At 48.1% G+C, this 124453-nt stretch overlaps 14 protein-coding genes, 4 non-coding genes and 1 pseudogene across 26 annotated transcripts; 4 read left to right on the top strand and 15 right to left on the bottom strand.

The window, feature by feature from the left end:
- Positions 1–767: 767 nt before the first annotated feature.
- On the bottom strand, positions 768–7405 carry EFNB3 (ephrin B3). The gene is made up of 5 exons (XM_045824698.1): positions 6337–7405; positions 3878–4170; positions 3599–3691; positions 3386–3490; positions 768–2926 (listed from the first exon to the last, which is right to left on the bottom strand). The coding sequence occupies exons 1-5, from the start codon at positions 6456–6458 to the stop codon at positions 2517–2519; spliced, it is 1023 nt and encodes a 340-aa protein (XP_045680654.1). The 5' UTR covers positions 6459–7405; the 3' UTR covers positions 768–2516.
- Positions 7406–8510: 1105 nt separating this feature from the next.
- Positions 8511–23407, bottom strand: WRAP53 (WD repeat containing antisense to TP53). Of its 3 annotated transcripts, none has more exons than XM_045824305.1 (10): positions 22772–23405; positions 22505–22603; positions 22158–22269; positions 10801–10889; positions 10511–10601; positions 10279–10411; positions 9497–9705; positions 9182–9285; positions 8888–9022; positions 8511–8772 (listed from the first exon to the last, which is right to left on the bottom strand). In XM_045824305.1, exons 1-10 carry the CDS (start codon positions 23173–23175, stop codon positions 8526–8528), a joined length of 1623 nt encoding a protein of 540 aa, XP_045680261.1. In that variant the 5' UTR covers positions 23176–23405; the 3' UTR covers positions 8511–8525. The 3 variants fall into 3 exon arrangements, with proteins under 3 accessions (XP_045680261.1, XP_045680262.1, XP_045680263.1); XM_045824307.1 differs by having other exon boundaries at positions 8622–8772; positions 8893–9022; positions 22772–23406; XM_045824306.1 differs by lacking the exon at positions 8888–9022 and having other exon boundaries at positions 22772–23407.
- Positions 23408–24880: 1473 nt separating this feature from the next.
- TP53 (tumor protein p53) lies at positions 24881–35710 on the top strand. Its single transcript, XM_045824646.1, has 11 exons — positions 24881–25022; positions 30480–30578; positions 30748–30769; positions 30859–31146; positions 32271–32457; positions 32539–32651; positions 32826–32935; positions 33268–33401; positions 33487–33554; positions 34081–34187; positions 34816–35710. Exons 2-11 carry the CDS (start codon positions 30508–30510, stop codon positions 34895–34897), a joined length of 1182 nt encoding a protein of 393 aa, XP_045680602.1. The 5' UTR covers positions 24881–25022; positions 30480–30507; the 3' UTR covers positions 34898–35710.
- A 5236-nt stretch (positions 35711–40946) lies between these two features.
- Positions 40947–47186, bottom strand: ATP1B2 (ATPase Na+/K+ transporting subunit beta 2). 2 transcript variants are annotated; one of them, XM_045824603.1, is made up of 9 exons: positions 46481–47186; positions 44503–44631; positions 44077–44181; positions 43771–43976; positions 43479–43535; positions 43359–43385; positions 42931–42951; positions 42585–42683; positions 40947–42481 (listed from the first exon to the last, which is right to left on the bottom strand). In XM_045824603.1, the coding sequence occupies exons 1-9, from the start codon at positions 46590–46592 to the stop codon at positions 42317–42319; spliced, it is 921 nt and encodes a 306-aa protein (XP_045680559.1). In that variant the 5' UTR covers positions 46593–47186; the 3' UTR covers positions 40947–42316. The 2 variants fall into 2 exon arrangements, with proteins under 2 accessions (XP_045680559.1, XP_045680560.1); XM_045824604.1 differs by lacking the exons at positions 42931–42951; positions 43359–43385.
- Positions 47187–54214: 7028 nt separating this feature from the next.
- On the bottom strand, positions 54215–54351 carry LOC123809537. The gene has a single exon (XR_006784016.1). It is a non-coding gene; the product is annotated as a U11 spliceosomal RNA (small nuclear RNA).
- Positions 54352–55361: 1010 nt separating this feature from the next.
- On the bottom strand, positions 55362–59613 carry SHBG (sex hormone binding globulin). Of its 4 annotated transcripts, XM_045824662.1 has the most exons (9): positions 59497–59613; positions 58119–58264; positions 57865–57956; positions 57498–57687; positions 57034–57195; positions 56638–56797; positions 56367–56503; positions 55790–55994; positions 55362–55525 (listed from the first exon to the last, which is right to left on the bottom strand). In XM_045824662.1, the coding sequence occupies exons 1-9, from the start codon at positions 59549–59551 to the stop codon at positions 55377–55379; spliced, it is 1296 nt and encodes a 431-aa protein (XP_045680618.1). In that variant the 5' UTR covers positions 59552–59613; the 3' UTR covers positions 55362–55376. The 4 variants fall into 4 exon arrangements, with proteins under 4 accessions (XP_045680618.1, XP_045680619.1, XP_045680620.1 ...); XM_045824663.1 differs by lacking the exon at positions 55790–55994; XM_045824664.1 differs by lacking the exon at positions 58119–58264 and having other exon boundaries at positions 59497–59599.
- Positions 59614–59727: 114 nt separating this feature from the next.
- Positions 59728–61327, top strand: SAT2 (spermidine/spermine N1-acetyltransferase family member 2). The gene is made up of 6 exons (XM_045824666.1): positions 59728–59976; positions 60178–60229; positions 60361–60444; positions 60549–60650; positions 60783–60823; positions 60948–61327. The coding sequence occupies exons 1-6, from the start codon at positions 59911–59913 to the stop codon at positions 61113–61115; spliced, it is 513 nt and encodes a 170-aa protein (XP_045680622.1). The 5' UTR covers positions 59728–59910; the 3' UTR covers positions 61116–61327.
- A 4596-nt stretch (positions 61328–65923) lies between these two features.
- FXR2 (FMR1 autosomal homolog 2) lies at positions 65924–81908 on the top strand. Its single transcript, XM_045824548.1, has 17 exons — positions 65924–66381; positions 72082–72134; positions 72494–72587; positions 72990–73061; positions 73173–73321; positions 73590–73683; positions 74396–74512; positions 78023–78193; positions 78394–78472; positions 78802–78911; positions 79135–79221; positions 79531–79753; positions 79962–80156; positions 80243–80443; positions 80529–80624; positions 80776–80876; positions 81209–81908. Exons 1-17 carry the CDS (start codon positions 66301–66303, stop codon positions 81302–81304), a joined length of 2019 nt encoding a protein of 672 aa, XP_045680504.1. The 5' UTR covers positions 65924–66300; the 3' UTR covers positions 81305–81908.
- Positions 81909–83016: 1108 nt separating this feature from the next.
- SOX15 (SRY-box transcription factor 15) lies at positions 83017–84784 on the top strand. Of its 2 annotated transcripts, XR_006783971.1 has the most exons (3): positions 83017–83949; positions 84299–84488; positions 84607–84737. XR_006783971.1 is itself a non-coding variant. In XM_045824038.1 (2 exons), the coding sequence occupies exons 1-2, from the start codon at positions 83420–83422 to the stop codon at positions 84770–84772; spliced, it is 696 nt and encodes a 231-aa protein (XP_045679994.1). In that variant the 5' UTR covers positions 83017–83419; the 3' UTR covers positions 84773–84784. The 2 variants fall into 2 exon arrangements, 1 of the variants encoding a protein (XP_045679994.1); XM_045824038.1 differs by lacking the exon at positions 84299–84488 and having other exon boundaries at positions 84607–84784.
- Positions 84785–84918: 134 nt separating this feature from the next.
- MPDU1 (mannose-P-dolichol utilization defect 1) lies at positions 84919–90095 on the bottom strand. The gene is made up of 7 exons (XM_045824037.1): positions 88319–90095; positions 87054–87119; positions 86745–86877; positions 86307–86392; positions 86065–86183; positions 85847–85957; positions 84919–85709 (listed from the first exon to the last, which is right to left on the bottom strand). Exons 1-7 carry the CDS (start codon positions 88476–88478, stop codon positions 85590–85592), a joined length of 795 nt encoding a protein of 264 aa, XP_045679993.1. The 5' UTR covers positions 88479–90095; the 3' UTR covers positions 84919–85589.
- A 141-nt stretch (positions 90096–90236) lies between these two features.
- On the bottom strand, positions 90237–92355 carry CD68 (CD68 molecule). Its single transcript, XM_045824036.1, has 6 exons — positions 92208–92355; positions 91650–92125; positions 91360–91479; positions 91160–91232; positions 90869–91039; positions 90237–90577 (listed from the first exon to the last, which is right to left on the bottom strand). Exons 1-6 carry the CDS (start codon positions 92254–92256, stop codon positions 90444–90446), a joined length of 1023 nt encoding a protein of 340 aa, XP_045679992.1. The 5' UTR covers positions 92257–92355; the 3' UTR covers positions 90237–90443.
- Positions 92356–92862: 507 nt separating this feature from the next.
- On the bottom strand, positions 92863–99040 carry EIF4A1 (eukaryotic translation initiation factor 4A1). Its single transcript, XM_045824035.1, has 11 exons — positions 98934–99040; positions 97522–97570; positions 96966–97098; positions 96373–96512; positions 95196–95364; positions 94733–94842; positions 94395–94538; positions 94172–94309; positions 93988–94077; positions 93633–93712; positions 92863–93518 (listed from the first exon to the last, which is right to left on the bottom strand). Exons 1-11 carry the CDS (start codon positions 98954–98956, stop codon positions 93374–93376), a joined length of 1221 nt encoding a protein of 406 aa, XP_045679991.1. The 5' UTR covers positions 98957–99040; the 3' UTR covers positions 92863–93373.
- LOC123809530 lies at positions 93798–93942 on the bottom strand. The gene has a single exon (XR_006784009.1). It is a non-coding gene; the product is annotated as a small nucleolar RNA SNORA67 (small nucleolar RNA).
- Positions 94951–95088, bottom strand: LOC123809544. The gene has a single exon (XR_006784021.1). It is a non-coding gene; the product is annotated as a small nucleolar RNA SNORD10 (small nucleolar RNA).
- On the bottom strand, positions 96038–96182 carry LOC123809539 (annotated as a pseudogene).
- LOC123809538 lies at positions 96796–96931 on the bottom strand. The gene has a single exon (XR_006784017.1). It is a non-coding gene; the product is annotated as a small nucleolar RNA SNORA48 (small nucleolar RNA).
- An 829-nt stretch (positions 99041–99869) lies between the features above and the next one.
- Positions 99870–107793, bottom strand: SENP3 (SUMO specific peptidase 3). The gene is made up of 11 exons (XM_045824611.1): positions 107540–107793; positions 105954–106673; positions 104688–104927; positions 104477–104588; positions 103963–104110; positions 103790–103837; positions 103320–103397; positions 101282–101419; positions 101036–101119; positions 100872–100922; positions 99870–100412 (listed from the first exon to the last, which is right to left on the bottom strand). Exons 2-11 carry the CDS (start codon positions 106660–106662, stop codon positions 100302–100304), a joined length of 1719 nt encoding a protein of 572 aa, XP_045680567.1. The 5' UTR covers positions 106663–106673; positions 107540–107793; the 3' UTR covers positions 99870–100301.
- Positions 107794–108178: 385 nt separating this feature from the next.
- Positions 108179–111832, bottom strand: TNFSF13 (TNF superfamily member 13). Its single transcript, XM_045824484.1, has 6 exons — positions 110485–111832; positions 110070–110148; positions 109866–109913; positions 109610–109728; positions 109265–109403; positions 108179–109002 (listed from the first exon to the last, which is right to left on the bottom strand). The coding sequence occupies exons 1-6, from the start codon at positions 110740–110742 to the stop codon at positions 108893–108895; spliced, it is 753 nt and encodes a 250-aa protein (XP_045680440.1). The 5' UTR covers positions 110743–111832; the 3' UTR covers positions 108179–108892.
- Positions 111833–111932: 100 nt separating this feature from the next.
- Positions 111933–118961, bottom strand: LOC123809355 (tumor necrosis factor ligand superfamily member 12-like). Of its 2 annotated transcripts, none has more exons than XM_045824485.1 (7): positions 118696–118961; positions 118495–118542; positions 117896–117971; positions 117082–117135; positions 116964–116999; positions 112863–112987; positions 111933–112681 (listed from the first exon to the last, which is right to left on the bottom strand). In XM_045824485.1, exons 1-7 carry the CDS (start codon positions 118852–118854, stop codon positions 112430–112432), a joined length of 750 nt encoding a protein of 249 aa, XP_045680441.1. In that variant the 5' UTR covers positions 118855–118961; the 3' UTR covers positions 111933–112429. The 2 variants fall into 2 exon arrangements, with proteins under 2 accessions (XP_045680441.1, XP_045680442.1); XM_045824486.1 differs by having other exon boundaries at positions 118495–118539.
- Positions 118962–124453: the final 5492 nt, after the last annotated feature.

Genomic DNA, 124453 nt, shown 5'->3' with positions numbered 1-124453 from the left:
GGCATCTCACTCAGACAGGGGAAGGGGCAGGGGACCTACTGGACAGAGGAGGTGCAGGAGGACCCCTTGACCTCCAAGCAGATGGGAGACAGCGGGAGAGAACCTAGAGTCAGGATAGGGGCGGGTAGGGCAGAGGTTGTGACCCCTGCCAACCAGCTCCAACGATGCTCCTGACGGCTGCTTTTGTGGTTGGAGAATGGAGCTGAGTCTCGGGGGTTGGGCACCTTGGTTCTTTAAGGGAAAAGAGCCTAGGTTGTGCGTACAGGGAGCCAGGAGAGAAGGAGTTTTAGTCTTCTGGGCAGCCACACCTTCTCCTCAAAGCAAAACGCCCAGTCACAGGTGTCTTAGGCAGCGATGGTGGAGAATAGACTCTATGTTTTTTCCTACTTTGTTTCTGACTGTGATTTGCCTTATCTCTAATGCTTTGGTTTTAGCAATGGACACTCAGGCTTTTCCCACGTGTGAACTTACATTCACATACATCCCCACCAGATGTTATTAGCAATTCCCCCTCCTGCTTGGGTTCTTCTCCGCCTGCCAGAGAAGGCCTTCCTGGGCCTTCTCACCCAGCGCATTACCCCCTCCCCCAAGGCACTGCCCACCTCACCCCTCCAACCCAACCCTCTTGCTACCCTTCCCTTTGGTTTCATGCAATCCAACCCTCAGCTTGAAAGCCATTCTATTCACCAGTCCTTCCCAATTCATGTCCAGTCATTCTCCAGCCTTCTCATTAACTTTTGAAGTTTTTTATTCTTTTTTTGGTTTTTGTTCTTCAAATTTCCCTTTTACAGTAAAACTATTGAGGTGACAGCCACACCCTGCCACCTCCCCCATGGCAACAGCAACTTCCTGTTCCCTGGATGGAGCAATTAGAAAAATCAGGAAGGAGCCGGGAAAGCTGGGAACTACACCAGAGAGATGACTTGACTTCTGGTGGACTAAGCAACTATGTGGCTGGTGATTGAGGTGGCCAACTTGGTGCCCAAGGGCAGCTCTGGTCTAATGAAACTGAGCTGGGAGGAAACTGAGGCAACATCCAGTTGTGTACTAGAGGGCAGGAAAAGGTATAAGCTGGTAACTATGGAAACAGTGGCAGTTGCTAAGTGCCATTGTCAGCTAGACCAGTCAGTGGGCCACCATTTTGGTCACTAAGAAGGGAGCTGTGTTGAATTTGAAGAGAGTAGGAAATGGAGGATATGATGAACAAGACAGCCATCTGGGATACCAGGGGACAACACATGGGGTAGTCCTGTTGAATAACAGAGATTATATTGGAACATGGAAAGGGAAAAAGAACAAGACAAATTAGACCTGCCACAGCAGATGGCAGTCATCTTAGCTGTCTTAAAAGCAGCACAGAGAACAAAGGAAAGGGGATCCTGGGAAGTGCCACTGAATACTAGGAAAATCCTCCTCAGTCCACCCAATCTTCTTACAGTCAGTAAGTTCCAGCTTCCTCCTGAAATAGGAAGCTCTTCCTGCCCCGCCACCCTTCTCCACAGAGTAAGAACCATCCACAGCCCTCCCCACAAACCCCCAGACTAAGTCACTTGAGTTCCAGCCAGACCACTTCCTGTTTCAGAAGTGCTACTTCCTGTCCTGGATGAAGGCACTTCCAGTTCCTGCTGTACTGCTTCTGCCACTTCCCAGGCCACTTCTGTCCAGGCCTGGTGACTTCTTATCTGGAGCAAGCCACTTCCTGTCCCAAGTGACCCATTCGGCATCAGACCAAGTCCATATGTGTCCCAACTGGTTCGTATCTTGCTATTGGCCACTGGACAAAACAGGACACTTCTCATGGTAGCTGTCATGACCCAACCACCCCAAATGGCTGGAGTAAGTATGTAGAGGCCTGGGGCAGGGTGGAGGAGGCCCTGCTGCCCATGCCCTGAGCTGGAGTGGAGAACCAGAGCCTTTCCCATAAGGCCCCCATTTTTGGCAGACTCAGGGGAGTAGTTGATAAGAGGTCAGAAGAGGGAGCTGAGAGAAGAGCTTTGATGCCCCAACCCAGGAGATGGGGGAGGCACAGGCTAAGAAGCCAAGAGGATAAAAGGAGATGTAGGGAGGAGGATGCTAGGGAAGAGGAACAGACCTAGAGACAGAAGAGAGAAAGAGAATGAGAGAGAGAAGAGAAGAGAAAAACAATGAGAGGCAGAAAGAAAGAGGTGCCAAGCAAAAGACAGACTGTTCCCGCCCCCAGCTCTCAGTGGGTGAGGGGAGTAAGGATCCCTGGGTCACAGTCAGAAGAGGTGGCTGAGTCTCTGCCTCCTTCCCAAGGGAATAGGACCTGGGAACACAGAGAGGGGCACACATGGCCAACCACAGGGCAGGAAATGGTTCGGTGAAAATCTTAAGGAATGCTACAAGTAGAGGAGAGGGTAACAGCCAGGAGAAGCAAAGAAGCTGGTGGGGCAAAGGGGGCCAAGGGGATGCTAGAAGTGTCCCTCCAACCACAAATCACACTGGAGGAGCACCACAAGAGGGGCTGGATCCAAGAGAGCCAGGTGAGAGAGCCCTCATACTTTGTAGTAGATGTTTGGAGGGCTCTGGGGAGGCCCATCCTGTACGATGTACACAGGATGCCCATAGTCACCACTCACCTTCTCATAGTGGGGACAGAAGGGGGGGTCTGCAGCCCCACTGCCCCGAAGAGCTATCCCTAGTTCCCCAGGCTCAGTCTCCCTAGGTCCCATCCCACCTCCGCCCCCGAGACCCAGAGACCCTCCCCTCCCAAAGGAGCCAGGACCAGGGTGGCGACTCTCCGAAGGCTTGGCCCGCCGTCTCCGCCAACACATGGCACCCCCAGCCCCTGCCACGCCCAGCAAGAGCAGCACCAGCCCCCCTGCTGCCCCGGCCACTGCGGGCATGCTGGGAGGGGGCAGGGGGCCTTCAGCACCCCGGGAGGTTGCATTGCTGGTGGGGTCACCTGGCAGGGAAGGGGTGAAGGAGGAAAGAGGGGGAGGGGCTGAAGGAGCCACCTAGGCATCTGGACAGCCAGCTTTGGGGGTCCCCATGGGCTTCCTCAGCAGTGCCCAGGACCCTTGGGGACCCCACCTCCCTTCCACCCTTCCAAGCCCAGCTCAGAATCCAGGTGTGTCCAGCCCTTCAGCTCTGTGCCAAAGAGTCCCCCCACCCCACACTTCTCTGACAGCACTGATTGAAGCGCTGACTTGGCTAATTAGTTCTAATTGAGTCTTTTCCTCATTTGGCTTCCATTTCCCTCCCACCCTCCCATCCTCTTTTCTCCTCTTTCCTGTATCATCCCCCCAACCCCGTAAAAAAAAAAAAAAAACTAAAGAGGGAGGGAGAGGGTGAAGGCAAGACAGCTGGGATCCAAGAGCAGAGAAGGCTGGGGAAGGGAGGAGGCTGGACCCCTGGTTCCTACCTGGCACACTCTCCTTCCCAGGCTCCAGGCTGTGGGCTGCCCCTTGGTCTCTTTCCATGGGCATTTCAGACACAGGCTTTCGAGGGGCAGCCCCTCCTCGGGGACCTGGAGGTAGGGAAGACCCAAGAGAAAGCAGCTGAGACGGCAGCCCCTGACCTTGATGGTACTGCCCTAACCTCCCTCGGCTTCTAGATGTGCCCAAACCCCACTCACTTTGTCCCACTCGGAGAAGAACCTTCATGCCTCGGGTAAGGCACACACCTCCCTGCAAGCTCTCCAGGCCTTCCCGGGTCCCATCTGATGTGGCTGGGAGAAAAGAGCCAGAGGGAGAAGTCGGCACCCCAAAGTCTAGCTTCAACCTTGTTTCTGTGCCCTGGCCCCAATACCACCCAAGGGTATAAAGGATGTCTCTTGGCTCTGGTGGCCCCTCCTTCATCTGCCCTCCATCCCAGGGGCACTTCCCCACTCAACCTGCCCTCTACCCAACATTACCAATTATGTAGTAATCATGGTGCGAGCGGAACTCGTGGCCCCAAAGATTAGGGCTATACTCCTGGAACTTGATGGTGAAGCGAAGATCCAGGTCTGGCCGGTCACAAGTGAGAAGAAGGTTTGGGGCAGGGGGTGCCTCACAGCGCTGGCCCTGGGCACCCCCTACCAGATACAGCTTGTAGAACTCATAATTAGGAGAGGAGTGGGGGCCAGGAGGCCGGGCCCGGGGACAAAGCAGGTCTAGCCGGTCCCCAATCTGAGGGTAGAGCACGTAACCACCCTCTGCCTGGAACCTATGAGGAGGAGGTCAAGGTGAACAAGGAGGAGAGGTGTCAGAGGTCTGGCCCCCAGAGCTTTGCCTCCCTCGTCCCACATCCCTGCAGAACAGCCTTTGTCTGACTGAAAAGTCTATTCTGATAGAGCAGGCACTAAGGATTCTGTAAGCTCACGCTGGAAGCAGCAGGAAGCCAGGCTCAGAGGTCTCCTGCCCCTTGGTGTGCCCAAATGCACTCTTCAGCCTGCCCTCACCACATGCACACTGCCATCTCTCCCTTCATCATCAGCTCTGTTGCCGTGGCAACAGGATGCCAGTTACCAAGGAGCTGGCCTCTCTGGAACCACACAGCCCACCCCTCCCAGGTGATTTCACTATTCCTTGGCAGGCAACCATGGGGGCAGAGCCTCCCCTCCTCCAGGCCACCACCAAATTTCAGGAATTTCAGGGCAAAGGTTGAGGGCAGTGGGGAGGGCGATCCAGACCAATGCCTTGAGTTAACCAGGCAATGTGACAGGAGGCAAGAGCCTGGTCTGGCAATAGCCTGGTCTGGCAATAGCCCTAAATGGGGCTAATGGGAACCAGGGTCTGGGAGCCAGCTGCCCAACATTTTCCTGCTTGGTACATCTCGTCCCCCAGCAAGTCTCAGACCTCTGTCAAAAGTGCCCCATTGCTATGAAATTGAAGGAGCTGACTTTTCTAACCACAGCCAACACAAGCCCCCACCTCTCTCTGCTCAGCCATCCACTAGCCCAGCACAGCTAATATCTGCCAAAGATTGAAGCACCTCCCTGCCATTAATGGCAGACAGGGTCTCAGAACTGGATCCCAGGGGACTGCTGCTCTGTATCTTCCGAGATTCTCAAATGACCCACTCTCTCCCACCCAACATCCAAAGAGCCTCCAGAACACCCCAATTCCCTTTTCTCAACTCTAGTAGAATAAACTTAATGTCCTCAAGCTGTACCAGATAAACTGCAGCTGGGAGTTGGTGGATAGGAAACTGAGTAGAGAAAAGACAGTTGAGATTATACCCAAAGAGATATGGGAGGGAGGCCAGAACAGGGAAATGTGAAGGAGGCTGTGAAGTACAGAGAGGAAGGGCAATAATCTTAGTGCTCCTTTAATGAATACATATGTTCCATCATCTTACCTCTAATCCTCATAAAAGCTGTAAGGATTGAGGATACCAAATCAGAAAGGTTAAGTAACGTGCCCAAGGCCACACAGCTCAAAGCACTGAGCTAAGATTAAGACTTTAGGATTTGATGAGCTCCAAAGTCCACCCTCTTCCTCACACAGCCCCTGCAGGGAGGTAGGAACTTTTCAAAATACAGAACTCTTTTGCTAATGAGGAATGAGATCTGCATGGAGCCAAGGGACCCAGATGACCTCCCAAGGGTTCTGTCCTACCGTATGTGGCTTGAAGTTTCATCTGACCCCTGGCCTTTTTTCGGAGCAAAGCAAGCATGCCACAGAACAGAGGGTCTAATGGGAGAGTCTGCAGCAAAGATGGGGGAGGGGGCAACGGAGTTCTTGGGACTCCAGATGCAAGAGGGCAAAAGAAGGGCTTTATGGGGCTCCAGGCTTCTTCCAGAAAGAAGTCCCCAAGCCAGAAACCGACGGCTATCATCTGGTTGGGAAATTGTTCCACCAAGAGCTGTGTGCAAGAGTTGGGAAACTGTGTGAAGAGTCAAGAAGCCTTGGGGGAGCTGTCCCCAAACTGAGCCCCCTTCCCTCCCATCTCCACCAGAGTCCCTTCTGGGGCGGGAGGCACCCTGCCTTTCCCTTCAACGCTTCAGCAGCACCTACTCAGCTGCTCTCCTGAGAGCTGACACTAACCAGGCTTCCTCCAAGCCCAGCCCCCGACACCATGCAAGTCTCCCACAAACACCCATAACTACTCCACTGCCCTCCTAGCTCCCCGTGAACTTTCGGATCCTTGCCCTTTGGGGTCCTTCAAACTCCCAACACCTGGATATCACCACCCACAACCAGCTCTGTTTGCGACCCAGGAATCTGGCTCCCAAGATCACCTCTGTCTAGCAACCCATCAGCTGCCGGCAGAGCACCAGCTACCTCCCTCCAGCCTCCTCCCAGCTCAGCGAACTCAGCCCCCGAAATCCCCAAACCTTCCATACTCCTACTGGGAGGGTGTAGGGTCTCCCCAGCCCGGATAGCTCACCTCTTATTCGCCGAATTCCAGTAGACAGGCTCCAGGCTGAGCCCAGACACCAGCCCCCCAAAACCGAGCAGCAGTAGGGCCCCGACTCGCACGCCCCCCGGCCTAAATTGGGGGGCCCCCATGACCCCGCCAAGGCCTGGGGGGCGGGGCACAAACTCCCCTAAAGTCGCTCACCCCCTGGGGTGACTGCCTTTGCTGTCCTGGCTTTTCTGCCCGGACCTCCTAGGTGGCTGATACCCCCGCTCCCACGCGGACCTGCTTCCTGCTCTGCCCGCGCCCAGCTCCGGAGCGCTCAGCCCTCAGGAGCCCTTCCAGAGGCGGTCTGCAGGCTCCCTACGTCCCAGCCCAGGCTCAGCACCTCGGGTTAGTGAGCGGGCCTAAACCGGGGACTGAGGGAGCCAGGGACCCAGCGGAGGTGGCATGGAGCGCCGGACAAGGGAGCTAAGGGGGCGCCAAGCCGGAGCCCCAGCCTCGCCGGGATTGAGGGCAGCGGGCTAAGGGAGGAAACCAGTCCCGAGCCCGGGAGGGGGAGTTAAAGGAGAGGCGGGGAGGGGGAGAGGATGGCGGAGGGAAAAACCAGAGCTGGAGCTTGAGACGGAGCGGGCGGCAGGATCCCGCAGCCCACGCCCCCACACCTCCCTCTCCCAGCGCACCTCCCGCCGCCTTGCTCCCTGGCGCGGTCTCTCACGCCCCCTTTGTCTTTGAGACTCCCGTCTCAGGCTGTTTCTGCCCGTCTGCCCTCCGGCCCTTTCGTCTCCCCAGAGCTAGGAATCTTCGCCTCAGATCCAGAAAGGCTTGTCTCTTCTCTATCCCAGGAACCCAGCCCCTTTCGCTCCCGCAGCCTCCGCCTCCCGCATCCCAAAACAACACCGCTGCTCCCGAGCGGTCTGGAGAGAATGATAACCTTGAAGGCTTATCACATCACCAAGTGCGCTGAGCGATTTTCATGACCACCTGTGTGAGGTGGGCGGGGCCGAGCTAAAGTATCCCCACTGCAGTGATAAAGAAACTGAGGCTGAGGGGGGCGGGGCGTCCCGGGACTTGTCCAAGGTCATAGTGTCTAAGATAATGCCAGAAACCAAACCCAGGTTGCTGAACTCCCACTCATTGCCACAGTCTCCTGTTATCCTTTACTGTTATCTAGGGTTGGGTGAAAAACAAGAGATTGGAGGGTAAACTTGGGCCCTTCTTTGATGGTTATGGGGAGAAGTGAAGCTGAGAGAGGAAAGGGAGTACCTACAACCCCAAACCCACATTCAGCTGCAAGGGCTGTTTCCAATTATCCTGGGGGAAGGGAGGGGTATGCCTTTTTGGGTGTAAGAACCCTAGCTTCTTTCAGCACCTCTGGGCAGAGGTGACATTCCTCTTCCCTGTTGAACTGTCACAGGCCTCCGGTCCCTTCCCTTCCACTCTGAGGTCCAAAATCAAATTCCCTGCTGACAGTATCTCTTCAGAGCTCCCCTTCACGGGGTTTGGCAAGGTGTGTGTGGGGGAGGAGCTGCCGCTGGAAATAACATACTCCCCCCGCCACCCCCAAAGACAGAGCAGATAAATGGAGAACCACCACCAGTGACAACTGCTGAATCAAAGACTTGCCCTTGTCCTGCATCTAATGAGAATACAGACTGTGACATCTGTGTCTTTAAACACCTTTAGTCTTTTTAAAGTGTGTCCTTGACTCTGGCTACTAAGTCACCTGCCTCCTGGGGGAGTCCAGGGTCAGGAAGAGGGGTGCTTCTGCTCCCCTCCCCCAGAGCTGAGTAATGGTCCCTCTGCTGCTTGATGATGGTAAACAGTGTTGAGCCAGAGAGCGGGTGTCTCGTCTGCCACTGTCTGCACAGTCTGACACACAGCTCCTACCACTCCTGCTCAGCCATGATCACTTTGACCCCTGCCACCCACCTTGAGAGTGAGATTTCAAACAGGTTCCCCCCTTCAGTTTACCAAGTTGCCTAGCAACCAACCAGTCATTGGTATGAAGCCCCACCCCCAATCACTTGACTTCACACCAAACTCAGCAGTCCCATTGGCTCCTGCCTGGTTCCACCTCTCAACCCTGGTTTCAGGAACAATATGCCAGTCCCCAATGCTGCTGGACAAGGGAGCCCACTAATACCCCTCCCAATCGCCCTCTCTATCATTTGCCTCCCCAAACAGACACAAAGACTCTAGTATCATATAAAACGTTTTTATATAAACTCACCTCCACCTCCCTTTGTCCCTCCCTGTCCCTCCTCACCCTGGTGAGTATCAGGGATACTGGTGTCTGGGGTCCCTCCACACCACCACAGCTGAAGCTGACATTCAAGGTGGACGTGGCGCATAGAGAGCAGAGGAAGGTCCACTTCCTGCTCCCCCTCATCTCCACTCTCTGTAGGCTCCGGAAACACACGCTGACCAGAAGCAGTGGCCAGCAGAGGCAGGCTAGGGTGCAGGCTGGAGGGAGAAACGGGCAGGGTCAGTCAACACCCTGAGAAAGGACGCCTGCTCCCTCAGCAATCCGCCTCCCTCTCCAACCCGAGCCCCAAGATCTGTGGAATTAACAGATGACCTCACTCCATTGGTGCAGTCCTTCTGGGGCAAAAAACTCAGCACTGGCTCTGGCGTCCTCTCATGCTCAGCCCCGCCGGTGTCCCACACAGAGACAGCCCCACTAGTACTGCCACTCACAAGGAACTGCCCAGTCCTGGGGGAGGGAGCAGAGGCTTGCTGGCATGGAGTCAGGAATTCCATGCCCAGCCTCTGGGGCAGGAATTCCTCATACCCAGGGGCTGGGGTCTGGGCTACAGCTGGGCATCCCTGTGGGCACTTGGGCCCTGGGCAGGAAGGACCCACGGTCACTCACGGGTCCAGATCAAAGTAGATGCGCTGATTTGTTGTCACTTCACGGCTTAGGGACCACAGTGGATGAGCAGGCTGCCGGAGATCCCAGCATAGAAGCTCAGAATCCTGAAGACACAGAGCAAGGGCCTGGAGTCCACCCGTCTCTACCCCTAACTGGCCCCCCCCCCCCCGCCCCGACATCCCCACTTCCCTCAAGGTTTACAGGCACTCCTTTAGCTTAGGTTGAGTTTTTTCTCCCACATCTAATCCCCAATGTGTCAGACTATATTCCTAATCCTGCCTACTGCCCTTTGGGAGCTCAGAACGTGACTCCTACCTTGCGGGCTCCTGAAAAGAAGCGATTGCCATCGGGGTGAAAGCAGAGGTGGGTGATGCCCCCTTTGTGGCCTCCCAGCAAGGCGAGAGGGGAGCCATCATCCCAGGCATAGAGACCCAGGGAACAGCCATAGGAGCCACAGGCATAGAGGGGCTGGGTTGGGCTGAAGGTGATGCAGGAGATGATGCCACTCTGGCCCTGCTTTTTTGCTAGAAAGGGAAGGAACAAAGTGGGGGAGGGGGCAACAGCACCTGACATTAACCAGGCTAATCAGAGGTACACCTCTGTCTCTTGTCCCAGAGCCCACACACCAGGACTCAATGTCTCCCCTGCCCCATTTGTTACAAGCAAGATGAAGACCTCAGATACTCCCCAGATCCTTCTATCCCCACAAAGGATTTAAATGCCCAAGACCTGCTTTTTCCCTCTCAAATCTACCTTTCCTGGAAGGAACGGAAAGCTGAAGCCTTATAGGAAAATAGAATCAGATTCACCTACTATCACCTAGAGATACTAAGATTTTGGAGACCAAAAGGTACACAGGTGACAGGGATTGGGCTTGGAGTGAACTACCTCTTTACCCAGCAGGCTTGCCTCGGGAAAACTCCATCTCCTCCCTTAGACTGTTTTCTCCTCTGGACACTAGGCATTACCTGCCTCCCAGGGCTGTACACAGGAGGATGTGACCCTCCCCCACATGTGGTCCCCTGGCTCACACAAGTCCCCTCTACACATAGCAGTACCCTTTTCTTTCTTCCTCTCTTAAAAGCACAGATGCTTACCAAACGTGGCTCGAACCTCACAGTCACGGCCGGGCCGGGCCGTGGAAAAGACACGCACAGTCCGGTTGAAGCCACAGAAGAGCTGGGAGCCATCCGGGGAGAAGCAAAGTGAGTGGGCTGCTGTCAGCTCATCCTGGAGGGAGGAAAGAGCTGAAAACAGGCCTAGTAAAACCTTAACTGTCCTGAAGGAAGGAAAGCAGGATGAACCTGGGGCTGGGCGGGAGGTCCCTACCAGGTGGTTGTAGGCGCGAAAGGAAGCCCGAAGCTCTCCAGTGAATGCATCCCAGATGTGAATCGGGTTCTCCCGGCTGCTGCTGGCCACACTGAGAGAAACAAGGATTCTGAGACTCCGATGCTATCAAAGGAAGGGGAGGAAGCCAACTGACCAGCCCTCTCAGATCACATATGAAGGCCCCAAGCTTTCCTCCCCACGAAATCCCTAGGCAGCCCTGGACTCTCTCTCAGTAGAGGGTCCCCCTGAAACTGTTGGGGGTCACAGGGGAGACAGAGGCCATCACTTACTAGGAAGTATCTGGCTGGGATGAAGACATCAGAGAATACCAGCAGTAGTCATAGATGGTGTCACCTTCCACCATCCGAAGGACAGGGACCTGGACAGAGATGGAATGCCTGGATTACCGGCAGGGAAAGGAGACAGACTCGGATCTCCAGCAGTTTAATGGTGGAGGGAGATCATTTGTCAGCATTTAACCAGGCAGGAGAAGGCAGATGGGGTCAATATGAAGAACAGATTCTTGATCTCAACATTCAAAGGTCAGCTCATACTTTGTCAGATTTGGGCCATCAAAAGTTATATATATTCATCCTTTTGCTTTTTAAACACTTAAAGAAGAAAAAATAAATAATATCCCAACCCAGAGACAAAGAACGAACCCATAGTAAGCATGTTTACTAAGCACCTACTAGATGCCATTTGAGACTTTAAAATAATAGTTCAAATTGGCAAAGTGTTAAAAAAAATGCCCAACCCCCCCCACCCTCTGACTCCTCCAGTTTAAGAAATAAAATATACAAAACAGTTAAAACTTCTTCCCCAAAAAACTTTCCCTCAGAGGTAAACATGATCGTAAATTTATCATTCTCATGAATTTCTTTAGGACTATGTTTACACAAAGAAAACGCAACGTATAGCATTGACTCACATGTCCTTAACCTTAAATATTATAAACCTTAACCTTAAATACAGTATCACACTGTATCCATTTGTTTGTGAGTTAACCATGGTGACACATTTAGCTCTAATTCATGTATTTTCACTGCTTACTCCACTCATCTTTTTTAAAGGACAGTTTCATGCTCTTACTTTTATTTATTTATTTATTTGTTTGTTTGTTTGTTTTTAGAGAGAAGGGGAAGGAGGGAGAAAGAAAGGGAGAGAAACATAGATGTGCAACAGATACATCAATCAGTGGTGTCTTGAACACACCCAACTGGGAACCGAGCCTGCAACCCAGGCATGTGCCCTGACTGAGAATTAAACCAGGAACCTTTCAGTTTACAGGCCGGCCCTCAACCCACTGAGCCACACCGGTCAGGGCTCATCTATAATCTTCTATCCGTAGTCACTGATGTCTTTCCATTTTTTAGCTAGTGTGCTTTTTAACATTCTGGTGTACATGCAGGAGGGTTTCTCTGTAGTTTCTACTAAAGAGGAAAATTACTGGGCTCTATGGTATGCACTTTGCCAACTCCGCTAGATCATGTCACATTTTTTCCCAAAGGGCCCATCCCGGTCCACTCTTCCACCAACAGCATGAGCGTCCGTTGCTCTGCACCCTGTTGGTGTTGCCATACTTAAACTGTTCTCAATTTGAAGGCTATGAATTGGTATACATTTGCATTTCCCTCATTACTACTGAGATTAAGTTTTTATCTATTTTTTGAGACATTTATCTGTGTTTATTAGCAATTTAAGTATGCCTTTTCATAATTTTTATTCATTTTTCTATTAGGTTTTTGTCTTTTTCTTACTGATGTGAAGGAACTCTCTTTTTAAATAATTTTTTAAAAGATTTTATTTATTTATTTATCCAGAGAGAGGGGAAAGGAGGGAGAAAGAGAGGGAGAAAAACACTGATGTGAGAAACACTGATCAGCTGCCCCTCAGACACATCCTGACCAGGAACTGAACCAGCAACCCAGGCACAAGCCCCGACCAGGGATTGAACCAGCAACCCTTCACCTTGCAGGTGAAGGGCTTGAAGAAAATCTTAAAATCATCTGGATACCAGTCCTTTGTCAGTTATTTATTTGCTGAACCTGGGGTGATGCCATCCAACCATTCAGTTTCTACTTTCTACTCGGAACCCCTATATTCAACTACCTGGTGAAAAGCTCCATGTGGATTTCCCACAGGCACCTCAAACTCAACTTGTCCTTGAGGACCCATCATCTGCCACATTCAAGCCTGCTATTCCTCCTGGAATCCACAGCCAATTTTTAAGCCTGAAATCTGAGCACCAGCCTTGACGACACCTCCTCCTCCCCACTCTTTTCCCACTCCAGTCCAACCCACTCTCATACCTTGCCAATTCTACTTCTTGGGGTTCTCTTGAATCTGTCCAATCCCCTTCATTCCACACGAAGCCACTGCCTTCTTGCTATCAATTTCTCCACAACTTGCCCTGGCTGGTGTAGCTCAGTGGATTGAGCGTGGGCTGTGAACCAAAGAGTAGCAGGTTCAATTCCCAGTCAGGGCACATGCCCTGGTTGTGGGCCGAGTCCCTAGTGAGGGCCACTTGAAGGGCACCTACACATTGATGTTCCTCTCCCTCCCTTCCTCTTTCTCTAAAAATAAATATATAAAATATTTTATATAAATTTCTCCGCAACTCTCGTTCTCCAGGCTTCTCTGCACCCCTACACTCCAATTCTGCCCACCCATTCTCATTCTCTACACTATAGCCACATGAAGGCCCTAGAAACCTTGTTAAATTGGAATTCTGTACAGCGTCATCTCTTTAAAATGTTTCAGAACTCCATATAACCCTCAGTATAAAACCCAATCTCTTTACAAAGCCTTCCCTCACCAGGAGTCTACCCACTACTCATGCCTCAACTCTCCGTACTCACTCCTTTAAGATCTCTACATCCTACCATTTTGGCTCTCTGTTCTCAGAATGTGCCACCTCACCATACTCTCAACCTGTAGGCTTTCACACATACTAATGTCTAAGTCTGCAATATTTTTCTTCCACCTTTGCCACCAACTTCTCCTGGCTGAATCCTATTATCCTTTAGGTCTCTTAGATGCTTCTTCCACAGGAAAGCTTCCCCCTACACCCTCAAGCTGAGCAAGGTGCCCTCCTCCATGTTCCTATGGGCCTCTCTACATCATACTTATCTGAGAAGGCAGGAATCACATCTGTCCTGTTCATACTGTTTCTCCAACACCTAGTATTTTAAATAATGTCTTAATGAGCAAATGGAGACAGGAGACTATTCCAGTAACATCAGGCCCAAAATAATAGGACCCTGAATTAAAGTAGAGGCAGCAGAGTAGAGATAAGTGGATGGATTAGAAACATTAAGCAGACTTAATGGGATTTGGTCATTAACTGGATGTGGGGGATTAGGAAAAACATTAAAGGATGAGACCCTGGCTTCTGGTTTAAATACCTGAGGTCACCAACATGGTGGGAGGACTTGGGGTTCACAGGAGGACTATGAGGTGCCAATGTCCTTAGTGAATGGAAGAATCAGACAGCATAAGCCTCAAAGGAAAAGTTTTTACAAAGAGAAAGGACAATTGTCTGGATACAGCATTTGGGAATGAGGGCCCCCTCGCCCCCCAGTGAAATATATAGGGCACATAGGATGTACAGTCTTCTCTGGAAAAAGCAGACGAAAGTAAAAGCCTCAGGCAAGAGCCACAGGGAGGGCGAGTCCTCAGAAAAGAGGTTGGGGAGTTAGGAATAGGAGTCCGAGAAATGACAGAGAAGGGAGAAGAGTTATTGGGAAACTATGTTGGGAAGAAGCAGCATACAGGTACATGGATTTATTAGCAATTTAAGTATACCCTTTCCTAATTTTTTGTTCACTTTTCTATTAGGTTTTTGCCTTTTTCTTACTGATGTGAAGGAATACTCTTTTAAATATTTTTTTAAAGATTTTATTTATTTATCTAGAGAGAGGAGAAGAGAGGGAGTAAGAGAGGGAGAAAAACATTGATGCGAGAAACACTGATTGGCCGCCCCTCATACACACCCTGACCAGGAACTGAACCAGCAACCCAGGCATGTTCCCCAACCAGGGATCAAACCAAAAAATGCCCTCCAATTTCCCCACCTACATAAACTTTATCCATTTCCAAATACTAAACTTGAAAAATAAACAACTTCTGGCAAGATGGAGGCATAGGTGGATGCACCGTACCTCCACACAGAACCAAGATTAGAACAACAACAATTTAGAGGCAGAATAACACCCAGAACTGACAGAGAATTTATCTGAATGGAAATCAGACAGCCAAGAAGTTGAAGTAGAGCCGTTCATCCAGACCAGTAGGAAGGGCAGGGAGGGGTGGAGAGGAGCAGCCGGGCGCGGGTCGCGGCGCACGGAGAACAGGGAGAACTGGGCACATAAGGCAACCGGAGGGAGCGAGTAAGGCATCCAGGGCGCACAAGATCGCAGCGGGTGGACCCTGAGTACGCAAGCGGCAGCTGGCAGACCCAGTGAGGCGGCGATTGTGGACCAGGGCAGAACGCGCAACCCAGGATCCCGGGGAAGGGACTGGGGTCCCAGGAGAATGGAGCTACCACCATTGTTCCCTTCCACCCCCACCCCCACATCCACATACAAAGTCACAATCTAGCGACTGGGGTGCCCAGCCCCCGTGAACACCTAAGGCTCTGCCCCTCACTGTAACAGGAGTGACCAGACCAAAAACAACAACAACAACAACAACAACAACAACAACAACAAAAGACAGAGACAGAGAGGCATGTCTCAAACAGAAAAACAGATCAATGCCTCAGGGCTCATCCTTTTGAGCGACCAAGAGATAGCCAATCTATCAGATGCACAGTTCAAAACACTGGTGATCAGGAAGCTCACAGAACTGGTTGATTTTGGGTGAAAATTAGATGAAAAAATGCAGGTTACCATAAAAGAGATGAAGGAAGATACACAAAGAACCAATAGTGATGGGAAGGAAACTGGGACTCAAAACAATAGAGTGGACCAGAAGGAAGAAAAAAACAATCAAACAGGAAAGAATGAAGAAATAAGAATTCAAAAAAAAAAATGAGGAGAAGCTTAGGAACCTCCAGGACATCTTTAAATGTTCCAAAATCCGAATTATAGGGGTACCAGAAGGGGAAGAGGAAAAGCAACAGATTGAACACGTATTTGAAAAAATAATAAAGGAGAACTTCCCCATTCTGGCAAAGGAAATAGACTTCCAGGAAATCCAGGAAGCTCAGAGAGCCCCAAAGAAGTTGGACCCAAGAAGAAACACACCAAGGCACATCATAATTACATAAGTCAAGGTAAAAATGAAGGAGAGAATCCTAGAAGCAGCAAGAGATAAGGGGATGGTAACCTACAAAGGAGTTCTCATCAGACTGTCAGCTGATTTCTCAAAAGAGACCTTGCAGGCAAGAAGGGGCTGGAAAAAAGTTTTCCAAGTCATGAAAGACAAGGACCTATATCCCAGATTACTCTATCCAGCAAAGCTTTCATTTAGAATGGAAGCTTTGGAACAGTGTCCAAACACACAAGGGCTGTGAGTTTAAGCCCAGGTCAGGGCACATATCTGAATCAGCTGGTGGGAGGAACAACAAGTCGATGTTTTTCTCTGTTCTTTCCTCTCTCTCTAAAATCCATTTTGAAAACACACGCACATAGGCCAGCATTATCCTAATTCCAAAACCAGATAAAGACACTACAAAGAAAGAAAATTATGGCCAATATCTCTGATGAACACAGATGCTAAAATCCTCAGCAAAATATTAGCAAACTGAATGCATCAAAAAGATCATACACCATGATCAAGTGGGATTTATTCCAGGAATGCAATCCTGGTACAATATTCACAAATCAATTAATGTGATTCACCACGTAAACAAAATGAAGGATGAAAACCACATAAGCATATCAATAGATGAAGAAAAAGCTTTCGATTAAATCCAGCACCTATTTATGATAAAAACTCTCAGCAAAGTGGGAATAAGGGGATCATACCTAATCATAATAAAGGCCATGTATGACAAACCCACTGCCAGCATCATACTCAATGGGCAAAAACTGTAAGCGTCCCCCCTAAGATCAAGGAAAAACACACACACACACAAAACAAATATTGGTACTGTCTGACCTAGGGTATTTCTTTTTTCTTTTATTATATTTATTAAATTTGTTCTTTGTTCTTTACTTGTATTTTTTTTCCATTACCATTTATCCCCCTTCAACCCTCTTCCACCTCCATGGTCCAGGCTATTTCTTACTCATAAAATTTCTCTTATAAAAACAATCTCCATCATTCCCAGCTGGTGTGGCTCAATGGATTGAGTGCTGGCCTGTGAACCAAAGGGATGCCAGTTCGATTCCCAGTCAGGGCACAGGCCTGGGTTTCGGGCCAGGTCCCCAGTTGCGGGTACACAGGAGGCAACCATACACTGATGTTTCTCTCCCTCTTACTCCTTCCCTTCCTGCTCTCTAAAAAGAAATCAATAAAATCTGTTCTTTTTTTAATTTTAGGAAAAAACAATCTCCATCAAAACACATGAAGATCTTCACTGAATAATTTATATATAAATATCTTGGAAACAACCCAAATGTCCGAAACATGGGAATAGGTAAGAAAATTATCTATCATAGGCACTCAATATCACACACCATTAAGACTGTAGCACCATGAAAAACATTTAGGACATAACTATTAAATAGAAAAAAGCAGTATACAAAACCATTTACTATAGGATTATAGCCACATAAAAAGCTTCAGTACTTGTACAGAGCTTTAAAAAAATGTAGAAAATTTAAAGGGTTGAATTTTGTGGAGTGGTCAATGATGACAGTTTACCTTTTTAACATTTCCATTTTTTTTAATGAATTTGCACAATAAACTCTCAGCTGCCCATGTATTCAGGGTCTCATCTAACTATCCCTGCTCTTGAATTTTCTCCGGATGGCTGCACCACGGCCTCCTGGCCCTGAGACACCTCTGGTTTCTGTTCCAGGAACTAGGGCTTGGAATGCTTTTTACCTGGCACTGAAAATTCAAACGTCTGCAGACTCCAGTCTTACAGAGCTGTATGTCGGGCCAGCATTCAGGACCACTGCCAGAGCTGGGCACCCTTCTTCTTTAAGGAAGCTGTCAACACTTTCTTTAATTCTCACCTCAAGGATAGGAGGTGGGTGAGTGTCAACTGTGCTTCCCACTGTAATCTCCAAATATTTTCCCTTCTCCAAACTCTAGCTTTTCTGCAGTTCTTCCCATCTGTCTAGCTCCCCACTTTCTGTCACCTACCTCATTCATTGAGACTTCATCTCCTGGTCCATTGTCTCACTCCCCACAGGTACTCCTGTTATTCTTGGTGACTTCCACTTCCACTAGGACTTTGAACTAACTATTCTCTCTGCCCACCACATTCTTCCCCAAAATATCAGCTTGGTTCACTCTCTTCCTTCCTTTAGGTCTCTGCTCAAATGTCACCTAAATCATGGGGTCTTTCATGACCACCTTTTAAAAATTGTAATCCATTCTCTCAATCCTCTCCCTGCTTTATTTTTCTCCATGGCACTTATCAGATATATATACACACATGCATAAACTATATATACATATGTATGTCTATATATATGACTGTTAAGTGCCATGGAGAAGTGCCATCTATGTATATACCTGGACATTATCCTTGATTGCTTCTTTTCCTGTACCTCCACATTTAATTGTCCTCAAAGTCCTACAAAATAGGACTCAAAATCCATCCATCCATCCCTCCTTCTCTATGGACACCACCCTAGCCCAAGTGTGTGCGTATGTGTGTGTGTATTTTTTTTCCACCTTTTTAAAAAAGTGCCTCTTTCCCGCACTAGAATATAAACTTCACGAAGATGGGGACTTTTGTTGTTTTTGACTAAAAACATAGTTACTAAAACCATAAAATGTACTAAAAAATAAATACTGAATGACTGACTCAATGATAGGATGATACATTTGTCCAACATCCTGGCCTTTCCCATTCTTTAACCTCCTTAGCACCCACAGCCACGTCCTTCAGTCCACAGCAGCCACCCACCATAACTGAGTCCTGGGCCTCGTCACCACCACAATCTTTGACTACAATCTCCATCCCGGCCAGTTCACTTGCTCTGCTATTTCTACCACAACAATTCCCATATTCAGCTTCATCAAAACTATATTTCAAATCCATTCCTCACCCACCTCACATTCTAGACAACCACTACATGCATACTCCTGCAGCCACTTAAGACACCCCAACCAGACTGTCCTCCAAGCTGGCACTCAACCAGTATCAGTGACAACTATGGCTTATTGAGTAATTAGCACATGTCAGGCACTGTTTTAAAAACTTTACACTAATTCTTTTAATTCTCACAACTGTGTGAGGTAGGTGCTATTGTTATCATCCTCATTTTACAGAGAAACTACAGTCAGTTAACCTGCTAGGAAAAGATGTATAACCACACTAACTGGGTAGACTTTAAATGGTTGGCAACAAATTTCTAGTGCGCACACCACATTTCTTGGTGGTTTTGAGCTTCTCTGGGATCGATCCTTCAAACCTTCTGCTCTCTCACCACAGACCCTCCTTCTTCAGCTGATAATCTCCCTTTATGCTTCACTGAAAAGCCGACAGAGAGGCACCAAAATCTTGCAAGCACCAAGCAGGTGCCTCTAAATGCATCTTCTGTCTTTCTTTCCACCACAAGGAAGGATCCCACACTTGTCAAAGTCCTTGAATGTGCTCTAGAGCCTGTCTTCACCTGCCTACTCAGTGGCTTTGTTAGCCCTCTCTGCTAGAGCATCAACTCCTGTTGACTGGCATTATCCCTGACAACACAGGGGGCACCTCATCAGCCCATCTTTGGATACACATTCCCTCTGGTCACCATTCCATTTCTGTTTCCCGAGAAGAGTGTCACAAGAAAACTTCCAAGGAACTGTCTATATTCCCTTTTTTCCCACTCTAATAGGCTTTTGCCTCCATCACTCCTCGGAAAGTGCTCTTGTCAAGATCACTAATGTCTTCTTGGGTTATTCTCTAAATTTGCCTCACTCTGAACAGCAATAGATATGACTCTGCCTCCACTGCTGTAATTTCTCCTGCGGTCCACCTCCACAAGCTAGAACACTTAGGGCACTGCTTGAGCCTTCTCCTTCTCCATCTACTGAGATGGAATCCATTCTTAAGACACAAGATACTTACCTACATGCTCTACCACTTTTCAAAGTACATCCCCAGCCCCGATTTCTCCCCTTAATTTTACATTTCACATTTAATGTATCTAAAAACCCTTGACTTGTCCCAATACCTTTTTTTAAAAGATGTATTTATGATTTTTTTTTAGAGGGAGAGGGAAAGGGAGGGAGAAAGAGAGGAAGAGAAACATCAATGTGTGGTTGCCTTCTGAACGCTCCCTACTAGGGACCTGGCCTGCAACCCAGCCATGTGCCCTGACTGGGAATCGAACCCACAACACTTTTGTTCTCAGGCCAGTGCTCAAACCAGGGCATCCCAATACCTTTTATATCCATTTCCTCCTAAGTAAATCATACACCATCCACCTAGCTGCAAAAACCTGGACATCATCCTTGATTGCTTCCTTCCCTGAACCTTCACATCCAACTGACTTCTAAGTACTACAAAACATACTTCAAATCCATCCACGTCTCCATCTCTCCTGACACCACCCTAGCCCAAACCACCATCATTTCTTGCCTGGACCATGAAAAATGCATCCTAATGAGTCTTCCTGATTTCACTGTTGTCTACCCAAAATCTATTCTCTAAACTTCAGACACCATCTTGCTCTTACATTTTAAAATTCTCCCATGACTTCTCAAATAAACTCCAAATGACCTACTCACAAGATCTGACACAACGTGGCTACTAGCCATTTCTCCAGCCCCAGCACACTTCCCCCTCACTGGCCTCAGCCCAAACACATTGACCTTCTTTCTTTTTTCTTCTTATTGAACTTATTGCAGTGACACTGGTTAACAAAATTATACGGGTCTCAGGTGCACAGTTCCACAACACATCATTTGTACACTGTATTGAGTATTCACCACCCCAGTCAAGTCTTCTTTTTTTCTGTTCCTTGAACACACATAGCTCCTTCCCAGCTCTTGGTCTTTGGAAGAGCACGGACTCTCCCCAGAATGCTCTTTCCATTGTTCTTCACGCGTCTGCTCTCATAATCCTTCAGATCTCAGCTTAAATGTCACCCTACAGAGGGCCCCACCCTGATTCTTTTATATAAATTCTATCTTCTCCTTATTCTGTTTATTTCTTTTAGAGAATTTATCATAATCTGTAATGAGCTTGATTATTTATTGGTTTACATGTTTGTTGTCAAAACAAACTTTGCTTTCTTGTTTGGGAGCAAACAAGAAAGCAAACCAGCTCATCTGTCTCATTCACCACTATCCTAGCACCAAACAGTAACTGACACATTGGTAATCATTCAATAAACATCTGCAGGTGCCATTCTCCCTATCCAGTGCATGCCCACATCTTTCTTCTCTCTCAGGCACCCATCTCCTAAACTCTAAGGGTCCCCAGGAGATGTGCAACTGGGGGAGCAAAGGGCAGCAGCAGCTCATCCCAGGAGCTCATGACCCTTGAACCTGTTTCCAAGGCCCCTCCCCTTTTTAAATGATTCATAAAGAGAAGAAGGGGGAGAGGGCGAGAAACATCAATGTGTTATTCCACTTACTTATGCATTCAATAGCTTACTCTTATATGTGCCCAGGGATCAAACCTGCAACCTTAGCATATCCAGATGTCACCCTAACCTACTTAACTACCAGGCCAGGACCCAAGGCCCCTTTTCTATGACATTCCGGGGAGCCAAAGGAGCCCTGCCTAGGCTCTCTCCTGTTGTTTCTTCTATCCTAAGACCTTCCTTGTTTCACTGTCACCAACTTTAATAAATGTCCTCTCAAAATAAAAAAAAAAAAGACCTGTAAGTCAATTAAGTACTGTCATGAGAAATACATTACTCTTTTATGGAAAACACATATTGCTGACTAAAAGGGACAAACATCTCTTTATTGTTTTTTTCTTTTTTAGTTTTTAACTTTTTAGATTTTTGTTAATTTTTAGAGAAAAGGAAAAGGAGGGAGAAAAAGAGGAGAAACACCCATGTAAGAGAAACACATTGATCAGCTGCCCCTTGCATGTGTCCCAACTGGGGACCAAACCTGCAACCAAGGAACATGTCCTGACCAGGAAATGAACCAGCGACCTTCTACTTTGTGGGAGGGTGTCCAACCAACTGTGCCACACAGGTCAAGGCAGAACAAACACTTCTTTAAATGACTTCAGAATTCAGGCTAGAAAATGCTACCTATAGAAATTCATGATGAGGAAAATGAACTGCTCACCCTGGCCGGTGTGGCTCAGTGGATTGAGTGGGACCTGGGAAGGCCTGTGAACAAAAGGTCGCTGGTTTGATTCCTGTTCAGGACATATGCCTGGGTTCTGCGCCAGGTCTCCAGTTGGAAGATGAGAGGCAACCAATCAATGTTTCTCTCCCTCTCTTTTTCCCTCCCTTCTCCTCTCTCTAAAAATAAAGAAATAAAATCTTTGGCGGAAAAAAGAAGAAAAAGAAAATGTTCAGTGTCTGATGAAGGATGAAGGGACTGATTTAGCCTTTGCCCTTACCATTTCTGCATATTCCAGCTGCTCCCCTTCATTGTACAGCTCTGGGGGCAGGTTATAAATCCGCAGGATATTATCAGCACTATTGGTCAAGATGCAGGAACCATCCGGAGCCCTAGGAGTAGGCAAGAGTTAGAAAGCTGGGCAGACTTACATTTTCCAAGTGTTAGGACTAGGACTGAGCCTATCTCTGGGGTTGCTAAGCCCCCCAACACCTTGAAGGGAGTCAAAGACACTATCCTAGATGAAACTGAAGTTCAGTCCAAGAGGGATTCTTACTTACTCCCACATAAATGGGGTATTTTAAAGTGAAAATCCTGGTGTTTATCTCTCTGCCCCATTTTCCTTACCACTTACAGCCTTTCAAGAAGTTCTCGGGCTGGGTGCTGAACTCTGACCAGGAACCACTGAGAAACTGAGGTAGCTGGGAGAAGCTGTAGTTCCAGGTGCTGCAAGGAAGATGGGGGGGGACAGCAAACCTGAGTCGCCAAAGCAAAGAGGAAGCAGACCTGGAGAATTAGAACTAAGAACTGAAGGGTAAGGTATGTCTCATACTTCCATCCATCTCACACTTCCAATCTCCTCGAATTTCGGAATCAACTACCATCACCACTTACGTGGAATACTCATCCTCAAGAGCGGGTTCCGCAGACACACCTTCCATGGTTTCTCCAGGCCCCAATTCTGCCCTGTTCGTTTCCTCTGCAAGAAGGCTCACATTTTCAGAAAATTCTTGCTCCTTGATTCGAGGGCTCAACTCACTAGGAGTTCCAAACCCTGTTTCCAGGGAAGTAGAGAAAGAAGCTGGGTCCCCCTCCCCCAGCTCTTGAGACACAGCTGGGCTAGCCATGGGATCTGGGAACACACGGGGCGGATCATCCCCCTCAGATGGCAGTGGCATCAGTTCTGGGTCCGTATTTTTATCCATCCGGGAAGCCTGAGGAGAAAGACGGGCTGAAGTTGGGGCCTGGTCTGAAGATAAGCAGTCGGGAGCTAACGGTGGCGCCTCCGGCGTCTTCATACTGCAGAGGAAGCGCAGCAGGCATTGGCCTCGACCAGGCAACCTTCTTCCCACTGGCTGCGAGCTATCTGCTTGGCCCGAGGAGCGAACGAGACTGCTTCACAGTTCGCAAGGATCCGGGAAGCCGACTGGAGAAACCCACCTGTACCTTCCTTCTTCTTCCGGGAGAAGGCAGAAAACCCTGGAAGGCGAAACTAACACGAGGGAGGAGGGGGCACCAGTGTTGAAAGCACTGTGGATCTTAGCCCGATTGGTCTCTATGTGCCACTTGCTCTCGCGGGATTTGGGCCCACCTATCGATTGGACCCCGCTTCTCAGCTCAGATTTCGCGGGCGACCCGAAGGAGGGGCAGAACGTGGACGTAACAAATCAAGGTTCACCGTTCTCCAAGCGTGGGACTTTCAGTGGCTACTGGGAATTTTAATCTGAAAGATTCTTTTTTTTTTTTTAAGATTTTATTTATTTATTTTTAGAGAGGGAAAGGAGAGAGAAAGAGAGAGAGAAACATCAATGTGCGGTTGCGAGGGTCATGGCCTGCAACCCAGGCATGTATCCTGACTGAGAATTGAATGATCAGAAAGATTCTTCATGGGCGAAAAGTGCGTGAGTTTCCACGGTTATTTTTAAAGCGCCTACTCACCACTTTACCTGAAGAGGGCGCTACCGCCATGTTTTATTTTACAGGTTAGGAACTTTCGCTTCTCACTCGCCAAGTTCCTCGGACTTAACGTCTCTTCGCTCATTCAATAAATATTTATTACTAAGCTCTTAGTTTCTTCCCAGTACTGTACTAGGCACTGGAAAATACAACACTGAATAAGATAGTAGACTAAGGCTTACGTTGCTGTGTACTGAAGGCAAGGAACAAATCTTTCCAGATAGTAACAAGGGTTGTGAAGATAAAACAAGATGTGATATGGGGGAGGGGGTTATGTATAGGGAGGCAAAGGAGGGGTGGGGGACACCTGTGATGGTGTCAACAATAAACAAAAGTAAATAAAAATTAAAAGTTACATTATACCATTTAGAAAGAAGAAAACAAAGATGGTGTCCTGGCTGGTGTGACTCAGTGAATTGAGCGCCGGCCTGCCAATTTGCGGGTTGGATTCCCAGTCAGGGCACATCCCTGGGTTGCGAGCCAAGTGCCCAGTTGTGAGTGAGAGGAAACGGATGGACGTTTCTCTCGCACATCAGTGATTCTCTCCCTGTCTTCTTCCCTGTCTTCCCCTCTAAAAATAAATAAATGAACTATTTTTTAAAAAGATGATGTGATATAGAATATTAAGGGGAATCCATTAGATTGAGATCTTAAGACCTTCCTAAATGCTTAAAAGAAACTATCCAACTATCTGGGAGAGGAGTGTACCAGGCAGAGGGAAAGACAAGTATAAGGGCTTTTTTTTGTTACACCTTCATACTTGACACAGTGGCAGGAGTCCAGGAGTCTTCCAAAATGGTTTCCACAAATTCTATCTTCACGACTTTGGCTTATCTAACTTTCCCATCCTAAAATGTCGGTAACTACAGCTCCAATAAGGTCAGGCGGGAATCCTGACTTTCTCAGCGTTCTTCTCTTCCACCATCCTTTCCCATCGCCTCCGCCCTCGGGCGAATTACTTGCCCTTACTTGTCATGGCCACTGTCCAGCTTTGTGCCAGGAGTCTCGCGGGGGTTGCTGGGATTGGGATTTCCCCCTCCCATGTGCTCCGACTGGCGCTAAAAGTTCAGAGCTCAAAAGTCCGTAGCCACGGTCCTGAACGCAAGTGTCCTCTGGGCCTCCGGTATCACCTGGTATCCGGTCTCGTAGCGTGTTTCCCAGGGCGGTGATACGCTCCCCTGGGGTTCAGGTAAGCTATGGACTGAGTGTGGTGATTCCTCTCTGTCATGAGCTCTCGGTCCTGTGTATTTTCAGCTAGGGAGAATAGTGGGGGCTGGAGATTGGGTATTGAGGACTTGGCGATTGGGAAGGGGGTGCAGATAAAAGCTTAGCTGCAATGTTGGGAGGCCTGAGTGTGGATAACGGGATGTTAAGAACAGCGGAACACAAACCTGAACACCTGGGCGGGGAAGTAGAACTTTAGGGAACTTTCTCGTGGCCTAGGGGTTCTCCCTACCTAGCATTCCCATTCCCATCCCAGTGCCAGGTGTAGGGAATCCTGAAATCAGATGCACAAAGCATCAGGGTCTGAGACTTTAGGATCTCAGAACTCACGGCTGTAGATTTTAAAGCACATAGCATTCTAATGGAATCTCGGGCTACATTCTGATATTATTTGGGGTGATCTGGGAGTCCACGCTGCTAAGGAAGGTCCCATGACTTCCGGACCTTTGTCTTTCTTGGAATAAGCTATCAACCAGCCCCCAGCTCCGCTAGACGGAGAAAATGCAATTAAATACCGTCAGCCGTGGAAGTGGGAAGTGCTAAACGAAAGGTTCACTCGCGAAACCAGGGATTATCCTAGTCCGAGAGGCCCGGAAGCCCTGTTATTGTTTGGCTCTACATTCACATTTCTGCCACTTGCACTACCATTTCCGGTCTCTTCGGAGCAGTTCATATTTACTTGATGAGAGGGAAGGAGGAAGAGGAAATATCTTTCAGTCTGATTCCTATTACTTGTGGAAGGAGGGTGATAACCCCCTCCCCTACTTTTTTTTTTTTTCCTGGAGTGCTTAATTACGGCTTTTGGAAAGGAAGGGAGAGTATTTGTTTTGATGGAAACTTCAGTCCCTCCCCCTCTCGAATGGTGTGCTCCAACCAGAGGGACTCCAATCTCAGTGGACGCTACCATTGCGTGGGACCTTTTTTTTTTTTTAAAGTGTGCACAGGGCAAACCCTAGGTATTTTCGCGAATAGGTACATTTGAGAATTAACAATGAAAAAGTGTAACGACGGGTCATTTGTGACGGAGAAACAACCCTCTTATCCGGTTTTGGATTAAGCCATTTCAACCTTGGACGCAGACTGAACGTCGTGAAAGCGGAAGGGGCGGGCCTTGGGGAGGGGCAGCCGGGTGGTCCTAAGTGCCTCCTACTCTGGCCAGTTGTTGCCTGTGAGAGGAGCACGACCCTTGCCAAGTCCAATGTTTAACCATTTCCCCCGCATCTTCATCCCTTAGGCCAAGGTCATTCCATTCATCAGTGATTTGCCACGCACCTCCTAGAACCCAGGCACTGTGCGTGGTACCTAAAGTTTGCTTTTTTTCTAAATTGAGGCCTCATTTACACCCACTGCAATTAGAAGATTTCAAAATATAGAACATTTTCATCGCCCCAGAAAAGTCGTGATTTTTCTACAAAGGCCCCAACGTGAATCTGTGGGGGGAAAGATTATTGTTTTTATTTAGATTTTTTTAAATGCAGACAAGTACAAAGATAACACTCATTCCCCCCAAATAAATATATAACATTTAACGGTTTGTCTTATTTGTGTCCTTATTCTAATTGTACAGGTAATATATGGATACCATCTTTTTACATTTAATTTGTTAAAGGTAAAGCCCCAAGTCCCGTGAGCATGCATATCCCCTCTCTGAAATAATCACTCATAGTTTTGTGAGCTTTATTCTTCTTGCCTTTCATACTTTAACATACGTATGTTTTTAAGCAATAGTTGTTTTTAGAGAGGGGGAGGGCTGGAGAGACAGAGAAATATCAATTGATTACCTTTTGTAGGCGCCCAGACCAGGGATCTAACATGCAACCTAGGCAGGTTCCCTGACTGGGAATCATCCCATTGGTATATGGGATGACTGTACACTAGTGTGGCTCCAACCAGCTGAGCCACACCAGCCAGGGCTGTTTTGTATTTTTTAATATACATAAACTACTTAAATTACTATGCTTTGCTTTTTTCCTAGCAAATTGTGTTTTTCACTCAACATATTTCTGGGCTACATCAGGTTACAGATAAATTCATTGTCTTACACTGCTATTGAATTTCTCTTGTGAGTATACCACATTTAATTTAGTCAGACCTATTGATGGGTAGTAATGTTTCTTGTCACCTGCCATTAGGAACTGCACTAACATGAATATTCTTGTGCAAGACTCCTGCCGCCTCACGTACAACCATTTTCGTGGGAATCTACCTAGAAGTGGTTTTGCTGAGTAGTAAGGTGTGTGTGTGTTTAGTTTTACCTGACACTGCCTTACTACTTTCCATAATCAATTTTTTTCCCCAATCAAATAGCTTTCAGCCAAAACCTTTTTTAACACCACTCTGGATGAAGCTGTAGGAACAAAATTATTTAGAGCTTAAATGTAGCCTCAGGGTTCATAGGTTCAAATCCCTGGCCCTACCCCTTGGGAGCTCTCTGAGTTTGGGTAACTGACATAATTCCTGTAACCTTAGTCCCTTGGCTGGTGACAAAACCTACCTTCCTGGCTTTTGGGGAGCATTAATGGCATAAGCCACTGAAAGTGTAGGGCCTGTGAGTAGCAGCCATTGTTATGATAGTTGTCTGTCCTGCCCCGCCTTGGAGTCCCAACTTGGACTGCCTGTAAATATCCTTCCTCAGGCCTTTGGAAGGTCTTGTTCAGCTTCTGACCATTTTAGTATTCTGGTTTCCTGATGCACATACCCATAGGAAGTACTCACTCTGAAAAGGTTTCCTAGTGACAGCTGCCTGCTTTTTCAAGAAGCATTGAGAATTTAGCTGCTGCCAAGAATTGAGAGGGGGAGGCCTTCAATGTCCATGGGGCTCTCTCCCCCTGGGATTGACAATACCTGGGGCACACCACCCCAAGATAGCGCCTCCGGGCATATTTTGGATCAGTTCCCTGGAGGAGGTGAATGGGCATTAATGGAATGGTACCACAAAAGCCCTACCCGCTCACAATCACAAAGTTCTCACTCTAGACTAATACAGAACAAATAAAATGGACCAGCTATATAAACAGGAACATTTATCAGCTCTTACTATGTGCCAGGCACTTTCCCAGCTCTACGTTCCCATACAAAGTCAAGTACTAATATTTTATAGCAAAGAGAACACTAAGGCAGAAAAATTAAGTAACCTCCCACATTATGAGCCTGGGGATGCTGGTCTCTCTTGTGCCCATGTTTCCCAGCCCCTAGGTAGTTTCTGTATGAGAAGAAACGAAAAAGTTAACCCTTTAAGATAGGTATGTGAGGTCATGGCAAATTTGAATAACAGTACATCAGACCTCAGGCTTTCAACTTCTGAGTGCCATTTGCTTGAGCACGCTTCCATAAAAGTCTCAAAGCTTTTTTGATCATCGATCTGGTACTCTGCCCCACCTACCCAATTGTTTGGGATCACTCCTTTGCTGCTCCCTCTTTCTTGCCTTCCTCTGTGCGTGTAGAGTCCTACCCCCTGTCAGGGTTGGGAGTTCTGAAAAGTGGTTCTTTGCCACCCTCTCAGTTGGATGATTTTTGTCAGCTAAAATCTGCACCTGAAGAGTAGCCTGATGAAGTGACCATCTTATTCCTAGATGTTTGAATGGTCCTTTTTAGTTTCTTTTTAAAGAAGGGAGGGAGAGAAACATCCATCTGTTGCCTTTCACATGCCCCCATCCAGGGATCTGACTAGGAATTAAACCATTGGATGATGCCCAACCCATAGAGCTACACCAGTCAGGCTGAGTGGTCATTTAAAAAAATTTTTAAATTATTGATTTGTACCACATATTTATGATTCCTTGGTTGCTTGTTACATGTGCCCTAACCAGGGGTCAAACCTGCAACCTTAGAATATCCAGACAACACTCAAACCGACTGAGCAGCCCACTTAAAGCTGAATGGTCTTTTCCCTGTCGCCCATTGCTTTTAGAGAGGAAGAGAGAGAGAGAGATGCATGGATTGGTTGCCTTCCATACACACCCTGACCAGGAATCAACCCCCCTCCACCTTTCAGTGTACTCACCAGGGCAGTCATTTTTAATAAAAGTTTATTTGCTGACCTTTGTATACTGTGGGCAGGGTCACTTTAACCTCTTTGAAACTCAGCTTTCTCTAGTCAAATGTCAGATGTGGTTATCAGGACAAATAAGATAAGCTTGAAGGATTTTGCAAGCTAATTACATAAGAAAGCCTTATACCAATATAAAAGTAGACATAGTATTAAGGGAAATTAGAAAAGAGCCTACCAGTAACGGGCTTGCTGAAGTAGAAGGTTGGGGTTGTCGGTGCCCAAAAGACAGAAAAATGTTGTTTCCAGTGGGTGTGTTTCTTATAGCAACAGAGCTTAGTACAGAGCCCTGGCCCATGCTGGGGTCACCCCTCTGGCCTCCTTGCTCCTTTGGCCTTTTACAACCTGATCACAGCCTGGGCACAAGTCACCATTTAGTGAGCCCAGCCAGATGCATGGCATTATGCTGATAACTGGTGAACAAGATAACTTCCACCCTGGCCAATTGGTTAGACCATCATCCAGATACACCAAGGTTATGGGTTCTATCCCTAGTCAGGGTGTATAAAAGATTCAATCAATGAATGCATAAATAAGTGGAGTAACAAATCAGTGTTTCTCTAAAATCAATGCTTAAAAAAAAGGATAACCTCCCTATTCTGAGGAAGTTTATATATAGCTAAACATGAAATGAACAAGGGAAGGTATTAGAATTAACAGACAGTGTACGTTCCATGGGAATTAAAATAGAGTGGCAGAGTTTGGCTGGAAGACTGGTCTGGAAAAACATCCCTGAGGAGGTGTGACATTCAAGTAGAGGTCTGAGAAGGAGCCTATTCTTCAGCAATGGCAGGACCGGTGTTCCCAGTAGAGAGAACAGACAGCTAGGTGAACTGGGGAGTGTTTGAAGATCAGAGGACAGCCAGTGTAGCTGCAGCATCAGGGAAGGGAGAGAGTGCTAGGAGATGAGATCAAAGAGGAAGGCAGGGGCCTGGTCATGAGGGATTAGTAAACCAGGGGTGAGAATACAGTGGTCCTTCAGGAGCCTTTGCAATGAAGGGGTTCAGGTGGGGAATACGGGGGTCAAGAAAGGTATCTCTCCCCCCACCCCGGATAAAAGAAGTCGGCTAAGAGTTACTGCATCCTTATCAGGAAGGCTTGTGGATTCCTTGGAAGAATTGAAGTCCCCTCTCTAGTTATCCTTTTGAAGTGTGAAGTGAAGCTGATGAGAGGTAGGGCAAGGAACAGCCCAGTTGTGACCAAAGATTTAAAAAGAAGCTGTGAAGGAGCAGCCCTGCTCCTCAGGAAGTTAGGGAACTCGTGTCTCAGAGCCTGGTTTGGTGTCCAAGGATGGGGTTCTGCTGCTCGGTGCTGGGTGACTGGTGTTGGGTGTGTCTCATGCTGGATCCTCACTTTATCCCTCCTCCTACACAGCAACCACACTGCCTTCCAGAGAGCTGCAATGGAGGAGCTGCAGTCAGAGTCCATGGAACCCCCAATGAGTCAGGAGACGTTTTCACACTTGTGGAATCTGTGAGTGGAGGTCTCAGCCCAAGGGGTGGGGTGGACAGAGGTGGTTCACTGCCCAGCCACTAATAACAACTGCCCCACCCTTCCTACCCCACCCCATTCCCCACTGCCCTAGTAGTACAGGCCTGTAGAAAGCAAAAACCAGCACTGACTTTCTGTTCTTGTCTTTCAGACTTCGAGACAACAATGTCCTGGTAAGGACTAGGGGTGGGAAGAGACCGAGGGCTGCAGGGCCAGCGGGCTGGGAACCTGGCTCTCTGACTCTTGTTTCTCTCATTCACAGACTTCAGAGGTACCCACAGCAGTGGGCGATGATAACCTGCTGCTGCCCCCAGACTTTGTAAACTATCTGGACAAAGATCTGGATGAAGTCTCCAATATGCCAGCAACTCCTGCACCAGCAACTGCTCTCCCAGGACCATCCACCTCCCCAACACCAGCTACCTCCCCAGCACCAGCCACCTCCTGGCTCTTGTCATCCTGTGTCCCTTCCCAGAAGACCTACCCTGGTAGCTATGATTTCCATTTAGGATTCCTGAATTCTGGGACAGCCAAATCTGTAACCTGCACGGTGAGTGGCCCCAAGGGGCTGGCTCCCATGTGATAGTTCAATGCCTGACCATATCCCCCCGGGTTTTTCTGTTCAAACCCCTGGAATTTCTCTCAGCCTCTGGCTTCTCTTTCTGCCCATTTAGTCTGTGACCTTTGACCTCTGTCCCAAAGCTGAATTTTTCCCCTTGACCTTGGGCTTTCCTCCTCATCATACTCAACATCTCTCATGGAACCATGGAATTTTATTTTTTTTCTTCACTCTTTCATTCCTTAGCTTTCATAAATAAGCTTCCAGGATGTAGATCCCCAACTCTGCCATCTCTAGCTACCCTCCCTACAAAGTGCATTGGCTTTCCGTGGGGGCTTAAGCAGTGTTTGTTCATTTGACCCCCTGGGTACTTATTCCTTGACCTTTCTTTTCTTTCCTTTTCAGAGTTTATTTATTTAGTTTTATTTTTTCTTTAATATTTTCACTGTATTTTTTCTAGTTTTCTCCTTTTTTATTTTTTATTTTTTTTACTTTATTTATTTATTTTTAGAGAGGGAAGGGAGGGAGAAAGAGAGAGAGAAAGAAACATCAATGTGCGGTTGCTGGGGGCCTTGGCCTGCAACCCAGGCATGTGCCCTGACTGGGAATTGAACCTGCAATGCTTTGGTTCACAGCCCGCGCTCAATCCCACTGAGCTATGCCAGCCAGGGCTATATTTGTTTAGTTTTAGAGAGAGGAGAGGGGAAGGAGAGAGAGGTAGAGAAACATCAATGTGTGGTTGCCTCTCACATGCCCCCTGCTGGGGACCTGGCCTGCAACCCAGGCATGTGCCCTGACTGGGAATGGTACAGCGACCCTTTGGTTTGCAGGCCCACACTCAATCCACTGAGCTACACCAGCCAGGGCTCTTTCTTTTCATGATTGATTGATTGATTGATTGATTGATTGACTGACTGATTTGAGAGAGAGAAAGAAACATTGATTTTATTATTCCAGTTCCATTTACGTACGCATGTATTCATTGGTTGATTCTTGTATGTGCCCTTACTTAGGATCAAACTGGAATGAAACTCACCATGTTGGCATATCAGAATGACACTAACCAACTGAGCTGCCAGGCCAAGGTCCATTCATTCTTTCTTCTTTTCCTACAGTACTCCTCTACCCTCAACAAGCTGTTTTGTCAGCTGGCAAAGACCTGCCCCGTGCAACTGTGGGTCAGCTCCCCACCCCCTCCTGGAACCCGTGTCCGTGCCATGGCCATTTATAAGAAGTCCGAGCACATGACAGAGGTCGTGAGGCGCTGCCCCCACCATGAGCGCTGCTCTGACTATAGCGATGGTGAGCAGTTGAGGGCTGCAGGTGGGACAGGGCTATTGCCCAGAGTCCCCAAGTGTCTGATTATACCCTAATTACTCTTAGGTCTGGCCCCTCCTCAGCATCTTATCCGGGTGGAAGGGAATTCACGCGCCATGTATTTGGAGGACAAAAACACTTTTCGACATAGTGTGGTGGTGCCCTACGAAACACCTGAGGTCTGGTTTGGCAACTGGGGTCTCTGGGAGAAGGGGGCTAGAGGGGTTTGTTGGTGGCCACCCTGATGGGATGTGTGCAGAGCAGCAGGCGGGTTATCCCCATTCCACAGCTAGAGGTGCAGCTTACTGAGGCTGTCAGCCTCAGGGCTGGGTGGCATCTCTGTTCTCTCCCAGGTGGGCTCGGACTATACCACCATCCACTACAACTTCATGTGTAATAGCTCCTGCATGGGGGGCATGAACCGGCGGCCTATTCTCACCATCATCACACTGGAAGACTCCAGGTAGGGATCCACACACCATCCTTCAAACTGGCATGTTCCTCCCCAGTTTCTGCCTGTCTTTGTCCCCTGAGCCCTACCCCTCAACCATCTCCTCCAGCACTACCAGCCATCCTTCCCTCTCCCATCCTTACCTGTAGAACCTCCTTTGTTGTGCCCTCCCAGTTTTCTTTTCTCTGGCTTTACAACCTCTTTAATCTGTGGCTTCTCCATATGCCTGGAGCTGAAGCTTAGGCTCCACATGGGATGACGGTGGTTGGGAGTAGGTGGGGCCTGGCTTATTATAGGTAGTGCCCACCTTACTGTCTCCTGCTTCTGTCTCCTTACCTGGGTAGTGGTAATCTGCTGGGACGGGGCAGCTTTGAGGTGCGTGTTTGCGCCTGTCCTGGGAGAGACCGGCGCACAGAGGAAGAAAATTTCCTCAAGAAGCGGGAGGCTTGTCCCAAGCCCTCGAGGAGCACTAAGCGAGGTAAGCAAGCAGGACAAAAGGAAGTGGAGAGGGTGCACTTCTGCCCCAAATTCACTCTTCTCACCATACCTTACCTCTTCCCCAGCACTGCCCACCAACACCGAGTCTTCTCCGCCCAAGATGCCAGTGGATGGAGAATATTTCCTCCTTAAGGTACCAAGTCTGGGAAAGCAAGATAGGCAGTCTCTTGCCCCTACTCAGTGAGATTAGATAATGGAATAAAAGATGTATATGTAGCCCTGGCTGGTGTGGCTGAGTGGACTGAGTGCCAACCTGCGAACCAAAGGGTTGGGTGTTGGATTTCCCATCAGAGCACGTGTCTGCGTTGCGCACCAGGTCCTCAGTAGGGGGTGCATGAGAGGCAACCACACATTGATGCTTCTCTCCCTCCCTTTCTCTAAAAATAAATAAAATTCAAATAAATAAAAAAAAAGAAAAAGATTCAAGTCCAGCACTCAAAGTGCCCTTTTCTTCCTGGCTGCTTTCCTTACAATTAGGGCATTTGCCATCAGTGGGCAGTGGTGCCTAAAGAAAAATGGCTCCTGGTGTGTCTGATTGCAGAATGCCGCCTTGTACTGTACCATTTTAAAGAATCATCTTTCAAAATGGAATTTTTTAAAGAGCATGAAATAGTTCTATAACTTTAATAATTCCTTATTATCCTCCTCCCCTGCCTCAGATCCGTGGGCATGAACGCTTTGAGATGTTTCGAGAACTGAATGAAGCCTTAGAGTTAAAGGATGCCCAGGCTGTAAAGGACCCAGGGGAAAGCAAGACTCACTGCAGGTGAGTAACCTGGGCCCCTTCCCAGCCCCTCTCTCCTGCATTCCTATGTTGGGAAGCCTGGGATTCCATTCTAATCCTGCCTTCGTCAGAGTAAAAGGCAACTGAACTCTTCTCCTCTGGGCCCTGCCTGAACATTCTTTAGTCTTCCTCTAGTTGAACCATATAACCAACAACTTTTACTGCTTCTGGCAAGAGGGGGAAGTGGTCCACAAACTCCTCAAACCCAGAAATGAACATGGGTATTTTCTTTGCCATTTCTAGCGACCTCTGTCTCAGAGCTGGGGTGTCCACTAGGGGCCTGATAACTCTGTGGAAGTGTTGGACAGAGCTGAAGTTTGGAGTCAGATCTTCAGCCTTCCTGAGTACTAGCAAGTCCTGGCTGGCCTCATTACTGCCCCCTCTCAAACTCAGTTTCCTTATTTGTCAAATGGGGTAAGGGAAGATTAGGAGATTAATACACACGAGTACCCCAGGTGCTCTGTAAACGTGTCAACAGCTGATGGTGTCTGTTCTAACTGAACTTTCCCTTGCTCCAGCCTCAGGCCCTTCAGTGCCTGGATCTAGGAGGAGGGGCCCTGAGCCTCTCACTCAGATGATGTCATCTCCCCTCCCTCTTCTATCTCCACAGCCACCCGAAGTCTAAAAAGGGGCATTCTACCCACCGCCATAAAAAGCTCCTGTTCAAGAGAGAGGGGCCTGACTCAGAGTGACATCCTCTGCTTCCTGTTCCCTGTTGACACCCCCACCCTTGTCCCCTTTCCCTGGCATTTTTTTGGACTTAGCTTAAACTTCTGCTTGGTACAGGTGTGCCTTTGAAACACCCCAGAATTTTGTTTGCCTTGACCTGGAACCTTGCTGAAGAAGTTGGTTTAAATTGGTGGGTTTTGGCAGGAGGAGTGGGGAGCTGATATGTTCCAGCTTAGCTTTTAAGATTTTTACTGGGAAGACCATTTGGGGGAGATAGGAAAATGTTCCTGCATGTGAGGTTTAAGTTTCAAATCGACATATACTGGGTTGGAAGCTAGCCAGGGAAGCTGTCTCAAGGTGTTTAATTTCTCTTAACTTCATTGTCCACATTGATAAAATGCCAATAATCATACCTACTTCACAGGGCTTATTGTGAGGGTTAATGAAATAACATATGTTTGGGACTAGGCTCCCTCAGGCGTGCTGGTTTCGTCTCCCCATTGGCGGATGGATTAATGGTTTCTGACTGGGCAGCTAGTTAAAAGGAAGGAATTTCTAAGTCCCTTCTCTGCTTGCCCAGCCAGATCCTGTCTAACCTTTTGGTAAACCTCAGCACATAAGAAGAGATCTCACCCCATCCCACACCCTGGAAGATTCCATCCCTCCTGTAGGGTCTGTTTTACTTCCCCCAAATACTCAGGATTGGGGGGGGGGGGTTTACATACTGGACAAAGCACATCTGTATTCCTCACCAGCAGCCCTTCTCTTCTTCCCCTTTTATACAGCTTTTTTGTATTGGTTTCTTATTTTACAATAAAACTTTGTTTACACCTGTGTGTGTGAGGGCGCGTGCCATTCCTGGCTGCCTGGAGCCCGCAGTGCAGGGTTAAATTAAGGAGGTGACATTGGGAGGCAGCCACCTGAGCCTCCGGGGAATGTGGGCTGGGTGAGGGGGTGCCCACACCCGGTTCCAGGAGGAGAACAAAAGCTGGAGACTGGGTCAGTCTGCAGGCTGCATGACAACAAGGGAGGGGGTGACTCCATCACTGTCCCTTTTCCCCTCCTGCCAGGGCTGGCACAAGATTCTCTCCTGCCCCTGTTTCTAGGATTGGGCTATTGCCCCCTTGTCAGCCACTCACCAAGGATTATGGGATTTAAATGATTTAGCAAGCCTGAGCCTCTGGGGAGCCATCTGCTCCACAGGGAAGAGGCAGGATACCTGAGTTCCTGAGGAGAAAGAGGGTGGGTGCTATTCGATGAAGATGAAGATGAGCAGAGCAAGCAGGGGATGGTCTGCCAGCCCAGGTCCCCAGGAAGTGGGGGCAGCTAAGGTGAAGGCTGGGATGTGGAGCTGGGGCCTTCCCAGCATTCCCTCATCCTGGGCCTCATGCCAGGCAGTTGAATGAATTGAAGCTTTAAACTCTGCCAGGAAAACCTTTCAAAGGGCTTCTTGGGTTAGAGTGGAGAGCTCAGAAGCCCCCCCACCCCCACCCAATCCTGTCCTTCAGTGCTATAGGCTCCCAGGAAGGGGGCTGGGGGCAAGCTTTCCCCACCACCCACTGCTGCCCTGGCCAGTGCTTTGGGGGTGGCCAGATTGTTTGTCCTGCCTCCTCCGTGAGGCAGCGGGAGAAGTGCTAAGGTCTGGAGGGGTTTCTGGGCCATTGTCCTCTCAGCCTACCAACCAGGCATAAAAGTGCCAGTGGGAGTCCTCTGGCTTGCCCTGTGCATCCCAGATGGCTGTAAAGCCACCAGCCACCCTGGCCTCAAAACCACCATTTTTCTCTAATTGTTGAAGGTGCCAAACACTTCCCAGGAGACCCAGAGTCACCATGTCTCTCCACCCACCCGGCCTTTGGCAAACTCTCATTCCTGTAGAGGGTCACCTTGAAGCTCCCTTTCTGATCAGCTCCAGCACCCTTTCCTCATATTTCCCTAGAATGTGTCCCTAGCTCTGCTTCACTTCTGCTATATTTCAGAAATAGACTGGTGGTCCCTTAGTGAGCTAATAGATTACTGGACTGAACACTATGAGGCCTGGATATTCAAGCCAGCCCTGCTATAAGCTGTGTGACTTTTCGTGAGTCCCTAACCTCTGGTTCCCTCCTGCTCACTTCACTGTTCATTTGTCTATCCTAGTCAGATATTCACTAGTGCCTTACTCTGTGCCCAATATCATTTGAGTCCTGAGGCCCCATGGCAGACATGGCCCCTGGTCTCAAGAGCCCAAGCCCTGCCCCATGAAGGTTTGAAATAAGTTAGAAAACTTGTTTCCCCATTTTCAGGAACACAGGATCCCCAAATCTACGAGACACCAACAAAAGCGCTCTGAGGAAAATGTGTAACTGTATGTGTTTTCATTATTTAAAAAAACAAATCTAGCATGCATCCTAAAAACTAAAGACACAAATGACTGAAACAGAAAGCAAACTTAATTAAAAGAATAGATCCAAAATCGGGCTTTTTTCAAAAAGTAAAACTCAAGCTCTTGGTTCAGAGAGTTGGGGGTGGAGAGGGCAAGGACCAAGTGATCCAATGGTATTTAAATTACCCTGGTCCATAGGAAGAGTGAAATTTCCAATTCATGCAAAATAATTGACTTTATTAATATTAAAACCTGGTAAAGTATGAGTGGATAAAAAGATGAAGGTATTAAGAAAAAACAGACAGATAATAGTATGGTGATTATCAGAGGGAAAGAGGCAGGGAGGTGGAAAGAGGGTATAGGGAACATAAACAGTGATGGAAGGAGACTTGAGGTGGTGAGCACAATATACAGGTGATGTACACATGAAACCTATTTAATTTTATTAACCAATATTACCTAATAAATTCAATTTTAAGAGTAAAAAAAAAAGACAGGTAGGGGTAACCATAAAAATATATGTGTACATACTAACGAAGTAGGAGTTATTCCAGGAGCTAAAGGTTAATTAAATAGGGAATCTATCACCGTAACTCATATCAACAAATTAATGAAGAAAATATGATTATATCAAAAGATGCTGAAAGGAACTTGACTAAATTTCAGCAGCCATTCTTTTAAAAACAGTAGTGGAATACCAGTAAGTATCCTATAATTTCAATTAGTATCAAGAAGTAAACAGGGATGCCCATTGACAATGGTTTTAGGGCACTCAAAAAGATAATACTGATTTGAAAAAAAGAAACTACTTTTTAGATCACAAGTGTCTAAAAACTCAAGACATGATAGAGATGAGATGGAATTAAGAGAATTTAGGAAGGAAAACAGATGATGGAAAAATATTTTAAAGCAAAAGCACTGAAAATATTCTATTCAAAATTATGAAAGCAATAAAACATTCAGGAATACATTTAATGAGACTGCCAAGCAAAAGAATGGCACAGGACCTATATGAAGAAATCTATAAGACCTTATTTACTTAAGGACAAAAACCAAGCTCCAAACAAGATACCATGCTCTTAGATGGGAAAACTGGATATATCCTAAAAGTCAATTCTAAAATAAAGATAGAATGCAATTCCAATTAGAATCCCAACTAGTTTTATGTTTCTGTAAAGTGTCTAAGAATAACCAATAGTTTTTTAAAGAGAATGGGGGAGCCGTGACTGGGTAGTTTAGTTGGTTAAAGCATCATCCCAATTCACCAAGGTTACAGGTTCAATCCCTGGTCAAGGCAGATACAAGGAGCAGCCAGTGAATGCAAAAATAAGTGGAACAGCAAATCAGTGTTTCTCGGATATCGAAAAACATGAAACAACTGGAATTAGATCAATATAGCTTGGTATATGGAGTAGTAAACAATCCACAAGCAGCAAGCAGTGAACCCAGAGGTAGGTCTCAATATATAGGAAATTTTACCAAATAAGCAAAGCTGATATTTCAATTCAATGGGAATAAATTATGGACTTTTAAAAAGATTTTCTTTATTTATTTTTACAGAGAGGGGAAGGGAGGGAGAAAGAGAGGGAGAGAAACACCGATGTGCAGTTGCCTCCCACATGCCCCCACAGGGTACCCTGCCTGCAGCCCAGGCACATGCCCTGACTGGGAGTATAACTGGCGAGCCTCTGCAGCAGGCACTCAATCCACTGAGCCACACCAGCCAGGATGGATTTTTTTTTAAATGAAGCTGACAGAACTGGAAAAATAAAATTGGACTTCTTATTTACACACAAAAGAGAAATAAACTAGCCCTGGCTGGGTGGTCCGGTTGTTTGGAGCGTCCTCCAGTACACCTAAAGGTTGTGGTTCAGTTCATGGTCAGGAAACATACCCAGGTTGCACATTCAATCTGTGTTTGGGGCGCATATGGGAGGCAACCAATCAATGTTTCTCTCTCTCTCCACACCCCTCTCTAAAATCAATAAACATAACCTTGGGTAAGGATTTAAAAATAATAATAATAATAAACCAGATAAAGTGAATGTAAAATTTAAATGAAATTAAAATCCTGCCCTACCCCCTCCCAAAAGAAAATCTAGAAAATAATAACTATATTCTAGTGACTGGAAACCCAGAAACTGAAAAATAACCAATATTTGACTATCTGAAAGCCTAACATTTTAACAATAAAAGGCAACCTCAAGAGGCAGACAATCAGGGAGAATTTTACAATGTGGAAAATGGTTACTATCTTCAGCTGTCAAGGAGCTTTAACAAATTAAGAAAAGAATGAACCAACAGAAAAAATATACAGCCATTTGAGAAAAATTATAAAAAATAAAAACTATTAGAGCCCTATCAGGTGAAGTAGTGACAATTTTTTTCTTAATTCTCACCTGAGGATATGAGGATATGTTTTTTAATTGATTTTATTTTCTTATTTTTATCCTCACCTGAGGACATGGTTATTGATTTTTAGTGAGAAGGGAAGGGAGGGAGAGAAACCTCTATCAGTTGACTCTCGCATGCACTCTGACAAGGAATCGAACCTGCAACCTAGGTAGTGCCCCGACGAGGAATCAAACCCACAACTTTTTGATGTTCAGGTCAACACTCCAACTGAGCCATCCGGTCAGAGCCACATAGTGACAAATTCAATAAGTGAAGAAAGTGAGATGCACAAAAGTGCATAACGATTCGATTTTGCAACAACAATGACCAAAACCCAGTGATCCATGTTGTTTCAACTATGCATTCAGGATAAAACTGCATATGTGTATGTATGTGTAATAAAGCTGTCTTTTTAAATTTTTATTTATCGATTGGTTTGAGAAAGAAAGGAAAGGAGAAAGAAACATCAATTCGTTGTTCCAATTATTTATGTATTCATTGGTTGATTTTTGGAACCCACAACCTGGATATATCAGGATAATGCTCTAACCAACTGAGCTATCCAGCCAGGGCAAAGCTATTTTTCAAAACAAATACTAAGACCAACTCACCGCAGACAAAAGCAAATAAGCCCCAACAAAAAATTTAGTTGTGAACCCCTCCCATACACCTCAATAAACATTGTATAGACCCATCCATCCCTTTTTCTATGCTTATATGTGTACTTTTCTTTTTAACACCAAATTAAGATCATAAGGTTCATACTGTTCTGAGATCTCTCTCACTAGTCAATTTTTCTCCTTTTTAGACATTTGCTGATGCTATTCTCACCCCAAACTGTCTCATTCTTTAATCCTCTAAGAAACCTTCTATTTGAAGCCCCCAACAGGAAGTAGTTGACTACTCTGAATTTTGTCCTCACCAGCTTTCTCTCCTCCTCGAGGCAAATTTAGGTCTACCTGGTATGAGTTCCTCGTGTGCTCCTCACCTCTCCTGTTAAACTGGGAAGCTTCCTTGGGGACAGGAACTCTGCCTCTTTCAAAAGTGTCCTCACAGTGCCTAGAATGCACATAGTAGGCACTTCATAAGTATGGCTGTACAAAGAGACATAGGTTTCCTGTTTCTTACAGTGTGTGGTCTCAAGATACTATAGGTAAAGGAGTGACGTATGAGGTAGCTGCTGAAGCACTGCACAGCAGAGGTCAAATCTGGGAAGCAGCTCACGGCCTGGGTAACTCCGAATCTGCCGAATCCCCCTCCATCTCCTTCCCAGGGCTCTACCAAATGCTCAGAAAGGAACCACCCACACACAGGGCTCTGTGTATGATATATATTTATATATATAATTGCTCTCATTTTATTGTACTTAATCCTCTTTTTACAATAGATCTGACACAGGCATTAAATAACTGCAGAGAGACCACTGGGGCGAGGGGAGTGCAGGAAAACATGGGGACCCAAAGGGAAGAAACTCAGATCCGACAAGAGAAAAAAGGGAAGTGTCCATCAGTGGGTAGTTGTGGAGGCTGCAGCACAAAGAAGAAAAGTGAGATTAGATAGGTGAGGAAGTGAAGGGCACTGGAGGAGAAAATTCAAACACCTCTGTAACTCAAGAATACAGGAGGTCCCTCTTTTACAATTCTATGATCACTAGGAGGTGGTTTAAAAATGCAGAGGGATCTGAGGATGAAGCCAGGAAATTCAGGGCCTAAAATGAGGGGGTATTTGCAAGTTTCAGGCTGGTATCTGGAAGAAAGGAAAAAGTCAGTGATTAGTTGATAGATTGCTAAGAGAAGCCAGAGAGGATGGTGGGAGCAGATCTGGGCCAGGGGAAAGAGGTGGAACGTCCCATAGCCTGCTGACATTGCCAAGGTGGCCACTGGGGACAGATCCAAAATGGCTGCCCCTCCCCCAAGGCTCCTGGGAAGTGGAATTTGAAGGATATTCTGGGAAACCGGACAGGAGTAAGGGAGCCATCGACAAACACAAAGTGGATATTCAGCCTAAGTCAACGTTGCCCCTCTTAGGAGTGCCTATTTGGGTGACAGAGACCAGGAAGAGAATTTTCAAGAAAAACCAGCACAGACTTCTCTTCCAGACCCTCACTCCCAGCTCACACAGGCACCTGAGGATGAGAAGAGGAATGTGCCAGGAAATAGGGGGAAAAGAACTCATCCTAAGGTACCCATCCTGGAAAGAGAGTGGGGATGGAGAAGAGGTGGAGACAGATCCACCGGAGGAGCCACCAAGACAGCAACAGTGTATGAGGGGAGGGGAAAAGCGCAGGAGGCAAAGAAAGGTAGCAGCAGCTGCATTTAGGAATGGAAGAACCGAGTACCACATTCCTGCCTGGAAGCTATGGGGTAAAATGTGTGTGTGTGTGTGTGTGTGTGTGTGTGTGGCTGCGTGGGTGTGCAGGTGGGCAGGCATTTTCTGTATCTCTCAGGGGATAGGAGGGTAGCTGTGGGGACACCCCACTCACAGCTAAACCAGGCAGCTCCTCTGTGACCTCCTTGGGATCCCATCTCCCTGTCTCTGACCGAACTAGGGTTGCGAGAGATGGTGGAAGATGTGTGAAAGCGGGGAATCACAATGTGCATTAATCAGGCTGGGTTCAGAAGTAAAGGAAAAGGGACATTCCAGAAGCATCCATAGGAAAGAGGTGGGGGGGTTGAAGAAAGGGGTCTCAGGTTTTGTTGATGCGGAGTTTGAAGGCCACTCGGCCAGCGAACTTGTCTCGCTCATCATCTGTGGCAATGTTGGCTGCATTGATTCGGCATTCCACGTTCACCTCCACATTGGGGGTCACATTCAGGAACTTCACAGCCACCAGGGGCTGTGTGTAGTTCACCTGGGCCAAAGAAGGAGAAGGAAAGAAGGTGACTCGGCCTCCTCCCTGAAGATCACACTCCCCCTGGAGAAACTCCCACCCTGGGGCCTCCCGTAGGACTTACGTGGAACTTTTTGCCATAGTAGGGGAAGTACATGAGGTCAATGTTGCCATTGGCAGGGAACATGACAAAGCTGCCCAGATTCTCAGCATCTTCATCTCGCTGTCAGGGCACAGAAGGGTAGAACAGAGGGTTTGTGAGGGATGGAAGGAACCCAGAAGCTTGCCAGACTTCCCTTTGTTTTGGGGCCCCAAATATTCTGTCCAAATCTGTTTCCCTTGAGCTGGAGTCTGTGTGTTTGTGTGTGAGCAGGAGGAGGTACCCTGTCTCTCTCTCCACAGACTGGGAAGTCCTGAAGAGTGCTAATGATACTGAAGCCTCTTATTCTACTCCCACCTCAAGTTCTTACCCCATCCTCAGGAACTGGTTTCTGGAGCACAGCCAAGAGAGAACAGCTAAATGAGAAAGAGCTCCATAGGAAGCAAGGAGAAGGGGTGAGGGAAGAGCTGGCAGGATGTTTCTAGATATGACAGAGGTGGAGGGAGTGGGGTTCTAAGGACAACTTAGTGGTGGCAGATGGTGCTAACAGATTAGCAGCTACCAGATACCTAAAAAGAACTGAGGGACAGACAAGATATGGAAGGGAGAGCAGAAGACTTGGTTATCAGCAAATAGAGAAGAAGGTGGAAAGGTTTAGAAGAAAAGCCAGAAGCCAGGGTGTGGATAGAGTCAGGGAGGAGGCTGTCTATCCATACAAGAGCAGGCTTCTGCTTCTAGAGAGGAGCAGGAGAGGCAGGAGCCCCTTGCAGTCCCAGCCATATTAGAGCCCATTCTTACCCCCTTATCTCTATAGTGGCGGGGCCTCTGGGAGCAGAGAAGATTGGGAGAGATGAGTGAATTGCATGGAAACTGTGGCATACAAACCGTGGGCAGATGGACAAGGCCCAAAAAACTCACCTTCCCCACACAGGTAACATTCATACTCTGGTTTGCTCCTGCATAGAAGTTGATGACCTGGAGAGAGGAGAGTGGTGAGGGTCGGAGAAAGAACTTGTCTAAGACACAAGTATCTAGCCCTCTAGCCATGGATCTCAGCCTTCAGTGGCCTCATCTTTCTTGTTCTCTAAGCCACTCAAATATCCAAAAATCTCTCTAATGCCCATTAGCCCCTGTGAAAGGAAGCAACTGCCAGTAGATGGTGGCCCCAGCTCCCTCCTCCATTCTCCCTGGGGACCAAGGTCATGGTTACCCGGTTCATCTTGATGAAGACACAGGGCTGCCCAGTGCTATAACCATAGTGGGTGGGATCCCCAATGCCGGAGCAGTCACCCAGCTGGGTCCGGTTGAACTGGCAGGCACGTTTCGGGTAGTTGAGGACTCCATTATCTGGCTGTTCATAATAGCGCCCAGGGCGGCAGACATCATTCTTTTGGGCTTGGATGGAGTCATTGTAAGCTAAGGAGGTAGGGAGAGAGCATGGCCTGATGTTCTACTTCTAGGGTCTCCAATCCCCTGCCCAAGGTCCTACACACCACATCTCCAGCCCCACACTCACACTCCAAGAACTTGTTGAGCTTCTGAACATGCTGGTCCCAGCTTTCAGTGTCACTGACGTTGACAATGACATCAAGGTTCTCAGTCTTGGGACGAATCATCAGGCCTATAGCCAGACAAGGGCAGGAGTCAGGGTGTATATAAGATGTGAGATCACACACAGAGGATGGAAGACAGACATAAGGAACACTAGGGTGAGGAATGGGGTTAAGATCTGAGATCTTCTTCATGAGAAAAAGATCTTCCCAGATCACACAGCTCTCAGCTATGGGAAATGGGGAGTCAGACTTCAAGAACTTCCCAGCACATGGTGATGGAACATCAGAACCACACCTCGGAGAACTTTGAGTTCTCAGTTTGAGTTCCTTCTGGGGGCTTGGGACACAAGAGCAGTTAGGGTGGCTGGCAGGAGAGCCTCATCACTCACCTGGTGTGGCCAGTCGGTCCTGGTACTTGGGGGTATGGTCAGAGACAGTCTGCAGCATCACCCACATGGTGAGAGTGAACATGGCCGTGAGGAAACCATAGAAGACGAGGTAGAAGAGGAGGATAAAGGCTAGGGAGGGGGAAACGGAGTCAGCAGGTTCTCCTGTCACAACCTCGCCTATCCCACACACTCAGAGGTTCTGCATTGGGAAGGGTCACAGAGCCTCAGGGACATCTTAGGGCCTTCCCAGAGGGAAGCAAAATGAGACAAGCTGGAAACAGGCAGTTGTGTCTGGCTTCCAGCCATGACTCCCAGCCCCCTCCTGGTCCTAGGGCACAGTGAAGCCTGACCTTGTGGAGGCCACAAGAGACCTAAACTCTCATTGCTGGAACAACCCCAAGTATAGGCCACAGTCATTCTACCTCAAATTACATTCCGAGTTTTCAACTATTCATGGCCCTGAAAAAGCATATCTGTTACTGCTGCATTGGTTGGTACTCATGTTAAAGTTGTCCAGCACAACAACTTTTTTAAAAAATTCAATCTTCATTATATTTTTATTCCATTACCATTTAGTCCCCTTAGACCCCTCTCCCTGCCCCCACAATGACTTTTTAAGCTGGCACTGGCTACAGTTCACAACCAAAACTCTCATCCCATCCCTCAGAGTGTGGATCCTCACACTCAAATAGCAAAATCTCTCTCCTGGTGCCCCACAGCAGACAAACGTTGAACACACCTCCTAGCTAGCTACAAAATCTCTCAGACACAGCTGTCCAGAACCTCCAACAGTCACTACCACCACCACCACTGCCCACCCCCCCCCCTCCCCGCTCACACACAACACCCAGGGCAGAGGCACAGAGTAAAGACAGAACCTCCCACAGCCTTCCCAGCAGAGAGCAGGTCTTTGCTGGATGTGAGATAGCACTTTGTCACTCCTCAACCTAGTGTGAGTACCCAGTGGGGACCCCCAGTCCTTCCACCTCAGAAGACACTTCCTTATGAAGCCTCCTCAGATTTTTCCACAGACTCACGGACCCTCCAATCCCAGGGACTGGACCTCAGGTTCCCTGTGGGCAAGGACTGCATTGGACCCACCTTAAGGGCCCCAGGTGGGCGGGCTGATGGGGACATCCTTCAATCAGTGTGGATGAACTATAAATTGTGTCACACAGTGTCCCCTGTGGTCAGACTTCCCATTTTGGCATTCCCTTTCGTTAGGATTCCACCTGTCACCTGCATGCATACCCAGCACCAGACCCCCAACCAGACACAACTCCCTCCACACATCCTGAGTCTTGCCACTCCAACCCCAAAGATACACTAGGTCAGATGATGTACACCTCTCACCACTAGTGACCAATCCTCCCTCTGCCTGCGACATCTGAGAGGAACATCCAGACTCAAAAACCTCACAGTGTGATTTCTCCCCAACAGTCCCCCACCCACAGAGCAGCCACAGATGGTTCCAAACACTGACAGTGGGATGCAGACAACTTCCGCTATGAAGAACTGCCCCCTCCAACATACACACACCCCCACCTCTCCAAGACCCGCCCTCTCATGCACGTTCCCAGGGACCAGGGGGTGGGCACGAACTAAAAATAGATGGGCTTGGCTAGCTAGTTGGGAGCCATTGGGAGGGAAGGAGGACGACTCTGTGGATCGCACCCGCCTCCGAGACCGAGCGAGAGCGCCGTGGCGCGGACACACGGGCAAAGCCCGCGACCCCCGCTGGAAGGGGCTCCGCAGGGGGCGGGAAAGCTGCAGTGACCTACTTTCACCGCCTCCGCAGCGCCAGCCAGGGAGATTAGACCGGCGATTCTGTCCCCTCCCAGCCCAGAGCATCGCTGGGGGTTTGGACGCCCGGAACCGGGGAAGGAAGCTGGGGATACACGGGCGGGACCTCGTGCCACCCGGGAGTCGCCTAGAGGACCCCCCCCCACCACACCCCTTGCGCGGCCGCCCTGCGTACCCCAGCTGGTCCCGGTGCGGCCCATGAACTGGTGCGTCCTCGGGTTCCATACGAACTCCTTCCACTCCTCAACCACCTGCCCGCAGCTCTTCTTCTCTTTCTGGATGACCATCTTGGCGGCAGGGAACGAGTTCCGCGCGGGGCGGGGGACTACCGAGAAGCTGGGGTGCGGTACGCTGTAGCCCCCCTCCCACGCACCCGAATGCTCGGAGAGCAAAGGCAGCCGAGGCGAAGGAGAGCCCCTTCAGATATGCAACTGCTGCAAATTCCGGGGTGCACGGCCACGCGCTGCAGGTTGCTGGCAACGCAGCGTGGGATGCACCGATCCTGAGCCCCCGACTGCGATGAAAAGGGGGGTTGTCAGAGCACGGGAGGATAAAAAGGGGAAGGGGGTACAAGTGCAGCTTCACCTGACCTCCTAAAAGCAAAACGAAAAAGGATGCAAAAATAAACGGCAGCGAAACCCGAGAGAAACACAGAACAAATCGGGGCGCAAAGAGGCAGAGAGAGAGGTGGGGGAGGGGGCCGCCCCGAAATCCGGGGTTCAAAGAGGCTGTGGAGAGGGGGTGAGTGATCGCTGAAGACTCATCCGCCAAGCAGAGACCGCCACACCAGTGGTAGCTTCAGCCACAAGAGTGGGTTGGGGACGCGCAGTTGGGGTCAGCCAGGGATATGAAGCCCCCAGCCCAAGGCTCCGCTCCTCAGCAGTGCGGGGCCGGCAGTCGCGGAGCGCAGACTTTATAGTCAGCAGCTATGGGGGGGGCGGTGCCCGCCCCCTTCCCACCCCCAGAAGCCCCGCCTCCCGCTGCTGGCCGGGCAACCTCATACATATGCAAATATAGATGGCTTGGGCCCGCCCCCTACCGCCTCTTCTGGACTAGGAGGTCTCTTCCCTACGCCCGTCCCAGGTACAGGACTAGATTCGGGGTGGGTAGAGGATAGAGGGCGTGTCTGGACAGGATAGGAAAGATTACCCAAAAGAGACACAGACTGAGAGGGAAGCAGATACACGCTGAGACGGGCTACCCAGGCAGGGAGTTAGAAAGAGGCTAAGATTCAAGAGCCAGGGCAGAATGTGAACAGAATAGAGAAAGAGCCAGAAACCAAAAAAATGGAAGAGACCAGCCAGGGAGACCAGTAGGATGGAAGTTAGAACAGGCCACAAAGAAATGGATAGAGGCCACCACTGGAGGGAAATACCTGTGTGAAAGCTGCTACCAGTTTCCCCCAACACCTTCCTCTCTAATCCCACAGGACCTTCTCCCTTCACCTGTTTCTCTCCAAGCCTCAGAGCTTGCAGTCTTCCCATTACCTGTGTCAGTGAAGCCTTCCCAGCCCCCAGCATTGCCCTGAGACATCAGCCCTGGAGCCTGGTCTGCTTCTCTGCCTGATCTGTTGTTCTGCCTCCTCCCACCCCATGTCTGAATCTTGTCCTCATTGGCCCACTTGAGTCAATGAACCTGCACTCTAAACCTATTAGAGACTTGAGAAACATGGCCCTGGAGAGGTAAGACCGAAGTTCTCACAGGGCTCAAGAGGCCCACAGTTTAGTTGGGGGATACAAGAGCCTCTAAAGACCTCATGTTAAGAATAATCATCTCTTTTCATCTCTCTTCACATCTTGTCACTTTTCCACGGAGTTTTTCTTTTTTCAACTCTCATCCTAAATCCTTGGGTGTAGTCCTCAAAAACTCCCCCTTTTTAAAAGAAAAAAAAAAGATTTTACTTCTTTATTTTCAGAGAGAGGGGAAGGGGGGGAGAAAGAAGGAGAGAAACATTGATGTGCGAGAGAAACATCTATCGGTTGCCTCTCACATGCCCCCAGCTGGGGACCTGGCCTGCAACCTAGGCACATGCTCTGACTAGGAATGGAACTGGGGACCTTTCCCTTTGTAGGACCATGCCCAACCCCCTTAGCTATGCCGGTCAAGACAACAGCTCCCTTTCTTGACTGTCATTCTCTCCCTCAAACTCTCTCCCTCAAACTCTCTCCTTCCAGTCCAAGGTTCACTTCATGGGCTTGGGATCTGCTCAAACAAGGCCCATGCTCAGAATGGCCTTGTGCTTGGTTTAGTGCTCTACTGTCACCATCTTGAAATTCTTCACAATTTTATCTTTGAACTGGTGCTTTGTAAATGAAGTCCAATGGGACAATGGAGCATACATGTAAACAGAGGCAATATGAGCAATAGGCCATTCATGAAGCTCCATGAACACAGAACTCTGGTAGACCCACCTTGCATGGGAGTTTAGGGAGACTCAAAGTGAATACAAGGGAAGTGTCTTATGTCTACACCTGAGTAAGTAGAGGGCCTGAAAGCTGAGGGGCCAAACTTTCCATTTGCTTTGAACTTGCTTTGAAAACAGAAAGAAGGTAATGGCCTTCTAGGAGACATGGATGATCAAGACATCCTATCAAATCCTTTCTCAGTCATGTTACTTCCCTGATTTAGCCAACTACTTCTGCTGGCAATGATGTCATAGAAGGAAAAGCTAAGGCAACACATAATTCCTTTTCTTTTCATCCTTCCACATTCATCAATAAACTGAAGATAAAAGGTTAACTGAACATTAAATCACAAATTAAAAATGCTATGAGAGCCCTGGCCAGTGTGGCTCAGTGGACTGAGTGCTGGCCTGGGAACCAAAGGGTGGCTGGTTCAATGCCCAGTCAGGGCACATGCCTGGGTTGCAGGCCAGGTCCCCGGTGGGGGTCGTGTGAGAGGCAACCACACATGAATGTTTCTCTCCCTCTCTTTCTCCCTCCCTTCCTCCCTCTCTAAAAATAAATACAAATAAAAAATAAAAATGCTGTGAGAGCCCTGCCCGATGTGGCTCTGTGGGTTGGGCATCATCTCACAAATTGAAAGGTTACTGGTTCAGTTCCCTGTCAGGGCACGTGTCTGGGTTTTGGGCCAGGTCCCTGGTTGGGGGCATGTGAGAGGCAACAAATCAGTGTTTCTCTCCCTCTCTTTCTCACTGCCTTCCCTTGCCTCTAAAAATAAATAAATAAAATCTTTAAAAAAGAATGCCATGGGAAGTCGAGAAAAGAATTGTGGAAGAAAGGAACATCTTATATTTCAGTACCTTGAATTGCACCTTTTCCTGCTTTTTGAACAAGGGATCTTGCATTTTCATTTTGTAGTGGGTCCTAAAAGTTATGTGGCTGGCCCCTGCTTCAGTCCCTTCTGCAGCAGATTCTGGATTAATTTCCTCAATATACTGTTTTAGGCCCTGGCCAGGTAGCTCAGTTGGTTAGAGCATTGTCCAGATATGCCAAGGGTGTAGGTTCCATCCCCAGTTAGGGCATATAAAGGAATCAACCAATGAATGCATAATTAAGTGGAACAACAAATGAATGTTCTCTTCTCTCTCTCTCTCTCTCCACTCCCCTCAAATCACTAAATAAAAAAAAAAAATTTAAAGATACAGGTTTAATTAGGCCACTCCTCAGCTCAATAGCTTCCTGTTACCTCACAGGACGGAGTCCTGACTCTTCAGTTTAACCTTCAGAGTCCTCCACGATCTAGAGCTAGCCTGTGTCCTCAGCCCTTTTCCTACTAGGCCCCAACTAGTTCTCTGCTGGAGTTGAACCAGCCACTTCTAGTAGAGGCTGCACCTACTCCTGCCTTCACACCTTTGTCCACTTTATTTCCTCATCCTGGAAGGCAGTTCATCCTTCAGAGTTCACTCCAGCTCCCATTCATTCATTTCATGTGTATCCAATGAACCTTTCCTTAGAACCAGGCACTGTTTAGTTTCTGTGCTCTTGGGGCTCCCATAACAATCAACAATAAAAGCAAGCAAACAAATAAAATAATGTTAATATTATGCAGAAAAAAAAACAGTGCCTGGATGGTCAGGGATGGCCTTACTGAAAAGGTGACTTATAATGTGACACCTGAGTGACTCAAAGGAGCCATGAGGAGATGCAGGGAAGAGCTTTCCAGAAGGGAAATGCAAGTGCAAAGGCTGGACTTCAATGAGGGAAGGCAAGATTAGATAAAGCAAGAGACCTGAGAGGTAGGCAGGGACCAAATCATACAGGTCCTTGTAGACCAAAAGGAGTAGTTTGGGTTTTAATCCAACCATCATGGAAGCAATTCTATTGTTTTAAGCAGAGGAGTGAAATGATACCAGTTCGGAAGGCTTTGCAGCAGTCCAAGTGGAAGACATGGATGGCTTGGACCAGGGTAGCAGGTTCGCAGATGGAGACAGGAGACTGCGTTCAGAATACACTTTGGAAATAGGGTGACATGAGCAATGAGGATGACAGAAGAGAGGAATCAAGGCTAATGCTTAGGTTTTTGTTTTGATCAACTGGGTTGAAAACTCTTGTGTGTATTTTATCTTTTATTTTTGATCCTCACCCAAGGTTTTTTTCCTTTGCTTTTAGAGAGTGAAGAAGGCGGAGAGAGAGAGATGTGAGAAACATCGATCAGTTTCCTTCTTATACCAGCCCCAACTGGAGATCAAACCTGCAACCAGGAATCGAACCTGTGACCTTTCAGTCTACAGGACGATACTCCAACCAACTGAGCCACACCAACCAAGGCTGTATTTTATCTTTTTAACCAGACTGCAAGCTCTTTGAGAGCAGGCCTTTATCTTAGACTTTGCATATATCCTGTATACCCAAGCATCCCACAGAGCTACTGAAGATAATATCTGGTTGCTGAATGGGCTTAAATACGGAATGGGCTTTTTCTGCAAGAAACCTCAGGAAAACTACTTGTCCTTTCCTTCACCAGGCAAGGAGCATAAAAATAGGACAGCCTTAATCTGGAGAGACAAGGCCTGGACTCTACCCTCAAGGTGCACAATTTGGCTAGCACAGGCCTGGGATGGCCTCCAGGCTGCTAGCTGTCTCTGACATGTACCCCGGCCCACTTGGAAAAGAATGAATAAATGTCTTCTGTTTATTTAGTGGGTTCTAGGGTAAGAGTGAGATAGCTTTACTCCAGTCTATGCTTTCTTCTCCTGTAGGTGAGGATCACCATGAGGAGGGTGGGGGAGAGGGGAGGAGGGAACACTCTTCTAAATGCCCCACTGGTGTTCACAGGAGAAAAAGCTAAGAAAGGGGTGGCAGTACAGTCATTACAAACCTCCAAACTCTTCCTGATCACTGCCCTCCCTCCAGCACCTCCAGAAAGGGAATAAGAGCCCCACAGCCTCTCTCCTACATCTAGAGCCAGTCATGAAGTCTGTGCCCCTTGATCATGCTCCTCCACAAATCCATACAATCCCAGGGGCTCAGCTCTCTGGGTTCCCAACAACATGGGGCTTAGAAGAGGAAAGAAGAGTTCTGAAACACAGGCAGGGGGAGAGGGAAAATGGGGAGTACTTTTTAAAAGTATTTTATTTATTTATTTTCAGAGAGAGGGGAAGGGAGAGAGAAAGAGAGTGAGAAACATTGATTGTTTCTGCACTCCTGCAGCTGGGGACCTGACCTGCAACCCAAGCATGTGCCCTGACTAGGGAATCAAACCAGCAGCCTTTCAGTTCTCAATGACAATGCTCAATCCACTGAGCCATACCAGGTGGGGCAGAAAATGGGGAGTATTATTTAATGGGTACTGAGTTTCAATTTTTCAAAATAAAGAGTTCTGGAGATGGGCAAACTGTTCCTCTTGGGAGCGAGCCTTCCCCTTTCCCCTCTTCTTCCCATTCCAGCGTGTTACACTTGCCTTTCTCCTGAGCTCCAAGGGCAAGGGCCCTTCCTCTGCCTCTGTAACTTGTTTCCTCAGCCTACAAAGCCCAGCTGGCTCATTTCTACTACCTCTGTAAGTTTCTAAATAAATTTTCCTTCATAATTTGAAAATAAAAAAAGTGTTCTGGAGAGGGATGTTGATAATAGTTGCACAACACTGTCAATATACATAATGCCACTGAACTGTACAGTTAAAAATGGTTACAATGGTAAGTTTTGTCTCTTAAGATTTTATTTATTTATTTAGACAGAGGGGAATGGAAGGAGAAAGAGAGGGAGAGAAATGTCAATATGTGGTTCCCCCTCATGTGTCCCCATCTAGAGACCTGGCCCCCAACCCAGGCATGTGCCCTGAGTGGGAATCAAACCATCAACCATTTGGTTCACAGGCCAATGCTCAATCCACTGAGCTACACCCGTCAGGGATAAGATGGTAAATTTTGTTATGTGTGTTTCACCACAATTTATTTAGAATAAGAAAGAAAGAAAAAGGAAAGAAAAACAGATGTTCCTTCGCTGAATAGATCAAGTTCCACTTCCTCATAAGGACGTACAAGGCCTCTCACCATGAGGCCCAAGGAATGTCCGCACTCTGCCTTCCTTCCATCTTAGCCTGTCCCTGGTTCAGCCACATCACACACCCTTCCTCCTCCTCTATGAGTCTGCAGGTTCAGATTTGTATTTCAAGAAATATGCACAAGATTAAGGATATCAACAAGAGCAACATCTCTCACGTGTTGAGCCCTTTCTTTATGCCCAGCACTGTGCTAAGCATTTGACCTGTATGATAGCATCAAATCCTCACAGGAAGCCCATGAGTAGGGCAACTTCCCCATTTTATAGATGGGGAAAATGAAATTTAAAGAGATTTAATCATTTGTTCAAGTTCACATTTTCAAAAACTCATCTCTTTGATGATTCCTGATAAAATCTGGAACCAGGTTCCTTGGCACTCAGTAGAGATCTCCACTACACGTTCGTCTATCTGTCTGTCTCACAAGACCCAGGTTTTCCAGGGCCAGGACCAAGTCTTATTCATTTTTACAGTCCCTGTGGACTACCCAACACAGTGCGTGGCACACTGTCAGTGGTCAATAAATGTTAATTGAAGGAAAGACAAACAGAGGCAGAGGAAGGGAAGGAGGGAGGGAAAGACAGGAGGGAGAGAAGGGAAGAGAGAGGCAGAGGGGAGGGTGAAATGAGTGGGTAAACCAAGCCTGGAAGCTGCAGGATATGCTGACAAGGTCCAGAGAGGTTTTTAGGAATGTGGAAGAGGCAGGGGACATTGGGAAGGCATTGTAGGTGCCCTTGGTGGGGGCCTGGCAGAGTCTGTGTCAAAGCAAAGTCAGTCTTAATGAAAGAGTGTAGACAGCTCTGAATGGTAATCAGGAATCTTGGAATCTAGGGCAAGCTGGAGAAAGAGGTTGGGGGCATAGTGTCCTGAACAGGTCATTGGAGGGAGGAGTGAAAAGCCAGCCCCTGGGAGATTCCTCAGCACACAAGGTCAGGAAGTTGCCATTCAGAACGACCTCCTTGGTGGGCATGAGGCAACCACACATTGATGTTTCTTTCCCTCTCTTTCTCCCTCCTTTCCCCTCTCCCTAAAAATAAATAAATCAAATCTTTAAAAAATAATAAATAAAAATAAAAACCACTGAATCTCTGTAACTGCATGGAGGCAGCTGTAAGATCCTACAAACTTGAGATTAGGTGGGTCCAAGGAGGGGCCTAGGACCCTAGATTTGCATCTTCTACCTTAGACACTCTGCTGGAGCTTCCTTACCCTGACCTCACACAGGTCTTGGCTGAAGCCAGTGGAAGGGGACAGCAGGTCCAGTGAGTAACCCACCCTGTTGCCTGTGTTACTGGTAGGAAGATCTTTATAAGAAGCTAGGAGGTTGGAACACTGGATGCCCATGGGTTAACATTTTGTTCTTTCTTTCCTTTCTTCCTTTTTCTCTCTCTCCCTCTCTCTCTCTCTCTCTCTCTCTCTCTCTCTCTCTCTCTCTCTCTCTCTCTCTCTTACGGGTACCAGGACTAATGATTACCAGCTTCCCAGATGCCAAAAAGTTACGCTTCTGAAATCTCTTGATGTTGATTCTCACGTAGAGCAATCAAGCTGCCCTACGTGTGCCACTCACGACAGACAGAAGCCCCTTTTAGGATTAACAGTTCTTGAAACGGAAGAGGAATGAGAGGTGGGGACTCAGAGCTGCAGTCCCAGGGCTCCCTAGGGGGACACAAATATTCCCAAGAGGATTGAAGAATGGGAGCTGGGGGCTAGGGGCTGGAGGCATGGGCATGAGGGTTTTCCAGGGAGCAGGGGGCTGAGGCAGGAGGGGGCCCCTGGGAAGGGCTGGAGGACCAGGATTCCCCAAAGGTCTGGAAGCTGAGGGCTGAGTCACCATATTCTCTGAGGGCAGAGATGTTCTTGAATCTGTCTGTTCTTCCCAGTGAGGACTAGCACAAGCCGGTTCTTGCTTAATCTAGTGCAGCAAATGGACCAAGACTAGGGGAGATAGGGGCAGCTTGCTTCCTTTGCTCTCTTCCCTTTTTCTCCCTACTACCTCCACCCCTTTTGCCAAAACCCCTGCCCCCATCTCTCTATAACTCTCTCATGCCCCCTGCTGCTCCTTCCTTGAACAGCACAGGCCAGTTTAAAGGACAACAGAATTCAGTTTCTCCTCCCTTTCCCCCTGACCCCTCAGGACCATCTTCAGTGAGAGGAAGCTAAAGTCCCAAAGGGAAGGGCATAGATATCTGCTGGAGAAGGAGGTGGGCTCCTGGCTCCCAGAAAGTGATCTATATCTGGCATGCATGTTTATGAGTACTGTTGCTGGAATCTCAGCCTGAGATCCTCAAGAGATCCTCACTGCTTCCTCAAGATGCTTCTTTGATCCTCAGTCTAAGTTAAGGCTCCTGGTCTACAAACTTTCTCAGCTCCCTGACTCCTCCTTTATGGCATTATCAATGTTTCCCGTTATCCACTTATTTGTCAGTTTTTGATGACTACATGCCTTCTCTAAGGGACTGTGAGCATCAAGAGGGCAGAAACCATGGTTGTTTTTGCGCATCAACACAACCCAGTGCTCAGCACCATGACTGGTTGGTACATTGCACATGTACAATAAATATTTGTTGAGTAAATAAATGAGTGACATTCAAAGGGAGTTCTTAGATGGGGATTTAATGGGTGGTGTTAGTGCCATTGCCTAGGTGCTGGGGACAGCTGTGAGTCCAGACGTCCTGGCTTCTGCTCAGGGCCCGATCCAAGTCTAGCCTCTGGTCTTGTGCCCACAGGCCATCCAAGCAAAAGGAGGCAGAAGAGGTCTCTCCTAGAGAGAGGAGGCATGGAGGGGCATTAGGGCATTAGGGTGGTTTGGCTCCAGAAGCTCTTACCCACTTTTCTTCCTTTCTCCAAACTCAGTTTTTTAAAGCAATTCCTCCCACTGCCCCCTATCCTCTCTCTTCTTGTGGCCTTTTCTTCTGAGCTCCCAAAGGTTTCCTTCCCCTATAAATGCACTCTTTTCTTATCTTTTCCCCTGCCTTTAGCTGTTTCCAATAGTGTGGTGAGGAACTTGAACATCATTCTCACTTACCTGGCAAAGTCCCCAGGAAGAGCCGCCCCTGGGGGTGGGCCCAGAGGTTGAGAAGGGAGTTGAGGCCCATGGGAGGCTGAGCAAGGATCTTCTTTGGCCCATGACTCAAGAGCACCCTGGATTCATCCAGCTTCAGCTGGAGAGGGAGTCCCAAGACCAGGGGCAGATCCAGCCCTGGCCCTGACCCATAAAATAGCACCACTTTCTGCAGAGTGTGTGGAACAGGGACATAAGTGGGGGAGGAAAGAAAGAACCATATCTATTCCTTGTGGCCCCACTCCTAGCTGCTTTAATTCTGCCTCTTAGCTACACCTCCCACTGGCCATTCCCACCTCCTAAATCCTGCCTCATTTCTCCTGGCTTGACCTCCCATAAAGCCACACACATGCCAAGTAAACATACAATCTAAATAAAAACTGTTTGTGGCCCTGGCTGGGTAGCTCAGTTGGTTGGAGCATTGTCCGGATACACCAAGGTTGTCTGGATACACCAAGGGTTTGATCCCTGGCCCAAGCGTATACAATAATCAACCAATGAAAATAGGTGGAACAACAAATAGATGTTTCTCCCCTCTTACTTGATCTTGGAGGTGAAGGCTGAGCCAAGAAGGGTTTTCTGGGGTCCCAAGGGCAAGGAGGTGGCCAGAGCCTGCTGCAAACTGAAGTCCCAGGTCCAGAGAGAAGGTCCAGGGCTCTACATGAGGCTGGGGAACATCTGGGGAGCAGGAGAGAAATTATCCTCCTGAGGCCTCAAAACTGGGGATTCATGGGGGGAGGGGGCTAGTGGTGGAAGGAGTTGGAAAAAGGCAAACACAGAGCTGGCTATGGAGGGGGAAAAATAGCCTTTACCTTGTAGGTTGAATTCTGCACGAGTCCCTGGAGGGAAAAATATCCCAGGTTGAGATTCTATAGCACAGCTTCTGAGGCTAGTAGGAGCAGACGCTGAAATCTGAGCCTGTTGGTCCAGCCAGTTACCCCTGCGCAGGCAGGCATCCAGGGCAGGTACCAGCTGGAGCCCGTGGAGGGGAGGGAAGATGCAGGGATGTTGGAATTGGGACATCAGGGCCCAGTCCCAGCCTCCTCACCTTCAGTTTATTCCCCTCCAAGACACATGCATTCAGTTTCTCCCTTGCAGCTCTTATCCCATCCCTTCTTCTTGCAAGTGTGGATTTAGACCCTCATGGCCACCAAGGCATCAGTGCTTTACCAGCTTGGCTTATGTTCCCACCCCTGTAATGCAGTTACCGGCAACCGGAGGTTGGAGGCGGGAAACAGCAGTCCCCCGAGAGCAATCCTCATGATGGGCTGGGATTTTTTGGTCAGAGTCCCAGAAACCTGTCTCAGACGCAGAACCTGCTCCCCATCCACCCCCAGCAGCACTGAGTCCTCAAGGATTTTCACTTCTACCTGCAGAAATGAGGGGAGAAGCAGAGTCAGAGGCCTCTGGGGCCTGCCTGCACTAATTTCTTCAGATTCAGCCAAGTATAGTGGAAAGAACATGCACCTGAGGAGTCAACTAGCATCCTTGGCTCACTTAGGACTTGTCACTTATATACTGACTGAGCTTTAGAATTCCCCTCTGAAAAAATGGGGTTTTTTGGAGATTAAATGAGATGACAATGGCAATGGGATACCCAATAACTTGATTCTGTTCCTCTTCCTTAGACCAGCTCAATATACCCTTCCCCTTAGGACCAGGTCTGGCTTACCTGGTGCCACCTCCCATTATCCAGCCGGGGTCCAGCGCCCACTGTAAGTTGGGCCCACTGATTGTATAGTTGGATCTCAGGCCTGCCATCCCGAAGTGCCAGCACAAACCAATCGTCCTTTGGGTTGGTATCGCCATAAAAAATCACTCCTTCTGGATCCCAGGTGCGAAACTCAAAGAAGGAAGAGCTTCTGGAAAGGCACAGAAGAAAGGGATGTGTATGGAGTATGCCCTTTGAGGGTAAATGTGTGGCTTGTGGAGGTGGGGAGGTAAGGGAGAGAGAAGGACAGTGAGCTAAGGAAGAGAGAAGAGCTCATGGAGACGATAAGGTCAGGGGACTAGGTCAAGGGACTAGATCAACTCTATACTTTGTGATCTTGGTCAGATTAAAGGTCATGATGGAGACAGGCTCTTGTCCTGGGCCATTGCTGAGGTGCACAGCTGGAGGCTCCTGGATCTCCTGTCAAAGAAAGAAAATAAACAAGCTGGAATAAGGACATCTCAGAGACAGACAGAGAGAGAGGCAGTGCTGCAGAGTCAGAGGAGGAAAGAAAGGAAAAAGGTAGAAACAAATGTAGTTCATTTAAACGCATGGGCTGAGTGCCCTGTCCCGCTACTGCACCTGGGTGGGGGGAATCTGTCTCAGAACCTGTCCCTGGTGGTTATGAGATGGCAGCAACAGCAGCAGTAGCAGCAGCCAACATGATTTGGCCAGAGGACCTCTGTACTCCATAATCAGCCGCAGTCCTCTCTGTGGCACAGACAACTCTGGAGTGAATGCGTAAGAGCAGGCAGCCTTGAGCATGGTTGCACAGTCAGTGGAAGATTAAAGGTTGCCCTGGGGGAAGAAGGGGGGCCAGGAGACAGGGACACTGACCCTACCACTCCTCTGTGGGGACAAATGGGGATGAGGGACAGAGTTCCTCCACTACCTTCCCCCACTGCAGAGAGACTTTGAGCTGAGAGAGGGCACCCCATTTTCCCTCTCTTCCCCTAGAGCCTAACCTGGGTTCTCTATGCCTCTGCCCACCTGGGAAGGCTGTCTAGACAGTCCTGTCCTGCTCCTCAAGAAGCATCCTAGTAAGGACTAGAGCCAAGGCACCAAAGCCCAAATATCTAGATGAGTGACCTGGGCAGGTCACTTTGTGGGTGTGCATTAATGTCATTGTCTGTAAAATGTGAAAAATAGTGCCTACTTTTTTTTTTAAGATTTTGTTTATTTTTTAGAGCGGGGAAGGGAGGGAGAAATAGAGGGAAAGAAAAATCAATGTGTGGTTGCCTCTTATGTGCACCTTACTGGGGATCTGGCCCACAACTCAGGGATGTGCTCTGGACTGGGAGTGGAACCAATGACCCTTTGATTCACAGGCAGGCACTCAACCACTGAGCTACACCAGCCAGGGCAATAGTACCTACTTTATGTTGTTACTATAATGAGGATTAACTGAGACAATGCAGGCACAGTGCCTGGTACATGCTCTGAGTGCCTCCCCAGGCCTTGGAGGGTTGCCTTATAGGGAAGTATCGTCTCTGAGTGTGATTTAGTGGATACTGTATTATCTTCTTTTCTTCATTTATTACAAGGCCTAACCATTTACCCACAGAAATTCACCCCCCTCTTCCTCACCCATTTTAAAATACAAATGGTACCAGGGCTGGTATGGCTACGTGGATTGAGTGCTGGCCTGTGAACTAAAGGGTCACCAGTTGGACACCTAGGGAGACCACATGCCTGGGTTGTGGGCCAGGTCCCCAGTAGGGGGCACATAAGAGGCAACCACAGGTTGATTTTCTCTCCCTCTTTCTCCTTTCCTTCCCCTCTCTCTAAAAATAAATAAATTAAAATCTTAAAAAAAAATACAAATGGCCCCAGAAAAGAAACACTTTGAGCCACCCAAAAACTCATAGCCAAAAGCTGGGAGTCTTAACAGTGTGGATAGGCTTGAATGGGTAAGTGAGAGTAAAGGGTAGAGCAGATAACCACCGCCCATTTCAGTTACCGAAGGACCCCGAGGTATTTTGAGCCGTGGGGCTTCTCCGAAGCAGGTTAAACATTCCACATGAACACCGAGGGAGCCTCAGCAGCCAGGCCTCGACCTGCGCCCAGTCACGAGACACCGCCCAGAAGAGCGGGGCAGAGGAGGGGGCGGGGACGTGCCTACCTTGCAAGCTGATTGGCTGGTGAGCAACTGCTGGGGCAGAATATAGGGACCGCTGGGCAGTAAGAACCGCCTCTCCCTTGGCCCCTTGGTAGCTGGATCGCGCTTCGGCTTTCCAGCCTGTGCTTCTCGCTACCGCTTCGCTCCTCTGGCTTTCAGCGGTCCTCATTTGCACGCCTTTTTAAAGGGTCCCAGTTGCCCTCCGCCAGGTCCTGCAGAAAGGAAGTGGGGGTCCTGGACTTCGTGGGGATCGCGATGGTTTTCGTTCGGATCCGAGAGGCCAAGGAAGAAGACTGTGGAAATATTCTGAGGCTGATTCGGGTTAAGTTTGCGGCCAGAAAACAGGGTCTCAGAGAGGGTCAGAGCGTCGAGGTTGGAGGGGACCGGGAGGAGGCAGAGGGTGTGGAGGAGGTGGGAGCAGGGAGGAGGAGGTGGGAGCAGAGGTAGGAGTGCACCCTGGGGTCTACTCCCGGAGCTGCGGGGTGCTCCGGCGCTAATCTGGTCTCTGTCCCCACGCCATAGGAACTAGCTGAGTTTGAGGAACTCGCGGATCAGGTGAAGATCTCTGAAGAAGGTTGGGGGCTCAGCACCTGGGTCCTGACAGAGGCTGGGAGGAAGCGAGGGATGGGTTCCCCGGGCAGTAGCTCCTGGCTGGGCCCACACCCGGGATCTCTTTCTCTCTTTGTCACAATTACATCTGTGCAGACTTGAGGGCAGACGGCTTTGGAGAGAATCCGTTCTATTACTGTTTGGTAGCAGAGAGTCTTCCCAGCCCCGGGGAGCCACAGGGTAAGAACACACATCCACTTCAGCGGTCTCCTCTCCAGTCAGCCTCAGAGGTCTCTCCCCACGGCACCCAGGGGCCTGACCTCTCTTTTCTCTCTCTTTTTCAGGATCCTGTCTGGTGGGCTATGGGCTGTACTACTTCATTTACAGCACATGGAAGGGACGCAGCATTTATCTGGAAGACATCTATGTTAAGCCGGAATACCGGGGTACAGAACAGAGGCTGAGGCTGGGGTGGGAGAAAAGCAACCCATAAACCTATCATCTAATCCCAGCCTATGGCTTTTTCTGATCCCCTGCAACTCACGCAATCCCTCTCTTTGTCTTTCCCCCCACATTAGGTCAGGGGATTGGTTCCAAAATAATCAAAAAAGTTGCTGAGGTGAGGAGTGTGATGAGGCTACAAGCCGGGCCTTCGAAAGACAAAGGTGTATGGGAGGCACCCAAGCTTGAATGGAGGGTGAGAAAGCCTTTCCCAGGAAAGTTAGTGATGTCTTTTCCCACAGGTAGCCTTGGATAAGGGCTGCTCCCAGTTCCGCCTGTTAGTCTTGGACTGGAACAAGAGGGCTATGGACTTGTACAAGGTTCTAGGAGCCCAAGATCTGACTGAAGCAGAGGGCTGGCACTCCTTTAGCTTCGAAGGAAAGGTGATGAAGAAGTTGGCAGAAAAGTGACGCCATCCTTCGGGGATCTCGCCCAATATGAGTTTATCCTTCCTCACCAGCTTGAGCACTCCTTAGAGACCACCTCCATTTCTAAAGACCTCCCTGAAGGAAGAAGAATTAGGGGTGAACGTTCCCAAAGTACAGAAAGAGCAGAACTGAAGGAAAAGTCTTTCTGCCTGCTTACTGAGGATGAAAAATAAATGATAATTCCTATGTCCTGATGTGGTGTTGGGTAGAGGAATTGATGATTTGATATGTTTCAGCCACTCTATGATTCTTCTTCAGTGTTCTGGTCAGTGGATGTGGCCCATGGGGGCAAAAATGGGCCTAAGATGACTTTCACTTTTAGTGAGCCAGACTCTTGGCTCTGGCCTGTGGAATATAGAGAAAAGAAGAGCAGGGGCCAGCTTGGCACGTCAGGCTTGTTGGTCACTTTTGGGACCGAGACAAAGGCCTCCAAAATCTGGATGATCTGTGGTGGTTCCGAGACTGAGGCGGGCCTGGGGAGTAGGCTGCCATCTGGTGGCAGCATTTCAGGGGCACTGGGAAGGACCACTTGCCCCAACTTTAAAATTTATTGATTGATGTTTTAGAGGGAGAGAGAGAAAAAAAATTGATTTGTTTCTCCACTTATTTATGCACTTATAGGTTGATTCTTTTTTTTAACCAAGTCTTTTTAAAATTATTTTATTTATTTATTTTTAGAGAAGGAAGGGAAGGAGATTGAGAGAGAGAGAAACATCAATGTGTGGTTGCTGGGGGTCATGGCCTGCAACCCAGGCATGTACCCTGACTGGGAATCGAACCTGCGACATTCGCAGCCCACGCTCAATCCACTGAGCTACGCCAGCCAGGGCTATAGGTTGATTCTTATATTGTCCCTGACTGGGGAGCAAACCCACAATCTTGACATAGCGAGATGATGCTCAAACCAACTGGACTACACAGCTGGTTGCCCCAACTCTTTGTAAAAACATTTTTTATTACTTATTTATTTTTAGAGAGGGGGAAGGGAGGTAGAAAGAGCAGGAGAGAAACATCAGTGTGTAGTTGCCTCTTGCGCACCTCCACTGGGTGGCCTACAACCTGGGCCTACAACCTGGGCAGGTGCCCAGGCCTACAACCTGGGCAGGTGCCCATTGACCTTTAGGTTTGCAGGCCTGCACTCAGTCCACTGAGCCACACCAGCCAGGGCTTATTTTTTTTTCTTTTTCTTTTTGTTTTGGCCTCTATCTTTCATTTTGGAGGGTTTCCATAAGTGTCTGGCAATCCTCAGTTTCTGCTCATATATAAGATTGGCACACTAAAGTACTGATTGAAATCTGTATGTCTGTGGAAAGCATAGTGGCATATTTTTGTGGACTTTACTGTAGGTAATCCATTAGACCATTTACCTGAGGATACCTTGCTGTCAGTATCATTAGATTTTTTTTTCTTTGGTCTGATCAGATTTCTCAAGAGAAGAATTTTCCAAACTTCCACTTGGAGGATATAAGCCTGGTTGTAGGTATTCTTAGAGCTTGGTGAATAAGTTTGGGGCAAGGTTCAACACTGAGTGTGTAAACTTTTATCTAATCCCCATTTTCAGTATCCATCTAACCATGTATGAATCTATCCATATTTGTATCTTCCTCCCAATCTGTCTATATATTTAGTAGTCCTAAGGCAAACTAGGATGGTCTGTTACACAACCATTAGACTCCAGCTACAGTGATCTTACCAGAAGGCAAGTTGACTGAAAATCCTGTAATGGCTCCCCTACTCTCAGCAGAAAGTCCAAACTGCTAAATATGTTTCAGGTCCTCCAAGGTCTGGCTTAAACCACCCCACCCAGCCATGTTTCCTTTTTGTGAGTTTTAACCATATTAAACTCTTCAGTGCCTAAAATGCACTGTATTCTCTTTGGGCCTTCTGCACATGCCATTCCCATGTCTGAAATGCTGCTCTCCTTTCTCCACCCCCATCTTTTGCTTGAATGAACAATAAAAACCAGACAAGGAAGAGGACAAATCATTGGTGCCCTAGGCTTGGAAGTTGGTGATAGTGCATTTCTAAAACAAAAGTCAGTCACTCCTATTGCTTAAGAGTCCAAACTCAAACTTCTTGGTCTGACAGCCAGAACTCTTAATAATCTGCCCCACTTAATTTCTCTAACTCTCCCTTAGCAGAATCACTGCTGATAGAATCTTTTACTGTATTTGCCACCCTAGTTACTGCTGTTCCTTCTAAGATACTCTTGAAGGCACCTCTTCTTTTAGTAGCCCTTTAAATACTGGCATAGTTGAGAGTTCCATCTTGGACCCAATTCATTTCTCTGTCTACACCTTTCTTTAGAGATTTAATTTTCTCTTGCAACCTTAACTATAACCTATATATTGATAATACCCACATCTACCTTTCTCTAGCCCAGACCTTTCCTGGGTCACACACTTGTATGTCCATTGACCTCCAAGACATTGATTCCTTCATTCAGTTAATATTTGCTGTACCAGGAACTGTGCTAGATACTGGGCATACAATGGTGGGAACAGACATAGAATCTGGTCAACTCAGTCTCTTACCTCACAGAACTTATAGTGTGATGGCAGAAGAACAATGCTAGAGAAATTGATGTTACAACCATGATGAGTGCCACAAAGGAGTGTAAGATGCATTACCAGTTTGAGGCAGGAGACTTAACCTAGTGTGGGCATAGTGGAAAGCTAACAGAATTACAGGGTAGGACAAAAGTAGGCTTATAGTTGTGAAACACAAGAGTTTATTCTTGTATTATTATTTATTAATTGTTGTAGTATTTTCCATATGAATAACTAAACCTACTTTTGCTCCACCTTGTATATTTAAGTTGGGACCTGAAAGAAATTTGTTAAAGACAAGAGAGCATGTCTACCTGGATGGTCTACAGGCCCTTCATACTCAAAAAGCAAAACCAGTTTCATTCAACTCATCACCTTCTCCTCCAAACCTTTGTTTCTTGTGTTCTCTCTTCCATGATTCACATTTCCAGTCACTCAGCATCCCAAGGTAGAAATCTGGTAGTTGTCTTGTGTCCCACTTCTTCATTGGCTTCTGACTTCATCCCACTCTACCCACATCACCAATCCCTGATTACTGTACTGCAAATTTATTTGTATTTCTGTAAGTAGGCTCAAATCTACTTGTATCCTTAACCCAAGTAAGTCCTCAGCATCTTTCTTACCTGCAGTAGCTCATTACAGGTTTCACTGCCTTCAGGACCACACTTACTCTTCAATCTGTTCTCCAGTTATAAAATGCAAATGTTATCACATTATACATATGGCTTCAAATCTTTCAATGGCTCTCCATCATTGGTAAAGTAAAAGCCATTTTCCATAATATGATCTAAAGTCCTTCACAATCTAGCTTCTTGTAGCTCTCGACTTTAAGCCAATACTATTTAAATTAGTTGTCATTCTCCAAAGGACGTGTTCTGTTTTTCTTCACTATTGTGTTCCTTGTTTTCCCTGGATACTCTTTTTGCACTTCTTTAACAAACTCATACTCAACCCGTAACTCTAAATTTGCCTCTCCTTCTCTGCAATGGTCCTGATCACTGAATAACAATGACCAAAGTCTTTGTAGAATTACCCATATACTGAATCTTTTTAAAAAGATTTTTATTTACTTATTTTTAGAGAGAGGGGCAGGAAGAGGAAGAGAGGGAGAGGAACATCCATCAGTTGCCTCTCCCACACCCTCAACAGGGGATCTGGCCTACGTGTGCCTTGATTGGAAGTCAAACCAGTGACCTTTTGGTTTTCAGAGTGAGCCACACCAGTCAGGGCCATACTGAGTCTTTATCTCCATCGTGTCTTCAATTGAACCTATAAATGTAATTTGTTAATTTATCTGTTAAAGCTTATTTATTTTCCACTCCCCCAATATAAGTTCCTTGAGTTCAGGGACCACACCTTATCTTTGTATCCCTAGTACTTAGCACAGTGATTGGAACACAGAGAGGGCTTACTAAATATTTGGTAAGTGATTAAATACACAGCATGATTCTAATTTCTGTGCTATTTAATTCACTTCTACCTAAATTTCTTATTTTAATTCAGGAATTCCTCTACTATCTTTATTCCATAACAATGTATTTTTCTATTTTGAAGTTCCTCAGCATTTAAATGATCACATCTTGTGCTAAGTGGCATTTGCTTTTCGGTACTGTCTTGAAATTGTTCTTTAACCTTTCATTATATGCATGATCAGAATCTTCTCAAGACAGGAACATCGCTCAAATTTCCTATTGCACAGACTTACTGATACTCTTAAAGAGTCCCTATGTATTTGTGCATAGACACTAAAGCTCAGGGCATGCGCATGGGTCATTTGGGTCATTTTTTTTTTCTTTTTTCTTTTCTTGCTTTTCGACTTTTTTTTTTTTTTTTTAATGCTTTGGAGCGTGCGCACCAAGAAAGACAAAGGTGAGGAAAGTGACCAAGCAATCACTCAGGCGCATGCCCATCCCTACTGTGTCCTAGCCTAGCGGAGCTCACAGTGAAGTGAGTACCGTCTGGTCAGAGGAGCAGAAATCCAATCCGACTAAGTGAGCGCGACCCCTCCCTCCCCATGATTGGTTAGCTCCCCGTGTTGTGGGGCGGGGAAAGAAAGAGATGCGGGGGCGGTCGAGTGCTGGGGTGGCCAAGAGAGAGCGCCAATCTCATTCTGCGCAAGCGCAAGTAAATGACCAAGAGGGGGCGTGAGAGAGCGGAAAGGAGTGTAGAAGCTGCGCTGCGCTGGTGAGCGCGAGCTGAGCCGCCAGCCTTGACGCCTGCGTCTTGGACCTTAGGGCCCCGCGCGCCTGCGCACTAGACAGCGGCGGAAGGGGGAGGTGGAAGCCGTGGAGCGGCAGCGGCAGCAGCAGCGGGTCCTGAGACTAAGGCAGCAGCAGGGGAGGCGGCGGGCGGAAGCTGAGGTGACGAAGGCAGCGGCGGCGGCGGCCGTCTCCCTCACGGTGGCGGAGACCAAGGCGGTAGCGGCGGACCGGGAGCGGCCCGGCCCCGGCCCCCTGCTAGTTGGCTGTGGCAGGGCCGCCGTGGGGCCGGCCCGGCTCCCGCCCCCCGCGGCTCCCCCTCCGGCTCCTCCTCCCGGGAGACGCCGGGGACCTGGCCCGGCCCGCTCTCAGACCGCTGCTGCAGCCGTCTCCGGAGGAGTCGGAAGCGGCGGCGGCGCCATGGGCGGCCTGGCTTCTGGGGGGGATGTGGAACCAGGACTGCCCGTCGAGGTGCGCGGCTCCAACGGGGCCTTCTACAAGGTGAGACGGCGCGCCGACCCCGGGCACCAGTCGTGAGCCCCCTCAGGCCAGAGCAAGCAAGACTGGGGCGGGATCGAGTTTCTGGAGCTAAGTCCTGACCCTTAGAATCTTAGACCCTTAGACCCACGCTCCCACCCGCAGCCCTCCTCCGGAGATCTTTGGAACTTAACCCCGTTCCTCTTATTTTTGGCCCTTCTATTACACCTGCTTTTACCCCTATCTCAGACAGAATGAACATCAGGGCATTATTATGCTTGCATCAGTACCACCGCCCCCCAAGAGACCCCATTTACCCCCTGTCGTAGACTTTTCCTGTTTCCTAGCAGAAGACACCTTAGACCTTAACCACATTTCCCCCACAGTCCAAGCACATGGAAAATTCTCTTTATTCTTCCTCTGTTACCCCCTTGGGAAAGCCGTTCCACATTGGATCCTTTGATCTTACTTGAGGCCTCTACCTACTGACTGGAAGGCACCCCACTTTCATCTTATAATTCTGTTCCCCACCCAAAGAGACATTTTCAAAATCTGTGGCATTTGGTATCTTTGACCTCAGGAACTTTGGATTGTACCAGTCCTGTTGCCTTCTGTCTGTAAGATGGCATCTTTTCACAAGTCTGTCACCCCAGTCCTTCATCCTAAAGCTAGCTGGTCTGCCATTCTACCCTAAACATGGATTCTTATTAACTATCTATTTCATTTTGTCCTCAGATACATTTACATCATTCATACAGTTTTTTTCATCGTGAGAAATGTAAGCTTCATATTCAGGATCTCTAAAGGGGAGGATTCCCTCTGTTTATCTTCTCAAGGATTCTCTTCTGGAAGATGTATGGCCAACTCTCCCAATTTGGGAATCTGTTAATAGCCTTTTTTTTTTTTTTTTTTTTTTTAAGGAGAAGGGGACTGTCTTTAAAAGATCCTTGTTTACTTCAGCTCCCCCCTTGCCAGGAATTTGGTTTTTTAAAACTCCTGTTTGGTGGTTTTAAAACCACCTTCATCTGTCTTGAATCCATTTTCTCAGACATTTTTTTCTGTGTTTAAGTTAAGCCAGAGAGACCCCTCTTGTCTTTCAGGATTTTTTCTTTTTGTGACTGTTGTTATTTTGAAACTCTTTGGACTTTATGCTTGGAATTATGCACAGACTTTGATTCCTGTTGTCTTCTTTAATTTTACCCTGAGGATCAAGAGCAGAGATATCTTCTAACTTCACTTGTGAAAAGAGCCACCTTTCCTTCACTTCCCCTCAAGCCTTTCTCCCATAATAGACCTCTCTACCTTTATGCCCTTCGAAATGAGTTTCTCCAACTCCTTCCCTGTGAAGTCATACCTTACTCTGGAAGGGGTCTCCTGTTTGCCCTTGGAGTGGAAGGTTTCTACCCCAGCTTTAATTGTTAAGTTCATTGTATTCATTTTGTTTACCCGCTCCAAGTGCCTATGTATGTTTTACTTCCCTCACTAGATTTCTTTATATTCAGTGCCTGTGGTTACCCATATCTATTTATCCTAATTTATTTTCTCAGTTTAAGTCTCTAACTTTTTATCCTGATATTTCTATATTGCCATGTAATCTCCAGAAACCACCTTATCCAATGTGTGAAGGAAGCTCTTAGCTAATCTCTTGTCATTTTTTTGCATACTTTCTGACTCATGGGGCTTTTTCTTCTAGCCTGCCTCCATAGCATTTGTTTTCTTTGGCAAAGTCTCTAATTCCTTTCTGATTCTGATAGAGTACATTTGTCTTAATCCCCCCCCCCCACAAATTGCATTAGTTTTGTTGAAATATCCTTGCTCATAACATTTTAGCCTCATTTTCCCCAGTATCTTGTCCTTCATCAAGGTCCTGCCCATCCCCAGATTCTTAGACTCTTAAATTGAGTCTGAGATCAAGATATAATGTTTGCTTTTGTTCTAGGAAGCATGGGAGTCCAGCACAGCTGGAAAAGATTGGTATCCAGTTCAAATTAACTGTGTGAGACAACTGGGAATGGGGATGTTTCCCTTCACACATATGTATCCAGCAGAAATTCTCTTTCTGAACCTTTCTCTTTTCTCCTGGGGGCTATGGCAATGATAGACTTGAGTGAATTGGGGATAGGATATCTTCAATCAGAGAGTAGAGTTTGGAGTTCAGCCAAAAGCCAGGTAACATGGATTTTTTTGTTCTGGTCACTTTAGTATTTTCTGCCTCATGCCTTAGTTTAAAACAACAAAAAAAATCCCTAAATTCAGACTAATTTTTCTTTAATTTCAGTGGCATATACTCACCCTTTATGACCTTGCTACTGATTTAGTATTCATGACTCAGCACACTTTAATGTGTGGGTCAAGGAGTGTTTACATTGCTTCTAGAACTGTAAATTTGGAAAGGCCCCTTTCTTCCCTGTCAGAATTGGGTCTTTTTTTGATCTTCCATGAACTGCAAATGTCAGGTTTGAGGTCTAAGTTATTTTGTACCAACTCTGTTTTCTGTCAGAATTTAATGTATTTTATTTCAGTTGTATTCTCCCAAATGAAATAGTTCACCTTCCAGGGCATAGTCATCCAACTTTCCAGACCTTGCCTGGTAATCCTAATTCCTATTATTTTTTCAGCTTTTACATGTGGTTGGTTGGTTTTTTAAATGATTTTATTTATTTACTTTTAGAGAGAGTGGAAGGGAGGGAAAAAGAGGGAGAGAAACATCAATGGGTGGGTGGTTGCCTCTCGCACACCCCTACTTGGGGACCTGGCCCACAACCTAGGCATGCATTTGTCCTGACTTCGAATCGAACTGGTGACTTTTCGGTTCATGGGCTGGCACTCAGTCCACTGAGTCACACCAGCCAGGGCTACACATGTGTTTTACCCAGACACTTCTTGTTTTTCCCCTAGAACTCCCTCTCCTTTGAGAGCCCAGGACTAGAAGATAGGTTGAAGGCAAGACCAATTTCATATATTCTAGAATTTGAGGAAACTGAAACATCAGGTACCTAGGGCTCTTTCTTTCTCTTTGTGGTTCTAGGCCTTATAAACCAAAGAAAGGATATGCCATGGTCACTTAATTGAGGCATCCTTTGGATCTAGTTGGTTTTCTAGAGGTTCACTTGCCAACACTTATTACTCTTACCTGCTTATCCTTTCACTGAACATTCACTAAGCAGAACCAGGACCTCACTGTGTACGACTAGTATCTTTGGAGGAAAAAACTAGGGTGAAGGGGATGGAATTAAAAAGCAGAGACTGGAATGGAATAACAAATTGATAAAACTTGGGGAATATTTGAAGGAAAAAGACCCTGGAAGTGTAAGAGTAAGTGGCATTTGGTTGAGTTGCTGAGTAATGAGAGGGAAAACTCCATTCTGAGTTCAGCATTTTTGCTTTGGGGATCATGGCAGCTAGAAAAACCAGGGTGTCACTGCTACCTCCACCTGCAGCCAATCCTGAAATGTTGGAGGAGAATTAGATTGGAGCTTTAGGCATATCCTTTATGAATAGGTGTATCTAGGAATGGCCATCTCTTCACAAAAGAGGGAGGTAAGTGATATCTGTCTCTTCTACTCTTTTTATTTCATTCCTAAAATATTTTGAAAATAGCCCTGGTTGGTGTGGCTCAGTGGATTGAGCACTGGCCTGTGGACCAAAGCTTCACAGGTTCAATTCCCCACATGCCTGGGTTTCGGGCCAGGTCCCCAGTGTGGGGCGTGCAAGAGGCAACCATGAAATAAAACCTTTTAAAAAAATAAGTATTTTGAGAATAGCTAACTTCTTTGATAAGTATTTCTAAAGCTTGGAGATAAGTATTTTGGATAAAGTCAGCTGAAGAGGCTGGTTGAAATGTTTCTAGAAATCCAGATAGACCCTTATAAAGGGGCAGAAGAAGGGGGAAGGGATATATTAGCGGTTATAGGGGGAGGAAGGAGGAAATTAAAGGAGCTAAGAACTGAAAAGGGACGAGTGACTCAGGCAAATAGTGAGGAGTAAAAGTGGCTCAGAAGACTTGGGTAGAGAATAGTAGGAGTGGGTATTGATGGAGCTGAATGAAGAGTAGAAAAAAACATTTCTAGGGAATTGAATGGCAAAGAAAGTTGAAGCATGGATAAGGAAGGGGCCAGACAGTGCCAGGAGAACTAATGCCTTGGGTAATAGTAAGGTTCCATAACAATAAGATTTAACCTGAAAGAAGAGAAAGATGGCCTGTATCAAGAGTGAAATTTAGGTTTAGATTTTCCCACCATAAGGAAACAGCAATATAGTAGTGCTTATAGTAGTGATCAATTCCACGAGGTGGGAGCGACACAGTGTGCATTTTTGTGTTTTCTCACCTAAGCTTTTGAACCTCACTGCATAACTCAGGAATAGTCCCTATGTATTAGCCTTTTGAACCCTCTAATTCTTAGAACTGCCTTATTGAGGTATAATAGGTATACAGTGAAGTGCATGTATTCAGGGTACAATTTGTTAGGTTTTAGCATGTGTGTGTGTATAAAATAAACCATTACCATAATCAAAATAATGAATATTTTTATCACTCCCACAAGTCCTCCACCAACCACTGATCTGCTTTCTGTTAATATATATTAATTGCATTTTCTGATTTTTGGTAGAGTGAAAGGTAATTTAGTCAAGAAAGGATAATCTTAAACAGATGATATTCAGACAACTGGATATCCGTAGGTAAAAAATGAGCTTTGTTATTATTTTGCATTTTAAATACAAAATTTAATGCAAAATGGATCATAGACCTAAATGTAAAATAAAAATTATAAAACTTCTAGAAGATGTACGAGTAAACCTTTGTGGCCTTGGATTAGGCAAAGCTTTCTTACATGTGAAACAAAAAGCTATTTTAAAAGAACAAATTGATAAATTGGACTTTATCAATATTAGCAATCCTTAATTTTGAGTATGCAAAAATAGGGAGAGAACGTAGGAAAAATGGGAGCATAGGGTTGAACACTTAGCTCTGGCTTCTACATAAGGACATAGAAAATAGGAGGTAAACAAACTATTCACTCATCCCTGTTCTTTCCTTTGTTGAGATCTCAAGGTTGGGGTCTTCTACAAATTTTATTATCCTTTTCAAATGCATAGTAGTGTTACAGTTAGAATTCAGAAATCTCACATCTCTTAAGCCTGAATTTTTCCTTCTGTAAATTGTTTATTGTTTTGAACTCTTCCAATGTTCTGTGTACTCTCTTAGGACTCGGGCATCAAGGCACCATGTTTGCTCCTGTCTTTTGCTGTATTGGGGAGCTAGACCCTTTTCTCTCTTGGCAGATCCTGATGTCCTCTAGGTGTTCCAGGATGGCCTCACGCTGTCTCATGGGATATTCTTAGCCTTGCTGAATGTTGTTGGTATTTTAATTGAGTTCTGGCAAGCTGCTCAGCACAACAGGAGGCAGACAGATAGGAAGGCCCCTGTGGGAGCCATAGTAGACCACCAGTTTCCAGGCTGTTTTGATGCAAGTGATTTTCCCCCTTCTATTTTGTTGCATCTTATTTCTGCATTTTGCCACATCTCTTTCCATGCTATTATCATTCCTTGTCTCTACCTCAATATTCATATTCTTTCTCTAGTACAGCTTTTTTCTGGCCCTGTCTTTAGATTGTTTATGTCCCCATCTAAAACTATTTTAAGAGCCTCTGAATGTTTCTGTTCCCTTAATGGCTGAGGTGTTGGTAAATTGTTATTCTACTTTCTTCTAAAATTTATTCTAGGGCTTTGTGAAGGATGTCCATGAGGACTCTGTCACCATCTTCTTTGAAAACAAGTAAGACCTTGGGAATAGAGAATCAGTATACTAGGTCCTAGAAGGAGGGTGGAGAAGAGGGGGTGGCTGAGTCCCATGAGGTATGTAATAGATGGGGGAGAGCCAAAGGTTTGAGTGGGCAATTTTGGATCCCAGGAGAGTATAGGGCTAAAATTTAGTGAGAGTAGGGACACATTTGACCCAGTATTTAGATTATAGCAAGATATGGAAGATGCCATTGTGGAGCAGGGCCTGGGATTTTGCCTTTAATCACCAGGGAAGGTGGACATTGCCCAGCAATTTCAGGCAATAATCCCTTTTCAAAGAAATGGGCAGCCATGTTAGCCTGAATAGCTTTCATAACACTGTTTCATTTGCAGCTGGCAGAGTGAGAGACAAATTCCTTTTGGGGATGTGCGGCTACCACCTCCAGCTGATTATAATAAGGAGATCACAGAAGGAGATGAGGTGGAGGTAAGGGCTATGAAGTCTACCCTTTCTAAATTTCACTTTCCTCAATGCATCTGCTGTCCATACCCACATGCCGGTATCCTAGGCTCCTCACTGGTTGGTTCACTCTCCTTCCTCCTCAAGCTAAGCTACTACATCCAAATGCAGCAGTTCTCTGTCCATCTCTTTGTGATCAACCAAACTCTCAGGGAGCTTCCCAGTTTCAGGGGATTATTTACCTTTCTTCCATTTACGATGCGAGCATCTAAACTCTAGTGCCCTCTTTATTTAATTAGCAGTTTCTTCCTCTGTCTTTGTTTTCTTTATCTTTGTGTAAGGATACCTCCAAAGTATGTTAATGTTTATCCTATTCTTGATGTTTTTTGGATGGACCCAATATCTCTTTAATTTTCATCTTCCTTTCAGGTTTATTCTCGAGCCAATGAGCAAGAACCTTGTGGCTGGTGGTTGGCCCGGGTGCGGATGATGAAGGGAGATGTGAGTGATTGTGAAGGGCTTTGGAGAACTGCTGAAACAAATATAGCCATAGAAAGGTAGGAGATAGACACTCAGGTCATACACAACTTCTCCTTTCTTTCCTTTTGCCAGTTCTATGTCATTGAATATGCTGCGTGTGATGCTACGTACAATGAGATTGTCACCCTGGAACGGCTTCGGCCAGTTAATCCCAATCCCCTTGCAACCAAAGGCAGCTTCTTCAAGGTTACCATGGCTGTTCCTGAGGATCTGAGAGAAGCGTGAGTGTTAGGGATGTTGGGCATAGTGGGCACTCTTTACAGTGGGCCCTCTTCTCTGCCCTTATTTCCCTCAGACCCCACTCCCAGTTTCAGTCTTGCATATTGTTTCCTTGGCTCTCTGCAGCCCTTCTTGTTTCCAGTTCTCATCTTCACCTCTGTTCTTTTACTGCAGTCCTTTCTCTTTTCTTATTTTTCTGCCCTGCTCTCTGCTGGAGCTTTGACGTCACTATACACTTTCACCCCTGAACACTTTTCTCTTTCACTACAGATGTTCCAATGAAAATGTCCATAAAGAGTTCAAGAAAGCATTGGGAGCGAACTGCATCTTTCTCAACATCACAAATAGTGAGCTCTTCATCCTGGTGAGTTTATTCATGTAAGCGTTTTCAGCAATTTTTCCTTTTCTCTTTTTAACTCCTTTTAGAAAAGGAAAAGCTAAAATGTGGTTATATTTATTTGTCAGGGAGGACTTTATTGCTCCTGACCCCTGTGGGCCCAGCTACCTTTCCTTAGTCTTCTTCATGTCTGAGCTTAATTTTTTTTTTAACCTGGTCATTATGTTGCAGTCTGGGCTGGGATCCTCCCTTGTATATTTGGACTCTCTAAAAAGGCCTGTTAGAGTTCTTACCTGTGTCTGCTGCCTAAAATTACTTCCCTTAGGCATCCAAGTGGTAGGGCCCTTGTAAGGCTTATAGTGATTTTCCCCTTTCCTTCCTTTCCTTCCTTTCCTTCCTTCCTTCCTTCCTTCCTTTCCTTCCTTTCCTTCCTTCTTCAGAGAGGGGAAGGGAGGGAGAGAGGGAGAGAAACATTAACATATGGTTGTCTCTCATGTGCCTTCTACTGGGAATCTGGCCCACAGGGGCCAGGCATGTGCCCTGACTGGGAATCAAACCAGCAACCCTTTGGTTCACAGGTGGGCACTCAGTCTGCTGAGCTATACCACCCAGGGCACTACCTTTATTTCTTAACTCCCAGCCTTTTCCAGAGACTCAGGCATTCTGATTTCCAGTTGCTGTCTCTTCTGGGCTATGTATTCAAAGTCAATTTTAATGACTTCCATTGGTTTCTTCCCAGTCAACCACAGAAGCCCCTGTGAAGCGGGCATCCCTGCTGGGTGATATGCATTTTCGAAGCCTACGCACCAAACTGCTACTCATGTCTCGAAATGAAGAAGCTACAAAACACCTAGAGGTAAATTTTGGCTTTACTTTTTACTGCTGAATATATTAGTATTATAGTCCCTCTCCTTTCTTGTCTCTTCCATTTGTGCTCTTATGTTTACAAAACAAAAAAGATCAGGGCCTTTGTGGGCCATTATACCTGGGTCTGCTATTTTTTTTTAAGATTTTATTTATTTATTTTTAGAGAGGAAAGGGAGGGAGAAAGAGAGAGAGGGAAAAACATCAGTGTTCAGTTGCTGGGAGCCATGGCCTGCAACCCAGGCATGTGCCCTGACTGGGAATCGAACCTGCAATGCTTTGGTTTGCAGCCCACACTCAATCCACTGAGCTGCGCCAGCCAGGGCTTGGGTCTGCTATTTTATCCCATACTTCTACAGATGGCAGAACTCCCTTATGTTATGGTACATTTGTTTTCAAACATTTTTTGAGCCATGTGCTCTGAAAAAATGAAATTTATTTGAAAGCACAGTACATATAAAACATCAGTCAGCCCTGGCTAGTATGGCTCAGTTGGTTGGAGTGTTGTCCCATTCACCAAAAAGTGCAGGTTCGGTTTCTGGTCAGGTCACATACCTAGGTTGAAGGTTTGATCCCTTCTCTGGGTCTGGGCACATTTGATATCTGGTTCAGGCACATATGTGGAGTCAGCCAATCAATGCTTCTCTCTCGCATCCATTTCTCTCTCTCTCTTTCGTTTTTCTCTAAAAGAAATGAAAAAAAGTCCTTGAGTGAGGACTAAAAAAAATCCCAAAAATACCAGTCAGAAGTGGGTGTGGCTCTTTCTTCCACTGGCATCCCTCAAATTATCTCTCTTGAGAACCATTTGTACTGGAAAGACCACTGGACTTGGAATCCTAAGTCTTGCTTTATTAAATAATTGATCTGGCAAGTAATGGCAAATCTTTTCTTTTTAAAGATTTTATTTATTTCTCAGAGGGGAAGGGAGGGAGAAAGAGAGGGAGAGAGAAACATCCATAAGTTGCCTCTTGCCTTCCCCCAACTGGAGACCTGGCTTGCAACCCAGGCATGTGCCCTGACTGGGGATCAAACTGGCAACCCCTTGGTTCACAGGCTGGTGCTAAACTCCCTGAGCCACACCAGCTAAGGCTTGGCAAATCATTTGATTTTACTAAGCTTTTATCATCTTTATTTGTGACAATGAGGTAGTTAGATTAGAATACAGTCATGGGCAAAAGTAGGTTTACAGTTATGAGTACACAAAGCAGTTTATTCTTGTTTTATTTGTTACTGTATTATTTGTATTATAACTATAAACCTACTTTTGCTCACCCCTGTATTTCTATGAGGTTTAAGTTCTGACATCTTAGGATGTTTAGATTTCCTTTTCTTAGGCATTATACCATCCTAAACAAGTAGGGTATATGTTTGTGTTTGAACGTGCATTTCCATTTATCAAGTGAATTGATCTTTTTGGGAAGCTTTTCTCTGAATCCATGCAAATTCTGGATCATGGTAATCTTTCACTTCTCTAGGGATGCTACTCAGGGCATTGGCAGTTAAAAATTCACCCTTACCTCCAGATGATACAAACTATATCTGCTACATTTCCCAATGAACAGGTTTCCTGGTGACAAAAGGTAGAATATTCAATTCTTCTAGAACTTGGCTGTATTGATCTGTGCGGTAAAGTGCACCAGATAGCTAAGTTAACCATAGGTGGGTACAAGGTCTTAAGAATAGGGATGTGTTTTTCTTTTGTTTGTTTTTTTATTTTGTTTTTTTGAGAGGGAGAGGGAGAGAGAAAGAGAGGGAGAGACGCCCCAGTGTTTAGTTGCCGCTTGTGTGCCCCTTATTGGGGGCCTGGCCTGGAACCCAGGCATTTGTCCTAGACTAGGAATCGAACTGGCGAAACCCTTTGATTCACAGGCCAGTGCTCAATCCACTGAGCCAGACCAGCCAGGGCTATTTTTGTTTTTTTAAATTATTTTTATTTGCTGATTTGAGAGAGAGGGAGACATCGATTTGTTGTTCCACTTATTTATTGATTTATTGGTTGATTCTTATATGTGCCCTAATTGGGGATTGAACCTGCAACCTTGGGTTATCAAGACAGCTCTCCAAACAACTGAGCTACCTGGTCAGGGCTTAAAAATTATTTTTAAAATATTGAATGTTTAGTGTTGGTCAGTTGACTCAGTTGGTTGGAGCATTGTCCCATATGCCAGCAGGTTACTGGTTCTGTTCCCGGTCAGCGCACATACTTAAGTTGTGGGTGTGATCCCTAGTTGGGGCATGTACAGGAGACAGCTGATCTCTGTTTCTCTCTCACATCAATGTTTTTCTGTCTCTTTTTCTTCCTTTCTATCTAAAATCATTGGAAACATATCCTTGGCTGAGGATTAATTGAGGACAAATTATAGTAAATTACAACTGTAATTTGTTGGGGGGGCGTTTAAAGGATTAAAAAGAAAACGCAACATGCACTCTTGTACCCATCAGGCAGTTTAAGAGATAAAACCCTTGGCACATTTCTCCGGAAGATATGTGTAAATCCAATTAAATCCTCTCCCCTCCCTTTGTAACTCAGTTATTATTTCTTTCAAATTTTTACTTATTTTTAGATGGGAAGGGAGGCAAAAAGAGAGGGAGAGACCGATCAGTTGCTCCAACTGGGGACTGAACCTCCAATCCAGGCATGTGCCCTGACTGAGAATTGAACCAGTGATCTTTTGCTTTGCTGGATGATGGCCAACCAACTGAGCCACTTTGGTCAGGGCCATAACTCAAGTTATTTTGAACACCCAACTTAGTTTCTTTTTCTAGCCTTCTTTTCTTGCCTACTATAAATTCTTGCTATAATTCTTGGAAGTAGGAAGCCATGGATTGTGATCTGGAAATGTCCACTTTTGGATATCTTTCCTATTTGGTGCTTTCTACCTAGGAATCACTTTTCTAGAACCTTTCCTGTCTTCCTGCCTTTGTACCCAGGGAACCCCACAAAGACTGGTTAAGAAATAAAGTAGAATGGTGCTCCATAGGCTCCTTTTATGCATTTCTTAATCTGTTGCTTTCTACTCAAGTTTTTAGGTTTTATTTTGGTAGTTAGTAGTTTGGTTAAGGTACTAATTCCTTATATTTGCATTACCATGTCTGAAGTCTTTTCTCATCAGTTTTATTTAATTTTCTTGATAGTTGAAATGAGGTACGTCAGGTGTAATTATTTCGCAGATGACAGAATGGAGGCACAGAGAGTATGCTTTATTTAGGATCACACAACCAGATAATGTTAGAGCCAAATTCTGAACTTTGGTGGCTCCCAGCCCAAATTCTATCCTCATTTTCTCTCCTTCCCCCCAAGCCAGTGGTATTTAGAAGGTAGGAGTGGAATTTAAAGTTCCTGAATTTTCCACATAGGTCCTAGTGGTCAGCAGACTCGAGGGTGGTTCTGGCTTGCATTCACATATTTTTTTCTTATTGAAGTTACACATAGTGTTAGGTACCTGGGACAGTTGTTCTGAGATCCCACCACCATGATTCCTACAGTGCCTTTTCCTTTCAGACCAGTAAGCAGTTGGCAGCAGCATTCCAAGAGGAGTTCACAGTGCGAGAGGACCTGATGGGACTGGCAATTGGGACTCATGGTGCCAACATCCAGCAGGCCCGAAAAGTGCCTGGGGTGACTGCCATTGAGTTGGGTGAAGAGACCTGTACTTTCCGCATCTATGGAGAGGTCAGCACAAGATATCTGTTACCTAAGTATCTTAGGGGATACAGAGAAAAGAGGGGGAAGTAGAAAGGAAAACCTAAGTTATGTTGCTCTCCCTCCCTGACTTTAGTGGCAGTAATTTTCCCAAAGACAAAAAGTGACAGAAAGATCATTGTTTGAGATCCAAATTCTCTCTTTTAGTAACAACTCCTCATTCCTATTAGACTCCTGAGGCCTGCCGACAGGCCCGAAGTTACCTTGAATTTTCTGAGGACTCTGTGCAAGTGCCCAGGAACCTGGTTGGTGAGTTGGGGGTGTGTGTATCTATAAAAGAGAATGCAGTTGGGGACTAGAAGTGAGATTCTCTAAAGTGATTCTGTGCTTGGCATCTGCCTCATGGGCTTTAGTTTCACAAAGACAGAACAGTCTGTAGTAGGAGTGACAAAAATGGAAGAACAGATTTCTAGGGATTGTAATATTTTGTCTTGTGAAAACCCAACAGGAACCTAAAGCAGGAGAATAATTAAGTAGAATACATATACAGAAGCTGAATACTGTTTATCTTAACTGTTTTTGACTCTTCTTTCTCTCCTTTAAAAACAAAAGGTCTAATTTCTCCTTTACGCATTCAGGCAAAGTGATTGGAAAGAATGGGAAAGTGATCCAGGAGATTGTGGATAAATCTGGTGTGGTGAGGGTTCGAGTAGAAGGTGATAATGACAAGAAGAACCCCAGAGAGGAGGTATGGCAGCTCCACTTAGAGACTGGTGTCCAGAAGTAGATGGGATTGTTCATGAAGCCATTCTCCAAAGGCTGGGATTTCTAGGGGGAGGAGCATGGGAACTTTAGTTTCCCCTTGCATGTAGAGCCAGAAAGATCCCATTGGTTGGGCTTCCTCTGGAGACAGGGTAGAATTACTACTTCCATTTGACTCTCCTAATCTTTCCACCCTTTCCTCTCTTCAGGGAATGGTTCCATTCATATTTGTTGGCACCCGAGAGAATATCAGCAATGCTCAGGCTCTGCTGGAATATCACCTCTCCTATCTGCAGGTACCCAAGCTAGAAACCTGAGAGAGGAAAGATCTGGGTCTTGTAAGGGGACTGAGACTGTTGGTGGATAAAGTTAGGAGCTATGGTGCCCAGTTTGTCTCTGAGTAGAATAGAAACCACTGGGTAGGAATATGGGGCTGTGGGGTTGGATCCCAGAATTTTCTTGGTTTAACCATTGTCTCCATTCTCATATTCCTGAGAGTTTAGAAATGTAGGGATGGTTGGGGCAGAGAAGCATGACAGGAGACTGTTCATTGATCTTTTACTTATTACTCCTTCCATATCTTCCTCCATCTTTTACCCAAACAGGAGGTGGAACAACTTCGCTTGGAGAGGCTGCAAATTGATGAACAGCTTCGACAGATTGGGCTGGGCTTTCGCCCTCCTGGGAGTGGGCGGGGTAGTGGTGGCAGTGACAAGGCTGGATATACCACTGATGAGAGCTCCTCCTCCTCCCTGCATACCACGAGAACCTATGGGGGCAGCTACGGGGGCCGGGGCCGAGGCCGGAGGACAGGTGGTCCTGCCTATGGTGAGACAGCTATGGGAAAGGGAGATGAACAGTTGGACGGGGGTATTGTGAGGATAGGCAATAGTGTGCATGGAAGCTTGAGGAAAGGGTGATAGAGATGATGATTGGCTGGGGACTTGTGAGTAAGAGAGAAGTCTTCCAGTTTGGGGGCAGTGATGGGTCCTAGAGTGGGGGTGCTGGCCTGATGGAACTCCATGGTGTTCTTCAGGCCCCAGCTCAGACCCATCTACGGCTTCTGAGACTGAGTCTGAGAAGAGGGAAGAGCCTATTCGTGCTGGGCCAGGAGACCGGGATCCCCCAACTCGGGAAGAAAGTCGGCGGCGGCCAATTGGGGGCCGGGGTAGGGGACCCCCACCTGCCCCCAGGCCTACCTCGAGATACACCTCTTCATCTATTAGCTCAGGTACCAGTACCAGAGAACTGGGTTCACAGTTGTAGGCCAAATGAAAAGTTGGTGGAGACCTGACTTCCAGTTCCTATTTTCACCAGTGCTGAAGGATCCAGACAGCAATCCCTACAGCCTGCTGGACACATCTGAACCAGAGCCTCCAATTGATTCTGAGCCTGGGGAACCCCCCCCAGCAAGTGCCAGGCGCCGCCGCTCCCGCCGCCGCCGAACTGATGAAGACAGGACTATCATGGATGGAGGCCTTGAATCTGATGGGCCTAGCATGACAGAGAATGGCCTAGGTAAGGCCGTTAAAAAACTAGAGCTGGGAAAGAACTAAGGAGTGGGAGATTAGATGTATGACTCTAATTTTTCCTTGCCCCACAGAAGATGAGTCAAGACCTCAGCGTCGTAATAGGAGCCGCCGTCGCCGTAACCGTGGTAACCGTACTGATGGCTCTGTCAGTGGAGACCGCCAGCCAGGTCAGCCAACACTGGGTTCCAGCATCCTTCCCCAGAGCTGAGAGAATGGGATCCCTGCCTCTCTATGAAAACCAGGGGTCGGGACTCATTGAGCATGTAGGGGCTGGATTCCTGGCTCCTTCTGAAACTCTTGGTTCTCTGCCTTCCCCAGTGACTGTGGCTGACTATATCTCCCGAGCAGAGTCTCAGAGCCGCCAGCGGCCACCCCTGGAACGCACTAAACCCTCAGAGGACTCTCTTTCAGGACAGAAGGTAGGCAGGAAAGATACAATTTACTTCTCCCCACATTTTTGTTATTTTGGAGCAGGGAGCACAAGACTATTCCCAAAGAAATCTCTTGGTGAATTGTAGAGAAGGCTATGTCTGATAGCGTTTAGAATACATTTAGAATAGTGGAGAGCTTAAATAGAATAGAGAGAGATAATGTATGGTTCATATTTTTTATATCCCAGTGAGAGTGACTAGAGAGCCAGATGAGGGATCAATCCCTGGATCAACACTTGAATGTAGGGAATGTCATTACATGAATTTCTACTGACCACTTCTTTCCTTCCTTTCCATTTTCTTTCCCACTTTCCCCTCAGGGTGACTCTGTCAGCAAGCTTCCTAAGGGCCCCTCAGAGAATGGGGAGCTCTCCGCCCCGCTAGAGTTGGGTAGTTTGGTGAACGGGGTTTCATAAAACCTCCAGCTCGCATCCCTCTCTTCTCCATCTCGCTTGCTGCCCAACACCATGGCCCTCACAGGCCTGACTGACCTGCGCTGGAGCTGCTCTTATCTAGGGGGGAGGGGGGTGGCACAGAAGCTTGGGTCCCCCCCCCAGTCTCCAGGAGCTAGTGGAGGGGTGTGTAACAGGGTCATACCCACCTCCCTCTTGTCCACCCTACCCCCAGGGTGAGGGGAGCCTCTCCTTCCCCATCAGACTGGATGTGCCTTTATCCTCTAATGCCCCAATCTCTCTCTGAACACCCCCATTCTCCACCTGTTGGTGAGGGGTGCTCCTTGACCCACCCAGATTTGACAGTTCAGGGGGCTCCCCTGCTATCCCTCCTCCCATCCTGTACCCCCAATTTCTGGGGCCTCATCACTGTGGAAGACGGGGATAGTAAGGGTATAAGTGGGTGGGAGGCATGGGGAAGGTTTTGGAGTAGAACCAGGGGTATGTATGAAGGGGGGTGACTAGGTCCCCCAGGGAAAGGGGGACCAACCTTATCTGGTGGATGAGAAGGCGTATTTATTTTTCACTGTACAGTATTTAAAAAGAGAATTAAAAAAATCCAAATGGCTGTCTGGTTCCTGTGTCTTACTTGTGCACAGTTTGGTGTTTTCCTAAGATCGACTTGTCCTTGTTTTCTGTCTCTTCGCACTCAGCTCCTCTAGTGTCCCAGGGATGATCTACTTTGGGAATTCTGAACAATCTTAAGTTCCCCAGGCCCAGGTACCTTCCTGGTCCAGGACCAGTGTCTTGTTGCTTCCCCCACCCCCTACTCCCCTGCCAGGTTTGCTGGTAGAGGGAGCTGGGCCACTCCTATACCCTGACTCACAGCTGGCTAGGGTAGGGCTGCTCCAAGCTGGAGTTGTCCCTGCTAAGAACTGAGAACCAAGGCCAGCTGCTTAATCAGGCCTGGGGCCTGGGGCTTGGGCTGGGCCCTGGGCAGAGTGGGGAGCAGTGTTGCCTCTTGAAAGCCTCTGGGACCTAGATGTCCAGCCATGATTCCTACTGCTTCTTTGCTCTGGATCCAGGCTTTTTCTTCAGCATCCATGTCACTGATCTCTCAGCCCTAGGTGAACTGTCCTGGGGTTCCTGGCTCCCAGCCTCTGGACTCTGACTCTGAAATTTGTAGATAAAATGGTGGAGTGGGGAAACCTTTGTTTGGGGGGAATTGGGAGGGTTTAAATTTTCTCAGAGTGGTGTTGAATCACCACCCAAGCACCTGCTGGGGTGACTCATACAACAAAAATGGCTTGCCTCCCTCAACCACCCCTTTCTTGTCCCAGGGGCAGGTTGGGTTTTGAGGGGCACTGGGCACAAGAAAAGGGTTTAGGATGGGTGTGGGGTATTCCCAAATTCTTCCTAACACACTATTCTAACCTTGAGGTGTTTTGATCCCGGTGCTTGAACCCATTGTGCAAAAAATTGACTTTAAATTGTCAAAGCTTAAGAAGGGAGGGGACGATGTGCAGAGCTGCTAGGGTTGGAAGGCCTGACTTCTGGGTCTAGGGTGGGGATGGGGGCGTGGTGCCCTGAGGGGTTTTGGGGGCTGGGAACAGAATACCTGGGTCTGCCTAAGGAGGGGATGTTGGCGCTCTTAAGGAGGCGTGGTCTGCTGGGAGTGTGTGGGGAGGAGTCAGTCCTTAAAAGCTGTTCCTGGCTCACTCACCAGCCACCGAAGCTGAGGGCAAGTGAGTGGTGTGGTGTGTGGGCTGTGCTGCCCCATAGCCAAAATACTCTAGAGACTTGAGTGGAAAGTTTACGGCCTCCACCGAAGCCACAGGTAGGAGAAGCGGGACTGGGTGTGGCATTGTACTACAACAAGGAAAGAAGAGAGCAACCTGCCGTGTACTGGTTACCGGACAGATTTTGCACTCTAATCTCAAGTGTGCAAACTGGTAGGGAGCAGGGATTCCAGAATAAGGACTCTGAACTTAGGGACAATATATACTTTTTAAGGACACGAGTTTCTGTGAAACAACTCCAGACCAGGAAGACACTTCCACTTTCAGGGTACTGGGTTTGCGGAGCAACTTTTCGCTTTGGAGGAGAGGGCGTGTGGGTGCCCTGTTAAGGCTTCCCTCCATGGAGCTACCCAGCCCCTCACAAAACCAGGCCTGGAGCCTGGAACCTCCAGCTCCCACAGCCCCTGCCTCCTCGTCCTCCAGCTCCCAGAAGCAGAACGCTGGGAGCCCCGAGGCTTCCGGGGGGCTTCCCTTGGAGAGGGTGAAACGACCCATGAACGCGTTCATGGTGTGGAGCTCTGCTCAGCGCCGCCAGATGGCGCAGCAAAACCCTAAGATGCACAACTCGGAGATCTCCAAGCGCCTGGGAGCGCAGTGGAAGCTGCTGGGCGAGGATGAGAAGCGGCCCTTCGTGGAGGAGGCCAAGCGGCTGCGAGCCCGGCACCTGCGCGACTACCCCGACTACAAGTACCGGCCACGGCGTAAGACCAAGAATGCGAGCGCTGGGCTGCCCCACTTTGACCAGGGAAGCAGCGGTGTGCCTGGCAACAGGCCAGTCTGGGGGCCTGGGTACACAACCACCCACGGGAACAGAGGCTTTGGGTACCAGCCCCCTAACTACTCAACATCCTACCTTCCTGGAGGTTACAGGTGAGTGGCTGGGGATCTGGGTGAGTACGGAAACACTCCAGGAGTCTGGGTGGGGAAGATACCAGAGGGACTGGCTGTTGGGGGGCTCTGAAGCCACCAAAGCCGAGGCCACTCCCTGGGGGTTTGGGGGCCTATCCTTAAGGTTTGGGGAGCACACCCCCCTGCGCTAACATCTTTGGGATGGCTCTAGTGGCCGGGGCTTTTCCTAGGGGGCTTTCCTGTCTCAGCCCAGCAGTGGTTACCCTGCAGGGGCAGACAACAGCCCCGTGGGTGTTGACCATGTTCCAGTTACCTGGATTTCCTGTTTCCCCCACTTCTGGCCCTGGTATGACCCAGCTTCCTCTCTCAGCCCCCAGGGCAAGGAGGCTAAGCCCAACTCTGCCCCTTTCTGGCCGGCAGCCCCAAAAGAGGAATACAGGCACACAGCACGCAAGTTCCCTGGTGAGCCTGTCCCAACAAGGCTGCCCTGCTCTCTAAGCCAGCCATGAGTCTGGCTCTGTACTTGCAGTACCAGGTGGAGCCCAAATATCCAGGGAATGGTAGGTTCTACTTGTCTGCCCAGAACTGGTCAACCTTGCCATCACATGCACTTGGGGACCCTGCCTGGCACCTCCAACCTAGGGAAGTGCCCTCTAACCCCAGTGTTTCTCTTTGCAGCTCTTCCCACTGTAAACCAGAGGCCTCAGCGTGTTCCCTCCATCAGAGTAACCCTAGGCTCCAGGGGGAGTTGCTCCCCTCCTATAACCCCTACCTATCCTCAGGCCCGCCCACTCCTTACAACCCTCCCCTCTCAGGGCCTCCCATGCCCCTAGCCCACCTCTAACAATCTAGACCTCCCAAGAAAGAATCCAACCACCTTTTTCACTCAGAACCACCCCCTACTCCCAAACTGCAAACCCTTCTTTTGCACTGTTGGACCACAGTTCAAAGGAAGCCTGTAGTCCTCCCCCCGCAACAAAAGCCAGGAGGAACAACACAATATATTTTTATGTATTTTTTTGTAGGATGAACAAGGTTTTGTACAATTAAGCCATGTCTCTGGGTCTTTATTGCCCCGTCTCTGTTCCCCCCTCACCGCAGCAGGAACCAGCACTGTCTCCACTCCCTTCCGCCTGGACCTGCCAGAGCAGGAACTTCCTCACCCCAGCCTGGGGCCCTGTCTGAGTCATTCCCCATCCCCCTTCCTCTGCCCCCCATCCAGCTCTGGGGTCCAGGAGACAGTGCCAGCCAGGCTGAGGGAAAGGAGGCAGACTTAAGCTCCTAGTCCCTTCCATTGTCCAGCCTCTGTCCTTTTATGCAAAAGAGGAAGTGAGGAGATGGGAGGGCAGGGCAAGGCTTTTGCCCAGAATAGGTAAGTAGCTGGAAATCGCTAAAGGGAGAATCTCAGCCAAATGAGTAAATAGTGCATACACAGGACAGCACACGATATCCAATGTCAGCCTGAAAATCTCTATCTTACTCCTTTCTAAAGATCTGACCTACCAACAATGCCTTTCCACTAAACACAAACCCAAGGTCAAGAAGCTGCAGCTGCTCAGGAGAAGAGAATAAGTCACACCAGCAGACTGGCTCAGAAGGACCCTGAGGTTAGGTGGATGAATAAAAACATGGAATGGACTCCAGTAGCCTGCTCAACCGTACTACTCCTTTTTCTTGTGGGGAGCCTTTGCATTCCAGTAGAAGAGAAGCTGGGCAGCAATGAGGCCGTTACAGAGGGAAGAGACCACAAAGGTTCCAGCCATGAGGGGATCTCCAGTTTCCTAGGGGTAAGAAACAGAGCTAGGGTCACTTTTAAGTAAAACCCAAAAAAGGTTCCAGAGACCAGGCAGCTTTGTCTTCTGGTAGGAGAGGTAATATGAGGTTTTAGTGACCCCTACAGGGCAGAAGGTGAACTCACCTGAATGGAGGTGAAGATTCGGGCCAATGAGCCCCCAAAGAGCAAAAACACTGTGATGGCTGAGAGCTGGCCTGTGTGCCCATTGCGGTAGTTGGTGACTGCCTGGAGCAGCTAAAACACGAGTTAAGACCCTTAGTTTAACACTCCCACACAGCTCCCACCATGCCCCTCACCCAGTCCCCACTCCCAACATTTTTTTTCTTGCTCCCAGTACCCACCTTCCCCGCCACCACAGAAGGCACATTGGAGGCCTGGAGCAGGGTAATTACGGCCATGGGGGTCAGTGGTGAAAGCAGCACCAGCAGGACCAGGGCATAACCGGCTAGGAAAGCCACACCTTGGGATCATAAAGACAGAGTCCTCATCAATCTCTGGAGTCCTCTGGCTTCCCTAGGCCCAAGTTCCCAGCCAGCAGGGCTCTCAAGAACCGCAGACCCCCTCTTGGGTAAATCCCCAGCACCTCTCACAGTTTGTCCTCTGTAGTGTAGAACCAGGAAGCAGATGGTGACTGTCTGGAGCATCAGGAATAGGGCTTCACCCCAAGAGCTGCAGAGTTAAGAGTTGGGAGGAAGAAAGGCAGGCCTGGAAAGAGGCAGGAAAAGCCTCCATAGCTCATCCATTTGGGGACACAATTCTCTGATTACTCCCTGTCCTCCACAGTCCTAGGAGTTCCTACCTCCTGCCCCCCCAGCACCCGCACCGCCCCCCCGCAATTCTCTGATTGACTCATTCTAGACCCTGGGCATTTGTGGGATGCTCGCCTCCTGTCATCACCTCCACAGGTAATGAGTACATTTCCAAAAGGGCTTACACTTTTCCTGCTCTTTTTACCTCTCTCACCCTAACCCCACTAGAGCTGCGGATATTTACTCTTGGGGATAGAAGGCAAACCCCTCACCTGAAGGGGAATTTGTTGACGATGCTGTAGACCATGGTCCCAGTCAATGCCACCAGTTCCAGCATTACTGACTGAAGGCTCAACCCTTCAGCACTTTTGGCTCCAAGGATTTTAAGCACCTGGGGCAGTTTTACTGGTAAAAGGACAAGAAGGGCATGGTTGAGGAGCTGGTATCCCTTGGGAGCACAACACAACAGCTATTGGGAAGCATGTTAACCCCACTTTAGGTTAAGGGACCCATCCAGTTTATGGCATTTTAGCACTCCACCCCCCACCCCAACATCAGAAAAGGAAGATTAAAAAACATACCCAGAAGTGACCCAGCTACAATTCCCAGCCCCAGGCCTTTGCTGAGGAGAATCTTCAGGCAGGGGACTGAGAAGAGAAAAAGGGATAAGCAGAGAGACCTCTGGAACACAGGCTAGGGTTTTCAGGAGATCCTACAGGCCTACAGGCTTAAAGCACTCTGTGGGCTGCCGCTGCTCCTTAAGACTTTGACATACCCACACAAGGAAGCCTTGGATTGTCTGGAGACAGATGAAAAAAGCCTGATCCTTGCTGCTCCAGATCATTACATTCTAATGAGGTGACTTTCCATAATCACCTTTTACCATTCCTTCCCTCCAACCCAATTTTCCACTCCTCGAAGATTACCCCTAAACTCCTTGGTCTTTCTTCCAAGGCTCTTTATGGCTTCCCTGTATAAAGCTAACAATGACCAACAGTACTCTGATCCATTTATTCCCCTCCACTGAGCAACGAGGCGATCCACTTTACATGTCTTTTTTTTTTTTTTCCAAGGGCAGGTCTCCTTTTTACCATTCATTCCTGAACCCGTTGTCTATGGCCCGACCCTTCCAGGACTGCTATGCTCTGGCCTCCCACATTTTCTCTAGCCTTGAAGTCTTCCCCCTTGCTTGGCCCACTGGGAGTCAGGTTTTAACGGGTCATGAATGCGGCTAAGACAAAGTGTTCCATGAACTGAGGGGTCATGGAACACAGTGGGGTCATGGAACACAGTGGGATCATGGAACAGTGGGGCCGATCGGGAAAGCTTCCAAAAGGGTCTGATGTCTGAGATGGGCCTTGCTGTGGAGTAGCTTTGTAGAGTGGAAGGAAGCCAAATTATTCGAAAATTAGACCGTGAACAAATGTGGAAGCTAAAAGGAAAGCCACCAGCATGGCAGGAGCCTTTGGGGGTGCCGCTGAAGCCCTGGACTCGTAGGACGCTTGTAATCAAGTTTGACCTTGCTCCTGAAGGTATAGCAATCAATTAAAGGTTGTAACTATTTAATCACATTTTAACTTTGTTTTATAAAATTTCAGTCTTTTGGCCTTTCGTTGCCGCTAAAGCATAAACTTCACAGAGAATTACTTTCACCCGGCTACTCCCCCTAGCCCAAAAATGGCGTTCTCCTTCTACGGATCCCGAGACACTTCCGCCCCTCTAATAGGTAATTTCCGCTCAGCACAGGGTGCAGTAGTCTCCGCAGTCACTCAGTCCGAAGCCACGCCCCACTTGTGGTTCGAGGGCGGTTCAGCAGCACTTTGACTGGATGCCAAATAAAACTCACCATGAAGCAAATCCCAGTGGACGAAAAATTGGTCGTAGCATTTTTCAGGTAAAAGAATCGGCACCAGCACCCGTTTCAGCGGCCCGTCAGCTTCGGACGCCATATTGCAAAGGTAGCTTCCGCCAGTTTCTTCAGACCGTCGTTGACTGACGGTGCGCATGCGTGCTGTAGGAACTCCGCCTCTAGTCTTCCCGCGGCAAAGCTGGACCGGCCCCTATTCTTAACGCCACTGCACCTTCAGTACCGTAAAATAAGTCTCGTCCAGGGACCAAGTGTTGGAGCCACCCTTCCTGCTGTTTGAATTTTAAAGCTTGCCAAAGCTCTACGCCCACGCACTTCCTTGTTTTGCGCCTTTGTTTACGCTTCCAGTGTGGAAGCAAGATTCATCTTCCTGCTTTTCTCCGCTTCTTTTGCTCGGCGCCATCTTGTCCTCTCCCTTCTGACTTGACATTGTTCAAAGTTGAGAGAAAGAGCGTGAGTCTCCAAAATGGCGTTGGATGGGGGCGCTGTAGCTAACTCTTGTTATTTCGGTGTGTCCAAGAAGGAAAGGCTTTGGCGGGAGCAGAACAGTCTGCACCCGGTCGCCGCCCATGGGCGCGGGGTTGCGGTTAAGGCCCACGTTTTCCCTGTGGGTCACCCAAGTTGTGGTGAATGCGTGCGCTAGTAACTGCTGAACCGGGACAGTGAAGCAGAAGAGGACAATGTGGCGGAGGCAAGACCAGTTTTGGGGGAAAGCAGTCCTCAAGTTCAGTGCCGAGCCCAGTCCTGGGAGGCTCCATGGACCACAGGCCCCTGGATTCCAGCCCGAGGGCCTGAGGACTCTACCTCTAGGCTAAGGCCCACTCCTCTGCCTTCTGTGACTACGTGCTGAGCAAGGGTTTAAGCAAGGCTAAGTGAGCCCAGCAGCTCCCCTTGAGAAAGGACACCTTGAACCTCCAAACGAGAATGATGCCCTCTGCCGCCCAGAGCTGGAACCCAACTCTTGGCCATCCTGGTGGAGGTGGGACTGGCCCACCATGCTGTCTTGCAGACCTTTGATGACTCTTATGTCACAGTCTGCAAGGTCGTAGGGGGATGTCTGTGAGGCTGAGGTGGGGCTTCCTTTAATGGGATGGGTCTCTAGGTTCCAGTGGCTGCTTTTTATAGCTGTAAAGGGCTCCTACAATTGGAAGGACCCATTTTGACTCCCAGCAGTTACACCATGGCCTATTGTGAAGGGTGTGACTGGCATTCCGTGGTGGTGCAGGCTGTGGCTGTCTGACAGGCCCTTTTGTAGAATCTGGACATATAGGCTGCCCTGGGGGTGCCACCCACCACCACTAAGTACACCACCATTGGGGACATCAAGGTTGGCTCCCTGGGTGGCACAGGCTGGAGGTATGTTCCCTAGGAGCTCAGAGGGTAATTGTATGTGGAGGTTGTAGTACCCACTGTTCCTGTTGTTGATGAAACCCTTCGCAGGCGAGATAGCATCCCAGGTGCAGCAAGGGTTGAATCAGGCTGTTCAGCCAGTCCTAGACATGGTGGGGAGGGCAGGCATTCTTGTTGCTAAGTAGCTACTAGCACAGACTTTAGAAACAAAAAGACACATGTGACTTGCCATCTACACTCATTGCTATTGATGCCTGCCTCACTTGTAGTTCTGTGTAAGGGTCAGGAAGAAGGTTGCCGGGATGGATTGGAAGGGAGGGGAAACTGGAACAGCCAGGGGCCCCAGATGAAGAAGGGAGGCAAAGCGGATTCAACACCCCTGTGCCAGGCTTTGGGGGATGAGCTCATGAGGGTATTTGGTCACACACTGATATTTTATCCTTCCTCACCAGCTCCTTGAGACTCAGCCATTTAAGGCACAGAAAGCATTGTGACAAGAAACTTAAAAGTTTTTACTCCTGGCATAAGGGACAAGGAAAACCAAAGATAAAGATTGAGTACATTTTATTATTCTACTACTAGGAATGGGAGAGGGAGAATTTCACATTTAATAAACATCTCGCTTCAGTTCTCCCAATTGCGTTCTATTTTTATTCTTCAAGTCAGAGAGGGAAGAAGAAAACTTTGTCACTGAGTCAGTTGAGTGGTAAGAAATGACAGCATCTCCTGGTGCCCTGGGTGTTGGGACAAATGCTCAGAGGGGCTGGTAGGTGGATGGGCGTCTCCGGAAGATGCAGAAGGTAACAAGCACCAGGGCAAGCAGGCCGAGGGCGATCAGGCCGATGATAAGAGGCAGCAAGATGGATCGGTCACTAGGACACGAAAAACCTGGCAGAAAAACGGCAAGTAGGCATCACAATGGCGGTGGCTGGGATAAAGGTGGAAGGAAGAGATGTGGGGGATGTTAGGAAGTAGGAGGTTGGTGAGGAGCTCACCTAGATGACAGAGCAGTAAATGAAAGGGGAGAATGGACAGTCTTGTAGAAGAGGGGAGGACAGTTGCCCTATAGCTGTGACAAGTCTAAGAAGAAATTTTGGGGTGTAAGAAGAGAGACTATAGGCCTGCAGTAGGGGATTCAGTGTACTGAGAGAGTTCTAGTAAGGAAGGAGTAGGTCTTACTTGGCCCAAAGTCCCCTGTTGAGGGTAGATGAGCAGCTTGTAGCTTCAGGAAGAGCAGGTCGAGGTGGAAAACTGGTGAAAGAATGATGCTTGCGTTTCTGCAACTGAAGCTCTGGCCCAGTGGGGCTTGGAGTTCTTGAAGGGATGAATTCTGAACTGAGAACGTCCACTCTAAAACAGTGAGAAAGGGTCAGCTCTATATCCACATTTCCACCCACCCCACCCCCAGTTTAGGTCCTTTTAGGAGTCCAGACACCTAGTGCAAGTTCTGAGAAAGGGGAGGTTACTCACTCGTTGCCTGCGGGAAGGATACATTATACTCCACAGCTGTGTAATTCAGGTAAACCATGCTCTGCTGTGGCTCCTGCAGAGGTGACCAGAAAGGCTCAGGGCAGCAGGGGCGAGTGGTATCCATGTCTACAGAGTAAGGACTATGGCAAGGGATTGACAGGGATAGGGTACTTGGATGGTGAAAGTGAGGGGTAAGGTACCTGCTTGAATCCAAAGCTGAGCTGTCCATAGGGGAATGAGAGAAGCAAGTGGGGATGGGCACCCTCACAGCCACCCTGGGCCTTGGTTTTGTTAGGGTTCAGTACAGAGATGCCCCAAGCCTGTGGAAGTTAAGGATGAGAGGGTCACAAGGCTACACAGCTGTGCCATCTAAGTTCTCTGGTCCCTTTCATCCACTCTATTTGTCCCCCTCTCTGCTCTTTCTTTCTTTCTGAACCATAGCAAATGGTCTCATCCCTTTCCCTCATGTTCTCCATTTTTTTAGCTTTACCTCTCTTCCATCTTGGGTTGGGTACAGAACTCGAATCTGAATCTGGGCTTGGAGACGGGCACAGGGCTGAGACCCATTAGTCCAAGTGTAGTCTCCTACCGCTGCCTTGGAGCCTGGGCTAGGACTTGGAGAAGGTGGAGGTGGTCCTGGGTGGGGGGGACTGCTGGAGGATCCTGGGCTAGTGGCAGTGCTGTTGCTTGTTGGATGAGCTGTGACATTCCCATGGCTTGTTGTACTGACAGGATTATGAGTAGCTGTTGTAGGTCCGTGGCTGGTGCCTGTGGCATTTCCATGGCTGGTCGTGCTGACAGGATTATGAGTAGCTGTTGTGGGTCCATGGCTGGTTCCTGTGGTGGTAGTTCTGTGGCTGGTTGTTCCAGGGCTTGTTGTGCTTTCTGTAGCTGTAGGTGTCACCGTGAAGGACGGCAGCAGAGTGGCAGATTTCTTACGAGGACAGTCATTTCCTGTTCCTTGGGCTTTCAGCAGAGGAGACTGGTTAGCAACACAGGGGCAGGCTCCTTCCTAAGGGCTCTCCCGCCTTATATCCCTTTTCCTTACCTGCCAGTAGCCCCAGCACGATCCCTGAGAAAAGCACAGCAAGCTTCATGACTTAACAGCTTCACTGTTTCCAGGTTGTGTCTGTACCAGCTGCTCGCCCAACCTACCCTACAACCTTCCTTCTTTTGAAAAAAGGGAGAAATGAAAGTCTGACTTCCTATAATTGAGATAGCCCTACCCCCTAAACTTGACTCAGGCACCTCAGCCCCAGCCACTAACCCCTTAGTCATGAAATTCTTTGTCACATGATTGGCTTTGGCTTCAAGTGGGAATTGTCAGGATCCAAGCTAGAATGCTTGGGGGCTTTCAGAATTGATGTTTGGGAACCCATGTACCTCAGCAAGCCCGAAGAGCTATGGTAAATGACTACACAACCAGTTGAAAACAGCCCCTGGTCTGCAGAGAAAATGCTTTCCAGAAAACGTTGAACAGGATGTTAAACCAAGTTATACTCCCATTTCCCCCCCGCATCACTTCCTCTTGACTGAGACACATGAGGCACTTGTGATGGTGATTGCCCAACCCCTCACAGAAGGGTCATACTTCAGCTAACGACTTGTAACAACACACAAAAGGGTAAATAAATGTTAGCTGGTGGAGGGAGAATATGTACCCCAGAGCAGGTGGGAAGGGGAAGAAATGAGAAGCCCAAACAGGCAGTTTCCAAGTAATTTTATTCAGAATTTTGTGTTTGTTTCCTGAATCAATAAATACTATACAAAACAATGTAAAAATGGCTACTATTTTTCTCCCCTGGTCCCCCCCCACTTGGGGACAAACCCCTGGGCCACCTAACTTGGGTTCTCCCTCCAGATTTGGTCCAGTAAATGAGGTTGAATGACATCACAGCCTCCGGGAATCATTCTCAGAGAAATTTGGCTGGAATGGGTAGAGCCTCGGGTTTGGAGGTTGACTAGGTTAGGGAAGTGGATTAGTGTTTTTGGGAGAAGAGACGGCGCCTGGGGCAAGAGCCTACCCCAAAGAAAAGGGTATCTAAAATGTTCACGGTTCCTTCTTTGCCTCAAAAAGTGACATTTATTCAAAGGAAAAAAAGAAAAAAAATGACAAGATGTCCATCCCTTGGCTCCCTTCCCGCCCCCCTCGGCTCCTCCTCAGCCCCACAAGGGCTGAACCCTGGCTGGGGTGAGGTGGCGGGCCAGCCCCTCTCAGATGAGGTCAGCAACATTGAGGGGCATCTCCTCAATGGAGGTGTTGTAGAAAGTTTCGATGTCTCGCAGAGTCCTCTTGTCTTCTTCTGTCACCATGTTAATAGCCACACCCTTACGGCCAAAACGTCCACCCCGACCGATTCTGGAAAACAAGGACACCTTAGGATACGTAGGGGTATGGTAAACTTAGAAAACTAGAAGCTTCAGACCAGGGAGGGTTGGGTGTGAGGGGGGAGGCTGGGCAGAATACACTCACCTGTGGATATAGTTTTCCCTGTTGGTAGGAAGGTCATAGTTGATGACTAAAGAAACCTGCTGCACATCAATGCCTCTGGCCTGTGGCAACAAAAGAGGACGACTTCAGCATCAGTGAGTGACAAGAGGGCACAATTTATCCAGACAAAACCTGGGACTTGAGTGTACATGTAGGCAGCCAAACGCAGGCAAAGGAAATTGCACATGACCTCCTGCCCTGGAAAGCTGAGGCATGCCAGACTTTATTCCAAGTTGCTACTTTCCTAAAGAGGGGCACTATTAGGCCCCCTGGAGAGGGAATCACCTTGGTTTTCCCTTCTTCCCTCCCAGCTTTCTCTAAATTCCTTTCTACTCACCAGCAAGTCAGTGGTAATCAATACTCTGCTAGAGCCAGAGCGGAACTCCCTCATGATTACATCTCGTTCCTTTTGGTCCATATCTCCATGCTAGAACAGAAACACAAAGTGTAACAAGCACCTGGGCTCTAAGTGGGCTACTACTGCACATGCACTGATGGTAAAAGAGGTGGGGAAAATTCACCATGGCAGAGACGGTGAAGTCTCGGGCGTGCATCTTCTCAGTGAGCCAATCAACCTTCCTTCGAGTGTTGATGAAGATGACTGCCTGGGTAATGGTGAGGGTTTCATACAAGTCACACAGTGTGTCCAGCTTCCACTCCTGGGAGTGAGTTGGGGGAGAAAAATCATTCAGGGGCTATACCCAACGACTTACTACCAGATCCGCCTCCTGCACTGAGCCCCACCTCTCGTTCCACATTGATGTAGAATTGGCGAATACCCTCCAGAGTCAACTCTTCCTTCTTGACAAGAATCCGAATAGGGTCCCTCATGAACTTCTTGGTCACCTCAAGCACATCAGAAGGCATTGTAGCTGACAGCAAAACCACCTAATGGGAAAAGAGCAGCCTCAAGGTAGGAGATATTCTCCATGCCACCTTCCCTAGACTACTAAAACAAAAACTAATAGATAAAAAAGGTTTGAGAGACTAGAATTCTTCATGGTTCTTCTGGCAACCCATACTACTCTACTACCCCAATCACAATCTATAAAGGATCAGGTATAGGGGCAAGTCTCTCTCACCTGGGTGTTGCTATTGAGCTTTTGGAATATGTCATAGATCTGGTCCTTGAATCCACGACTTAACATTTCATCAGCTTCATCCAGTACAAACATCTTGATGTATTTGGGAGCTACAGAAAAAAAAAAAAAAAAAAATACCAGTAAGGGTAATAATAATCAGGGGAATATGAAATATGCTTAACTTTTCCCAGTAAAGAACCAGGAAGAACAGATGGTCTGCTCTCAGAATTCCAGTTTTGATCCTTGCCCGGGTACCCCCTCACCAGGCCAGACAACAGCCCTGGGAAGTAGAACACTACCTGGGCTGAGAAAGGGAAGCCAGGCTCAGATGACACGCATGGGGTTCATCATAGAGCGACTCTTTCAGGGGAAAACAAGCCTTATTGGCAAGATTGTGGCCAAGTGGAGAGACTGAGAAAACACGAAGAGGGAAGTGACCCAGAATAAAAACACTAATACTCACACAGGTATCTGCGGTTAAGCATATCAAAAACACGGCCTGGAGTGCCCACAATGATATGAGGAGCTTCCATCTGCAGCTTCTGTACCTCAGCACGCACGTTGGTACCCCCAATGCAGGCATGACAGGAGGCACCCATATAATCTCCTAAAGCCATGACTACCTTCTGTATCTAAACCCAGAAAAAAGATAAGTGCTCTTATTATTAGCTACAACTGCACCATACCCCATTTTAAGTGCTTCTCATGTGTAAGGTTTTTCAAATGTGTATGACCAAAACTCTTTCCAGATTAAACAGGTGAAATGCATCTAAGACTCAAGATTGGAATTCACTTCGGCTTATGAAAAAATGTTCATACTAACTACCCTCTGAATTTTAAGACTGCTTACCATACTAGAACCAACTCCTGAAAGTCAATTGTGACCCTCCTATACTTATCTAGTAACTTCCAACCTTATGTATGAAATGGCATACACTGATATCCTATTACACAACCACAAAAATTAGGTGACATTACTCACTGTTAAAAAAAGCATGTTTTAAACAAGAGGCCTAGAATGGAGTTTTATTGAGTGCTGGCATGCAAACTGAAGGATTGCCAGTTCAACTCCCAGTCAGGGCACATACCTGGGTCGTAGGGCGGGTCCCCAGTTGGGGTTATGACCAATGTAACTCATGTTGTTTCTCTCTTTTGCCCCCCCTTCCCCCTCTCTAAAAATGAAGTTTAGAGAGGAAAAAAAATTTAAAAAATTAAAACTCCATTCCTTAAAGCCTCAGTTCACAATATTACCCATGAAACCGGTGTTTCTGATCTTTCCCCCTTCAAGACCCAGGAATTATAATTTTATGTGCCCCAGGCATGAACCAGCTCTGGCCACCAATGCAGGCAACAAGCTAGGATGAACTAAGGACTGAACAATTTCTTTGCCCCCGACTGATATAAGAGCAACACCACCGATCAGGTGTGTCCTTGCCCATTGCCAGGGGGTTTGTCCATAGAACAGCCACCACACCTGTTCAGCCAGCCAGGCTCCACCCAGGTTTCCCATTTGATTCAGGGCATGTGTGGAGAAATAGTGTCTACTGTTTGGGGGTAGGCACCTCAGTCCTCCCAAGGTGGTGGTGGTGGTGGTTGAGGAGCATACTCATATTTTTAATTTTTAATCAAGTTACATTCACCTGCTGTGCCAATTCTCTAGTGGGTGCCAGGACTAAGGCCTGGGTGGCCTTTAGGTCCAATTCAATTTGTTGCAAAATTGATATGGCAAAAGTGGCTGTTTTTCCTGTCCCAGATTGGGCTTGAGCGATCACATCATAACCTAAACAGAAAAGGAAAAAAGGTTGATATGGTAGAAGGTAAACACTTTGGGATCATGGGACATTCAAGGCCTTGCAAAATGAGATCAATAAACACCCAATAGAGCCTATGTGCCAATCATAAAGTGCCTCACAGACTTAACTCCACCACAACATAATACCATAAGTGGGAACAGACCTATTCATTAACTCATTTAGTATTACACAAACAAGATCAAAGATACAGCTATAAGGAACAAGTATGAACTGACTAATATACTACCTTATTAAAACTATATCCATAATCCATGTGTCCAAGGCATGAACCAGGCATGGGCACAGACCAAAAGCCAACCTGGGATAAACAAGGAGTTACTTTGTCCCTGGCTGATACGAGACAAGCACCACCAAGCCAGGTGCAACTCTACCCAGATCAGGGACAGTCCAGAACTTGCTTTGGGGCAAAGGGATCTTACCCTTGATACAAGGAAGAATGGCTCGCTGCTGGATGGCAGAGGGCTTCTCAAAACCATAGGCATAGATGCCACGGAGGAGGGACTCTGAAAGGTTCATGTCATCAAAGCTGTCAACAATCTCATTCCAGTTACTCTGTGGGATGCGAAGGAATTACAGTAATAGAAGTAGGGCTGTACATCGGAGCAAACAGCACCTTGTGCTTTTACCAAAGCTTTAGCAGCAACAACCTCTCCTCTCTCCAGGGAAGCCAGCTGGCTCTACATGGCCTGGGAAGTCTCACAGCACCAGTCCACTTGTAAACCATAAGGTTGCATGAGAACAAGACTTAACTTCACATACTTTCAGAGATATAAATATTTTAAACAAATGATTATACAGATTCAGAACTCCTGTGATGAATGCTTAACTACTTGGTAATTAGACTACGTATTAAAGATGAATCCTGGGTTCTGGTTTTAGTCTTAAGGTACTGAACAATTCAGAAACCAGGGAACATTGCTCATTGCACCACCCTTACCAAAGGAAAGACAATGGTGGTTAAGAATCCAATCTCACCTCAATGACGCCTTCAGGCTCCATTCCATCGGGGCCATTGTCTCTGGATCTGTTGGTTTAAAGTATGAGTACGCTGACTGAAGCATGTTAGAAATCCCGACAGCCTGCTGGCTCTTCCTACCAGCAACCCGCCTTGCATGACGCCGTCTTCACTCCCTGACCCAACCCCCACCAGTTCCTAGAAGACACAGTAGTTACCTTACGGTTGAGTAAGGCATTAGCCCCATCCAAGAAGCGGCTCAGGTCATGCCACCTCGATTTAGTGGGGTAACACCCCCCCCCCAAAAAAAGAACCGGAGAGTGGGGGAAACGATGCCTCCGGTAAGAAGCCCATAGGTGGTGCCTGCCGCGGGGCCCACGTGTGTGGGGCCTGGCCGCTTCAATGCCTAGCGCGTGCACCTCCTATCGCTGCCCCAGCGCTCCGGAAGTCCCGCCCCTCACCTCCCAGAATGGAGTTAAGACATCCCCCTCCCCCCACGTCATTCCGTGCGCGCCCTCCCCCACTCCGTCAGCCCACCTCCCCCCTTCCAGTGGTGCCCGGATGTGGGAGGCCGCGGGCGGTGGCGGCCTCGCGCACAATGAGCCCCAGCCGAGCTAGCTAATGGGAGGATTGCACAACACTTAAAGGCGAAGCAGACTGGGGGAGGGGAGGACATCAGGCCGCCATGTGCTAGCTCCCTGGACCACCCGGCGGCGTCTCCACCCACCATGGAACAATCCACACCCCGCCCTCCCCGTCGCGAAATGGCGTCGCCCTCCCCATACCTCAGGGCGCTCACCCCCGAAGGAAAGTGGACCTGCCCATCCGCAGTTTGCCAATTTCCCGGCTTGTGCGGCAAAATGGACCCGCCCGCCAGGCGCCGGGTGGGCTCCAGGCGCCTCACGCGGCTGCTCCTCGGGGTTAGGCTCAGTCCTGGCCGTCAAGAAAACCAGCACACTGAACGGGCCGGTTTCTTCTTCCCCGACCCTTATCTCAACACGACGCAACAACTAGGACTGAGAACCCAGGCCTCCCCACCTTGGCAAGTGGTAGCGCCAGAATCCTCGGGAATTCGAGCGCGCGCAAAACCTCCCTCCGACAGTGAGGCAACCGGACAGTCCGGCTCTGGGCTTTGCGGCCGCCTCTACCTTTCCATCTCACGCTAGGTCGCGACCTGGTTTCGCCACTCAGCGTCGGGGCTTTGCGCACCGTCTCTGGTCGAGGCCTTCTAACGAACCTCGCATTCTATACCCCGAAAGCCAAGCTGTCTTCGCCTTTTTCTATGAATCTACCTCGTCTCTCCCCCAGGACCGGTCCTCCCAGCTTGGTTTCCCCGCAACCCAGGTGTGCCTCAGATCCCCGCCCCCCGCGGGGCCCTCGGAAGGGAGCGGCAGGGTAAGTAGCCCCAACCTCTTACGAATGCCCTCCTTACCGGGAATCCTGACTCGCAGACATGATCCTTAGAAACTAGGGCGGAGTGCCCGCCTATCGACAACTTATAGAGCGCCCAACCCCGCCCCAGCCATCGCATTGGCTTGGCCGCCTGGGCCCCGCCTGCCGGTGCACAGCAACTCGGCGTGACGTTAGTTCGTTGGCGCTCTGGCACGTAGTTACCACTGGATAACTTGAACGCCTATCAAGCTGGAGACCCGCCCCATAGTTTCATTGGCTACAAGGCCCGCCCTTCTCACCGGTACGGAAGTGACATACAGGAGTCAAGCCTCGAGGCCTGGCAGCCATCTTGGGACCCTGCACCCTTACACGTGCGGAGGCGATAGTGCCTTAGTCATGTGGCCTAGTAGGCCCTATCATGGAAGGGGGGCGAGGTTTCAGCCTTCAGGGACTTCCGGGCTCCCGGGCCTTGCACTTCCCTTTACTTCTACTCCAGGTCTTCACTGGACCCACATTTTTTTTTTTTTCTCCAGCAAAGGCAGAAAAGACTACCCCCTATGTAGTCCCTGTGTTCCAGGGATGATGAGATCAGGAGCCAAAGCCTAGCGACTAGGGGGATTCCCTGGCTGGAGGGGAGGAGGGATTGAATAACGGACTTCTGGGCTTAAAAGCATTTAGGATTGCTGTCATGAATCTTTACTGGCTTTCTTGTTCCCCAAAGTTAGTACCTCTCAAGCTTCCTTATTTTTGAGGATCACCTACTCTCTCTCCCTTCTTACATCCCTTTCTCTCCTGGGTGGAGAGTTCCTTTTGATGACAGAGGCATGGTGTTGGCATTGTCTGAACCAGGGATGGAAAGCTGGCTGCTTAAGTCTCAAGACCCATAAAAGGGTAACTAACAGCATTGGCTGGAGGAGAGGCTGAGATAGAGCATATCCCTTAAGTTTGAGGCCCCTTAAGGAAGACCACCACTAAGTATCTCCAAAGGATCCTTTATTGACCAGAGCAGGACCGTGGCATTTATATATATATATATATATATATATATAAAGTTTGAAGATCTGGCAGGCAGTAATCCCATTGTCCGCCAACCACCCTCGGCACAGATTTTCCTGGCCACCACCCACATACGGAAGGGGGATCACTGCCCCACGCAGGTCGCAAGGCCATACTCCCCTTGCAGACAGGGAAAAAAGGGCTTTTCCACGGCCACCCCTAAACATCAGAAATCAACAAGTATTCTCTCAAAGAAAAAAATACAGAAATCAATGAAAACATTTAAATATGAAAAACCAAAGGGAATTGGGTAGGGAGAGGCAAAAGGAAAGGAACTGGAGTTTCTTGGAAAGAAGGGTCTCCCATGTCTCCTGCCCATTAATGAACGGGCTTGAGGCCTGGGATACGTGGCTCACACAGTGAGTTTGCAGTGACACAGCTCCTTGTAGATCTGCCGACGAAGTTTGGGCATGTCCTGCTGGGTGAAGCTGAATGGCTGAGACAGGGCCAGGTGCTTGCAGTACTAGGTGTTAACAAAGCAGGCCATGAGAACCACCTACTGAGCATCCAACATCCGGAACTGTGCTACACATTTCTTATGAGATATGTCTCATTTGGTCTTTCAGGGAACAGGCACATTTCACAAATAGAAGGAGCCACAGTCCCATAGCCTGGGGCTCAAAAAAAGTTTGGCTCTAAATCCAATATTTTTATTTGGTACATGAAATACCTAGTATTAAGAAAAAGAAAAAACACTTTGCAATGGAGGCCCAGAGGCAGGTATACCATAGCCAGAGACCAAGGACCAGACCAGTGCGGAATGGGGAAGTCAGGAGAAGACCAATAAAACCAGGATTTCTACATTCTAACACATAAGATTACTATTACTCCCTGCTACACAAGTGGCTGAGAGCCAAATGAAGGATGTAGAACAGCCTCCCATCTCCCTCCCAACCCTTTAACCCAAGTGACATCTGCTTACCTGCAACACAAAGGCGCCACAATCACTGTCATTATTCTGCCTGGCCACATTCTAGAGAAGAGAAAGGTAGGCCCTTCACCTGGAGACTGCTAGGGATGTGGCATCAACTTCCTCCTACCATTATGCCCACCACCAACCCCATACCCCTCCCTCCAGAAACTTACCATTTTGAAATAACCTTTCCAACCTTGGTGGAAATCCAGCCGGTCTTTTTTCACTGCCTCTGCCTGTAGATACTTGGCAATATGCTATACATATGGAGAAAAGGAGAAAGTGAATTAATGGTGTGGAGGTCACAGGCACCAAGCCCAGGTTGTTTCTCAAAACCTCAGACATACCCTTGTGCCTGGAATGCCTCACCACTGGACCTCCTCCCCCATCCTACCCATCTTCCCCCTTCCCGCACAAACCTTAGGGCAGCGGCGGTTTAGAGTGCGCTGCGAGTCAAAATAAGTGATGGTGCGTCGCCTCACATCAACAGAGATAAGGGACCAATGCACCTCCAGGTGGATGGGGATTAGCAATAGCTCCTTATTGAAGATGTCCACCTGAGGAGGCAGTGTCAGAGATCAGGTAAGACAGCATGAGTCCTACCTACTGCCATGAGGTTCTAAAGAATGAAGAAGCAGGCAAAAAGCCAAGTGGGCACACATAAGACCCAGCCTGCCCCTGTATTGTGAGGCAAATCTCAACATCTGGATATCTAGATTCTTGGCTTAAGGGAGGAAGACAAGACAGAAAAGAATTGGTATCAGAACAAACACTCAACAGCCCAGAATGTGCCAGGTACTTTTCACACATTAAAGACACAAGTGCTTAGTAGCTAAGCACCCAAGCTCAGGATTTGGAGCGAGACTACCAGGGTTCAAATTCAGCTCCTCCATCTACTAGCTTATGATCATGGGCAAACTACTTAATAACTCTCTAATCTCAGTTCTCTTATGTGTAAGAGGGTAGAAATAACAGCACCTATCTCATCCAATGTTATAAGGATTAACTGGTTAATATCCATAATACACTAAGCACAATGTATGGCACCTAGTAAATGTTCAGTGAACACTCACAACAATCCTTCAAGGATGTTCCCATGTTCAACTAACAATGAGATAACTGGAGCTTAAAAAAGGAAAGTAACTTGCCCAACATCATAGAACAAATGGCAGAGGGAGGGACTCAAATACAGGTATTAAAAAAGCCAAGTTCTTTTCACTGTATGTCACTCCACCTCTACTGCAAGAAGCAGGTCTGCCAGATCCCTGATAGTGTAGCTCTTGAACCTAGGAGCAGAAATCAAGAAATGCTAGAACCAATGGTTCTACATTACTGTAGAAATTTCCTGGTCTTTGAATGGGAGGGCAGGGAAACTAATTGGAGGAGACAAAAGAGCTTTTTCCCCCCTCACCAAACCTCCTTTTCCTAAGTATTTTCACCAGTAATTTAGGCCAAAAACCTAGGCATCACCCTTTTTATTCCTATCTTTTCTTCATTCCCCACATCCAATCTGTCACTACCTGCAAAACTTGTCCTGTATAAAACTACTTCTATTTGTCTTTACCACACTAGTCCAAGTTTCTCATTTGGATGTCTGTGCAACTCTCCTAAGTCTGCCTACTTCCATTCTTGTCCCCCTTTCAACTTATTGAAATGAGTTCAAAACATGAAGCACTTCACACAGCCTGCTTAAAACTCTTCAGTGGCTTCTAGTACGCATCAAATATAATCTACCCTATCCTGCCCTGGCTGGTGTGGCTCAGTGTTTATATACTGGCCTGAGAACCAAAGGGTCACCAGTTAGATTTCCAGTCTAGGGCACATGCCTGGGTTGCAAGCCAGGTCCCCAGTGGGGTGTGTGAGAGAGGCAACCACACACTGATGTTTCTCTCCCTCTCTTTCTCTCTCTAAAAAATTAGATACATAAGATCTTAAAAAAAAAAAAGTCTACCCTATCCTTCATGCCTCATACAACATACCCTCTGACCAAATTTTGTGTCATTTTCCCTTTGCTCACTCTGCTCCAACCACACAGTCCCATTGTTCCTCAAATGTTCTCTTTTGTGTCCTACATACTTGCTGTTTCCTTTGCCTAGAACACTCTTCCCCCAAATTTGCACATGGCTGGCTCATCACTCAAGTTTCATCTAAGAGAAGCCTTCTCAGATCACCCAGTATAAAGAACCTACTTTTCATGCTACTACATCACTCTTTTAATTTGTTCACAGCACTTATCACTAGCTGAAACTCAACTTATTTATTCTCACCCAATAAAGGCAAGAAATTTGCCTTACTTAACACTGTATCCTTAGTGCCTAGAACGATACCTAGCACACAGAAAACACTTAATGTTTGAAAGATTGAATTAACAGGGTTGCAGGAAGAGCTCATAAAAATTGAACTCTTATATCTTTAAAGCAAGGTGTTAACACAAGTAGATATGCATTCATAACTCACGTTTTTGGTCCACCTTTTCACCCCATCATAACCCTTGGTACGAAGTTTATCATAGAAGAAACTGTTGAAGAAATGCACCTGTACCAATGATTAAAAAAAAAAAAAGGAGCTGGATGGAATTAAAAATTGTAAGCCCTCCAAGTGTCTGCTCCACTTCATTATTGCTCTAAGGACTGCTTTCAACAACCTGCACTCCAATTCATTGAGGATTTAAAAAAAAACAACACTTGTTTTTAACCGTATCCTAGAGCTTCCCATTCCAATTTGTGGGGTTAGCCATAGGGGAAAAACACTGAAGAGTAGGGAAAAGAAACAGAATTGTTAAGTTCAGGACCAAGATTATAAATTTGAATTTAACAGATGACACTTTCTCCCACCTCTCCCCAGAAATGGGAGAGAAGAAAGGGACAAAAAGCCTGCTTAGAACTGTGGAAATTCTCCTGGGGACTAAAGTACCTGGTTAAGCCTACCTTTTCAGGGACTGTGTCCATGACCAGGTCTCCATACATGTTCATCACCTGGAAAGAAGATGGGAGGCAACTTGCCATGGAGGGTGGACATGGGTACAGGAATCCCCCATGAAGAGGGCCCCAGACACCTTGCTCCCTGAATCCCCTCTTGGGCCTGTTTCTCTCCTCCTCACCTGGTCATTGAGCCAGTTCTGTCCATACAAGGTCCCCAAGTCATCCATGGTCAGCACATGCCGCTTATAGGCCACTCGGAAACCCCTCACCATGGCATTGCCTGGCATCCGCTGGTATGACTGGATCAGCTGTAGCACCAGGCCCTTCCTAAGTAGGCCAAGGGTAGAGTCACACAAAAGACAAGGGGACTAGGGCACACAGAAATACCTTCTACAGCCTAGGATAAGAGCCTAAACTAATCCTCCTGCCTTTTTTAGGTCATGGGTCTTTTTGAAGACCTGCTAAAGGCCTACTCCTCAGAAAGAAGCACATGAATTCTCAGATATACACAGTATTTCAGGATCCCAGGTAAAGACCTTTCCAGTCAGCTTACCAGGACTTGGCACCTGGCCTGCACATTACCCCACTTTAGTTCTAGCTTCCTCCTTTCCCCAAGTACGTCCCTATGGTAGAAAAAGGAGCCATCCTTTAAGTCCCAGCTCTCTTCTGAAGGGCATCTCTTTCATGCCTCACCTGGAAGGCGTAGAAAACTCCTGCTGGAAAATGTCCTCCAATTTCTCTACTACCTCATCAGCGCTGAGAGGGATGAGGCTGCCGTAAGTTTGAAGGAATTCATCTAAGATGCCTGAATGGAGGAGAGAGAGAGAGGGATAGGGTAAGACCTCCAGACTCTGATCTAAGAGTCTGCCGAGGGAAAGAGACTAGGCCCTCTAGGGTTCCTTACTCTGCACACAGGTCACATGCTCCTCCCGCAGTGGGCTATGCTGGCCAGTTTTCTCCCCAGGCCGCTCTGCCTCTTCGGTAGTGCCCAAATCTGAGCCCTGAAAAAGCTCCTGAGCCACGTGGTCCCCGATGCTGCACACATTGCTGATGAGGATGCTGGCATCAGGGGGTGCCAGACTTCGCTCCCCGTCTGGCCCAGGTGGTCCCCCAAAGCCATTGGGCAGAGAACAAGAGAGGAGGCCTGTAGGGCACAGAAACAAGATGGGGATGAAAAATTGACTCAGATCAAAGGACAAAGGGAAGATCAATATAAATTCTAAGGAATGGAGACCCTAAAACATGAGGTAAACATGTCCAAGAGGTAATAAAGGGATAGAGATAAAGAATTACTAGAGTTGACCCTGACAGCACACCTCCTTCACACACATTAACTTAACTCCCCCCAAAATTCAGCTTTGCCTCAGTATCCGTGGGGGATTGGTTTCAGAATCCCGGTGGATACCAAAATCCACGTATGCTCAAATCTCTTACACAGAAAGGTGGAGAACAATGCATAGAATAGGCTTCTGCATCCATGGATTCCTAACTGTGGACTGAAAATAGTCTTTGACTCAGAATTGGTTAAATCCACAGACAGAAAACTCAGATACGGAGGGCTGACTCAGATATAAGTGGACCCACACAGTTCAAACCCGTGTTAACTATACTCACAAGAAAAAAGCAAGAAAAGACAGAGTCAGAGAGATGCACCTAACACGTTACCTAGCATATAGCAAAGGCTCAACAATTAATTAACAAAGGCAAAGAAAGCCTAAAATTGTTCAGTGTGATTCTCCAAAAAGGAAATATTCCGAATGAGAATGCCCCACACGACCACACAGGTGATGAACGTTCCACTACTCTGAGAATGACACACCCAGGAGATGCACACACAGGGCTGTTATCCTCAATGGCCGAGTAAAGAGGGATTTCAAGTAGACAGGACTGACTTTTCTCAACCATGCCTCCCTTTTTCATCCATGCACAGAACACCTACTTAAGGATTCTGTACCCCAGCCTTGACTACCTCCTCTGACTTAGTTCCTGCTCAAAATGGGGTTTAAGACATTTCACAACTATTTTGGACACTACCACCCCCCTCCCGCCCCCATCTCCACGACTCTGCCATTCTATTTTCCGTAGGCCCAGTTCTCATCATAGCAAGAAGGTCCTGGTTCTCCAGGATCTTAGCCCTCCCCTTGCTTCCTCTACCCTATTCCCACCTTACCAGAGTCAGGGTCCAGAGGAGACTTTGGAGTCCACCTTAATCCATCTTCCTCCATAGGGGGCCCAGAGGGCACTGGTGAAGACCCTCTCACCCCATCCTCAGCCATGAGAGCACCTAGCAGACCCAGCCGAGGGGGGGGTGGCCCCCGGGGGGAGTCAAAACGACAGCAGGGGGATGGCACCTGTGGTGTCGCACCCCCTTCTTGGGGTGAAAGATGGTTCTTGGGGTGCGCAAGGCTCCGCCGCCGGCCCCGGTGGCGCCCCCAAAGCTTCCAGTGGAATGTCAGCGAGGTGCTTTTTGAGTAGAGCAGCATCCGGAAGGCTCTCATGGCTCTGCGGCGGCGCTGTGAGCAGGTTTTTCGATGAGTAGAGCGGGGAGGGCGAGGCCGCTGGGTGGCTCCCAGCTGACCCCATCTGGGGGGCAGCCTCCAAGCTGCCACTTCCTCTTCCTCATCTTCATCCTCCTCTTCTTCTTCCTCCTCTTCACTAGCTGAGGCATCAAAAGAAGGCCGAGGGACAGGGAGGCGTCTGGATGGCACTGTGGTCCCTGACCCAGGATCTGGCCCAAACCCTCCACCTGATTTGAGTCGGGGTTTTGGGGGTGGGGGCCAACGAAGACGTTCCCGCCTAGGGCTTGAGTAAGCTGAGGCTATGCCAGGTCCTGAAGGCTCAGGCCCCCAAGGCCTGGTTCCTTGTATAGTCTCTTTCATCTTTCAGTAGCCTGCAAAATAAAGGAGCATCAGAATCCAAACATCATGCACCCCAGATCCTGCCGCTCTTCCTCAGTATGCCTCTTCTGGAATCAAATACAAATATACTAGAATTCAGAGAGATACAAAAAAGAAAGACAAAAGAAAAAACACAAAACAAAACTACAGATCTTCCTGATTAACATGGTCCACAAGGGAACCTTTAGCATCTTGCCATCGTCTCTTCCCTACTCAGTAGAGAGGCAAGGGACAATGGCTATGCAGCAGGCCTGGAAAATCTTATTTGTCAGATCCCCTGGTCAACCCAGTATTTTCAGTCTCTACTACTCCGTTTTAATACCACCAAGAGTGTCCTTATTGAGAGTCCAATAAGGGATATGGCTCAGCACAGGAATCCTGACATAGTACAGAGGTACATGAAGGCAACACAACCTCCACAGGGAAACCGCGGTAGGAAAAGAGTTATCTACCACCCTGCAATGAACTGAGGAAAAAAGTGCATGCTCAGACCTTCTCAAGAGGGAATGGGGAGGTCAGAGCTGTAATTCAGGTAGTATAACCTAAAAAAACGGGAAAATTTTTAAAATAAACTGAAGGAGAGCCGAATCGATGCTTAAGCAGCCAGATGAAGGTACTGGGAAGAACTGAGCCGCCCGAGTCAACTAGCCCAGCCCCCTCTCCCGCTCTGTCCCCGGGGACCAGAAAACGTCCCAGCACCGGTATAGTCCTACAGGCTCGGGCGGCTCGCAGCGCGAGGCCTTAAGCAGCCCCTTCGAGGGCTGCCTGGGCTCGGGTTAGGAGGGAATGATGTCCAGGAATGGGAGAGGCCCGGGCAGGGCTGCGGGAGGGAGGGGGGGAGGGGAAAGGGAGTCCTCACCGGGAGCGGCGAAGCCGGACTGACGGGCCCGAGGGCGGGCGTCGCCGGCCTCAGGCTTCCCGGCTCATCTGTCCGGTGACGGCGGCGGCCCCGCCACTCCTGCTGTCTTCACGCGTAGCCGTCTCAATCCAGAATTCCAACGCTTCTGGGCCGCGCCGATAAGCCGCCTCGCCGCGGCCGCCTCTTGCTCTGCTTCAGCTTCCACCTCCACCACCTCCCCCTCCTCCCCCTGTTTCCCCTCCCGCGAGCCCCAGGCCCACCGGCGGTGGCGGCGCACGAATACTACGTCACACCCGGCGAACAGCGCCGGCGCGGCCACCACGCGCCTAGTCCCGCCTACTCTTGAAAGTAGACGCCAAAGGATTGTCCCGCCCCCGAGCCCCACGCAAAGCTGCGCCTACGCACACTCGCTGACCTGGGCTTGCACGCAGCGAACCCCCGCCCCCACCCGCCCCGCCACTCCCCCTTTTGCGCCTGCGCGTCCCATCGTTCTCCATGCCCAGCTGCAAGGTCCTCCTCTTAGTTCTGAGGACGCCGTCAGTATACCTTCGGTGTAGTGGGGTGTACCAGGGAAATTCCTGGGGGACGGGAGGTCCCGGTAGAGGAACGGGTGCGAGACAAGGCAGTGGGGGAAATGGATCCGAGGTATTACTTATTCTCTTTTATTTAACTTTAAGCAGGATTTGAGCGGAAAGATGAGCTCAGGAGTGCGTCAAGACCATCATTAGGACGTACTATTTATTCATCCAAGGCTTCCCGGCGACCCGTCTCAGCCCAGAGGGGCTTGCTGCCACGCCAGGGGAATGCAGAACATTTTGGGTCCCAAGGCAAAACTTGGGGCCCAAAGAGTAATGTGGAAATGGGGATGGGGCTTTTGTGGGGTGAAGAGACAGTGGGTTCCTCGAGGGAGGTGTGGCATAGGGAACCAAGAGTTTTCCTGAGTGTAGGGAGGCTTTGTGGACTTGTGCCAACTGACAGGATGATTCTCTCAAACTGCCGCTAGATGGTGGTGCTGTTCTGGAAGCATTCCAGTGGGACCCAAAGCAGGTCTAGACAATGCCTGGCATTTTCTCTTCATCCCTCCTCAGCCCCGAGAATTTGGGGCTAAATGGGAGATAAAAGCAAGATATTCTATATTCTTAATATTCATGAAATAGAAGTCTAGGGGTAGGGGGTGGAAAGGGAAAAGGGAGGAAAAGACACAGTCGTAAGGTGTCAAGCTCAGGGTTCCAGATAAACCCAGAAGAAGCCTCTGTTCCTTCCCATTCCCTGTCCTTTGTCTAGTCAGCTTTGGCTGTCTCCCATATGTACCCACCCCACTCTTCCAGACCCAGAACCACTTTTATAACACCGTCACAGTTTCACAAACCCCAGGAAGGTTCCATGTGGAGAAAGACTAAGTTTCGCCCTCGCTCGGGGGATTATGACACTCAGAATATCCCCTTGGTGTAAGTGGAAGACACCTGAGAAAAGATAGGAAATAGATGTTCAGTGAAGCACAGCCATGGAGATACTCTGATGTGTCACTCTCCCCTAGCTTAACCTTTTCTCCACTTACTGTAAGGACCTAGTTATTCCATCCTTCATTCTTTAGATCCACCTCTATCTACATCCAGGCTTCCAACCCTCCTGTTATAGCTCTTCCACCACTACACCGAGGTCAAGAATGTCCTGCTCTTCTAACACCCATCCCCACACTGCCCCCACTGCCCACAGAGCTGTTACCTGCACTGTAGCAGCTATTGTACGCCCAGTCTGGGTTGGAAGGCATACTTCGTATACATCGGAATAGAGTCTCCTGCCTTCCCTGGCCCTCCCGAGACACCGCCTGACCCATGGTGAAAGTCACATCATGAAACAGGACCTGGCAGAAAAGGGAGGAGATAAAGAAAACAGGATGGTATAGCTCAGTTCTGGGAGGCCTCATGAACCCTGACAAGAAGCCAGAGAATCTTCTCAGTGCATGAACAGAGGGTTGAGAACCCTCAGGTTTGGGGCCTAAGGCTTTGGAAGAACAGGCTTTAAGGCCCGCAGGCCCCCATGTGAGGCTCAGTGTTTGTTTGGGGTTACCTGGCTATACAGCAGATAAACTCCAGCATCCCAGACTCGAACAACATATCCTTGGGCCTCCAGACCTCTCCCACGCTTAAGAGCTGGTTGCCACATCACCTCTGTCACATCAGAGTCCTCTGGAGGTGAGGAGTGTGGCAGTCAGGATTTCTGTGCATTCTTCCTTTTCACCTTTAAGATTCTCTTGTGCCCTGGTGCCAGCCCCAAAGTTCCCAGATCTTGCCCTGCCCCGAAATCTGTTTAAAATAGTGCTCACCCTTGGAGGTAATGTTAATGGGAACAAGGTGCAGAACTGAGTGCTTCTCTGGGGAAAGAAGGAGGAAATCTCAGCAATGCCTGCCTACCCAACTTGACAACCCCTGTTATCAGCCCTCCACCCTCACCCTGACTTGGGGTAACAGTCTCCAAGTCTTCGTGCTGCTTGATCATCTCCCACCCCTCTGCACCCTGAAGGCCTCACTCTTCTGTTTATGGGTGAGCACTGCTCTCCTTCTCCGGGATCTCTCCCCATTCTCCAGGGCTTCCAGGCTCTCAGGCCTCTGCTCATGGGAAAAGGCAGCATTAGGCTAAGGTGCAAGGGTCCCAGACAGCCTTTCCTCCCAACCCTCCCTCCACCCCAGGAATGCCTCCCATCTCTCATGCACCTTTCCCCAGCAACCTGAGTCGTGGTGCTGGCTGTCCTCCAGGATCTGGTAGGTACGTGAAGCATTAATCTTTAACAATTTCCCTTCCTGGTATGGCTGCTCCCTTGACCTCCAAACCCAGGACCCTCTCTTGCACCCACTAAAAACTTTGCAGGAGGCTGGAACCAAGAATGCCAGAGACAACCCTGCCACCGTTCCTCCTCTCCCAGACACCCTTCTCCCCTCACTCACCTGCTCCTGGAGGCTCAGCCATGGATTCCCTTCCCCATTTTCAAAGGGCCCTCCAGTCCTCTGCAGCCGGGTCAGCTCTCTCCTTAGGATTTGCAGCTCTGTTTGTTGGGTCAGCAGAGCCATGGCACAAGCCACAGCCCCCAGAGCTGCCCCCCAACTCAACCAGAGGGCAACTGAGAGTGCTGGCTCTCGGACCCTGCCCCCCATGTCTCCCAGAGGCCCTTCGGGGGCTAGAAAGGAAGGAGATGAGGCTGGCATGAGCTGGGGACCCTGCCAACAGCTGTGGCCTCAGGAGTGGATGGCAAAGAGGTGACAGAGAGGGTGGGGGTGCAGGCAGTGGTGCAGGAGGGAAGAAGGGCGTTACGCAAGGGAGAAATAAAAAGGAACTTGAGAATAAAAAGGAGGGAGGAGAAAAGCAAGCTAGGGACACCGTTGGTGCTCCTGGCACTTCTCTGTGGGGCCAGTGTTGTCTTGAGACCCCCCACCCTCTTCAAGCCTCAGGAGAATTTGGTGCCAGTCTCTGTAGGAAGCACAGGGCTGCCAGTGACACCCAGGAGGAGCGGCCAAAGCACAGGAACCCTGGGGCGGCCCCAGAAGTGGGGGAGGGAAGGTTGGCTGGCATGGGGCATGGTGCCAGGAGCGGGGATGAAGGGGCACATTGGGCCGTGTTGAGGGTCAAGGGATGAGGGTGGAAGACCCTCTGGCTCAGGCCTAGGAGTGGTCTCTGGGGAAGAGTGCTAGGAGTGACTGAAGGTAGGAAAGGAGGGGAGAGGGCCCGTGGGGAGAACCAGGGTCTCTGAAGCAAGAAACTGGCTGAGCTCTGGGGTTAAGCCCAGGCCGGGTGTGTTGGAATAAGGCCTGCGCTACTCCCTGTGCTGAACTTGGCAAATAGGACTTCCTGTTTCCCAAGAAAAGCTCTTACATAAGGTTCTGGATGAAGAGAGAAAAAGACAACCACCCTCCCACCCCTCTGCAAGCACCCTACCACTGGAGGATTGCTCTGCTGTATCCTAGGGTTGAGGTTCCCATGTTCCTGGCCCCCAGTGTCCTGCTTACTGACCCTGAAACCCCCTTGAGGCCTGCTCCTACCCCACATCCCAGCCAGGGCTTTGTGCCAGCACCTGCTGAAGGGCCCGAGGCTGCCAAGAGGAAGGGCCCATGTTCCTCCCAGCCAGGGATTTCCCACAGGAGGAAGCCCGCCTCCTAGGTAAATGAGGCTGCTTCTGCTGGACCTTGGGCAGAGGATTGATTTTTTTCCTTGGCAGTTTGCCTTTCCATCCTCTGTTCATGCCTTGGGATTGGAGGCATGTGGGTCCCCACTCCCAAGCCCGTATGCCGCCCTGGAATTCCAGATATCCTGCACCCACTCCCCAATGCTCAGACCCCCCTTCCCAGGACTCTTGGCTACCCTGAGGAGGTCCCCTAAACCCCAAATGAAAAAGAGCAACCATGGCTTATTCTCTTTAATTTCCACATATCTACATTCTGTCACAATAATAATAAAAATAATATCTGTTTTAAAAATCCACAGGGAATTATCAGGAGAGGAGCTTGTCTTGGACTCTTAGCCCTCACAGTCTCTCCGGTATCCAGCCCCTCTTAGTGCCCTCGAGGGGTACTGGGGACCCATTCTCACCCAGAGTATAGTAAACACAGTGTCCCAGAGGGCTGCGGCCAGGGTGGGGAGTCAGGATGTAACTGGGGCATCAAAAATCGGGTTCAGGAGCTAGTGAGGTGGAAAACCAGAGTTGGGGGGAGGAGTTGTCAGACGTGAACAGGAATATTTATGTGGCATGGAAAACACGTGCACAAGCCCTGGCAGCCTACCCAGGGAGAGGCAGGTCTGAGGGGAGGAGCAGCTCAGGGTGGGGCAGAGGGGACTGGGGTGCTCAGAGAGTTGTGGGGAACCAGTGACCTGGGAAAACCATCATGAGGCCAGGGCCCCTCAGTGAACTTGGAAGAGTCCAAAGTAGGTAAGGAAAGGGGCAGCCTTGAGATTGGCCCAGGGGAGCGTACGGATCCGTAAGGAGGACCCTGGCCTCAGGGGCAACAGCCCAGACACTTGGCAGAAACGGAGCTGGGACCCAGGGGAACTTGCTGCGGTGGCAGAGAACTCTTCCAGACATCGCAGGGCCAGCGTGCCATCCACTAGCAAGTCCAGTTTCAGGTAGACAGCTTTTCCCTCGTCAAAGTGCACCTGGGGGGCAGGGAGAGGGTGGTGGAGTCCAGAACACTGCTTGCCCTCGTCTCAAGTTCACATTTCCTTAGAGACCCAAATATCCTCTCCAGCCCAGACCCCAAACTCCTCCTCTCCACCCTCTAAACCAAACCCTTCTCCCTCAGTTTCTGCTTTACCCATGGTGCCAGCTGGGGCTTACCTGACAGTACAGGTAGTAGAGCCCAGCCCGGGTGACTATAAATCCCCTGCTCTGGCGGTCATAGCGAAGTGGGTTGGAGCTGTTGATTTTGGCCTCCTCCCAGCCACTCACCGTCCCGTCCACACCTGAACGTGGATGTTCAAAGACAGGGGAAAGTCCCTTCACAGGACTTTCACACATTCCCTAGACACTCATTTCGTTTATAAACCTTTAGGGCCCACCTTACCCAGAAGATATATAAATGGCCTGGGACAAGGGTGGATCCATGGCCTTTGGAGCCCACAGTGTAACGGGAAGTTATGTGAGGAAGTCCGACATATGTGACCAGAACCACACACAGCAAGTTGTCACCAGACACTTCTGGGGGGAAGAGTAGGACTGAAGGAGAAGTGTGGGGGCTTTCATACTTCGTGTCTATAGTGTTTGTCTCCTTTACTTTCAGAATGCATACATACATTACTTGAATCCCACATTATTTGGATATTAAAATAAAAGAATAAAATGGTACTCAAATGTTCATCAACTGGTTAAAGGGTAAGGAAAATTCTCCTACAACCACACAATGGCATATTATTCAGTCTTGAAAAGAAATGTCACGAACTGTGAAAACACTATGCTAAGTGCTTTCAGTCATAAAAGACAACACAGTATATGATTTCCAGGAAGTGTCCAAATAAACAAATATAGAGAGACAGAAAGTAGATTAATGGTTGCTTAGAGCTGGAAGGGGGAGGGGGTCAGAGAAATAGGGGGTAATGGCTACAGGGTACAGGCTTTCTTTCTGAGGAGATGAAAATGTTCTAAAGCTACTGTTATGATGGCCGTACAACTGTGTGAATACATGAAAACCATTTAAGTGTATACTTTAAATGGGCGAATTCTGTGGTATGTGAGAACAGCTTTATCTCACTAAAGCTGTTACAAAAAATACAGAGCTAGGATAATAGGAAACTGCAAAGAAGATAAATAATAAAATGAGAGAACAGGACCTCAAATGGCTTCCCAGGTCCCCATAGCCACCCCGTCCATCTCTCCACTCAGATCTCTCACATGCCTCCAATTCACAAGCATCCACCCACTCTGGCCTTCTTTCTGTTCCTGCTGAAAACCAAGTTCCTCGTCCCTGCAGGGCTTTGTACTGTTTTCCCCTCTTCTCAGAACACTGTGCCCTGCCTGGCACCTTCTGTCAGTCAAGTATCAACTCATCTGAGAGGCCTTCCCAGGTCACCTAGTTTAAAATAGCCAGACCCAGCCCTGGCCAGGTGGCTCAGCTGATGGGAGCACCATGCCATACACCAGAGGTTGCAGGTTCCCTTCAGGTCAGGGTGCCTGCCTAGGTTGTGGGTTTGATCCCAGGTTCTCAGTCGGGATGGGTAAGGGAGGCAACCAATTGATGTTTCTCTCTCTTTCCCTACCCTTCCTCTCTCTGTAAAATCAATAAAACATATCCTTGGGTGGGGATATTTTTAAATAATAATAAATAAAATAAAATAGCCAGACCCAGCCCTGCCACTGTTAATCTCTTCACTACATCACCCTGTTTCCTAGTGTAGCAGTCGCCAACATGGGAACTCATCTGGTTCATTTACGTATGTGGTGGTTTAGGGTCTGAGTCCCAAAAGAGGGCAGGGACAATGGTCCTGTTCCCCACTCTATCCTTGCAACTGGACCTTGGCCTGCTCTGAGTGGGTGCACAGCAAACACAGGTGGGAAGATCGAGGGAAGGATGTGCACTGGCCAACAGCTCTCTATTGGGGTTCACCAGCCACTCTCCTGGACCTCACTGGCTGGCTCTGTAGACTCAGCAGCTGCCCTCCTCAATCACTCATACTCTGCAAGCCCAGGGCCTCATCCTTATTACTCTCTCAAGGAAAATGTAATGTTCTCTAGGCATTTTCATCCTCACCTATGGGTTACCAAGGCCTTTACCCTGCAGGCTCTGATCCAGTCTCCAGCCCTGCCCCTTCGTGCCCTGCCAACTGTGTCCACCTAAATAGCCCCAGGCACATCAATCTCATCTCAACCAAAACTGAGCTTGCCCCACCCCCTAAACTTGCTCTGTTGTCTGCATTCCACATTGGGCTCATGGTTCTACCTCCCACCAGGTACCATACCTCCTTCTCCTTCACCAACTTTATTTACCCATCACTACCAGCTCCTAGCAACCTTGCCACCCATCTCCCTTCCAGTATGGCCCCTGCCACTCCTCCCTGAGACTCTTCTCAGCCTCTCCTCTTTAACCCCATTTCCAGCCTTGCTTGCTCACATAAACCATGTCCAGTATACAAGCACCCTGGAACTTGGTCCAAATCCCAGTTCCACCGCTTAGCATCATCACGACCTCGGACAAGTTAAGTAACCTCCATCTACACAATGATCAGAATATCTTCCTGTTAGGACTAAGATTGTACTCTCAATAAATGTTAGCTAAGATTAATGTAGTATTCCTTATCACTAAAAGGATCAAACTTTTCCTTGGTTCACATCCCCCTCTAAAGCTGTAATGGGAACTTATGTGAAGAAGTCTGACATATGTGACCAGAACCGCACACAGCAAGTTGTCACCAGCCATTTTTCTGTTCCTTTTATGGAGAAACATTTGGAAAGGATGGTCACTGTCTCCAATTCCTATTTCAGATTTTCTCGTAACCCAGTCCATGCTGACTTCCGTCCTAATATATGCCACAGAAACGACCCTTGTCAAGGTCACCAGTTGACTTTTAATATTAGCAAACCCAGCAGTCATTTCTCTGTTCTCATCTCATGTGACCTGTTAGCTGCATTCAACACAGACAGCCACATCCTTCTTGAAACTGTGTCTTATCTTAGGTTCCATGACACTACCCTCCCCGGGTTTTTTCCCCTCTCTCTGGCTGCTTCTCAGTCTCTCATGGGTTTTCCTCCTGTGCTCCACTTCTAGATGCCCAAGAGCCTCAGGGCTTCTCTGGTGGGGCCCTTCTTTCCACTGGTGTTTCATCCAGTCCTGCAGCTTTAAACACCATCCAGATGGTGATGACTCCTGACTTTTTTGGTTCTGACCTAGGCTGAGCTTGTCTACTATGTCCAGACATCTATTTGTGGAGCTCACTTTTATTATTACCTATCTGCTTGTTTATTATCGGATCTCAAATTTAATTATTAATTTACACACCTCTCAACACATTTCTTCCCTGGGGTACCCTATTTTAGCAAACAGCATAATTATTCCCAAAGATGCCCAACTTAAAAATCTAGAAGTCATTTCTGATTCCTCCCTTTCCCTTATCCTACATGTCCAACCCACAAGCATGCCCTGTCTTCAGGCCACATTCTGAATCTACCTACTTCTCTCTATCTCAGTTGCCAACCTCCTTGACCAAGTCACCTTCACGTCTTGTCTCCTGGCCTGTCACATGGAAGGACATTCCAGGTCAGGGAACAGTATGTGCAAAGTCCAGAATAGGCATATTGGTGGGGGAGGGGAGTCAGCCCAACAAGTTTGGAGCATGCATAAGGATGTGCAGGGAAAGGAGGCTGGGATCATGGCAGCCTAGAAGCCAAGCAGAGAAGCAAGGGGATAATGAAAATGAGGTTTGCAGGGCTTCGCTTGGCAGTACAGGTGGGACAGGGTAGAGGGTGGGAGAATCTGGAATGGGAAAAGGATTAGAGATTGGATTTCAGGTTCTGATGTCGGTGGTGCTGAAGTAGGGGTAGGGTAGGGATGGAAAAGAAGAGTAGAGACCAGAAGGATTTTGAGAAAAATGACCACAGCATGAAGAGTCAGAGTACATGGAGGGAAAAGAAGAAAAAAAAAAGCAAAGGTGCTTCTTGAAGAAGAGTGAGGGCTGAAGGAGAAGCCGGCCTGGTGGTTTGGTGGGGGAATCTGCCTAGGTTCTGGGTGGGGAAGGGGTCCCCCTGGAGTCCCATGCCTGTGTCATAGAGAAAGTCCAAGTTTGCGAGCTGAGAGAACTGAACCCTGAGGACTTTCCCAGACTGGATTCCAAGGTTCTGAGGCTGAAGGCAGGGATGAGGGTGGTCAAAGTTTTGAGGGGCCCCTTTTCTAGGAGGCCAGTGCTGTGGGGGTCAGGGAAAAGCTCAGAGGTGGGGATAGGTCTCACCCACCCGCTTGTATGCCGTCCTGTCCGAGCTGTGGGTGAACTGTAAAACATAGGAAAGGGGTGGTGAGACCTGCCCTGTCCCTCTGCCACCCATCCCTGGGCATGGCTCACCCATCACCTACCTTCATAGTGGGCTGCGATCACTCGGCGAGCCCGCGTTTTCCGGTCTCTAGGTGCTGAAAATCAAGGAAACACAGATGGGCAAAGCAGGCAACCACATGTGTTGGGGATCAGGAACTACTCCCCCAGCCTCAGTCCCCTCTGAGGACCCTGGCACCCTTATTCACATCCAGACTCAAAACCTCAGGCCTTATCTTCCTACATAAGTAGAGTGACTGTAATTTATTGTTCAACTTGGGATGATTCTAAGAGAAAAGGGGGTGTTATTAATAATCACACTGAGCCCTGATGGTTATGGCTCAGTGGGTTCGGTGTTGTCCCACAAACCGAAAGGTCACTGGTTCAATTCCTGGTCAGGGCACATGTCTGGGTTGTGGGCCAGGTTCCCATTTGGGGGCAAGTGAAAGGCAACCGATTGATGTTTCCCTCCCTCTCTTTCTCCCTCCCTTCCTAAAAATAAATAAAATTTTAATAATAATAATAATAATAATAATAATAATAACAATCATCCTGAGATAGCAGTCCTAAGCCAGGAGAGTCCTTCATACACTGGATACACGGTCACATGGTTACCCCACTCATGAACTTCTTTGCCGATTGGAGCCCAGGATTCTGAGTTCCCCCACCTTGCCTACATCCTGACTCTGAATCCCCCTTTTATTCTCTGTGTCTCAGTTTCTCCAACCATAGTGAGGATAATGGTTTTTAATCTGCCCACTTCATGGGGCTATTATAATGAACAAAAGCAATAATGAATCCAGAAGCTACCACAGACCAGCCACTATGTCCCTAAAGTTGGGATAAAGGGATGCTCACCATTTCTGCGACGCCGAACCAATTGTTTCAGGAAAGGCCCTGGATCCTGGCTCTCCTCTGACAGGGGACTCAGTTCCTAGGGGAATTGAGGGCGGAGCTAAGTCAGAGTCTCACTACGGATTCCCAAAACATGAACTGAGACTGACAGGGGCCATTGGGAGAGCCAAGACAGGCGCAGAAGTCTTAGGGGACAGAGCCCCCAGCCAAGTATGGCTGAGGCCAGGTTCCTGGGGTCAGGTCTCAGCCCTCACCCCTTCCAGAGACCAGCCACACTTCCCCACCTCACAACCAGCACAGACCCTGCATGCAATTGGCACATTGCACACACGCCCACACCCAGTCAGAATGCACAGAGGGCACACGCCCTGCACACACAACCAGCATCCCTCTTCCACAGCGGGTTACGAAATCTCACACTCCCACTTGGCCCGCAGCCAATAACACTTGGTATGCAGGTGACACAAACCTCTTACACACGGTTGTCACCCTTTCTCTCTCGCCCACGAATGGCTGACACGGCCAGGGCACTTCCTGCATCCTCAGCTCACACACACTTCACACGTCCAGCAGCCTGCAGTCAAGCATCCACACCAACTCACCAGAGGGTCCTGGTCCTCTTCTACCAGTTCCCGCAGGGAAGGCTCCTGCTGGGAAGGAGGTAGTGTCACTCTGTCCTCCACCTGACATCTCACCCTCTACCCATCTTCCTGGCCCCTTGCCCTCAGTCCACCAGCCTCATCAACTGCTTCTTAGATTTTGTTCCTAATCTACCCAGGGAGGGGTGTGCAGCAGGGCCTCACCTGGGCAGACCACGATGCTCGGCTCCCCAGGCTGACCACGGCCAGCAGGAGGCCAAGGCAGGCAAGCACCAGGCCCAGGCCCAGCATGAGTGGGGCCAGCAGGGCGGTGCCCGGCTCCCCCCTGCGCCCCCTCGGCCTCTGGCTCCGACGGGCAGCCATGGGGGCGGGGGCTCTGCCTGCCTCACCGCCCCCCCATCCCGGGACCCAAGGGATCGGGGGAGGGGGAGCCGGTGGGCGGATCAGGCTGTGGAGAGGGAGGGGCAAGGGAAACCAGGCGGGAGGGCGGGGATGAGGACAGGAAGCCGGACACTGTTTGTGTGATTAAACTCAGAACCCGTGGAGCGCTCTGCACCGAGCGAGTGCTCACCTCCTGTGTGTCCCCACAGAGCGATTCCCTGCGAAGAGGCACACATCGCCTGGGCGTGTAAAAGCAGGGGCGACCTTTGAGTATGCAGTCAAGGGCTCTCCACGCAGACCTCCAGAGAGAGGAAGAAAGGCAGAAATAAGCAGAAATTCCACCCAAGTTCTTACGCGAGTGGTCAGGCGGCGAGACCCCTGCAACTCCTATGATCTAGTCCTGCCCAAACAAAATGATTGATTTAGGGCTCCCAGACCAACGTAACTAGGCAGTGTGTGGCTGGTCTTATTATTCCCTCAGTCAACATGGTGAGGACCAAGACACATTTGGATTTTATCAGCTGCACCTAAAGACAGCGCTGTCCTGCAAGTAACTGGGAAGGAGACAGAGGACGTCACTAACACGGGTCGTGTTTTTACTTCTTTCGGCAAATCAATTGGTGGTTGATTTCAACTTCAGAGGCCTGCAGTTTGATTAAACTTCTCTAAGAATGCCAGATTCCCCCTCACCACTGCCACTACTAACCCCAGTGTGTTCTCCAAAGGCACTTACCGGGAAACACAAGGGCCCCTTCAGCTAATAATAGGGCTGACTGAGCTCAAGGTGGAGCTACATGAGCTCTATAAAAGAATTTAGGAAAAGCTGGACCCTATTTTTTGCCATGGAAACACTTGTAAACAGTAAGGCCCTCACAAGTTCATTTCACCTGTGCTGTTAGAGAGAGATGCAGGGGGGAGAGAGAGGGAGAGGGAGAGGGAGAGGAGAAAAGAGGGAGAGGGAGAGAGGCCTGGTTTTGTTGCCCCACTTCTTTGTGCAGTCACTGGTTGCTCCCATCCCCACAGCCTTGGCACCTCATTGGGAGGGCGATCCAACCACAGCTGAGCTAACCAGCCAGGGCCAGACCATCTTTGCTAATGAGGATATTAACTGCCTGCGTTCCCTTTATTTCTTTCTTAGTTGTCACAGCTGATAATGATTTATTTGGCTACTGTCTACCCAACTACACTGTAAAATGTAAAATGACATATTTCTTGGTTCATGTGCTTATTGTCTGCCTCTAGAATGTAAACTCTATGATGACATTATTTATTACTATATTGTCAGCACCTCATCAGATCTGGGCTCTGCTAACAGCACTAGAACAACCTGTTGATAAGACAAAGTTTATTTCTTATCCCTTAACAGTCTGACAATGCCTCCTAGGGAGATGGGCAAGGCCGCATTTACGGAGACTTTGAAGTTTGGTTTAAGACAAGTCTTCCCATCACTATGCTATACACCTAAAACTAATACAGAGCAATACTGAATATAAACTCTAATTGAAAGAAAAAAAGAGACAGGTCTGTCCAATCTGGGGTAAGAGTACCTGAATGGGGAGTTGTTTAGGGTTGCTTAAGTGTTATAGTGTAGTCATTTAGAATGAACACAGAAAAATGAAGGTTTCGAGGTGAGGCATTCAGTCCTATGGTGAAACTGTCAGTTGACGCTGTCTGTTGAAGAGCTGGTGGGTCTTTCAGGAAGTTCCCGGAATAAGTAATAAAGTTAATTTTCAATATTCATCTTAAATGTAAAAGCTTCCAAATAATAGTTGTGCCAATGAAGACCGTGGAATAGTCATGTTAATATAGATGTGACTTGTGTGAGTATACATAGTTTTCAGTTCTGAACCTACTGCAGTGCCTTGGATGTAATAGATGTTTAAGAGACACTTGTTAGTTGATTGAATTGAAAGCTCCAAGGGGACAAGGGACTAATACATCTTTTCCTCTGTTTATATTCCATGCCTAGTGCAGTGTCTACAAAACAGGGAGCACTCAATAAATATTTCTTTCTTTTTTATATATGTTTTTATAAATCCACTTTTATTTATTTGTTTTTCAATAAATTTAAATCCTTTAGGGGTACAGCATTATATGTATTCCATGACCAATGGCCTTAGCAGGAAGGTTGCTTCAGAATTAGACGCGAACCATCCACTGTTTCTGGTAGCACAAATTTCCTTTCCCCAGGTCACTCTGGTTTTGTTCGGTTTGCCACCAGGCATTGCTGTGTTGTTCTTTTTCTTGTACACATAAGCACATCACTTGCCTAGATAGAATTCAGTGTCATCTTGACAATAAACACCTTAAATTTTCAGAAGAGCTGTGTGCTCCCCCAAGTTCCAGAGACTCTGCTGATAGCCAGCAAAAATGGCCTGGGAACACAGCCTTTCAGACAGATATATTTGTGTGTTTTTTTAAGGTTTTATTTATTTATTTTTACAGAGAAAGGAAGGGAGGGAGGAAGAGAGGGAGGGAACCATCAATGTGTGGTTGCCTCTCACATGGCCCCCACTGGGGACCTGGCCTGCAACCCAGGCATGTGCCCTGACTGGGAATTGAACTGGCGACCCCCTAGTTAGCAGCCAGAGCTCAATCCACTGAGCTACACCAGTCAGGGCCATTTGTTGTTTGAGAAGTTCTGTTCCCTCCTGGCAGGCCTCCACAGGCTCCTGGATGGCAGAAAGAGCTCATTAAATATTTCTTGAATGAGTGAATGAATGAATGAATGAATGGATTCTAATTGGCATTTTTTTTAAAGATTTTACTATTTTTTAGATTTTATTTATTTATTTTTAGAGAGGGAAGGGAGGGAGAAAGAGAGAGAGAGAAACATCAATGTGTGGTTGCTGGGGGTTATGGCCTGCAACCCAGGTATGTGCCCTGACTGGGAATCGAACCTGCAATGCTTTGGTTCACAGCCCGCACTCAGTCCACTGAGCTACACCAGCCAGGGCGGCATTTTTAAAAAATATTTTTAAAATTTATTTTTAGAGAGGGGAAGGAAGTGAGAAAGAGAGGGAGAGAAATATCAATGTGTGGTTGCCCCCCATGTGACCCCCACAGGGGATCTGGCCCACAACCCAGGCATGTGTCCTGACTGAGAATTGAACCAGTGACCTTTGGGTTCACAGGCCAGCTCTCACTCCACAGAGCTACACCAGCCAGAGAGGTAGTTCTTTATTAAATATTATCAAAGATCACCATGCATGTAAGGAGAACCAGCAGCATGCAAAGACCAAAATAAATAAACAAACAAAAAACCTGACACTGGATGTAACAGAGTTAATTCAGAGTACAAAGAGAGCTACCTAATATACTTAAAGAGATTCAAGAAGACAAAACATCTATAAAACAAGAACTGCATGCTTTATGAAAAAAAATTTAGAGAAAGAAATATTTCTCAAACTCCAAAAGTGTGGTTGCAGCCCTGGCTGGTGTAGCTCAGTGGATTGAGCGTGGGCTGCAAACCAAAGCGTCGCAGGTTCGATTCCCAGCCAGGGTGCATGCCTAGGTTGTAGGCCGTAACCCTCAGCAACCGCACATTGATGTTTCTCTCTCTATCTATCTATCTATCTATCTATCTATCTCTATCTCTCTCCCTTCCCTCTCTAAAAATAAATAAATAAAATCTTAAAAAAAAGTGTGGTTGCAAAAATAAAATATTCAAAGGATTAAGACATAGAGTTGACAGGGGAAAATCTTAAAAGCATAGAGCAAAAATATGAAAAGACAGAGATCAGAGGGAAAAAATAACAAACACAGGACCAATCCAGAAAGACCAAATGGTCATCAGGAATCACAGAACATAAATTTGAATAAAGTGAAGAAGGGGAAAATATCTTAGAAACAAATACATAATTTCCAGAACCTGATAGACATGTCTTCATTCTAAAAGGATTTATTTTATATTCCAAACAATTAATAAAAAAAATCATCCATATCTAGATTCTTCCTCATGAAATTTTTAGAACATCATATAGGATCCTGGCTTGCCTAGCTCAGTGGATTGAGCACAGGCCTGCAAACCAGAGGGTTGCTGGTTCAATTCCCAGTCTAGGGCACATGCCTGGGTTGCAGGCCAGCTCCCCAGTAGGAGGGTGTGTGAGAGACAACCACACATTAATGTTTCTATCCCTCTCTTTTTCCTTCTCTTCCCCTCTCTGTAAAAATTAATAAATAAAATCTTTTAAAAAATAATCAAAATGAGTATATACTTTGTTCCCTCAATAACACCGAAATTGACTTTTGGCAAGATGGAGGCATAGGTGGACGCACCGTACGTCCATGCACAACCAAGATTAGAACAACAACAACAATTGAGGGGCAGAATAACACCCAAAACTGATAGAGAATTTACCTGAATGGAAGTCGGACGTCCAAGAAGTTGAAGTAGAGCCATTCATCCAGACCGGTAGGCGGGGCGAAGAGGAGCAGCTGGGCACGGGTCACGGCGCGCAGAGAACAGAGAGAACTGGGCGCATAAGGCAACCGGGAGCGCGTAAGGCATCCGGGGTGCACAAGATCACAGTGGGTGGACCCTGAGTACGCAAGCGGCAGCTGGCGGACCCAGTGAGGCGGTGATTGTGGACCAGGGCAGAGCACGTAACCCAGGATCCCAGAGAAGGGACTGAGGTCCCAGGAGAATGGAGCTACCACCATTGTTCCCTCTTGCCCCCACATACAATGTCACAATCTAGCGACTGGGGTGCCCAGCCCCCATGAACACCTAAGGCTCCGCCCCTCACCGGAACAGGAGCGACCAGACCCCCCCCCAAAAAAGAGAGAGAGAGAGACATGTCTCAAACAGAAGAACAGATCAATGCCCCAGGACTCATTATTTTGAGTGACTAAGAGATAGCTAATCTATCAGATGCACAGTTCAAAACACTGGTGATCAGGAAGCTCACAGAATTGGTTGATTTTGGGTGCAAATTAGATGAAAAAATACAAGGTACCATAAAAGAGATGAAGGAAGATACATGGAGAACCAATAATGATGGGAGGAAACTGGGACTCAAAACAATAGAATGGACCAGAAGGAAGAAAGAAACAACCAAAAAGGAAAGACTGGAGAAATAAGAATTCAAAAAAACGAGGAGACGCTTAGGAACCTCCAGGACATCTTTAAACATTCCAACATCCGAATTATAGGGGTACCAGAAGGGAAAGAGGAAAAGCAACAGATTGAACATGTATTTGAAAAAATAATAAAGGAGAACTTCCCCATTCTGGCAAAGGAAATAGACTTCCAGGAAATCCAGAAAGCTCAGAGAGCCCCAAAGAAGTTGGACCCAAGAAGAAACACGCCAAGGCACATCATAATTACATTAGCCAAGGTAAAAATGAAGGAGAGAATCCTAGAAGCAGCAAGAGATAAGGGGACAGTAACCTACAAAGGAGTTCCCATCAGACTGTCAACTGATTTCTCAAAAGAGACCTTGCAGGCAAGAAGGGGCTGGAAAGAAGTATTCCAAGTCATGAAAGACAAGGACCTATATCCCAGATTACTCTATCCAGCAAAGCTTTCATTTAGAATGGAAGGGCAGATAAAGTGCTTCTCAGATAAGGTCAAGTTAAA

Source organism: Phyllostomus hastatus, unplaced genomic scaffold (assembly GCF_019186645.2).
Source record: "Phyllostomus hastatus isolate PE091 unplaced genomic scaffold, TTU_PhHast_1.1 phas_scaffold_55, whole genome shotgun sequence".
Lineage (NCBI taxonomy): Eukaryota > Metazoa > Chordata > Mammalia > Chiroptera > Phyllostomidae > Phyllostomus > Phyllostomus hastatus.
The sequence above is the reverse complement of the archived record's forward strand: the minus strand, read 5'-3'. Positions and strand labels throughout refer to the sequence as shown.

Excerpts from the sequence above, each read along its gene's own strand:
- TP53 (XM_045824646.1), top strand. The coding sequence starts at position 30,508 with ATGGAGGAGCTGCAGTCAGAGTCCATGGAACCCCCAATGAGTCAGGAG. Across the intron at positions 30,770-30,858 it reads TTCGAGACAACAATGTCCTG|ACTTCAGAGGTACCCACAGC; the intron begins GTAAGGACTAGG and ends TCTCATTCACAG. Across the intron at positions 33,402-33,486 it reads CTCGAGGAGCACTAAGCGAG|CACTGCCCACCAACACCGAG; the intron begins GTAAGCAAGCAG and ends CCTCTTCCCCAG.
- EFNB3 (XM_045824698.1), bottom strand. The coding sequence starts at position 6,458 with ATGGGGGCCCCCCAATTTAGGCCGGGGGGCGTGCGAGTCGGGGCCCTA. Across the intron at positions 4,171-6,336 it reads TGGAATTCGGCGAATAAGAG|GTTCCAGGCAGAGGGTGGTT; the intron begins GTGAGCTATCCG and ends TCCTCCTCATAG. Across the intron at positions 3,692-3,877 it reads CCATGATTACTACATAATTG|CCACATCAGATGGGACCCGG; the intron begins GTAATGTTGGGT and ends CTTTTCTCCCAG.
- CD68 (XM_045824036.1), bottom strand. The coding sequence starts at position 92,256 with ATGAAGCTTGCTGTGCTTTTCTCAGGGATCGTGCTGGGGCTACTGGCA. Across the intron at positions 91,480-91,649 it reads CAACCCAAGATGGAAGAGAG|GCTTGGGGCATCTCTGTACT; the intron begins GTAAAGCTAAAA and ends TAACTTCCACAG. Across the intron at positions 91,040-91,159 it reads ATCCTTCCCGCAGGCAACGA|AGTGGACGTTCTCAGTTCAG; the intron begins GTGAGTAACCTC and ends TCACTGTTTTAG.
- MPDU1 (XM_045824037.1), bottom strand. The coding sequence starts at position 88,478 with ATGCGCACCGTCAGTCAACGACGGTCTGAAGAAACTGGCGGAAGCTAC. Across the intron at positions 86,393-86,744 it reads GTCAACAAATTCCCCTTCAG|CTCTTGGGGTGAAGCCCTAT; the intron begins GTGAGGGGTTTG and ends TTAACTCTGCAG. Across the intron at positions 85,710-85,846 it reads GAATCTTCACCTCCATTCAG|GAAACTGGAGATCCCCTCAT; the intron begins GTGAGTTCACCT and ends TCTTACCCCTAG.
- SHBG (XM_045824662.1), bottom strand. The coding sequence starts at position 59,551 with ATGTTTAACCTGCTTCGGAGAAGCCCCACGGCTCAAAATACCTCGGGG. Across the intron at positions 57,957-58,118 it reads GACAGATTCCCCCCACCCAG|GAGATCCAGGAGCCTCCAGC; the intron begins GTGCAGTAGCGG and ends TTTCTTTGACAG. Across the intron at positions 56,504-56,637 it reads TGCAGAATTCAACCTACAAG|ATGTTCCCCAGCCTCATGTA; the intron begins GTAAAGGCTATT and ends CCTGCTCCCCAG.
- LOC123809355 (XM_045824485.1), bottom strand. The coding sequence starts at position 118,854 with ATGGCTGCCCGTCGGAGCCAGAGGCCGAGGGGGCGCAGGGGGGAGCCG. Across the intron at positions 118,543-118,695 it reads GAGCATCGTGGTCTGCCCAG|CAGGAGCCTTCCCTGCGGGA; the intron begins GTGAGGCCCTGC and ends CCTCCTTCCCAG. Across the intron at positions 117,000-117,081 it reads GATCGCAGCCCACTATGAAG|TTCACCCACAGCTCGGACAG; the intron begins GTAGGTGATGGG and ends TATGTTTTACAG.
- SAT2 (XM_045824666.1), top strand. The coding sequence starts at position 59,911 with ATGGTTTTCGTTCGGATCCGAGAGGCCAAGGAAGAAGACTGTGGAAAT. Across the intron at positions 60,445-60,548 it reads CAGCCCCGGGGAGCCACAGG|GATCCTGTCTGGTGGGCTAT; the intron begins GTAAGAACACAC and ends TCTCTTTTTCAG. Across the intron at positions 60,824-60,947 it reads TAATCAAAAAAGTTGCTGAG|GTAGCCTTGGATAAGGGCTG; the intron begins GTGAGGAGTGTG and ends CTTTTCCCACAG.
- WRAP53 (XM_045824305.1), bottom strand. The coding sequence starts at position 23,175 with ATGAAGACGCCGGAGGCGCCACCGTTAGCTCCCGACTGCTTATCTTCA. Across the intron at positions 10,412-10,510 it reads TTCGCGCCTACAACCACCTG|GATGAGCTGACAGCAGCCCA; the intron begins GTAGGGACCTCC and ends TCCTCCCTCCAG. Across the intron at positions 8,773-8,887 it reads GACTGCACCAATGGAGTGAG|CCTGCACCCTAGCCTGCCTC; the intron begins GTCATCTGTTAA and ends TTCTCCCTCCAG.
- SOX15 (XM_045824038.1), top strand. The coding sequence starts at position 83,420 with ATGGAGCTACCCAGCCCCTCACAAAACCAGGCCTGGAGCCTGGAACCT. Across the intron at positions 83,950-84,606 it reads TACCTTCCTGGAGGTTACAG|CTCTTCCCACTGTAAACCAG; the intron begins GTGAGTGGCTGG and ends TTCTCTTTGCAG.
- SENP3 (XM_045824611.1), bottom strand. The coding sequence starts at position 106,662 with ATGAAAGAGACTATACAAGGAACCAGGCCTTGGGGGCCTGAGCCTTCA. Across the intron at positions 104,589-104,687 it reads GCATGTGACCTGTGTGCAGA|GCATCTTAGATGAATTCCTT; the intron begins GTAAGGAACCCT and ends TCCTCCATTCAG. Across the intron at positions 101,120-101,281 it reads TAAACCGCCGCTGCCCTAAG|CATATTGCCAAGTATCTACA; the intron begins GTTTGTGCGGGA and ends CCATATGTATAG.
- ATP1B2 (XM_045824603.1), bottom strand. The coding sequence starts at position 46,592 with ATGGTCATCCAGAAAGAGAAGAAGAGCTGCGGGCAGGTGGTTGAGGAG. Across the intron at positions 43,977-44,076 it reads GCTCAACAAGTTCTTGGAGT|CTTACAATGACTCCATCCAA; the intron begins GTGAGTGTGGGG and ends CTACCTCCTTAG. Across the intron at positions 42,684-42,930 it reads AACCAGTTCCTGAGGATGGG|CGAGATGAAGATGCTGAGAA; the intron begins GTAAGAACTTGA and ends GTGCCCTGACAG.
- FXR2 (XM_045824548.1), top strand. The coding sequence starts at position 66,301 with ATGGGCGGCCTGGCTTCTGGGGGGGATGTGGAACCAGGACTGCCCGTC. Across the intron at positions 78,194-78,393 it reads CTTTCCGCATCTATGGAGAG|ACTCCTGAGGCCTGCCGACA; the intron begins GTCAGCACAAGA and ends CATTCCTATTAG. Across the intron at positions 80,877-81,208 it reads ACTCTCTTTCAGGACAGAAG|GGTGACTCTGTCAGCAAGCT; the intron begins GTAGGCAGGAAA and ends CTTTCCCCTCAG.
- TNFSF13 (XM_045824484.1), bottom strand. The coding sequence starts at position 110,742 with ATGCCAGCCTCATCTCCTTCCTTTCTAGCCCCCGAAGGGCCTCTGGGA. Across the intron at positions 110,149-110,484 it reads GGCTGAGCCTCCAGGAGCAG|AGGCCTGAGAGCCTGGAAGC; the intron begins GTGAGTGAGGGG and ends TCCCATGAGCAG. Across the intron at positions 109,914-110,069 it reads GCTCACCCATAAACAGAAGA|AGAAGCACTCAGTTCTGCAC; the intron begins GTGAGGCCTTCA and ends TTCTTTCCCCAG.
- EIF4A1 (XM_045824035.1), bottom strand. The coding sequence starts at position 98,956 with ATGTCTGCGAGTCAGGATTCCCG. Across the intron at positions 97,571-98,933 it reads TCTGCGAGTCAGGATTCCCG|ATCCAGAGACAATGGCCCCG; the intron begins GTAAGGAGGGCA and ends TTAAACCAACAG. Across the intron at positions 94,078-94,171 it reads ACTTCACCGTCTCTGCCATG|CATGGAGATATGGACCAAAA; the intron begins GTGAATTTTCCC and ends TTTCTGTTCTAG.